This window comes from Cebus imitator, unplaced genomic scaffold (genome assembly GCF_001604975.1).
Source record: "Cebus imitator isolate Cc_AM_T3 unplaced genomic scaffold, Cebus_imitator-1.0 Scaffold83, whole genome shotgun sequence".
Classification (NCBI taxonomy): Eukaryota; Metazoa; Chordata; class Mammalia; order Primates; family Cebidae; genus Cebus; species Cebus imitator.
The window spans coordinates 3,392,196-3,498,177 of NW_016107398.1; the positions used below are offsets into that span (position 1 = coordinate 3,392,196).

General features: G+C 38.8%; 1 pseudogene; it reads right to left on the reverse strand.

Moving 5' to 3' along the window:
• Nucleotides 1-25,570: 25,570 nt before the first annotated feature.
• On the reverse strand, nucleotides 25,571-88,018 carry LOC108308147 (annotated as a pseudogene).
• Between the last annotated feature and the right edge of the window lie 17,964 nt (nucleotides 88,019-105,982).

A 105,982-nucleotide genomic window follows, 5' to 3' on the forward strand; every position in this document is an offset into this window, starting at 1 on the left:
ACAGGTTTGTTATATAGGTATACACATGCCATAGTGGTTTGCTACATCCATCACCCTGTCATCTACCTTAAGTATTTCTCCTAATGCTATCCCTCCTCTATCCCCCCACCCCCTGCTATCCCTCCCCTAGTCCACCATCCCCCAACAGGCCCTAGTGTGTGATGTTCCCCTCCCTGTGTCCACATATTCTCATTCTTCAACACCAACTTATGAGTGAGAACATGTGGTGTTTGGTTTTCTGTTCTTGTGTCAGTTTGCTGAGAATGATGGTTTCCAGCTTCATCCATGTCTCTGCAAAGGACATGAACTCATTCTTTTTTATGGCTGCACAGTATTCCATGGTGTATATGTGCCACATTTTCTTTACCCAGTCTATCATTGATGGGGATTTGGGTTGGTTCCAACTCTGTATCACATTTTCTTTATCCAATCCACCATTGATAGGCCCCTAGGTTGATTCTATGTGCTTGCTATTGTGAATAGTGTGGAACTACTACTACAAGTGCATGTGTGTTTTTGGTATAGTGATCTATTTTCGTTTGGGTGTATACCTAGTAATGGGATTGCTGGGTTAAATGGTAGCTCTGTTTTAAGTTCTTTGAGACATCTTCAAACTTCTTTTCACAGTGGCTGAACTAATTTACATTCCTACTAATGATATATAAGTGTTTCCTTTTCTCCACAGCCTCACCAGCATCTGTTGTTTTTGACTTTGTAATAATTCCAGTTTATTTTTAGATTTGGGAAAATTTTGATAACAAATCCAGTCAAATGTAACATAGACAGGGAAAACAGAACAAACTCTATACATGCAAATGTCAGTTACTAAGCACAGCAGTAAATTAAGAGACTAATGTATCAAGAGCAAATGAGCTTTACTTTGAAGATATAAGGATGTTTCAACTAAAAAAACTAGAAATAAAGCATATTATGTTAATAAAGGAAGAACATGAAATATTTCAACTTTCTGATAAAAACCAATCTCTCAGTAAACTAGAAGTGTAAGATGTTTTTAACAAGATAATGAATATCATTCTGTGTTTCCAATTCTATATTACTTAATAATAAAATAACAGAAACATTTCCTCCATAAGTAGTACTGCACTAAGGATGTCCACTATGACTACTTTTATTTAATGTTGCCCTGGAATTTCTAGGTATGGGTACAGAAAAAGTAGACATTATTATTTTTAGATAGTATTATTCCCATGGACACAACACAAAAAAATCCATCAAAAAACCATTAGCTGTAATAAGAAAATTTAATTAAGTGATGAATTTAAAAGTAGAGGAATAAAAGCTTTTCTATTAACTAGTAACTATCAGCTAGGAAAAAGAATAATGAAATAAGGATACCATTCAGAATAGCAATAAAAGTAAAAAGATCATGTTTGATTTAATAGTCATTCAGTGGATCCTATGTCATGGGTTTACCTTAACAGAACAGGATACCTGAGAGAGATGAGCCATATTTTTAGAAGAGGTGTGTGATCATTGCAACACTGTTTACAATAGCAAAGACCTGGAACCAACCCAAATGCCCATCGACAATAGACTGGATAGGGAAAATGTGGCACATATACACCATGGAATATTATGCAGCCATCAAAAACGGTGAGTTTGGGTCCTTTGTAGGGACATGGATGAACCTGGAAACCATCATTCTCAGCAAACTGACAGAGGAGCAGAAGATCAAACACCGCATGTTCTCACTCATAGGCGGGTGTTGAACAATGAGAACACATGGACACAGGGAGGGGAGCACTACACACTGGGGTCAGTGGGGGGAAATAGGGGAGGGACAGGGGGGGGGGGGGAGCTGGGGAGAGATAGCAAGGGGAGAAATGCCAGATATAGGTGATGGGGAGGAAGGCGGCAAATCACACTGCCACATGTGTACCTATGCAACAATTTTGCATGTTCTTCACATGTACCCCAAAACCTAAAATGCAATAAAATAAATAAATGGGGGAAAAAATTAAAAAAAAAAGAAGAGGTGTGTGAATACCATAAAAATATCATTTTTTTCAAACTAATATATAGGTTTAATGGAATTCTAATAAAACTTCCTTTAAAAAAACTTTCAGCCATATGATCCTGGTGTCATTCTGACCTTCTAAATGAATAAAACTATAAGGATGGATAAAAAATTTTGAAGGGAAAGAGCAAGGAGAAATTATTTGCTGAACCTATCACTGAACATTATTATAAGGCCATAGTAATTAAAAATGGGATGCCACAGGAGCTGAGAATAATGGGATCTAATAACAGTAAATAAGCAAATATACATATATATATATGTACATACACATATATAATAAAGGTGGCTTCACAGAGGAAGAGTTACTCAATGAATTATATTGAGGGAATAGCATTGTATACAATAAATGGTAGCTGAAGAGATAGAAATATGAAACAAAGGTGTGGAGCCAATGATCAGTATGTTACCAAAGAGGAGAACACGTCCCAGGAAGCCCGGGCTGGGAAGGTGGGAACAGAGTCTGGGATGTCAGCGCAGGTGGGAGCGTTGCAGATACCATGAATGTAGGCGAGGAGTTGCTCCATAGTCAGGAAGAGTAGGTGGTAGAATTCAGAACCCCAGACAAGGGTTTGGAAATAATGTGATGAGAAACTAGTCATTTGAATCATACATTCTTACTTATAAGTGGAAGCTAAGCTATGAGGATGCAAAGGCAAAATAATAATATAATGGGCTTTGGGGACGAGATGGCAGGGAAACAGGTGGCGAGGTAAGGGATAAAAGATCACGTGTTGGGGACAGTGTACACTGCTCAGGTGATGAGTGCACCAAAATCTCAGAAATCACAACTAAGGAACATATCCATGTAACCAAAAACCACCTGTACACCCAAAACTATTGAAATAAAAATAAAAATGTAAAAACCCAATATAACAATTAAAAAATGAACAAAAACCAATACAGTTAAAAAAAAAAAAAGAAACTAGTCATTAGAGCAGGAGTTAAAGCACAAAGATTGGTATTAAGTGTTAGAGCTGATTGTTTCTTCATTGCTCATTGATACACGTGTGTGTGTGTGTGCATGTGTGTGTATGTTCATTTATCTAATATATATGTATATATATGTATATGTATATAATAATGCACATGATTAAGTAACATTTATGTAGAACTTACTATTTGCCAGGCATTTCCTGATATATACTACATATGGTGAGCTATTATTAAGCTTCTTCCTTGGGGCACCTATGGGTGGAGAGACATTGAAGTAGAAATGCCTTTAGGTAAAAGGGAAGATTCTAAACATTCCCAAAGGTGCTGTATTTTGTAGAGTAAAATGCTAGATCTTATATCTTGTAAGTCTTGTCACAATTGAGACCCCAGACACCATGGTTTCTGGGACCAACTTAATGACTGATTCCACACCCTCAGGGTTTTGTGGTAACTAGCTCTGCTTGGTGCAGGAGAAACACAGAAAACAACACAGCTGATGAGGAATAGGTAAGCCCTGGAGATGGTTCTTCTCAATGTCAGTGCCAATGTCTACTGAAATTCCCTTAGTGACCTCAGGGGTCTTTACTTTCGGACTTTTGGTCATTGAACTGAAGCAGGCGTTTATGAGATTTTTAGGCTTTTAGATTATTTCCCCTGTGATTTGTCCTTTAAAATAACCTTTTATAGTAGAAGCCTATGTTATTTTTCTCCCATCAAATAAAAATGATTATCTTTGTGAATTGTACTCTCAACTTGATTATCCCCTTCCCACTTTCCAGGTATAACAGAACATCCTCTGATGTCACATAAGGGAATAAATATTTTACTAATGGCTCTTTGTACGTGAGGGAACTGGATTGCCTGTTTATTTGTCTAGTTTTACATTCTGGAACAGTTTTCTTCTCTTAACAGAAAATAGTCTATTTTCTTATGTTTGAATCAGATATCAGGGCTATTTACCAAGTGAATTATTTTTTCATATCCCAGAAGAAAGAAAATGTATTTTAAAATAAGGTTATTATAACTTTTCCTTGTATATAAAATTGATGCAATTTTGGGCAACACATATTTATAATGCATACTAACAAAGAAGTGAAAAAATGAGAATGTGACATGTAAACTACACTCTAAGTATCGCAGTGCATGTGATCACATTGTTAACAGAAATTGTGTCGATATCAACAGCTGCTCTGCTCACTGGTGGGCAGCCCAGCCCAGATCTGGTAGAACTGTCTGTTTAGTTGATCAGTCTTGGCTATCAAGACTCCAACGAACAAAACCACCTATGACAGCTGACCATATTGAATACCCAGATAAGGACTTGGGGAAAATTGAGCTGACTACTTTGATCATACCGGAACAGCAAAGATTAATCTTGCATGGAAATGCATGTAATCAATTTCTCATTTATTCCTAAAAATTAAAACATGAATCAATGAAGAATTTGAAATGAATATAGTTTGTTTGCCCAGGGTCAAGGTGATGGTGTACATGCAAATTTGTATCCAGCTCTTTTCACTTATCATTGCAACAAAAATTCTTCTGTTATTATTGACTTTTGAAAAACATCCTTTAGTGCATTAAAAAAAAAAAAAGAAAAACATCCTTTGGTGTAAATATTTATTCAGTTACAGGGACAATAATGTTACATTTTTGTTGGAAATTTAAATTACTTTTTTTGTATTATAGATAATATTTTTATCAATATCAGAACTAATAAGGACACAATTCCCAGCCCTCAGTTTGAGCTATCAGAGATTATTGTCTTATTAGCCTTTTTGATGTTTCTCCTGCTGGCACTGAGGAGGTTGCTGTAGTGCTGGAAAGGGCTTATTTTCATAAACCAGTTCCCTCCCAGCTAGAATGGCTGTGCTTTCTACGTGTTAAGGTCATGTCCCAGGAATTTCCAAGCAGGAAACTTTCGTTTGTATGCTGACTGATCAATATGCCCGGCACGAATATAAGAGAGCATGAACATCTCCATTCCAGATATTCAGTGGAATACAATGGTGGACAAGTGCTCAAAAAACTGTGAGGAAGGAAGATTTCCCTTGGACTTGGAAGGGGAAAGGAGGTCTATGCAGCCCAGAAAAGAGCAGGGAGGGATATACTGCTTAGGGAATTGGGAAGACAGGATTGCAGCTTTTGGGAGTTTTGGCTATATAAAATATTTCTATTCCCTGAAACAGCTGGATCTGAAGAGGGTCAACCAAGCTGAGACAGGGCTCTTCTCTGCTGCAAACAGAGAGGTCTCCCTGCCTGTTGTCACTACGTAAGGTCTTGTTACTGCTTTGCCACAGCTGTGTATGTGTGTGTGCATGCATGTGTGTACATGTGTGTATATGTGTATGCATATATATGTCTCTGTGTGTGCTGCCACTGATGACTGAGATTGAATTCTCCCCCTTATGGTATCATTTTGGGTACAGATGAGTGCTCAGAGCTGCAGTGAAGTGGTTTGTTTTTATAAACTCTTTGTTATATTACTGCTTTTATTTCTATGAGAAAAACACAAACAATTCAGGTATAACATTGATGTTTATGGCAGAAAACCTAAAAAATATAGGGAAGAAAAAGGAAGGAAATAGAAATGACTTTTAATCTACCACTCAGAGATAATCACTATCTGTATTTTGATATAATTTCTCCCTTCCTCTCTTTCTTTTCCTTTTCTCTTTCCCTTCCCTAAGCAGAATGACACTGGACATACTGACCTTTTTTTCTTTAAAGCTGGCTTTTACACACACACACACACACCCTTATATATTTGTGGTGAAAACTTTTTAAGTCATTAAATATTCTTCTATAATACTATTTTTGGTGATTATAAAATGTTACACAATTCATTCAACAAGTTATTGTTGAATATGATTATTTTTTCAGATTTTCGCTGTTACAAATATCTCCCTGATAAGAAATGTATAAATCTGTTTGTGCATCCATTAATTAATTTTGAAGACATCCATCATTTCATAAACTTTAGAATTTATTGGCCTGTAATGTCTCATGATTTCTAGTGGTTTGTTGATCCCAGTTTGGGAATAAATATAATTGAATACATTCCTGAAAGGGGGCATTGCCAGCTCAAAAGGGACCCACATGGTAAAGTTTTTCACGTTACTCCAGAGAACCGCTTTGCAACTTGCAAAGTTGCAGAATTGTGTGATTCTAGGATTCAGTGGTCAGGCTCCCTTTTTGGGTGACTTGCTGCCACACAAGTCATTCTCCTCTAGATGGCGATGTTTCATCAGTTTAAAAGCCTGCTCTGCAGTGGACGCGCTCCATAACAAGTTTCCCCAATTACCTGTGGATCTACTAAAACTTAGAAGAGAGACAGCAATGGGGATACAGTAGTCACATCACTTTTGTCTATAAGACATTATTTATTCAAGGCTTGAGAATCAACAAGTCCTATGCTGACGTTCGCTCTTTGTGACATTCATCTTTGGAAAGGGGTTAACTCTTTATAAGGATGCAGGTATGTTGCAGATCTTGAAGCTTGAAAAGATGAAAATAAGCCCCAGTCCACGAAGTTCTTGTTTAAACCCTTACCCTTACACACTTGCTCTCAATTTCTCAGGTCAACCTGGCAGAGGGATACCCTCACTTTCTCTCCTTATCCCACGACTCTTTGGTGGATTTTCTATCCCTGAGTTCTTTCTGATTTGTGGGTATGAGAATATTCACTTTTCTGAGGACAGGTCTGGTGGTGCGTCCTTACAAACCTGTCACCGCCTGTCTCCCTGTAGCCAGCCTCTCCTGCATAAACAGAACAGGACCTGAATCTGAACACAAAAGCTTCTGGATGGGTGGCCACCCTTCAGGACAGCCCAAAGCCTCCTTATAGCACAGAAGAAACATTTCTGAGAGACACAGGTAAGAACCTCGTCACTCTTTTGGGCTGACTACTGTGAAAAAAATTCTACAAAGGTTTGGTTCACCTGGCAAACTTCTGTGTATCTTTTAAGACTCAATTCAACTCACATGTCTCATCTTCTGCAGAGCATCTCTTGGTCCCTCTATGTCCAGAGACAGTAGGTTTTTCCTTTGTGCTCTCAAACACATTCGTTCATTCATTTTTTTTTCAAAATTATGTATTGAGTGCTAACTACCTTTGTGGTATACCACAAGCAAGGCAGACAGGGTTTCTGCTTTTTCATAGTTCACTACTAAGTGAAATGCCATTTAATTATCAACAGTATTTTTGAAGAGCATCATGAAGGACAAGTATAGGTGTTTTAAATCCTTGTGGAATTTAAATATCTACAGAATGTAAAACAACCTAGTTTGGGAAGCCAAGAAAGACCAGGAGTTAACGAGGTGATGGCCAAAGGGCAAGAGAGCTGGGCAGGAAGGAAAGCCACACACAGGGCCCCAGGAGGGAGGAATTGAGTACATGTGAGTAACAGGGTGGGTCCAGGATGGCCTGTGCCTAATGGAGAGGGGTAGGGGATGTGGCTAGCGATCATCTCCCACAGCCTATAGGCTGTACTATGGACTTTGCGTTCATCTAAGAGCGTTTGGGAAACCATGCAGAGGTTTAAAATAAGAAAGTGATGGGATCCGATTTGAGTTAGAGAAGTTCCCTCTGGCAGATATGTGGAGAACAGTTCAGTGTACAGATGCTGGGAGACTAGTTGGGAAGCTATGCCGCCTTCCAGGCATAAGGTTTTAGTGCTGGTGGAGATGAAAGGGATGGATTTGAGACACATGTAGGTGGTGTAGGAGCCAGAAGTTAGTAACTAGTTATATGAAGAGTAAGGGAGAGGGAATAACCAAGGTTGGCACCCAAGTCTGTGGCCTCAGTAAGTAATGAGTTTATTAAGACCATGGGCAACTGGAAGAGAAGCAGATATGGGTACAATCTCATGAGGTCGGTTTTGGACAAGTAGCATGGAAATGCCTGAGAAATATGCAAGTACCATAGTGAAATATCTAGATTCGGGGTCTGGAAGAAAGGTAGGACAGTTGTCCTCAAAGTGGGATCCCTAGGGCAGCAGCGTCCCCTCGGAATTTATTAGTAATGCAAGTTTCTGATTCACTAGAATCAGAAGTGGGAGCAGAGTCCAGCAATCTGAGTGTTAACAAGTTCCCCAGATGATTCTGATTAATGTTAAAATTTAAAAACTACTAGCATATATGCCAGTATTTAGAAGCTGTGTAGAGGAGGATGAGTAATCAAAGAATCCCAGGCAATGATGGGAGTTGTAGGAGGAAAGCTGAGGAGTATGGAGTCAAATACACCAAACCAGAGAGAGGTCAACTGTGTGAGGGCTGCTTTAAGCTCAAATAAAATGAAGACTGACATGGGTCCACTGGCTTAACAGTAGTGGTCATAGCTTCAGAAATTACAGGGGAACAGTGGGGCGAGCAGCCTGTTGAGTGTGTGACAAGGAAGGAAAGGAAGATGGCGAAATGGCAGTGGTACATTTCTCTTTGATAAACCTGTCTTAGAACAGGTTTCTGTTCCTTGAAACTGAAAGCATCCTGACTACACAGGTAGGTATCATTGTTCTCCTGAATACTTAGATGAGTGAACTAAGATTTACAGAGGTGAAGTCATGTGCCAGGTGAAGAATAGGAAATGAAAGATGGGTGGTAATTGACAGGAAACGTAAGGCTGAGCATTTTTATGAAGATTGAATGCTTTCTGAGCAAACATATAGAGAAGTGCACAAATCACAATTACAAGGCTCAATTCAGACAAGTGGGTGACCAAACTCGATCACAAAAATGGGAGGTTACAGGAGATGATGTCCTGTGCCTGGACCATAGCCTTGCTCTGCGTACAGCTGCACCAGCCCAAGCCTGCTCTCTACAGAATGTTGGAGAACAAGGACAGGTGCATCACATGACTCTTCCGCCTGTAGGATCCACCCAGCACCCGGTAATGCTGGCTCGTATTCACCTGAACCCTTCACCTGAAACGTATCTATCTTCCCCCTCCCGGAGGAGGCATGTGAGACTCAGGATGGTAACCCTACCTTTACCACTAGGGTTAGAGCCTAATCAGCTTAAAGTAATCATGGTAAATCATCTTCCTTGCCAATGATTGGCTCAGTGCCCGGGCCTTAGCCAATCAGGGCAATTCTCACTGGTACCGGGGTGGACAAGCAAACTAAGCTGAACCAATTAGAAGGAAGGATAAGGCTTTTAACTCCGTGATTTCGGTGGAAGGCCTTCACTACACCAGAGGAGACAAAGGAAGCGTGTTGTCGTTATTGCTATTCATGGCCTTCTTTCAACAGAGAGGGAAGCTTAGTCTGAAGATAAACTGTGCAACGAGAGTAAAACAAGAAAATTGCAGCGAAATGGTGCCAGAGCTGTGATGGAACTACAACCCACAGTTCTCACAACCCTTAATTTCCTGCCATCGGCGATAAATGTGGATGTTTTCGCCAATTTGATTCAGATTTTCTGTTCCTTGAAGCTGAAAGCATTCTGACACAGGTAGGTGTCATTGTTCTCTTGACTATGTAAATGAGTGAACTAAGACTTATAGAGGTGAAGTCACTTGCCAGCTATACCTTTGAACCCAGAACTACTGATTTCTAAGCCCACAATCTTATTTGTTAGCCTTATGCCTCCAGCTAGGGCTGTGTGCCCTCTCTCTCATTCCTTAGGAAGATTTATTTCTCAGAAAGCTGCTTGCGTCTCCATACAAATAAACTTCTACTGGTCTGTATTTATCAGGGACACAGCAGAAAACAAATGGTATACTTGGGTAGGGTAATTAAAGAGCATTTAATAAGGAATCTTCTACAGAAGTTGTGGGCAGGGTTAAGGGAAACCAAAAAAAGCCAGTGAAACTCCCCAGGGTTAGCAGTAGACAAAGTTTGTTCCTACTCTTAAATCCAAAGGAGCAAAGCAAGAGTGAGGAGGTGGGGTCAATTCACAGAAACTGGAGAAAGCTACACTCCTGAACAAGAGAGGGTCACTTTTCAGAGTCAAGGTTTTCAGAGGTGCATTGCGGCCATGGCCCAACCTGTAAGGAAACAGTAAGGAAGCCTGGGCCATATGTATTTTGATTGATTTATTCTCTCACCCTTCAGTCTCCTGTTGGTCTCCTTTGAGAAGCCAGTGGGCAAAGGGCTTGGATGATGCAGTCTATAGAGAAGGGAACAGCAGGAGGAAGAGTGGAGGATAGGTATGGAAGATATCCAGGGCTGGGAACCTCTCATTTTCCACCAGTTTCCTTGCCTTGCACGGTGTTGTAGGTTGGTTAGCCTGGGAAGTGGTCTCTGAAAGACAGATTAGTTTGCAGAATATTTCATATGACATGTCTTTGCAGTCAACCCCCATGAAAGGAAGGGAAGGAAGTAGGATTGGGCAGAGAGAGAGGATGAGATGCAACACGGTCCCATAAAAGCCCTCAGCCCATCTTGCCGGAAGCTCTAGGCCTGGGATGGTCCTTCAGGGTTCTCTGGAGTTAGTGTCTAGGTATTTTATAGGCCTTGGTTGATCAGTCATTGGATGTAGACTGAGTATTCAGGTAGCATTGTCAACTCAGACTCTGTCAACAGTCCTTAGCATGTTTCAATTTCCCTTTTTCAACTCCACAGTTGACTAATCAATTGCACAGGTCTTTTTGAAAAGAGACTGGAGGAATCAGTCCCTGCATACTTGCCATGGTGTTGCTGGGTTCTCTCTCCTGGAAACCTGATTTCTTTTTCCATCCATGGGTTCTGATTCTGAAACCTAGCTTAGGTCTAGAAACTGAAAAAGGGGTTGTGACTTTGCATTGAGATGGCAGCCTTCGGACTCCTGATTAACCATCTTGGATTTCTTTTGATTGAACAGCTTAAGTGCTCTAATTGCTTGCCCATCTAGTTTGCTTCTAGCAAAGCTGTTTTCTATTAACCATCTCTATGGGTCACACCAGCTTTTGCCTACACTCACTCTAATACTTTCATCTGCCCAGTCTCCTGGTTAAGTGCTGATGCATAGCCTCGATTGTTTCAAGGACCTAACATACCCGCTGATATTAATGAGCTCATTTCTACATCTGCCTTGGCCTATGCAGCAGAGTCTCCACAAACCTTCTTAATGATGCTGCTGCCCCTCTCACTAGACACTCATTATTGCTTTAGTAAATGGCATGTCCTCCAGCCCACTTGTAAAATAATCTGGTGGTTTCTCTGGCCTTTTATATCTATTTTGACATATTCATTTCTTTAGTCGTTCAATCCCTTCCTCCATTGTCTGGTAGCAATTCTTGTATTTCTCATTTAGTATGATTGAGCCTAGCAGTATGTTTTCATCATTTCCCAGGGTCCTTGCTGGAGTGTTAAAGGCTGTATCATAAGAAACTCTGCCTATATCAAACTCTTATATTTAAATGTGTTTAACCTACCTTAGTCTAGGACACCCAGATTCCTACTTAGACCTTTCTGGCTACACTTGTACCATGTAGTTACTGCAGGATAAAGTACCCCTCCTTGTAGCGTGTTCCCAACTGAGTTACCTTGTGACTTAACCGTATTTATTTGTCAAGTGACCAGGAGGGAAAGTGAGGGAAAATCCTGAGGGGGGCACGTGTTCTTTTGCATGGGTGAGATCAGTGCATGATCCTTAAGGAAAAGAAGAGTGCCACCCCTTAACTGAAAGGATTGGACCAGTTGTGCAGGCGCAGAGAATTTATGGTAGTCTGGTGATTCAAGAGTTGAGTCCATTAACTTAGCTGTCCCCATACCGTATGTCAGCCTCCTATTCTTTTCAAATCAAGGCCCTGACTGTGGCACAGCCCATCTTCTTTGGTTGAGAATTTAATCTTCTGTAAAATCTGACTGTTCCTTGATGGGATTCACAGCTTTTCCTGTCCTCCTGCTGAGGAGATAAGAACCTCTTTATTTGCTATGGAGGAAGTACTCACTCTTTTTTTATATAGCTTTTAATTGCCAATGTATCCACCTCAACCTTTGGTAATTTTTTTTTAGAGCATCAGCAGGTGGCAATAGCTACCCTATTTCACTGTCCTCAGGGTTGCTGTTGCTCCATTTTTCCTCAAAATCCAGCCAATGCATTCCCTTCCACTGAAAAATGTCAACAAGTATCCTATTATCTTGTGCTAGGGGAAATGCATGCTGCCTCTAGCGTCAGAGATGGGGTAGATGGTTCATTGCCAGCAGGTGGCAGGCAATCCGCATGAAAATTCTTACCTTGACGTTTGTTTTCTTACTCCTAAGGACAATTGCTGCAGATTGGGTTCCCTGGGAAGCCAACTTTAAGATGGAGAAAGGCATGAGAAAAGCTTATTGGAGAATGTTTTTTGTAATACTCTTGGGATCAATTCTTGTGAATAGTAAGGAAGCAGGAGGGGAACTTGCACCCTAATGCAGAGCTGTTAGAGATCTCTTTTCTTCTTCTTTTTTTTTTTTGAAACAGAGCTGTGCTCTGTCTACAGGCGCCAGGCTGGAGTGTAGTCGTGTGATCTTGGCTCACTGCAACCTCCGCCTCCCGGGTTCATGCGATTCTCCTGCCTCAGCCTCCTGAGTAGCTGGGACTACAGGCGCATGCCACCACGCCCAGCTAATTTTTTGTATATTTAGTAGAGACGGGGTTTCACCATGTTGGCCAGGATGGTCTCGATCTCTTGACCTCGTGATCCACCTGCCTCGGCCTCCCAAAGTGCTGGGATTACAGGCATGAGCCACAGCGCCTGGCCCGCCATTAGAGATCTCTACTGGTGCCATAGGCTGCCCTGAAGCTGATATGCCCCACGTCCTAAGTTGTAGTGAGGAGTTTGGGCCCTTACAGTTCTGTGTTTATCAGTCTTTGGGTATAGGATGCCTTGTAAGGTGGTCTGATGTTAGGCGAAACACTTTTTTTCTTTTATTTTTTTATTTATTTATTTTTTTTCCTAATTCAAATCTCCAGAGAGGGTTGATAGCAGCATTCCCAGCAGCTCAGGAATCAAGCCCTTCATTTGTGAAAGAGCATCTGGATGGCCGAGTAGAGCATCCTCCACATCCAAATACATCTAAATTCTTAGGGTGAACAAGTTTCAGTTGGGATGAAAATGAATGACCTGGGAATGTGAGCAACATGAGTGCAGTGGTTTTTGTCTGTTTTGTGCATTGCTCTTGTCCTAACACCTAGAACACTGCCTGACATACAATATTGGCTCCAGAAATGTTTGTTGAACAAATGTTTGTCACTCTCAGGTTCATAGATGCTAACATGGTATTTAGTGTGTTCCTACCTCTTTGGTCAGAACTGTTTCTTTTGCACACATATGTTTCTATTGCCATAGCCTGTGATTCAAGGTCAATCCTCTGAATATTGATGTTAGTGAATGAATATTTACCAATTGATGTTAAAATGGAAAACAATCTGATGTTTTTGCTGTTTTCTGAGACTTATGTGGATGATTGAGTCATAGCGTTATTCCTGACTCTCATACTTTTTTTCTTGAAAATTACTGGGTGGGATACAATTCATTTGTATGCACTTGGCTAAGTTATTTTGCAGAGCTGATGATGCAGCCACAGTGGAAAAAAAGTCTAACTTTTGTCTTGGCCTTAAAATATCTGACCTCTTCAGAAATGTTTTGGGCATGCCAAATACTAGCACTCATTTTATTTAAAGAGAAGACAAGTATGGAAATGGACATAGAATCTTTTTCCTTGCTAGATATTGTCAAACTAACAAGAAAATGTAGTAAAAACTGAAAATCCCTCAAGAAGCTATATTTTAAGAAATTCTTTTACATTTATTATACTTTAAATTCTGGGATACATGTACAGAACATGCAGGTTTGTTACATAGGTGTACATGTGCCATGGTGGTTTGCTGTACCCATCAACCCGTCATCTAGGTTTTAATCCCTGCATGCGTTAGGTATTTGTCCTAATGCTCTCCCTTCCATTGCCCCCTACCCGCCCGACAAGTCCTGGTGTGTGATGTTCCCTTCCCTGTGTCCATGCGTTCTCATTGTTCAACTCCCACTTATGAGTGAGACCAGAATTACAGTCAATTTTTCCCATTAAAAAATACCACCTGTTTATAATCTTGTGAAAAAAATCCTTTTACAAATATCTGTCATGTAGTGAAAATCACACCTATCTATTCTTCTATTTTTCTTGTTTATGCTACGAATAGCTGCTATAGATAGAAATATACATTTGTATGTGAATATACATTGTATAAAAATAGCTTATAGACTATGAGTTATTGTTATGACAATTTGCATAGATTTTTAAATTCTTTTGGAAAATCACCAGATAATTTCATATTACTCATCTTGTTCAATCACACACTCATCCTGTAGAGCTAAATGTCTTAATGGTTAGCACAATTTATAAATATCACAGTATAACTAGAGTATACCTGCCAATAATTTAATAAGTAATAGAGTGGTATCTGATACTTATGAAGTGCTGCTTATGTGCCAGACATGGTGCTGAATATATCAGTGTCATTATCCTACATGATGCTCACAGGCATCCCATCCTGATTCCAAAGCCCATGTTCCCAGCCTCTACCTATGTTCCCTCCCAGTGGTGCATTTACTTGTCTGGAGAGCTGTTCTTCACTGCTTCATGTATTAGTCTGTTTTCATGCTGCTGCTGATGTCTTTATTCCCAAGACTGGGAGGCAAAAGAGATTTAATTGAGATTTGGGTGGCGACACAGCCAAACCATATCACCTCAGCTCACTGAATTCACTGACAGCCACCACTAATAAGGTAACGAAAAGAGCCTTCCAAGTCCAATGCTGTGATTCTTTCACATTGGGTACATTAATTTGGATCATTGTATGATCATGGTCTACCAAGATTCAGCCAAAGAAGCAACAGAAAACATTGAGGGTAGTTGCAGAATTTATAGTTGCCAAATAGCTCTGCCAGCCTATGCTTTTAAATCTCTGTGCATGGTGTTCCTTAAGATCTAACATAGCCTACCATATCCCACTCCATTGATGACCTGACAAAATCTTCTCACTCTGCAAGTTTCAGTTCAAACATTCCTTCCTGTTTCAGTGACCCTTCTGAATTTCCAAGCTGAGAGATCACTCACCTAAGCTCTCAGTTCTCAGTCTCTCCTTCCTCCTCCACCCCTCCTCTCTCTCATGTGTGTGTGTGTGTATATATTTTTGTGATAAAATGTATAGAAATTATTTGTAGACCTATTAGGTTATGATACTTAAGGGTATTATCTGGGTCTTTTAATCATTGACTTCCTAGGACTTTGCATGGTATCTCGCAAAATTGTTAGTGAATGAGTACATGCAAGAATAGACAGAAGTCTGGAGAATACTAGGACTGAAGAGGACATGTAGGCAAAAATAGCCATCTCAGTATAAAAATGTAGGGCATGTGTCTTAGTTATCAGTGCACACAGACTGGATATGCCATAAAAATGCTTTTCTCTCCATCCCAGGAAGGGCTCTTGCTCATGCTGGTAGCCTTTTGCTACTTGCTACTTTGGATTGGAACAGAAACCCCTAGTAGTTCATATGCGCCATGTAACAAAATACCAGCTGGTTTCACTCTCTTTTGTCAGTTACATTCCCAGTTGCTTTACTGAATTAATGTCACTGTGAACCTATAAATGCCACCTCATTGTAGAATTTGCCATTTACTGCCAACCTTTAAAGAAAGAACAGAAAATTTCTTGCTTGCTTCCTAGTGCCACTTTAAATACCTTTAGTACATTCTTCCTCTTTTAAATTCTATCAAGTCTTTAATAGCCATATGTACCTTCTCTTCCTTCTACTATTAAACATGTGCCCACCAAGAGAAGGTGCAACTTATTCTAACCTTCCCAGTCCATAGTTATGTGTGGATTTAAAAAAAATCTGCACAAATCCCTTTTCTAATCTCTCATGTGATTAGATCATTCCAGCTTTATAATTTTTTTAAAATAAGGGTCAATAATTGGGAGAAGAGGAAGAACAGGAAGATCGGAAGAATTTTTGAAAAGTGGAAGCATCTTAACAGGGTCACATTTCCCTCATGATCAATATGGTATCACAGTTGGATTTCTACCAGGAAATGAGGGGATAGGGAGTATGTGCTAATCAATGAGATAGAGAGAAAAGTGTGAAGCTCTTTTTCTTCCACTGAAGGATTTTTTCCACAGCAGCTCTCCTGTGTTCTCTGAAAGAAATGATCCTGGATCTGAGATAAAGTCTCCCTTTGTCTTAACGTCTAGTAAGTGCACTGTGACACATGGCAGCTCCGTTCTGATATGCAGGCACAGAAGGGCAGTTTCTGAGCAATTCTGTGATGTGCAGGACAATCCTTCAGGTAATTAATTAGACTCCATCTGGGTCAGGAAAGAAATGCTAGCCGGAGATTTTCTCAGTCAAGAGTCTTCCCCAAGTTTGATGGAACAACTCATTAGCGAACACTTTCAACCTCACACTCTCAAATTGGAAATTCTTGCTCAGTCTAAATTGATACTGAGTTTTCCCTTTCCCTGCATTATTTTAAATGAACATGGAGTAGGATGACCTGTCTTCTTAATACTATGTGGTAGGTTACTCTGATAACTGTGATATGGGAAATTTTAATAGAATTTGGGATTAAAACATTGTTCTTATTGATCATGATTCTTCAAGTGAGCTGAGAAGGGGTTTGTTCTTAAATTTTATATAGAACGCAGTGTTGGACAAATTGTCAAGCTATTCATATTGAAACTGAAGCTATGGAATTAATGTTTTTTTGGCCCTACTTTTGTTTTTTTATTTTGAGGTCACTCTGATCAACTTCCATGATGCTCACTGGATCAGAAATCTACTGCTTTCTACAGGCACATTAAGAATTATCAGTCTGATCACCTGAAAATTGAATTTGGGGCATAAAATATAGCTAAAGAAAGACAAATGTAACAAACTGCATACAGACACAGAAATAGACTTATCTTAGTATTTTTCTACACATTTTAATGAATTCTTTTTAAAGTTGGGATTTTGGAGCAGGTATGGTGGCTCACACCTGTAATCCCAGCATTCTGGGAGGACAAAGCAGAAGGATCACTTGAGGTCAGGAGTTTGAGACCAGCCTGGTCAACATGTTGCAACCCCATCTCTACTAAAAAATAAAAAAATTATCTGGGTGCTGTGGCACACTCCTGTAGTCCCAGCTACTCAGGAGGCTGAAGCAAAGGAATTGCTTGAGCCTGGGAGATGGAAGCTGTGGTAAGCTGAGATCACGCCACTGCAGTCCAGCCTGGGTGACAGAGCAAGCTCCTGTCTCAAAAAAAAAAAAAAAAAAAAAAAAAAAAAGAAAAGAAAAGAAAAAAGAGTCTGGCTGGGGTGGCTCATGCATATAATCTCAGCACTTTGGGAGGCCAAGTTGGGCGGATCACTATGTCAAGAGATCGAGACCATCCTGGCCAACATAGTGATACTCCATCTCTATTAAAAACCAAAAATTAGCTGGGCGTGGTGGCACACGCCTGTAGTCCCAGCTACTCAGGAGGCTGAGGCAGGAGAATTGCTTGAAGCCAGGAGGCAGAGGTTGCAGTGAGCCGAGATTGCACCACTGCACTCCAGCCTGGCCCCTGGCGAAAGAGCGAGACTCTGTCTCAAAAAAAAAAAAAAAGGTTGGGATTTTATAAAGAGAACATCAGCTCAATTTCAATTGAGATTGAGACCTTGGGATGATCAATGTTTATTTTCCTTAGTGGGCTTAAATACACTGACGGGACACGTTATAAATAATAGACAGCTACAATTACAAAATGATCCTTTCACATTAACATGGGAGAAATCCTTCCCTAGAGGAAATGTCACCGTCCTGTTGTGCCCTTCCTTGTCATGGTCATCTGTGCCTGTCCCCATTTTCTCCTGCTTTGCCTTCTGGTTTTAGGTAGCTGACAGTCACCAGGTCCCCTGTTTGGACCAGGGCAGGTGTCCCAATGCCAGAGCATGCTCAGTTTTCCTGGCTGCAGTTGTTCAAGGTTTAAACTCTAGATTCAGTTGTTACCAACTGTGTGTCTGTAGTGGGATATAAAGCTGGGAATTTCAAAGCATTTCCTTTCTGATTCTGTAAAATGCTTACTATAGATACCGCGTACAAAATTTCCATGCTGCAGAGGTGGACAGGTTTTACAAGTCTCCATTGTTTTTGGAGAAGGTGGGGTTGACTTTTCTCTAGAGTACATCTAGAGCAGTTTCTCCCACTGCTGAAAGCTTGACACTGTAGTTTATTTCTGTTTTCCTCTATCAGTTTCCCTAACTAACATCAGTAGTTTAAATGACCCATTTACTCCTTCTTGGGCTTTGCTCTTTACCGGTTTATGTATCTTACGTTTCTGATTCACAATTCACGTGAAACAGATCTAAGAGGCATGTGGTAGGAAATAATCTGGAGGTGATTCTACAGCCTGCTCCACACTGACAACTAAAGCAGGTTCCAGGAGCCACTTAACCATTAGTTACTATGAAGTCATTGAAACCTCAGTAAAAAATGTAGTTTACTCTCTCATTATCTGATTATAGGTAGCTGGCAGAAATGGGTATAATGAAAATACAAGAAAACACAGGCATGCACAATTTGTTGAGTGCTTATGTGTATCAGATACTGTTCTGCTTTACATATTTAAAAATATATGCTTATTTCAGTTGAAATAATAATGGAATATTTATTATAGTCCACCCTTATACTTTCAAAATATTTTCCTGTGTGAAGTAGATGATATTATTACCATTATCTTATAAGCAAAAATACAGGCACAGAGAAGTCAAGTAATTTGTCTAAGGCTACATAATTGCTAAAAGATAAAGCCAGAATTGGATCATAGGCAGTCAAGTTCAAGTTAATGTCTTAATGACCACACTTTTCAGCTATCCCATTCAGTTTGGGAAACCCAGTTCTGGAGGCATCAATATCCTTCCCAACACCAGCAATTGAGATAAAAACTTACACATTTGATACCTGATGGCATTTTGCTTTCTAACCAGTCCATGAGTATTATGCTTTGCACGGCTCATTTTTGTGCTCTTTCTCCTCTTTCAAGTCCTTAGAAAGGATTTAATGTATTTAGAAGAGATGATACAAAGAAATGAAAAAACATTCCATGCTCATGAATAAGAAATTTTAATATCATTAAAATGGCCTTATTGCACAAAGCAATTTACAGATTCAATGCTATTCCCATTAAACTACCATTGACATTTTTCACAGAACTGGAAAAAACTATTTTAAAATTCATATGGTATCAAAAAAGATCCCAAATAACCCAATGCAATCCTCAGCATCATGCTACCCAATTTCAAACTATACTACAGGGCTACAGTAACCAAAGCAGCATGGTAGTGGTACAAAAACAGACACAATAAGCAATGGAACAGAATAGAGAACCCACAAATAAGGCCACACACCTACAACCATGTGATCTTCAACAAACCAACAACTCTGACAAAAGCAAGTAATAGGGAAAAGATTCCCTATTCAATAAATGGTGCTGGGAGAATTGACTAGCCATATGCAAAAAGTTGAAATGAGACCCCTTCCTTATATCATATACAAAACCTAAGATGTGTTAAGAACTTAAATTAAATCTATGAAAACCCTGCAAGACAACCTAGGCAATACCATTTAGAACATACGCACAAGCAAAGATTTTATGACAAAGACACCAAAAACAAATGGTACAGAAGCAAAAATTGACAAATGGGATCTAATTAAATGAAAGAGCTTCTGCACAGCAAAAGAAACTGTCAACAGAGTAAACAGACAACCTACAAAATGGGAGAAAAATTTTGCAAACCAAACATCTGACAAAGATCTAATATCCAGCATCTGTAGGGAACTTAAATTTACAAAAAAAAAAAAAAAACCCATTAATAAGTGGGCAAAGGACACTTTGAAGAACAGACATTTCTCAAGACATATATGCAGCCAACAATCATCTGAAACTGAAAAAAACAGCATCATTGATCATTAGAGAAATGTAAATCAAAACTAGAATGAGATACCATTTCACAACAGTCAATGGCTATTATTAAAAAGCCAAAAAACAAACAAACAAAAAACAAATGCTGGTGAGGTTGTGAAGAAAAATGCTTTTACACTGTTGTTGGGAGTATAAATTAGTTCAACCATTGTGGAAGACAGGGAGGCAATTTCTCAAAGATCTAAAGACAGAAATGCCATTTGACCCAGAAATGCCATTACTGGATATACACCCAAAGGAATATAAATCATTCTGTTATAAAGACATTTGTATGTGTTTATTCATTGCAGCATGATTCCCAATAGCAAAGACATGGAATCAACCTAAATGCCCATCAATGAGAGACTGGATAAAGAAAATGTGGCACATATATACCATGGAATACTCTGCAGCCATAAAAAAGAATGAGGTCATGTCCTTTGCAGGAACATGGATGGAGCTGGAGGCCATCGTGTTAGTCAATTTTCATGCTGCTATAAAGAACTGCCCAAGACTGAGTAATTTATAAAGGAAGAGGTTTAATTGACTCACTGTTCCACATGGCTAGGGAGACCTCCCATGTAGGGAGGAAACTTAAAATCATAGCAGAAGGGGAAGCACACATGTCCTTCTTCACATGGCAGCAGGAAGGAGAATAATAAGAGCCAAGCCAAAGGGGAAGCTCCTTATAAAACCATCAGATCTTGTGAGAACTTACTATCATGAGAATAGCATTGGGGAAATCACCCCCATGATTCAGTTACCTCCCACCAAGTCCCTCCTATGGCACATGGGGATTATTGGAACTACAAGATGAGACTTGGGTGAGGACACAGCCAAACCATATCGACCATTATCCTTTGCAATCTAACACAGGAACAGAAAACCAAATACTGCATGTTTTCACTTATAAGTGGGAGCTAAATGATGAGAATACGTGGACACAAAGAGGGGACCAACACACACTGGGGCCTATTGGAGGATGGAGGGTGAGAGGAGGGAGAGGATTAGAAAAAATAACTAATGGATACTGTGCTTCATATCTGGGCAATAAAATAATCTGTCCAACAAACACCTATGACTCACATTTACCTATGTTGGCAAACCTGCACATCCTGCATATGTACCCCTGAATTTAAAAGTTAAAAGACTACGATGAAAACTCAATGTCCTTGTCCTAATCTGATACCACTGGGTCCCTAGATATGACAGAAACAAAGACAAAAGACTAGGGATCATGAGGAAAGGGGTAGAGATAACCTCTACTTCACAGAGTTCTCTAGGACCAGCTCCTGTGTGACACATTCATTGATTTGTAATCAAAATGAAAGGGGAATTACTAGAATGTGCATCTTCCTTGGGTAGCTAATAATCATTTCAACATGTCACAGGGTGAGCTCTATTTTTTGGAAGATGCAAAGATATTTTAGATGGTATCTCTGCCCTTAATTTCTCACTGCCTTGCTCTCATGAAATAGATTTAAATTCAGCATGGGAGGAGTCTCATCTTAATCATCATTTTATCTCCTTCCCTAGATTAGGGTGCAGAAGGTTCACAATAAATACATGCTTGATGGTCCTGTGGTTCCGCTCTGGTACGAGTAAGTTGAAGAGTCTGGGTTCCTGTAGGTGTCCTGAAACACCAAATGCCTCTAGCCCAGCCGCTGTCATCTTGTTACCAAGGACAAATATGCAACAGCAGGTGGCAGCAAACCTTTGCATTTGCTCTTCTCTCGCTGGAGCTGTGTCTCAGCCAAATTGTGTTATGGCTGACAGGTGTCCTGCTTTTTCCACTTGGTACCTTTTGGATCTACTTTCCTGAGAAATGCAGCTCCAAGAACGGTATCCTCAACTAGCACCTCTTTCAGAAGAAAATAGATTTCAGTAGGAGTTCAATGTGAATGAAAGTGAGCCAACCTGCTTTGCCAGCTGTTGCCCTTGCAGGCTCTGTGTGCCATCACCTGGGGTGATGCCCTTCCTGGGAAAGTACTGCTGCAGTTCTGCCCTTTGCATCAGCTGCCTATTAAAAACTGTCTTGCAGAGAAGGTGACTGGGAGGTATGACAGGGTGACCTTAGGTTGAGGTGGCCTTGGATAGTCTATTTTATGTCTGATAGCCAAACACATTTAGCAATAGTGCCCCTTATACTCCCAAAGCGTTCTTGTTTGGAGGCTCAGTTGTATGGTCATGAGTGGCCTGATGTTTCCATCTGGGTCCTCAGCTGTGTCAGAAGGGAATCAAAAGAAATCTGAAGCAATTGCCTCAATGAGTATCTGAGATTTGAGAGATGAGAGGTAGAAGCAGGAAGGTGGGATTTAAGGGGGAGAACTTTGGTGATTGGGGAGACTGTTTTTCTTCCCTTGTCTTCTGAAGTTAGATGGCTTTGTGGCCAAGTTGCAAAGGAAGTGGTACATTTACCCACTGCTCCAACGGTCTCCACACACTTCCTTTTCCTTCCAAAGGCATCCTAGGTATCATACTTCACATCTACAGGGCTGTGCTTTCTAATGGGGTGAAGTTGGCCACCAGGTAGATTTTAGGCAAGGGCACTGCTGAACCTAATTAGATCACACAAGAACAGTTTCATGGTAAACTGACGCTAGACACTGGAGGTGGGCAGCAGTGTGTGTGGGTGGGAGTGGTCAGGGGCAAGGTCATAGGGATGGGGATCTAGTGTTGGCAGGAACTTGAGCTAGCTTGAGGACCCTAACAAAAGCCAGTTGTACACAGGGGGTGATGTGCTTCTAAGAGGTGGTGTAGCATAGTGGTTAATATGGTCCACTTTGAAGGTAGAAAAGAGCAAGTCGGCTTCAGACTCTGCCATTTCTTCATTGTATGAACGTGGATAAACACTCAACTTCTCGGTGTCCTCATGTCTGAAGTGGGTCCAGTAATGCCCACATTTGTAGTACAGTGTTCTACACGTGGTAAATAGTGAATAAACTGTAGTTATAGCTGATTTCATAGGAAAACTAAAATAAGCTGTGGCTGTTCTTTTTATGTAAATGTAAAATTAAGGGTCTTTATACCTACTTAGTTTTTGATGAAGGCACATTATAGTTATTTTCATAGTTAATGTTAAAGAGAAATAGTTCTAAGCCTAGGAATTAAAACTTGGACATTGCCCCTAGCTCTGCCATTAACTAATTATATCACCATTTACAGGTTGCTTAACTTCTGCAGGCTTTAGTCCTTTATGCAGGTGCGAAGGATAGGGCCTGATAATTGCCTCTGTGCCTTTGACACTGACAGTCTTAGATTTCCAAAAATTTGCCTTTACACAGTGTAGTGCAGTGCTCTGTCCCCTACACTGGCTGGCTGGTTGAGTGGCTGTTTGAAAGGCTGGGATCATAGGCTTGATTCCACAGTGGCCTAGTTAGTTGTTTCAAGGTTATTTCAGGTTACCTCCCTGACCTCAGCCATATGTTCTATGAGCACAAAGAAGGGCACTTTCACACATATGGGGTCTTCAGCTATGCCATCATGACTACTACAAGGGGGCAGAAAGAGGAAGGGGTCACTTATGCTGAAGGTCAGGTTGCCCAGGTGTAAAAAGATCATCTTCCAGGGACCCTTTACCGTGGTGGTTACCTCCTGCTAATTACTGCCTGCTTCTTAACAGTTTGCTAAAGTATATAGAAATTTGATTAAATATTAGGGTCTTGAATTGGCTTAAAATAATTCTCTCATTAATGGCAAGGTACTTGTTAGAAGAAACAAAACACATCAGAAACAAGATTTATGACCACTTAGGAAATCTATTTAAAAACACTTTTTAAATGGACTCCAGCTCTTGGTGCAATTTGCATGCTATTGGAATGCAGAGATGGTGAATCAGAGCCTAAATCCAGGCTCCCAGCAGATCGAGGTGGGAGAGCTTTTAACTAGAATTAGAACCTTCTCTCCCAAGATACTTTCTATAGACAGAAAGTCATTTGCCCAAGATATTGATTCTCATGCTGTGGTGTTGGTGAGAGTCCTTCAGGGTGCTGCAAGGGAGACCTTGGATAGTTGATGAGCCAAAGGCCTTCCGCCTGACAGTATTTTCTAAGGGTCTGTCTTCCTCTGAGTGTAGCAGTTTTCCTCTTTAATAAGGATGATCTGATTTACAAAACAACCAAAAACAGTAAATCAAGACCAAAAGGTAAGACTCTCTGCCCTCATGATTAATGAACCCAAAGTTGGTGTCCATACACATACTTCTGACCCTAATATCCTACAGTAGAAGATAGAGCATCCTCCAGATTTGGGGAAATATTTTTATTATGTGGTAGGGTCAAATCTGTAGAAGCTCCAAGCTCTGAAAAGATTGTACCCACTCCTTGTCATAAAATTTAAAATAGAAGAATCTTCTAAACAAAAATATAATTAAAAGTTAAGATAAACAGATAAGACTTTCTATGATTATTTTGATAATTTTCTTGTAATGCCACATATCAAATTACTTAAGAAATTACTTTCTTTATTGTCCTCTTCCCCTTTTGTGCCCTGCTTTGCTGGTACAGTGGCTGTTTTAACCTGTTCCTTGGGTAACAGCGCTTCCCACCCCCAGAGTGGTGTTTCTTCAAATGTGGTTCTGGGGTCCCCTGAGTTAGATCTCGTGAAGCACATGGTAAATGAACATTCCAGGGGACCTCAGGCTCATTTCAGATCTAACTCATCAGAATCTCTGGGGTTGAAATTAGCTGATTAATGAGCTCCCCAGGCAATGCATGTACAAAAAGAAAGCTTATGAAGCACACTTAGAAAGTTCTAGTGCAGATACTGTACTGGGAAGCGTCTTACAAAACAGAACCCCTCATAGTTTCTGCTGATTCAAATGTACTGGGAGAGACCTCTGGGATGTCTAGATGGGAAAAGCTCCATTGCAATTTTATTGAGAATCATACATTAGACCAGTACAGTTTGACAGAAACATAATGTCAGTCACACCTATATTGTACAGTTTTCCGGTAGACATATTTAAAAAGTGAACTGAAACAAGTGAAATTAATTTTCAAAATATTTTAACTTTAAACCAATACAACATACAATCATTTCACATATAATCAATATAAAGTTATGGAGGTGCATTACTTTCTTTTTTCATATTAGGTCTTTGAAACTAGGTGTGTAGTTTATACTTGGAGCACATTTCAGGTTGAGGTAGCTGCATTTCAAGTGCTCAGTAGCCACATATGAGTGGTTACTGAATTGCATAGTGCAATTCACTAGACAGTCTCAGTTAATCTGGAAGTGCTGGAACTGGGATATTTCAAAAATACTATTTTATCTGTGATCTCACTTGGGGGAGGGACCCAGTAGGAGATCATTTGAATCATGGGAATGGTGTCCCCCATACTGTTCTTGTGGTAGGGGATACGTCTCATGAGATTTGATGGGTTTATCTTGAGTTTCTGCTTTTGTATCTTCCTCATTTTTTCTTGTTGTCACCATGTAATAAGTGCCTTTTGCCTCCAGCCATGATTCTGAGGCCTTCCCAACCATGTGGAACCATAAATCCAATTGAACCTCTTTTTCTTTCGTATGTCTTTATCAGAAGCATGAAAATGGACTAATAAACCCTTCAAGTTCACTTAGAGATTGAGACCTTGGATAAAATCTAGTGATATCCTTTACTGCTAGATATTCTCATGGTGTCTACATTTGTTCCTGAAAGGTGGCCACTCACAACTTTTGTCTGTCTATGTGTGTGTGTGTTTGTGTGTGTGAATAGAACGATAAACACCTTTATTACACAGGGGAAGACAGAAAACAAGGATTTATTTACCTTTCGTGGCCTTGATTTTCCTAAGCTAGAACTCCAGCTCTTTGGCCTCTAGCACGTAGCCATCTGCTCCGCCACACTGTCCTGGCCTTGCAGCGATGCACGCAAGAAGCTTGCCCTGCTGGAACTGCTCCTCCAGGAGACTGCTGATTTTGGCATTCTTTTTCTTTTCATCGTATTTCTCCTGAATATTTTTAGATCGTGTTTTGTTTTTAAAATCTCTTCTTCCTCAGGATTCAGCTTGGCTCCCTTCTTGAGGCCCAGTGGCAGCGCACAGTAGGACTCCTTCTACTGTGGGCACTGTGTGCTGTGGATGAGCACGGCGCCCCTCTTCACCAGGGTCCTGGTACCGACCAGCTCGTTATTAGATGCATTGTAGACAACATCCATGATCCTTGTTTTGCGAGTACGGCACTCTGAGCCCCAAGAGAAATTCCCCATGGCCAGCCTTGGCACGGTATCTCTTGTTACTTTCCCGCACACAGACTGTGGATGCGGCGGGGGCCAATCTTGGTGTTGGCAGCCGGGCGCCCCAACTCATACTTCCGCTTCTTGTGATAGGGCTTTCTCTTGCCCCTGGTCTTGCTGCGCTTGTGCCAGTTGTCCCGAGATGCCCTTAAATCACTGTTCTGAAGATGAACGGTTGGTTTCCATGAGCCTACGTGGAGTTGTGAATGGTGAAGCTGTCTGAGGAGACTGAGGCCTGAGTTCAGTTTGGGTGTTAGGTAACTAACTGCGCAGATCAGTCATCGTACAGCATGACGAGTATGTTACACAATGCAGCCTGCTGGATGGCTGTCACAGGGCCACCAAACTGGGTTTGGTGGGATCAGTGAGCTCCAGGAATGGTTCTCTGGTGGAAATTGTCCAGCGAGCAATTAGAAATGGTTTGTCCTGGCTCTCCAGGGAAAGTGCAGAAACCATGAGGTTTGTGATACCTGAGCAGGCAACTGGCTCACTCAGCACGCAGTGCCTCTGGGGATAGTCAAGGAAAATGGGGCTCACTAAAAGAGAAGTTCCAAAGAGGGGAAAAGCCCCAAAACAGTGAGAGGCTGTTTTTTTTTCTTTCCTTTTTTTTGCTAAATATCCTCCACTGCATTTAATTAAACTATATTAAACTAATAACCCTTTACTCTGCACTGACTATGAAGGGGCATTATGGGATATACTAAAAAAGAATGCTCTGCTGCTCTGTACTTGTCCCAGGGGGAGGCTTATGGAATAGTTACACACAGAGACAGAGAAGTCTGGACACTGCTGGAGGGTTGGCAGGAGGAGGGGAGTGAACAGCCAGTGGTGTTTAGAACAGTTCAGAGTAAGGTCAGGGATTTGTAGATGTGGAAACTAAATCTTAGATACGTTCATGGAGGACTTATTTACCTTCGAAGTGACTTATCTGAGCTTTGAAGGAGAACCTTTAAGAGAAGGTGACAGGAATGGCAAGTTTACTTTGAGGATAATAGAAGAAAAGCATTAATGCTATGGCTTGAACGCCTTTACTTGGCTTACCTGCCTTATGGAGAAAGAGCTAAGGGAGACTGTAGACTCCTCCTGGGGTCTTTGTCTAAATCACAAATGCTGGAGCACATTTTTCAAGGTGAAGAAATCTGCCCTCTCTGGAAGTCTCCTTTAAGATAGCGTTATTACATCTCATGATACCATAGGGTACAATTCCATCTACTGGCATTCTGTAATTGCTCTTCCTATTGATAGCCTTCATCCGTTCTATTATTTTAAACCTTTATTTCAATCTACTGCTCAATTCTTAAAGAAAGAGCTCCTGAATGATGGCACCCATGAGGGTGATTGGGGTACAGAATCTCGATTGCTGGGGGAAAGGCAAAGCATTGTTGGTGTTTTGTATCTACAAATCCCTTACCTCACAAAGTCACAAACTTCAAAGTTTCTCAGATTCCTAGGGAGCAGCAGTTTTATCTCTAACTTGACAGATCATTGGTAGCCCTTGATAAACTTTGTGAACTGGAAATTACTCCTCTTGTATTACCTATTCTAAAAATCCCAAACCAGAGGTCATCCCCTTTACCTTACCCTATCAGATGCCCCTCTGGAAAAAACATGATTGCTCCTCTAAACTCCATTATGCTTTATGAGGAATCACTTTTGTGGGCAAGACCACTTAGATTTTCACAGTGACAGTTATCTTATTCCCTTTTAGTCCATGCTGGTTTCACCTGGAAAGCAAATTCTCCTCTGATTTTTTTTTTCCTTCCTTGTAGTGCCTGGCACAAGTTCTTTGCATGCAGGGGGAATTGCAGTGAAGTTGCAAGAGGCGTGGTAAAGCGGTTAGGGGATGAGTTTTAATTTTGACTCTGGTCCCACAGCTCAGGTAGAATATACTATGTATCCATCTACATTTGCATCTGTATTTCCCTACTAATGAAATGAGTTGCTACTGCTCATTTCAGTGGTGAAAAATCTGTGACGACATAGCTATTTTCATACCTGTTCAAATGTGATGTTAGATGCTGGTAACATGAAAATAATGGATAAGCAGTTCAACTATATTATAAACATGGTCAAGAGTGCTCATCGTAAGTGTAGGATTTAAAAGTGCCGGCTCTGAAGTCAGACGGCCAGGCTTCAGAAGCTGGTACCATTACTGACTTGGTGTGTAGCTTTTCTAGTTCTCAGTCTATTCAACTTTTCTCATCCAGAAAACAGTGATAATAATGTTTATCTCATAGAGTTGTTGTGAGCATTGAGTTAATTTGGACACGGTGTTTTTAACAGTCTGGCACGTGGTGTGTCCAACAGATGTTGGCTATTAGAATTGTGATGATTTCTCCTATAGTTTGAGTTTTTAGTCTATGCAAAGTAAAAGACTTAGGAGAAGCCATCCCTTCCTGATGTGGTGTGGCATTTAGTTTCCCAGGTGCGCATGTGAGTCACCTGCCTTGGTAACTCTCTAGTGCGCTCATGAGTGTTTTCCAGTTGGTTTGTGTGTCTCTCTTCTTCCAACAGCAAGATAGGTGTTTCAAACTCTACGGCTTCGATCGGCACTCACGAGGAGCCTTCTATCCTTGGTGAACACTGGCTTATCGGTCTCCAAACAGCACTGTGTGCTGAACTTTCTGTATGTACCTCTAGATTTACCTCCATTCTTCACCCTGATTTTTGCCCCCAGCAGGTTGACCTCTAAGGGTCCCCTGACTCCTGTATCTTCTATATTCTGGTTAAAGTTGAAGGGAGGTGCAGGGAGGCAATCAGAGAGCAGGAGGAGAGAGACGCTACAGGATCATCTCCCCCACCCCAACACATTCCCTTTCTTCTGGGCTGCAGTCTGGCAGGGGCTGCACTCCTCTACTGAATGCCACAGCCCCTCTCAAGTGGCTCCTGTTTTACAAATTCCTGCTGGGTTCTAGTGGCTGCTGTTTCTCAGATCTGAAGGATTCCTGTTTTCTAGTTGTAAGTATTGCTACTTACCTGTTCCCTTATCTCTTGCTACATCTTGGCAGTCCCTTTATTGAAAGTTCTTCAGCCACCTCCTTTGAGTACACTATTTCCTAGCTGGTACATATTGACCTTGAGAAGGTTGATGCTTCCCCACCTACTTACTGTTGGGAAGAAAGTGGAATATTTTAACCTGCTCCTGCAATGTCAATACAGAATTGGCCCTTTCAAAGTTCAGTGCCACAGAATATGAAGAGCATTGGTTGGGAACAGCAGGGCACGAATTTTCTACATGGCTAAATACAATGATCTTCAGTGTAAAAACCCACATGGTAAAAGATGAACTCAAAGGATTGGAGTAAACACAGGTTTTATTATGACTCTGAAAACACTCTGGGTTATAAAAGAACTTACATTCTTAAACATAATTCTGTTGTATTGATACAAACGTTTAGTGCCCATTGGATGACAGGACCAGGAATAAAATGTCTGAGTTAAGCTAGTGTGGATGATTGAGCTTATGGCCAGGGGCTAGACTGGAGAGTGAGCCATGGCAATAGCCTAACCCTGGCAAGACAGTGACCTAAGTACTCTAGACCTGGATGTTTTTGATAGGTTCCTTGGAAAAACCTCTTTTTGGTCATTGAGAAAGTTTGAAAAGCTTTAGGGCTTTAATTAGATAAAATTTAGCAGAAGGCAATACAACATAGGTACTCAGAAAAGAGGGCAATGGTTTATAAAAGCTTGACTCTGGCTCACATCTGAGAGACAAGAAAACATAAATCCTTCAGTCCTTTTACAGGAACCGCTTTCCTGATAAATTAGTTTATGTAAAAACTCCAGTAAAGAATAGCACAGAAACCTCTGTTTGTGTTTGATGATTTTACTATTAGGATTTTATTACTTTGTTCATGTGCCTGAGGAAGAGAACTGGTCCAGGAAGGATATATTTGGGAGCTTGAAGGCACATGTGGTTTACTTCTTGCAATTTTCTAATTTGGGGTCTATATTTCAAACCCCAATTTTCCAATTTGGGATCTATATTTCAATCAAATAGAGATCAAATCTCTTTTCCTCTGTGTTTGTGGATCTTTCTGGGCTCCACCCTTAAAATTAGCATCATGGTTCTCATGGCAACGAATGTACCTGGAAGACAGGAAGAAAGGAAAAGGACTAAATAAAATATTATGAAGCTGTATCTGAAAAACAGGAATTAATTGTGAACTTGAACAAAGGGTTATATAGCAAGTGGTTGGGGAGATGGGTGTGAAGCATATAAGGTCTTTGGTTTAAGACCTTTGTGATCACTTACTGCTTCATTTCTTTGTTTATTCTGCAGCCCCCAAACCATTGCTAGTTTTCTCTTCCCTCTCACCTCGCAGCTCCAACACAGAACATCACTGGGGTCAGGACAGTGCATAGCTCAGGATGAGTTTACTTCTTCAGGGTGCATTTTGTAAGATGTCCCCAAAGTCATATGGACCCTTGGTTAGTGTCTTAGTCTGTGCAGAATGCTATAATAGCATACATAGACCGGTGGCTTAAACAGCAGAAATTGATTTCTCTCAGTTATGGAGGCTGGGAAATTCAGAAGCAAGGTGCTGGCTGATTTGATTCTTGGTAAGGGCCCTCTTCCTGGCGTGTTGATGGCTGTGTTCTTGCTGTGTCTTCTCATGGTGGAGCAAGAGACGTGCTGTCTCCTATTCTTTTTATAAGTGTATGAATTCTATCATATAAGCTCTACCCTCATGACCTAATCAAATTACTTTCCAAAGGTCCTGCCTCTAAATACCACCATATTGGGGATTAGGACTTCCATATGTGGAGGGACACAAACATTCGGTCCATTGCATTCTGTTTCTGGACCTCTATAATTTTTGTCCTTCTCACTTGCAAAATACATTTATTCCATTCCAATAGCACCAAAAGTCTTAATTCATTCCAGTGTTGATTCTAAAATCCAGAGTCTTACCTAAATGTCGTCTAAATCAGATATGGAAGAGACTTGAGGTATGATTTATCTTGAGGCAAAATTCCTGTCCAACCTGTGAAATCAGAGAAATGATGTGTTTTCAAAATGCAGTGGTTGGCCAGGTATGAGATACATTCCCATTCCCAAATGGAGAAAGACAGAGGAAGGGGTGGTAGGTTCTGAGCAAGTCCTAAACCTAGCAAGGCAAACTTCATGAGATTTTAAGACTTTAGAATAAAATCTTTGGTCCAGTTTTCTGCCCTTTAGACACACTGGGGATGACAAGGAACTCTCTCCTTGAACAAACTTGAATCAGGCTCCTCTGAGTCCCCTTTCTGACTAAGCCCTGGCTGTGGGCTCTGTCCTCGAGCCACTTATTTCTGTTTTAGTAAGAATCCTGATGAGTCAGTTCAATGCCAATCTCTGACCTTTGTTATCTTACCACTTTTCCCTAACTTCAGTAAGAGTCCTGTCAGGCAGTTTAGCTAGAATCCTGCCATAGCCTTGATGTTTCCTCTTACAAAACCACTGACCTTCCCACCACCAAACCTGCTTCTCGGCTATACAGCCCTACTGGTCCTTGTTGTATACAGAATTGAGCCCAGTCTTTCTCCCCTACTATCAAGCCCCATAGCCATAATCTCTTTTGAATAGAATCTTTAACAAGTCATTACCAGGTGTCTAAATATATATTTTTTCTTTAACAGCTATGGCTTCCACAACTCGGGATCAGATTCGTGGTTAGATCCCCACACTTCCCACTTGAGACCTCAAATGTGCACCTTTGAAGTCTTTTCTTCACTCTTGGCTGATTGATGAGGCGTCCATTGGTGAGTCCAGATTCAGAGCCAGTGCTTTGAATGGCGGTCCATTGATGCATGGTAGGGATAGTTTCATTCTTAAAATTAAAGGTACCTCTGGGGCCGAAAGTTGCTCCTGGCTCCTTGTTTTCAGTGGGGTTCCCTCACTGACTTTTGGACTGAAATTATTTTCCCGGATCCTTGTGTGGCCTCTCTGTTCTGTTTGATCCCACTTCTCCCATGGGAACTTCTCAGTCAGCAAAATTTCCCTTCTTGAACTCGTGTCAAATTTGGAACTTCGACAGCATCTTTGGGAAACATCTCCCCAAAATGGCTCCTCTAAGACCTCTCCCTTCCTATCACCTGCACTCCTCCTTTCTCCTTTTACCACCTTTTGTCTTCCCTTCAGCTCCTTTGTGTCCTTGGATAGTGTTCTCTCAAGCCTCTATGCCCCTCACCACTCTGTTGCTTCTGCCAAGCCTTTTCTTTCCCAGTTCAGCTTCTCAGCTCCCTATAGTCCCTGAAACTTTAGCCCCCCAACCACCCGCTGTGCGGCTCTCAAGGAACTCAGACCGCTAAGTGCAACTACCTGAGGCTGAAAAGGAAAAAAGCTAATTAGTAACAGATAAGGCTTTGGATACACCCAGACAGTCTTGATGTTCCCTCAGTGTCTTGTCTGAAATGTAGTTTACTACCTTAGTAAGATTACAGATCATGGCAAAAGGAAATCTTTAAAATCTCCTTAAATATTGGTAAAAACATTCACCCTCATACTGAGCAGGTAACCTTGAGTTATTCCATCTGGTAGAAACACAATTTGGATAAAAGTATAATATGGAGCAAAAAGTGAAAAACAGCTCACGTAAATGGTTAAGTTTTTTGTTTTTATGCCTGACTCAGGGCTAAAACTTTAAAATAAAAGCACAGATCTCAATTTGCATCTTATCTCTGTGTATATATGCATGTATATTATCATGTATATTTTCCTGCTTCTACATACTATTACCAAGTTTAAAAAATCCCGTAAAGTAGTTCTGTTCTCATGGTTTAGAAAGAAATAAGTGCTCATATGAATTGTCTTCCCAAACTCCCAGAAATGTAGCAGCCAACTAAAATGTATTTCAAATTCACATGGGTTGGATAAATAATCCCTAAAAAGGGGGCCAGTGTAATAGTATCGGTTTAATAAAAACAGCTGTATATTCTGAGTTATCAGCATGAAATATAATATGGACATATAATCTACTTGGGTCTACTAGTCATATGAGGTTAAAAAATACTTAGCAGGGAAATAAGTGGAGGTGATAGGCAGTCCTGTTCAATGTTATGTGTCTATCTAAAAATATATTTCCAAGATATTTTTGGTGACTCTAATCTTTTAGAGTATGCTAAGTTAGATATTAAGAGTCTATATCATTTCTAAACAAATGTACTATTATATTTTGCTAAGTACAAGTTTATGTTTGTCTTCTTATTTATATATGATATATGGAGAGACTAATTATATTTGAGCTTGTTAATAAACACATTATTTTTGGCACATTGAGAATCTGTATGATGAAACAGCATATGCCTATAAAATTGTGAGATGATGTATTCAAAAAATTTGCTAGTCTTTCAGAGAACACTGGTATGTGACAGGTAGTTCACAGTCATCTACTCCTAGTTTCTCTGTTTAAAAGTTTACTAATGGTCTAAAATTACTATATGGGAATAAGACTAAAATAAGAAGAGAAACAACCCTGCATGCAAAGTCTACAAGAAAAGTAGGATATATTTTTTGATATAGATGTACAAGGTATAAACAATGTGTTTTTGTTAAGGAAAAAAGAGTGATTTTATTGTGAAGTAGAATGGCTGGTTATTCTAGAATGAGAGAGGGAAATGTATGGAGAAAGCCTCTAAATCAGAATAAATACAGAGAGTTGTAAAAGGTTTGCAGAGAAGTAATTTTACGTGTAGTTGAGCTAGCTAAGAGTAAATATGTTGAGGGAGGGAGCGAAAAAAGTAAATACATTTATTTTAGAAAGTTTTTTAAAATAATGAACTCAGTATCAAAAGTAGACTGCTATAAACCTAGAATTTTGGTGTCTCTCTGTCAAAAATGACAACATTTTCATGGATTATGATCTGCTGTTAGTAAGAAATTGTAAAATGGTTTTACTTTATCTTTCAAGTAATCTGCCTAGGAAACAGATTCTGTGTTTTATCAGAATTTTTTTTTTGTGATTTATGTTCACCTTTATCATGTCCTTGATTATTTAAGAGAACTGAGACTTTTACTTTTAAAAGAGCTAAGATTTAAAAAATATTTTTGGCAATTGTATGTTCCTGAAATCAAATCCTAAATGAAATCTTATTTTTAAACTGATTTGAGCTTTTCCAGAGGGCCTCCTGGAAAAATCTCAAAAGATTTGTTCTTGCACTTTGTAGACATGTTAAAGATAATTTGATTAGTTACTACATCGAATTTCATGTAAAGGCATTGTCATATAAGAAGAGATGCTAATCTTCCCTAAATTATGTTTGCATGGGTAAATATTAATATAAATATTTCAGAAATTGTATGAAAATTCTAATTTTTTGTCACTATTCTTACTTTCCATATGTCCTAGTATAATGTTATCTATTGTAATTCCACTTATTATTTTAAAATGTTACATACCACAGAAGCAAATTCCCTTGTCAGTTGTGCCATTTTAATAATCTCATCAGATTTTTAAAAAGCAGTTTTAGGTTTACAGCCATATGGAAGGAAGTACAGATATTTCTCATATGCTCCCTACTCCCACACATGCATCTCTGATTCCGTTACCAACATCGCCCAGCATAGTGGTGCATTTGTTACAGTTGAACGTACATTGACACATCATAATTGCCTAAAGTCCATAGTCCACATTAGGGTTCACTGTTGTTGTCTGTTCTAAGGGTTTGGACAAATGTATACTGACATATCCACTATTATAGTATTTTAGGGAGTAGTTTTACTGCCCTAAAGATCCTGTGTTCTCAGGAACAGAAAACCAAACACTGCATGTTCTCATTCATAAGTGGGAGCTGAACAATGAGAACTCATGGACACAGGAAGGGGAACATCACACACCGGGGCCCATCAGGGTTGGCGGGTGAGGGGAAAGGGGAGGGAGAGCATTAGGACAAATACCTAATGGATGTAAGGCTTAAAACTTAGATGATGGGTTGATCAGTGGAGCAAACCACCATGGCACATGTATACCTATGTAAGAAACCTGCATGTTTTGCACATGTATCCCAGAACTTAAGGTAAAATTAAAAAAAAAAACAAAAACACATTGCTACCCCCTCCCCCATAAAATAATCCAGTGTTCTACCCATTCATCACTTCCTACCCACTAACTTCTGGCAGCTACTGATTTTTTTACTGTCTCCATAGTTTTCCTTTTCCAGAATATAATATGGTTAGAATTACATAGTATGCAGCCTTTTAAGAGTGGTTTCTTATATTTAATAATATGCATTTAAACTTCCTTCATGTTTTTTCATGACTTGATATCTCGTTTTTAGCACTGAATAATATTTCTTTTTCTGTATGTACCACAGTTTATTTACCTACTGAAGTACATCTTGGTTGCCTTCCAATTTTGTCAATTATGAACAAAACTGCTATAAAAATCCATGTGGAGGTTTCTGTGTGGATATAAGTTTTTATTTCCTTTGTGTAAATGCCAGGGAGCACAGTTGCTGGATCATATAGTAACAGTGTATTTAGTTTTGTGAGAAATTGCTACACAGTCTTCCAAAGTAGCCTTACCATTTTCCATTCTCATTAGTAATTAATGAGAATTCCTGTTGCTCCGTTCCATCACTACTAGCCTTTGGTATTGTCATTGTTGTGGATTTTGGTCATTCCAGTGGGTATATTGTGGTATATCATTATTTTAATTTGCGTTCTCTGACGTGATATGGAGCACCTTTTCATGCGCTTTTTTGCCATCTGTGTATCCTCTTTGATGGGGTCTCAAGATCTCTGTTCTGTTTTTTAATTTTCTTTTTTTTAACTGTTGAATTTTGAGTCCTTTTTTATATTTTGGGTAATAGGTTTTTTTTTTTTTTTTTTTTTTTTTTTTTTTTTTTGTTTTTTTTTTTTTTTTTTTTTAATCAGATGTGTCTTCCAGAAATATTTTCTTCTCATCTATGGCTTGTCTTGTTCTAGCCACACTGTATTTTGCAGAAAAGATTCTAATTTTAATAAAGTCCAGCTTATCAATTATTCCTTTCATAGATCATGCCTTTCATGTTTTATCTAAAAAGTTATTATGACACCCAAGGTCATCTAGGTTTTTCCCTATGTTATGTTTGAGTTTTATAGTTCTGCATTTTATGTTTAGTCCCATGATCCATTTTTAGTTAATTATAAAGGGTATAATATCTGTGTCTAGATTCATATTTTTTATATGTAGATGTCCAGTTTCTTAGCACTGCTTGTGGAAAAGACTATCTTTGCTGTACTGTATTATTCTTTCTCTTTGTCAAAGATTAGTTGACTATATTTCTGTGGGTCTATTTCTATGCTCTCTGTTCTGTATCACTTGTGTATTTTTCTACTATATATCAGTCTGTTCTTTCACCAATACTACACTGTCTTGATTACTATGGTTTTATAGTAAGTCTTGTATTTGGGTACTGTTAGTCTTACAACCATTGTCCTCTTTCAATGTTGTGTTGGCTATTCTGGGTCTTTTGCCTCTCCATACAAACTTTAGAATCAGTTTGTCAATACTGTATCCACAAAATAAATTTCTTGGATTTTGATTGTGATTGAACAAAATCTATAGATCATATTGGAAAGTACTGACCTTTTGACAATATTAAGTTTTCCCACCCATAAACATAGAGTATCTCTTTTTATTTAGTTTGTTCTTGATTTCTTTCATCACTTTTGTAGTTTTACTCATACAGATCTTGCACATATTTTTTTAGATTTATTCCATAGTATTTCATTTTTATGAGATGCTACTGTAAATGGTATTGTTTTATATGAAAGTGATTAATTTTTGTATGTTAATCTTTTATCCTGCAACTTTGTTATAATTGCTTATTCCAGAATTCTTTTGGATTTTCTTCATAAATGATTATGTCATCTGCAAACAAAGATAGGCTTATGGCTTACTCCCCTATCGGTATTCCTTTTATTTTCTTGTATTATTTCATTATATTCCAGTATGATGTTAAATCAACGAAGCTGACAAAAACAAGCAATGGGGAAATGACTCCATATTAAATGAATGGTGTTGGGAAAACTGGCTAGCAGTGTGCAGAAAGTAGAAACTGGATCCCTTCCTGACACCTTACACTAAAATTAACTCCAGATAGATTAAAGACTTAAACATAAGACCTAACACCATAAAAACCCTAGAAGAAAAGCTAGGTAAAACCATTCAGGACATAGGCATAGGCAGGACTTCATGACTAAAACACCAAAAGCGTTGGCAATAAAAGCCAAAATAGACAAATGGGACCTAATTAAACTCCAGAGCTTCTGTTCAGCAAAAGAAACAATTATTAGAGTGAACCAGCAACCAACAGAATGGGAAAAAATTTTTGCAATCTACCCATCTGACAAAGGGCTAATATCCAGAATCTGCAAAGAACTAAAACAGATTTACAAGAAAAAAACAAACAAACCCATCCAAAAGTGGGCAAAGGACATGAACAGACACTTTTCAAAAGAAGACATATATGGGACCAACAAACATATGAAAAAAAGCTCATCATCACTGGCTGTTAGAGAAATACAAATCAAAACCACATTGAGGTACCATCTCACACCAGTTAGAATGGTGATCATTAAAAAATCTGGAGACAACAGATACTGGAGTGGATGTGGATAAATAGGATCAATTTTACACTGTTGGTGGGAGTATAAATTAGCTCAACCATTGTGGAAGACAGTGTGGCGATTCCTCAAGGACATAGAAATAGAAATTCCATTTGACCCAGCAATCCCACTACTGGTTATATAGCCAAAGGATTATATATCATTTTATTATAAAGACGCAGGCACACATATGTTCATAACGGCACTGTTTACAATAGCAAAGACCTAGAACCAACCCAAATGCCCATTGACAGTAGACTGGACAAGGAAAATGTGGCACATATACACCATGGAATACTATGCAGCCATAAAAATTGATGAGTTTTTGTCCTTTGTAGGGACATGGACGAATCTGGAAACCATAATCCTCAGCAAACTGACACAAGAACAGAAAATCAAACTCCACATGTTCTCATTCATAGGTGGGTGTTGAACAATGAGAACACATGGACACAGGAAGGGGTGCATCACACACTGGGGTCTGTTCTTGGGGGGCCACGGGAGGGAGAGTAGGGGGATGGGGAGGTTGGGTAGGGACAACATGGGGAGAAATGCCAGACGTAGGTGATGGGGGTACGGCGGCAGCAAACCGCATTGCCATGTGTGTACCTATGCAACAGTGCTGCATGATCTGCACATGTACCCCAGAGCCTAAAGTACAAAATAAAAAAAAATCCTGCTCTGCTAGTTCCTACATCTCTGCCATGTCTGATTCTGATGCTTGCTCTGACTCTTCAACTTCTGTTTTTTGGCTCTTAGTTTACTTAGTAAACTTTTCTTTGTAGTTAGATACCATGTATTGGATAAAAAACTGCTATAAATAGGCTAGGCCTTATTAATGTGGTGATAAGGTGTGGGAAAAGGAGAAGCATTCTGTGATCTTATGATTAGGTCTCAGTCTTTGGTGATCATTTGCTTTTAGACTGAATTTCACAAGTGCTTCTCAGACCCTGCCTGCCTTAGGTGGGACAGAATGGCTAGAGCGGGCTGATTATTTCCCTTCCACATGGTGTTTTTTTTTTTTTTTTTTTTTTTTTTTGCTGAAAACTTACTGATCCTTTAAAGTTCTGTAGTCCAGATATGAGGAATCTCTTTTTCTTTTCCAATAAGCAGTCTCTAACTCTCAACAATTTGGATTTTATATCTTTGTAAATAAAAATGAAACTTTTATTTCTCTCTCTAACTGATCCCTCTAAAATTTTGAATATTCTTTATGGTGACATAGTTATTTGCATAAGTTCAATAAGAGTGTGCTCTTCTTGTAACAGAACATAATTGGAAACATTTGTTCTATTATCCAGGTTTTGACTGAAGTGTCGTATTTGAGTATGATGTGCCTGGAATCAGATATGATTAGACAGTTTTAATAAGTTGAGGATGACTTAAGGAACAAATGCTTATAGGGTCCTCTTGGAATAGCTGTTCTGATATTTGGATTATAAAGTTCCCAATCTTACAGTTGAATAATTTCCTAGTTAGTCATTTCCTGATTGGCCTAGAAAACATAGGATATTTTGGTGAGCTCAAGAAAAGATGCATTCACTGAAATCTAGTTACGGCAGGCAAAGTATAATGGCAAGTTCTTGACTTGGTTTCCTAGCCCTCAGAGGCCTTTTTGAAAGTCTAATCTGAGATCCCTCATTAAAAGTTTCAGCAAATCTGACTTTAAAAGGGCCGTATGCAGTCAATCTCTATTATTGCTGCTCTTACATAATCAGGCCAAGTTAAATGAGACCAGACTTATTTTACAAAGAGAAGAAGTCTCATTTTGATTAACTTTAATTTTAATTTGATTAACTTTATTTTGATTAACTTTAATCAAAATGAGGAAGACTGCCGAAAGATATTTTATCTTTTGGTGGAAAACTACTATCCATCCTTGTTGGTATTCATTGCCTTTGGGCTATTTCTCATTTCTTGGTGTACTTTTTTTTCTGTTTGTTTCTAGCCTGGACAGGATCAATTCTTTTAGTTTTCTCCAATATCTGGCTATAACTCTCGAATGTTTCCAATTTTTCTCCCATCCTTCTGACTTGACACCATTGAGAACTAAAACCTGATTGCCCCATCCTTATTTGGACTATCTAAAGAAGCCCTGTGAGTCAAAATGAACACATTCATGCTCTTCTCAAAATAATAATAATAATAATAATAATAATAATAATGACACTGATGTCTATGCCATCTCAGAAATATTCAAACTGCCAACTAGGAAATCTGTTGAACTGCCTAAGCAATCTTCACTTTATTATCCAAAGATACTTTAAGCCCAGTGTCTATAAATCTTCTTGACTGGCTTCTCTAATAAAGTCTTAACAAAGAGTTCCATTGGTCCTTGATAAACAAAGATGACTGAATGAGAAATGGACTTCTATCTCTTTTACCCTTGAACAAGAGGGAGGTCTGACAGACTCTTTCCTTGACCAAACTTGAGTCAGATTCCTATTCTTTTGATTAGGCCTTGACCTTGGGCTCTGTCCTTAGGCCAGTTAGTTCAGTTTTAGCAAGAATTCTGAAAAGTCAGTTCAGTGAAAATTACTCATCCTTGATACCTTACCACTCTCGTATGCTTTTAGCAAGAAACCTGTCAAGCAGTTTTGCCAGAATTCCCCATAGCCTTAATGCTTTCTCTTAGTAATCCACTGACCCCAACCCCAATCCTACTCCTTAGCTATATGTTTTTACTTATCCTTGTTGTTTTCAGAATTGAACCTGATCTGTCTCCCCTACTGCAAAGCCCCCATTGCAATAGTTCTTTTTGAATGAAATCTTCCATATTGTCTCTAACAAATGTTATGAAAATTTTTTAACAGGGTAGAGGTCTCTTCTTCTGGACACACTGGGATGGAGATCCTGCCTTCAGAGCTCTACCTGGTCAGGGTTGCCTTTTCAGAGCTATGCCAGTTGGAGATCCTATTACCAGAGCTCTGCCTGGTAGGGGTCATGTCTCCAAGGTTCTGGTAGCTGTGTCCCAATAGCTTTGTCACTCAAAACTGTGGGTCTGTCTGACAAATTGAAACTGTAGTGATGGCCCCCCTCCTTTGAGATTGTGGAGACAGTCCTGATTATCTTTGAATTGTCTTCAGTATAAATCTTCCCTTATTTTCAGAGACTGCACATTTGTGGCCACAGAATTCCATGGGTCTGTCTTATAAAATTAAGACATTTGACAGTCTTTCTTCATTCTGTCCTATCTCCATCCCCTTCAGTTAAAACTGGCAGTGTTCCTGCTGAGTTTGCTGATTAGGATAGTGGTTCACACATGCAGTAATCTCCTTATTAAACAATTATGAAGCCCATACTCTTAGAGTTCTTTCCTGCACATGTGTTCTCATTTTAAAAGTATGTATAGGCTGAGAATTTTCCAAGACTTAAGTTCTGGTTTCTTTTTGCTTAACAGCTTCTTCTCCCTCTACCCATCTCTCTGCAAACACAGATTAGAAGATCAATTCCATCTTCAATTCATTTAGCAATAAGCTGACAGGAGGAACCAAGCCACTACTTCAACACTTTGCTTAGAAAACTCCTCGGCTAAATATAAAATTTCTTTACTCCCAAATTCCACATTTCACAAAACATTAGAACATGAACAATTCAGCCAACTTCTTTGTTACTTTATAAAAAGGATCACCATTCCTTCAGTTTCCAATAACATGTTGCTTATTTTTGTCTGAGATATTATCAGAATGGCTTTTATCCATATTTCTACTAATATTCTGTTCTTGAGTATTATTTATATATTCTCAAAGGAGTTAGAGGCTTTTATTTCCAGCTGTTTTCTTTCCGAGCCTTCTCAATAATAGCCTTTAAAACTACCTTCATGGTAATACTGACTTTTTCCAGCATGTACTTCAAAATTCATCTAGCCTCTACCAGTTACCCAGTTCCAAAACTGCTTGCACATTTTTAGGCATTTGTTACAGCAGCACCCTACCTGTCAGTACTAATTTCTGTCTTAGTTTGGGCTGCTGTAAAAATTACTATAGACTCTCAACAAACAATTATTTTTCATGATTCTGAAGACTGGAAGTCTGATGTCAGGGTGCCACATGGTCAGGTTCTTAGGGAGGGCCCTCTTCCTGGTTATATCCTGACTTGACCTTTCCTTAGTAAGTACACATAGACAGGGGGATCTTGAGTCTCCTCTTCTTTTATAAGGGCATTAATTCCATCATGGGAGCTCTACCTTATGATGTAATCTAACCATAATGACCTCCCAATGGCCATACCTCCAAATATCATCACATGAGGATTAGGGGTTCAACATATGAATTTTGGGGAAACATATCTAATCTGTAAGTTGCCTTTCAAATATGAGCTCTTGACTTCTGTTTATATTCTATATCTGGCTTGTTATAATTTACTCATTTGTTTTGTCTCATACAGAAATAGCAAAAGTAGGATTTGTTATCTTAAGAGTAAGGTTTGTGTATTTCCTACTGAGAACTTTGCCAGCTTCCTCCTCCTTCAGTTTTATTCACAAAATTGATGAAAACCGGACAATAAAAACTGGCCACTGTTGAATAGGGCATTTGGAGTTCCTGAAGAAAAATGTTTTGCATCCCAACAAGCCTGTGATCACAGACAAATCTAGACCCAGGCTTTAGAAACAATCTACAAAATAAGGATAGCTGACTCAATGATTTTATACTTACTATATGTCAACTTGCTTTTCCTTACTATGTCAATATCTACTAATTTTAGATTTACCCACTCCCCTTTTCATTCAAGGGTGTAGACAATCTGCCAACTCAACCTGCATACCTTCTTTACTGTTTCTAATGGAATTCCCAAACCTTCAGTAATTAAGAACAAGTAACATTTCTAAAACAATATGGGGACTGACATAGGGTTGCTAGCTTTTTAGTTTGCAAAATAAGGACAATAAAAAGAGAAGCAACTATTTGCTAAATTTAATTTTATTAAAAATTTTTATACCAAAAACTTTGGAGGGACTAAGTTTAGACTAAATAATTTTTCCAATAATTCTTTCAAACCTTACCCAACAAATCACACTCCCCACCTCTGCATTCACATGCATCTGATCTTTTCACTTTGTTCTGGGCTGGAGAAACTCTGTGATGAATCATCAGTAGGACAAATTACTCTGTTTGGGATACTCTACTCCATCATGCTCTCTTTACTGTTTACTGTCCTGTTAAAGATAGATAGCTCACTTTATTTCAATCAGTTTTGAAAATGTCTCATTTGGGAGAAAACTCAAAACAAGGACTTAGTCTTGTTTACTACCATTACCTCTAGTTCCTAACACAGTGCCTGGCACGTAGAAGGTACTCAGAAAATTCTTGTTGAATGAATGAAGGGCATAGCTTGTCCATTTTCTTTCCCCTAACTCTGCCCATTTGGCCAAATGGTGACTTAGTGCTTTAGTTTATCTGTGCTTATCCCCTGTGTCTGTTCCAATATGTGCAAAAAAAGTAGCATAAGGATTGAATTTCTGATTGAGTTGAGGGCCACCCTATATCATGTGTTAATACATTCTTATATCAGATTTGAGCCTTGCTGTTAGGTAATTGCCACACTTCACTATCACCTATGCTTGGCTAACATCCAGAGTTGAGTTCCAATTCTGGCAGCAAAAGTGGTCTTGTTTATTTATATTCTCTCTCAGATGACTCAAGTTTCAAAGTGAATAGTCTTGTATAGTAATAGATATGAGCAAATGGCATGATGTGGATAAAACTGGGAAACTATCTTCTTGCCTAGTACGTATTCATAGACGAGAAAGCTATGAATTATCGCTGAATGTTTCTCTATTTGAATGTTTAATCAGCTTTTACAAATGATTTTGTATTTAGGGTTTCATATTTTTTTCCCTTGGGCCAATAATGGTTAATTGCTCTAAAATGTTTTTTAGCACATATTCCACCTTGTTCATATTTTTTGTTTTAACATCAAGGGAGCTTAACATATATAGTGGGTGGTGATACCTTAGGGAAATAAAAAAAGACATAGAGTAAAATTTTGGAATTTGGGAAGAATTCTGGAAGAAACTAGATGACAAAAGATCACCCTAATTAGGTTATTACTAATTTGGACCAACACACCATCATAACAATGAGAAAACAGACTCAAAAAGTTTAATGGCCCTGTCTCTGCCAACTTTATTGGGCTAGTTGTGATGGTGAGGACTAGAATGCAAGTACGACCAAATACTGTAGGTAAACAGCTTATTCCCCTTGTATTCTTCATCCATGCCTGGCCTCTCTCCCTGCCATTTTCACATACGCCTTCGATTATCTGATTGGTAAGTTGAGAAAAGAAGCCACACGTGTTTAGGCTGGGATTCCTCTCACTTTTGTTCACTCTGACATCTGCCTGCCTGCAGAGAGCAAGCAATCCAATGAACTCCTTCATGCTATAGACTTATCAGGGTACCCATAACACAAACACAGACCTGCAGTTTCACAGGTACTGCCTATGTCTGTGCAGAGCTAATTTGGGGATTCATTGTCAGGAAGCTCAATTGTATCCCACACCTAAGACTTGTTCTTCAACAGCTCTATCAAAAATAAATATGGCATTTTGATTTTCATCTTTTCAGCTTGTAAGGGGTTCTAGCTATTAAAGACAGGCAAGAAATAAGAATAATGCTATTTATTGGATCCCTACAAGCCTAAGATATATCAGCTATCTTATGGAAGAACAGTAATACTTAGCATGTTGGCTAAAGACAGATACCTCAGACATATTGCCCCAAATGCCAGCATTAAAGGATCAGCCAGAAACAGCTGTAACCATTTTCTCCCATCCCCCTGTCTCTGGGAAGCTTCACAGGTCACCAACATGCTGAGAAGAGATGTCTGCTTTGAAAGCTCTGGGGTCACCTAATGTCTACCTACCAGCAGATGCTGTAACATGCTGTCACATGGGCAGTTTGGGGTGTGTACAGGAAAAAAACACTCCTCCCTATCTTGGGTGTACTACTGTCTCCAGCTGAGGACTTTGGAAGAACTTCATTTGCTGTGATCATAACCCTTTCCCAGTGGACCATCTAGAGAAGATTTTACTCTCTTTCTCCCTACTTCCCCCCTCACACGGGCACACACACACACCCTCCCTCTCTTCCCCTACACACATAATTTGTCTACAGAGGCACTGAAAACTCTGACCTTGTTAGCTTGCTATTCAATTACTGATCCCATACCATTTCCTATGCCTTTCTGCTTAGAAATTCAGACAAATCAGAAAGAAGGCTTGTTACAAACAATTTCAACAAACAAGAGTTGGAAAAGGGTAGAGCATCACGACTGCCAATTTCAAAAGAAGGTCTTTTTATAGCTTTTTCTCAAGTTTGAAGACTTCCCTAATCATCTTTCAAATTCCCTAACTCTGAAATAATAACAAATATTTAAAATAGCTTTGTTATTTTGTGTGATTAAAGATGCAACATATGGTGTACTAGAAAAAAACCCACAAAGTGCATCAGCATAAAGCAAATAAAGGTAATGAGTATTTCTACCATACAGAGAGTTACTGATCATATCCTGATGTATTTTTCTAGACATACACATTCATTTTAAAGAGCTCATTCCACACAGGCTCTTTTGTAACCTGTTTTTTCTTCTGTGACCCAATTTTAATGCTTATCCTGATAGACAAGCTCAAGTGCATTTCTGTGTATCAAGATACAGCTGGAAGTAGACAGCCACAGTATTAGTGTTTCTTAAAAAAAAAAGGCTCAGCCTCTGGCTTTTAACAAAGCCCACTCAGTGTATGGTGACAGGGGAGCTAAGTCTCAGGATGAGAATCACTGAAGCAAATAGTAATTTGGACAAGATAGATAAAGGGATATAATTAGAGGAGCTGTCCTCTCAAAGATAATTAAACCTTTCCAGAAGTTAATCTGGCCCACCAGCATAATACCTGAGGATGGGAAACTTCCCTTTCATTGTCACCAAATGGCTGTCAAATACAAGTGATAGGTGGAGAAAATGAGTGATAATTGGAGTTTGATGTTCTATGTGATAAATTTCAGTGACAGAGCTGGCATTACTCTGGAACTTCCTCATCAGCAAATGTGATCTTTCAGTGCATGCACCAATCCGTTGCTTCCTGCAGCCTTCATCACAAGCATGGCTGTGGTACAGGTGAAAATACACAGCTCTGGCTACTTCAGAACTCTGCCCAAATGGCAGCTGTGCTAGAGTTAGAAATGCTGCTTTGGTCTGAATGTTTGTGTTTCCTCAAAACTCATACAGTGAAATGGATTCCCCAGGGCAGTAGGGTTAAGAGGTAGGGTCATTGGGAGATGATTAGGTCATGAGACTGGAATCGTCATGAATAGGATTAGTGCCCTTACAAAACAGGACTGAGAGAGCCCCTTCCACCATGTGAAGATAGAGTGAAAAGGTGTCCTCTTTGAGGAAGCAGGCCCTCACCAAACATGGGCTGCTGCCTTGATCTTGGACTTCCAAGCCTCCAGAACTGTGAAAAACTTCTGTTGTTGATAAGTTACTCAGTCTAGTGTTTTGTGATAGCAGCCCAAATGGACTAAGAAAAATACCGGAAACCACCCAAGGTAAGGAGAACTTGAATGAAAGTGTCCAAAGTGGTTTCTTTCCCCTTAAACTAGTGACTGATACAGTACAAGGAAGAACATAGTTATTTTTGTAAAAATAATAATATATTTTTCCTGATTCTTTTTAAGTGAATAGGCAAAACAATTGGAGGCTTGGGTAAAATTAATTTTTAAAAAAATTTTCAAAAGATTGCCTCATATCCAGAAATAAATAGAATCATTTTTAATTGATATTTTAACTGTAAGCATAATATATAGTAAAAATTGAAACAGTGTGGAAGGGTTATAAAATTAAAAGTAATTCTTCCTTTTTCGCTGGTTATAAGCCACATGCTTTATAGGCAAACACTATTTTTTCTCGTGAATACTTAAAAAAAAACTATACTGTCTTGTATTTTTTAAACTTTAGTGCCCATTGAAATGTCTCCCTTTTACTCTAATTAGTATCATTTTGTCAAATATTGCTTTGAATTTTTAAATGTAATTGTTGGGGGAAAATTGGACACATCTCCACACCCCACCTTAACTATTATCTTTTAACATGTTCTGTTGTTTCTGTTGTCCTTGGGCAAATCCTACAGTTTTGACGCCCCCCGCCCCGCTTTTTTTTTTTTTTAAATAAGAATAGTATCCCATTAGTAAGTAAGACTTGGTTTCAAGTATTAAAATTCCTAACAAATTCTAAAAGGTTGAGTCTAACATCCAATTCATAGCCTCTTTTCTCTCTTCCTATCTTGGGCCATACTCACAACTGAGACCCACAGGGAAAGACTTTGTGATCTAATCTTCAATTTTTCTATATTTCCTCTGCCTTTCATTTTAGTACTTACAGCAGAGAGGAGATCAGATGCAAGGAACAAAATCTTTACTTACCTAGTACTATAATTAAGGTCCTCTCTTGGCTGATACTGGTCAAAAGAAGCCCTCTGTTGCAGGTGTCCAAGTGCTGGTTCTTTGAGACACTTGTATGAGTTCTCGCAGATCAGAGCTCCCTTACATGGGTGAAGCACATGCCAACTGAGATTAACTGTATATCTGCCCATTGTTCCTTGCTCTTTCTCAGCTGTTGCCCTGCAGTAACTCTTTTTCAGTATTTAGCCCTTGATCTGCTGATGGTAGATGAGATGATGATCTCTTATCCACTTAGAATTGTGTTAGAATTGTAGAAGTATGTTTGGCAGCTCTTCTTTAGATTATACTTATTGTTACCTTCAATATTGAGTCCTCAACAAAATTCTTCAACAAAAAGAAGAGTCCCACTCAAGTATCAAGTTTCATAATTGTTGAAGATCAAATATACCTGAGTCCCTATCTGAGCTCTACCATATACTCACTTGGGCAAATTATTTCATTTTTCTCTCCATGTTTCTCTGTTGTTTCTCTTCAGCTTTTATTTTAGGTTCACGGGGTACATGTACAGGTTTGTTACATGGGTAACTTGCATTATGATGTGGTTTGGTGTACAAATGACTTCATGTCCCAAGCAGTGAGCATAGTGCCTGACAGGTAGTTTTTCAAACTTCCTCTTCCTCCTAACCTCCCCTCTCAAGTAGGCTTTAGTGTCTATTGTTCCCATCTTTGTGTCCATGTGTACACAATATTAAGCTCCCACTTATAAGTGAGAACATGTGCAATTTCGTTTTCTGTCCCTGTGTTAATTTGCTTAAGATAATGGCCTCTAGCTGTATCCATGTTGCTGCAAAGAACAGGATTCTATTTTTTAGATGGTGATATAATATTTTCTGTGTATATGTACCACATTTTAAAAATCCAGTCCACTGTTGATGGGCATCTAGATTTATTCCATGTCTCTGCTATTGTGAATAGTACAGTAATGAACATGCGATTGCCTGTGTCTTTTTGGGAGAAAGATTTACATTTCTTTGGTCATATAACTGGTAATGTGATGACTGGGTTGAATAGTAGTTCTAAGTTCTTTGAGAAATATCCAAACTGGCTTCCACAGTAGTTGAACTAATTTACATTCCCAGCCAGCAATATATAAGCATTCCTTTTCTGCCACAACCTTGCCAGCATCTGTTATTTTTTGACTTTTTAATAATTGCCATTCTAACTGGTGTGAAATGGTATCTTTTTGGGGTTTTGATTTGCATTTTTCTAACAATTAATGATGAACATTTTTTCATGTGCTTGTTGGCTGTATATATGTTGTCTTTTGAGAATTGTCTGGTCATGTCCTTTGCCCATTTTTTAATGGGGCTGTTTATTTTTTGCTTGTTGCTTTAAGTACGTATAGATTTTGGGAGTTAGACTTTTGTCAGATGCATAGTTTGTGAATATTTTCTCCCATAGTGTAGGCTGTTTACACTGATAATAGTTATTTTGCTGTGCAGAAGCTCTTTAGTTTAATTAGTAACACTTACCTATTTTTGGTTTTGTTGTAATTGCTTTTGGAGATTTCATCGTGAAATCTTTGGCAAGGCCTATATCCAAAATGAATTTTTTTGGTTTCCTTCTAGAGTTTTTATAGTTTTAGGTCTTATATTTAAGTCTTCAAGCCATTTGAGGTGATTTCTTTATAAGATGAAAAAAAAGGGTCCAGTTTCAATCTTCTGCATATGGCTAGCAAATTGTTCCAGCATCATCTCTTGAATCCAGGGAGTCCTATCCCCATTGTTTGTTATTGTCAACTTTGTTGAAGATCAGATGGCTGTAGGTGTATGGCTTTATTTATAGGCTCTTTAACCTGTTCCATTAGTTCATGTGTCTGTTTTTGTACGGTGCAATGCTGCTTTGGTTACTGTAGGCTTGTAGTGTAGTTTGAAGTCTGAGAGTGTGATGCCTCTAGCTTTTTTCTTTTTGCTTAAAATTTCTGTGGCTATTTGGGCTCTTTTTGGTTATGTATGAATTTAAAGGAATTTTTTCTAATTCTGTGAAGAATGTCATTTGCAATTTGATAGGAATTGCATTGAATCTATAAATTGTTTTGGGCAGTACAGCCATTTTAACAATATTGATTCTTCCTATCCATGACCATGATATGTTTTTCCATTTTTGTAATCTTTGATTTCTTTTCTTTTCTTTTTTTTTTTTTTTTTTATTTTTTTTTTTTTTTTTTTTTTTTTTTTTGAGACAGAGCTTCGCTCTTGTTACCCAGGCTGGCGTGCAATGGCGCGATCTCGGCTCACCGCAACCTCCACCTCCTGGGTTCAGGCAATTCTCCTGCCTCAGCCTCCTGAGTAGCTGGGATTACAGGCATGCGCCACCATGCCCAGCTAATTTTTTGTAGTTTTAGTAGAGACGGGGTTTCACCATGTTGACCAGGATGGTCTCGATCTCTTGACCTCGTGACCCACCTGCCTCGGCCTCCCAAAGTGCTGGGATTACAGGCGTGAGCCACTGCGCCCGGCCTGATTTCTTTAATGTTTCGAAATTCTCATTGTGGAGATCTTTCACCTCTCCAATTAGGCTTATTCCTAGCTATTTTATTCTTACTGAAGCTATTGTAAATGAGATTACATTTTTGATTTGGCTCTCAGTTTGGGTGTTACTGTAGTTTTGAAATGCTACTGGCTTTTGTACTTTGATTCTGTATCCTGAAGCTTTACTGAAATTGTTTGTCAGGACTAGGAGCCTTTGAGAAGAGACTAGAAGTTTTCTAAGTATAGAATCACAGTGTATATGAGGAGAAATAGTTTTAGTTCTTATCCTTTTTATTTGGATGCCTTTTATTTTTTTCTCTTGTCTGATTGCTTCGTCTATGACTTTCAGTGCTATGTTGACTAGGAGTGATGAGAGTGGGTACCTTTGTCTTGTTCTGGTTCTCAAGGGAAATGCTGTTAGCTTTTGACCATTTGGTATGATGTTGACTGTAGGTTTGTCATAGGTGACTCTTATTATTTCGAGGTATGTTCATTTGAGGCCTAGTTTGAGGTTTTTTTTTTTTTTCCCCATGAAGGGATGTTGAATATTCTCAAAGGCCTTTTCTGCAACTATTGAGATAATTATGTGGTTTTTGTTTTTAGTTCTGTTTATGTGATGAATCACATTTATTTACTTGCATGTGTTGAATCAATCTTACACCCCAGGAATAAGGCCTACTTGATTATGGTAGATTAGCTTTTTGATGTGTTGCTGGATTTGGGTTTCTAGTATTTTAATGAGGATTTTTGCATCTATCTTCATCAGGTGTATTAACTTGAAGTTTTCCTTTTTCATGTCTCTCCCTCATGTTTTGGTATCAGAATGATACTGACTTAATAGAATGAATTGGGGAAGAGTACTCCCTCTTTGCTTTTTTTTTTTCTTTGAAATAATTTCAGTAGAATTGATGTCAGCTCTTCTTTGTGCATGTGTCAGAATTTGACTATGAATCTGTCTAATCCAGAGGTTTTCCTAGTTGGTAGTTTTTCTGTCCCTGATTCAAGATCTGGTTTTTGGACTACTCAGGGTTTCAATTTCTTCCTGGTTCAATTTTTGGAGGTTGTATGTTTCTAGGAATTTATCCATTTCTTGTAGGTTTTCTAGTTTGCCTGCACAGGGGTGTACATGATAGTCTCTCAGAATTTTTGGTATTTCTGTGGGGTTGGTGTTAATGTTCCTTTTGTCATTTTTCATTGTTTTTATCTGGGTCTTCTTTTTTCTTTATTAGCCTAGCTATCAGTCTGTCAATCTTGTTCTTTCAGATGATCGACTTTTGGTTTATTTCTTTTGTAGAGATTCTCACATATCAATTTTGTTTTGTTCAGCTCTGATTTTGGTTATTTTGTTTTGCTAGCTTTGAGTTTGATTGCTCTTGCTTTGCTAGATCTTATAGGTGGTATGTTAGTTTGTTAATCTGAGATAATTTTACCTTCTTGATGTAGGTGTTTAATGCTGTAAACATTCCTCTTAATATTGTTTTAGTTGTATCCCAGAGGTTTTGGTATGTTGTGTCTTTGTTTTCATTAGTTTCAAAGAATTTTTTGATTTCTGACTTAATATCATTCTTTAATGAAAAGTCATTCAGGAGAAGGTTGTTTAATTTTATGTAATTGTCTAGTTCTGAGAGATCTTCTTGGTATTGATTTTCTATTTCTATTTCTGTCATCTGAGAGTGTGGTTGGTATGATTTCAGTTATTTTGAATTTGTTAAGAATTACTTTATAGTCTAACATGTAGTGGATCCTAGACTATGTGCTGTGTGCAGGTGAGAAAAATGTATATTCTGTTGTTTTGGGTGGAGTATTCTGTAGATGTCTGTTGGTTCCGTTTGAAGTATCAAGTTTAGGTCCAGAATATCTTTATTAATTTTCTACCTCACTAATCAGTCTAACATTGTCATTGGGGTGTTGAAATCTACGAGTATTATTGCGTGGTTATCTAAGTATCTTTGTAGGTCTCTAAGAACTTGTTTTATGAATCTGGTGCTCTAATATTGGGTGCATCTATATTTAGGAAGTTAAGTATTTTTGTTGAATTGAATCCTCTATGTAATTCCCTTCTTTGACCTTTTTGATTATTGTGGGTTTAATGTCTGTTTTGTCTGAAATAAGAACAGCAGCCCCTACTCTTTTTGTTTTCGTATTGCTTGATAAATCTTTCTCCATTCTATTACTTTTAGCCTATGAGTGTCATTGCATGTGAGACAGATCTCTTGAAGACAGTGTAAAGTTGGGTTTTGATTCTTTATCTAACTTGCCACTCTGTGTCTTTTAAGTGAGGCATATAGTCCATTTACACTAAAGATCAATATTGATAGCTGAGGGTTTTATCCTGTATCATGTTAGCTGGTCGTTATGTGGACTTGATTATATAGTTGCTTTACTGTGTCAGTGGGCTATGTACTTATGTGTGTTTTTGTGGTGGCAGGTATTAGCCTTTTGTTTCTATATTTAGCATTCCTTTAAGATCCTCATGTAAGGCAGGTCTGGTTGTAACACATTCCTTTAGCATTTGCTTGTTTAAAAAGGGTTTTATATCTCCTTTACTTACCTACCAAGCTTAGTTTGGCTGGATATGAAATTCTTGGTTGGAATTTTTTTTCTTTAAGGATACTGAATATAGGTCCCCAATCTCTCCTGGACTGTAAGGCTTCTGCTGAAAGGTCCACAGTTAGCCTAATAAGATTCTATTTTTAGGTGATCTGATCCTTCTCTCTTGCTGACTTTAACATTTTTTCTTTCACATTGACCATGAATAATCTAATGTCTGTTTCTTGGGAATGGTCATCTTATGTAGTATCTCACAGGGATTCTCTGCATTTTGTGAATTTGAATGTCAACCTTTAGTGAGTCGGGATATTTTTTTGGACACTATCTAAAATGTGTTTTTTAATCTGCTTGGTCTACTCCATTTCTTTCAGGAATGCCAATTAGTTTTAGCTTTGGTCTCTTTACATAATCCCATACTTCTTAGAGGTTTCATTCTTTTTAAAATTATTTTTTTCTATATTTTTATTTGCATTGATTCAAAGGAACAGTCTTTGAGCTCTGAGATTCTTTCCTCAGCTTGGTCTATTCTATTATTAATGTTTCCAATTGTATTATGAAATTCCTGTAGGGAATTCTTCATTTCCAGAAGTTCAGTTTGGTTCTTTCTTAAAATGGCTATGTCATCTTTCAAGTCATGGATAATTGTATAGCTTTCTTTAGATTGTATTTCAACCTTCTCCTGTATCTTGTTGACCTCCCTTGCCATCCAGATTCTGAATTCTATGACTGTCATTTCAATCTAATTAAGAACTATTGCCGAAGAACTGGTACAGTCAATTGCAGATAAGAGGTAATTCTGGCTTTTAACATTGCTAGAATTCTTGGGCTGGTTCTTTCTCATTTGTGTGGGCTAATGTTTCTTTGGTCTTTGAACTTGCTGTATTTTGGATGGGGATTTTTGTTTTTACATCCTTTGATGCCCTTGACTGTTTGACATAAGTTGGGTTTAGTTGATTGGCTTCATTTCTAGATGCTTTCAGGGGGCCAAAGCTCAGCTCAGCATTTATGACCTGTGTGTTCTAAACTTGAGGGGTTGGGACCAGGCCCATGGCTTTGTTCTCTGGCCTCTCAAGGTCAAACACCAGCTGTGCTGGAGGAGTTCAGGTACTCCCAGTTTGCTGGCAATGATCCTGTGACTGGAGCTGTGAACAAAAGCACTCTGGTGGGGTGGCAGTGGAGTTATGTGTGCATATGTACCTGTGGGGCAGCAGAGGGAGGCTGTGGCAAGTGTGCACCAGCACGGGAAGGCTGTAGGTGGGTACATGTTGGTGGAAGTCTATCTGCAAAGGTGTTCTAATGGGCACATGGGGGCTTCTGGTGAAAGAGCTATAGTGGTAGCTATAGTCAAGCATTTCATTGGGGTAGCTGAGGGTGCACTGCAAGTGGGTGAGGCCACGCAGGGAGCCTGGGAGAGGCTGGCAGACAGGGGCATTTATATCAGACTGGCCCCTTCCCATGAGAAAGACAGCCCTACTCTCTTTGGATCTGGCAGCTAACAAAGACCAAAGTCACCTGGAATAGTATGATGAGGCTTGGCAGATAAGCACCCATGTTTGTGCTCCACTGTAGCTATTCATGCACCAAACTCTCTGGGCTCCATGCACACTAGGGTTCTGTCTCTGCAACTCTCCAGGCAGTTTTCCCTGTCAACTCGAATGTCTGGTTTGGTTGTGGGGTCTCTGCGGCTAGGATCCCGGAGGTCTCTGACAAGAGCTGGCCATTCCAGGCGTGTTTCACTCACCCTTTGTTAGCTGCTCAGGGCTGAGAATGAGTTCTGGTGCTCAGCAAGCCCTTGCAGCAATCCCAGCTTCCTCCCAGGATCAGTCCTCCTTCTGTCCATTCTCAGGGCCTTCTTTCCAAGATCTCTTTGAAGTGTGCTGGTTTACTCGATGATCTGGTCTCTTTCAGTGGAAGAGACTCTTTCTGGTTGCATTGTGTTTGCCATCTTTGCTCATTTGTAAAACAGGATGAATGATAATTACCTCAAAGGACTGTTGTGGGAATTACAACACACTGCCTGATAATGAGAACCCAATACAATGTGGCTAACATTGTGATCTTAACGGTTATAAAAGTTGTAAGTGATAAGAACAATGGGATAAAAACCTTTGAGATGGGACTCACCAGTTGTGAAAGTGCTATCACGTTGATATATAAGAATATGTTTGGAAAAAAAAGAACAATGACCTTGGATCCCAAAGTAACTTTGCTCCAGGGGCTTCTCCAGGTTCCTCTGCCATCCAGTGGCTGATACCGAGAGGAAATGACAGATTTTTTTCTTCTTGGGCTAAGGGAATATAGCCTGTGTTTTTTTTTTTGATTGATATTATTGCATAATGAAAATCTTTCATGTTGAAATGGCCTTTCTTAGGCTGTGATAAAAATGACTTCTTTATATATATGTATAAGGGAAACAATGTGATTGACTTTGATTGGAAAGAAGAAAATAGAGGGATAGCAATAATGCAGGCAGCAGGTAGTCTTCTTTGCTCAGATTTACACTGCACTTTAGGACAGTGTTCTAAGTGCTCAGCCTGAGATGATTTATTGCCAGCTCCAATCCCAAACATTCACCTTTCTTCTAAGAGCTCTCACTGTTTGGAAAGGGAAAGAGTTGTTGCTACTTGCAGAAAAAGAGCAATTGAATAAACCAAAGGCAGTATTTTCCAGCTCTTTAGTTTACCCTCTGGAAGATGAAAATATTGTTTTAGTGGATACTGAAAGTCTTCATCTGCTATGTGCATGGAAGATTAGAGAATATTCTACAAGCAACAATTGCTAGAACAGAAAAAGGCTAAAGAGATTATCTTTAACAAAGCTTTCCTTGATCCCACCTTACCCCACCCACCTCCTCCAGAGATACCTCTCTTGCTTCTAAGAGTCACAGCAATTTATTCCTCTCTTAAGGCACTTAATCATAGTCTATCTATTCATTTGTCCTTTGCTAGGCCTATAAGGGAGTAAAGGTATTAGTCTTATATATTCTCTTTTTGGAACCTGTGTATTCCAGGTCACATCAGCACATGACAACAAAAAAGCCCACAGAGTTTTGTTTCTCTATGGAGCAAAACTTTGTTTTATTTCACTGTGTCTATGACAACAAAAATAAAGAACTAAGCAACCTAAATCATTTATTGTAGGTTCCTATTAGAAAGGAAAGGGGGTCTTTAGTAGTAAATTGCAGAACATTATGCTGCTGAGTCTGACCCACAGACTCTGGCCAAGCGATGAATGAAAGGAGTTGGCAGACGTAGGTATTTTGCCTGTGAGAGCAGGGCTAGGGAACCCCACAGCTTACAGACTCTGAAGAGGGAGTCCGGTTGTGCAACCCCATATGCCAGAGACACTTGTATTTATTTTAGCACAGATTCAATGACAAAAGTGTGGAGCAAACACCATTTCTGGGTAATTAACATTCCAACCCCCTGAGTAGAGAGCAGTCATGCGCATGGATGATCAAAGGTTGGTTTGGGTTGTAGAGGGGAGTTAGGTAAATAAGCTGTTTAGATAAACTCCTCTACATTCCCTTGTTATATGTTCTTTGCTATTAGCTCAAGATAAGAGAATTAGGCTGCCTTCAGCCGTAACCCTTTCCTGAAGCTTTTGCAAACCCTTCTGGCCTTCCAAGAAAGTTTGCGTCTTTCCTATAGTTTTTCCCCCCATGCTGACTTATCTCCTGCATTATACTTAAAGTATATTCTTGAGACCTGGGAGCCAGTTTTGCTTGTGAAAGAAGTTACTGTGCTCAGAGGGAAGATTATATGATACTATAAAAGTGAGCAGGCTACTTTTCTTCCTTGGCTGCAGTTTATTGGGAGGGTCTTACCTATGTGTACATAAGAATGTCTCAAACTCAGGTACCTTAACATTCCTACCTTTGTTCCTCAACGAATTCATTCAATATATGGTTTTTGAGGATTCACAATGTGCTATCTCTTAATCCACTCTTATTTCGTCCTTCAGTGAACATAGTATACTCTTCTAGTGATCTTTGATTGCACAAAGAAAGATATGGATCCTATCTTTTTCTCAACATCAAGTCTTCACAACTGAGAAAGCACCATGGAGTAAACCTAGCAGGTTCTGTGCCAGTAAGCCATGGTATGACAGCCACACAAACCCTTCGTCAGCTGTTCAGTCCCCTTACTATTTACTGAGTACAAAACCTTGAGAGTGGTAAAACAAGCTGAGTAAGACAAGTGCTGCCCTATAGGGTGGGGATGATTGAGTCTCTAGCATCAGGTGTGTGTTTGTTTATGCATGTGTGTGAGTGTGATTGTGATTTATTGTTCATCTGCCTCAACTTATTAGACTTTCAGCATGTTGGAAGTCAGTGTGTGTCTTTAAAAAATTATTTTTTATATTAAACAGGAAAATTGAGCTTCTTGGGGCATACAGTTCTATGACAGGTATAGATTTGTGATTTGTGTAACTCCCATTGTAATCATGATATAGAACAGTTAAACACTCCTCCCACTCCTATCCCCTGGCAACCACTGATCTGTTCTCTCTCTATGTATAGTTATTTTACAGAATGTTATAGAAACATTCTGTAAAGTATGTAACTTTTCGAAACTGGTCTCTTTAACCCAGGGTCATGACTTTAGGATTTATCCATGTTGTTACATGTGTCAATAGTTCATTCCTTTTTCTTGCTGAGTAATATTCTATTGTATGAGCCTAAAAGTGTATTTATCCATTCAACCATTGAAAGGCATTTATTTTTCATGTTTTGGTGATTGTGAACAGAGATGCTAAAAACGTTTATGTGCAGGTTTTAGTGTGAACATGTCTTTAATTTTCCAGGGAAAATACTATGACTGGACTACTGAATCATATGTAGGTGTATGTTTACCTTTATAAGAAATTACCAAGCTATTTTCTAGAGGGTCTGTACCATTTTGCAGTCCCTCAGGCAAATGTATGATGGTTCCAATTATTCTGTGTACTTAACAGCACCTAGTATTCTGTCCGTATTTTTCATTTTGGCCATTCTAATTGGTATATAGTGATAGCTCATCATTGTTTTGTTTTCCCAGAATATCTAATGATGTTGGACATTTTGTTATGAGCTTATTTGCCTTCTTTGAATAATCTTTGGTAAAGCCTTCTGTTTTTAAATTGGGCAGTTTATTTTCTTATTATGGAGCTTTGAGAATTCTTTGCATATTCGGATACAGATCCTTCGAATGTGTGATTTGTAAAAATTTCTTCCCAGTTGGTATTTTGTCTTTGAAGTCTCTTACCTGTCATTGGCTGAGCAAAAATTTTTATTTTGATGGAGTTCAATTAATGAATTTTTTTTTTCTGGATTGTGCTTTTGGTGTCACATGTAAAACCTCTTTTCCTAAGGTCAGATTATGAAGCTTTTTTGCTGGGTTTCTTCTAAAAATTTTATGTTTTATGTTTATATATGTAATCCATCCCAAATTTTTGTGTCATTTCATAAATTTTTACATAATTTTACATATTTATTTTATATAATTTTTGTCTGTTTCTCCATCTGTCCTATCTTTGCTTTACTGGATAGGATCTTGGGTATAATGTTAAATAAAAGTTGTGATAGTAGATATTATTGCCTGATCTTGGGGGGAAAGTATTCAGTATTTCATAATTAAGGATGATGTTGCGGTACAAGGTCAAGGCTTATTTTATGTTTTCGCATTGTGGATTATCAGTCAATTGTTTTGGAACAATATTTTGAAAAGATTGTGTTACCTCTACTGAATTGTCTTTGCATCTATTAAAAATTGTTTGTTTTTTTTTTCTGGTCATATTTCTGGGGTTTACTTCTAGGTTCTATTCCACTAATCCATGTGTTCATCTTTTCACCAGTCTCATACTGTTGTGATTACTGTAGATTAATTTTGTAATCTTAAAATTGGATAGCATGAGACTTCCATGTTTATTCTTTTTTATTCAAAATTATGTTTCCCTTGCGTTTCCATAGACATTTTAGCATCAACTCGGCTAATTCTACCGTAAATCTTGCTGGGGATTTTATTGGGATTGCATGAAATCTGAGACTGATAGAGAAAGAGAGAATTGAAATCTTTCCTATGCTGCTTTCCAATCCACAAACATAGTACGTTTATCACTTTATTTAGGTAGCCTTTGAATTCTTTCATCAGAGTTTTATTGTTTTTAATATACAATTTCTGTCCATGTTTTGTTAGATGTAAACCAAGATATTACGTATTTTCAGAGCTATTGAAAATTGTATTGTTTTAACTTTGCTTTTCCAATTATTCATTACTATCATATTAATTTTCTATTGCTATTGTAACAAATTGCCACACATTTAGTGGCTTTAAATAACACAAATTTGTTATCTTACTATTTATTCTGTAGTTCAGAAATCCAACTGGAGTCTCACTGAGCTAAAATTAAAATTGTTAGCAGGGCTGTTTCTTTCTGAAGGCTCTAGGGAGAATTCTTGCCTTTTTTAGAGTCTAGAGGTTAACCACATTCCTTTGCTCATGGCTCCCTTCTTCCATCTGCAAAACAAACAATGTCAGGTGAAGTTCTCTGACTTACATCCACCTCTGCCTCTCCCTCTGATTATAGGTAAAAATATTTTGCAATTTTAAGGAATTATGTAATTATTTTGGGCCCACCTGGATAATACAGGATAATCTCTCCATTTCAAGGCCCAAAACCTTAGTAATATCCACAAGTCCTTTTTGCCATAAAGTAATATATTAACAGGTTCTGGGAATCTTGACATATTGTTGTGGATATCTTTGGAAGGTCATTATTCTGCCCAGCACAGCTAATATATAGAAATATGATTGATATCTTAGTGTTGGCCTTGTATCCTGTGATTTTTGTTAAAAACATTTTATTAGTTGCAGGTTTTTACCTCCTAGATTTATGGGATTTTATACACAATTATGTCATCTGTGTTTGAATTTATGGGATTTTATACACAATTATGTCATCTGTGTTTATTTTTTCCTTTTCATTTTGTATGGTTCTCTTCCCTCTGTCCTTCTGCCCATTATCTCATCTGTCCTTTATTTCCTTTATTGTACTCATGAAAATTTTGAGTACAATGTTGAATAAAAGTTATGATAGTGGACATTATTGCTTGATCTTAGAGAGAAAGCGTTCAGTATTTCACCATTGAGAATGATGTTAGCTTTAGGTTTTTGCAGATGCATTTTTGCTTGGTTTAAGGGTTCTTAATCATAAATGGATGTTAAATTTTGTCAAATGCTCATTTTTCTGGACCAATTGATAGAATCATTCTATTTTTATTTAGACTTTAATGTAATTGATTGTATTAATTGAGTTTGTACATTGAACTAGCCTTGCCTTTCCAGAATAAATACCACTCGATCCTTTTACATTATTCCCTTTATATATTGCTAGAGTAAAATTACTTCTTACTTGAGAATCTTACATCTACATTTATGAGGGATATTGGTTTATCATTTTCTTTCTTTAATATTGTCTTTGTCCTATTTCAGTAGCAGGACTAACTTGGCCTTATAATATTCATTGGAAAGTATTGCCTTTTCTAATATTATTCAGAAAAGTATACGTAGAATTGGTGTTAATTCTTTATTAAATGTTTGGTAAATTCTTAAGTAAAATCAGAGGGCCTAGAACTTACTGTTTTGGGAGTTTTAAATTACAGATTCAATTTATTTAATAGTTGTAGAACTTTTCAGATTATATGTAGTTTGAAGAAGTTTTTGTAGTTTCTGGTTCTTGAGAAATTATCAATTGCATATTCTCTTAATGTCCTTTTAACATCTGTGGGCTTTGTAATGATATCTCTTTTATTCCTAATACTGATTGTGCCTTCTCTCCCTCTCTTTAAAATCTGTTAGTATTGCTAAAGGTTTATCAAGAAATAAAACACATCTGGATAGGAAAGAATTAGGTAAAAGTGTCTCTGCTGTTGACATGATCACATATATAAATAATTTTAAAATAAAAAATTATTAGGTTGAGTAAACAAATTCACTAAAGTTGCAGGTTACAAGGCCATCACACAAAGATCAGTAACATTTCTATATTTTAATAATGAACTATTCAAAAATTAATCCCATGGTGTCAAAAATACTTAGCAGTAAATTTAACCAAGGAGATGAAAGATCTGTACATAGAAAACTATAGAAGCTTGATGAGAGAAATTCAAGAAGACAAAAATAAAAGATATCTCATGATCATGGATTGGAAGATTAATATTGTTAACATACCCATACTACTTAAAGGAATGTACAGATTCAGGGTAATTTCTATCAAAATTTCATATCATTTTTCACAGAATAGAAAAAAATATCTAAAATATGTGTGAAACCAGAAAAGATCTCAAATAACCAAAGCAATCTTCAGCAAAAAACAAAAACAAAAACAAAAACAAAACTTGGGGGCATCACACACTGTGATATCCAAATATATTATAAAATGACTTATAATCAAAACACCATGGAATTGACATAAAAACAGACATGTAGATCAATGGAACAGGGTAGAAAGCCCAGAAATAAATCCAAGTATATAAGGGCAATTGATTTTCAACAAAGATGCCGCAATAAATATGTCACAAAAGTACCAAGGAACACACAATGGGGAAAGGACAATCTCTTCAATAAATGATCTTGGGAAAACTGGATATCCAAATTGATATGATTCAGTTCTATGTCCCCACCCAAACCACATCTTGTAGCTCCCAAGTGTTATGGGAGGGACGTGGTGGAAGATGATTGAATCATGAGGGCAAGTCTTTCCCAAGCTGTTCTCATGATAGTGAATGGGTCTTATTAGATTTGATGGTTTTAAAAAGTGGAGTTTCTCTGTGCAAGCTCTCTCTTTGCCTGCTGCCATTCATGTAAGATGTGGCTTGCTCCTCCTTTCCTTCTATCATTATTGTGAGTATTCCCCAGCCATGTGGAATTGTGAGTCCATTAAACCTCTTTCTTTTGTAAATTGCCCAGTCTTGGCTATGTCTTTATTAGCACTGTGAGAACGGACCAATACAGTAAATTGGTACTAGGAGAGTGGGGCATTGCTGAAAAGATACCTGAAAACGTAGAAGTGACTTTAGATCTGGGTAGCAGGCAGATGTTTGAACAGTTTGGGGTGCTCAGAAGAAGATAGGAAAATGTGAGAAAGTTTGGAACTTCCTAGAGACTTGTTGAATGGCTTTGACAAAAATGCAGATAATGATGTGAACAACAAGGTCCCAGATGCAGATGAGGAAACTTGTTGAAAACTGGAGCAAAGGTTACTCTTGTTATGTTTCAGTAATTAGACTGGTGGCATTTTGTGCCTGCCCTAGAGATTTGTGGAACTTTGAACTTAAGAGAGATAATTTAGGGTATCTGGTGGAAGAAATTTTTAAGCAGCAAAGCATTCAAGAGGTGACTTGGGTGCTGTTAAAGGTATTCAGTTTCAAAAGGGAAACAGAGCATAAGTTTGGAAAATTTGCAGTCTGACAATGCAATAGAAAAGAAAATCTCATCTTCTGAGGAAAAATTTGAGCTGGCTGCAGAAATTTGCTCAAGTAATGAGCTGAATGACAATCCCCAAGACAACGAGGTCAGCATGCCCCACTGAGACAGAAGTTCTTTTGGGTGTAGCTGTCTTTGACAATGACTCCCCCTCTTACTCTGATACTGTGGCCTTTCAAATTAAAATTACTACCCTATTCAAACCCAATCTCGGCTTGACTGGTTTCCTTTGTTCATTTTTCAAGATAATTTCCTGAGTGAACACTCATTTCTACTTCCTGGGGAATACCTCATTTCAAATACAGGGTATGATTTGTTTCTGTAGCCGTGTTAAATCAGTCACAAAACAGTCTAACGATGTTTCATTCTTTTGTACTTTTATTGTACAACTTCTTAAACATGTTTTTCATCTTTTGTAAATATTTGTATTTTAATAAAACCATCCTTTTATAAAGGACATCCAGGAATAATGACTTACAGAGCTCTGGAGTAGTAATCTTCAAGTCCAAGACAGTACCTGTCAGTGAGGCTCAAGATGAAGTCAGCTTACTCCATTAGTTCTCCTATTATTGAGAGAATATTTGGATGGGTCGTCTTGATTTGTCCTTCCCCATGTTGGTCTGCACTTTACACATGAGCATTGTTGGCAGTCATTCCATGACTAGAGGACAGCATTCTAGCAAATTTGGGGCTGTTTGGTGCTTAGCTAGCAGAAACAAAGTATCCCATAGTGGTCAGCTTACTTCAGCTCCTACCATTGCTTTCAGGCATTATATTGGGGCTTGCACTTTTTGTCATTGCAGTATACTAAGCAGTGGCTAACTGAGAAGCTTTCTCTCTCATGTCTCTTAGTTTGGCTGCACACTGAGCAAGATTCCTTACATTTTCACTCTTTTCAATGTGCTGATGCAGAATTAATAGGTAGTCAATATTTCTGCCCAAATACTTAAAGAAAAATGGTGTTAATGGTAGGCTGTACATATGGTTTCATCCTTCAATTCAGAAGTGAGGCAAACATGTAACATGCTATTACTAACCTTGTCCACAGCACCTTCTGCAACACTTTTAACATTTGGTCGACTCAGCTTTGGAGCTCACCAGAAGTAAGCCTAGATGTTAAGGCCCAGCGAATCAGTTACTGAAAGAAGCAACTGTCATTCAAAGCCTCTTTCTTTCTCTGAGAGTGTTTTAGTATGAAATCTGTTTATTGAGCAGCATTTCTCCCATAATATCTGGGTTATTTTGGGTGATTGTGATTCCTGATGGGATAAGTTTGTGCACAAAGAATGAAGCAATTGCATGCTTTCCTGTTACCAGTCTGAGGGACCAGATATGTATATACAATAATTCTAGGGACTTGCCAACTTAGCTTGCAGTTAAGCTGCCTGATTGACAGTGAAAGATATGCCTTTATGTATTTCACAGTTTTGCTGTGAAAAATATGCCTTTATGTATTTTAGCACCACCCTCCCCTGCTGCTGCTGCTCCACCCGCTAAGAAGTTGAATAGGTCTTCAGGAGCAAACCCAGGGTTTATAATGTGCTTTGCAGACCTGGCATAATCTGCCATTCATAGTTTTTATTTCAGCTAGTCTCCATCCTTGGAGGTCTCATCTCCTCTGGAAGCTAGGGCTTGCTGATGTTACCTCTCTCCCTACTCAACTCCCACATTCAAGGGCCCAAAATTGACAAATGACTTTTTTTTTCCTTTTTGCTTCCTTACATGTCTAAGTCCTGGAAATCATCCAATGATCAGTTCAAATCCCTCAAACCTCAGTTCTTGCATGAATCATCCCATCCCCTGTGCCATGGCACTGTGTGATTTTGAGAAAGGAGAAGTCCTACTACTGGAACTGTTTTTAATCCTCTACTTTCTTTTATATTTACCTCAAATCCAGTTGATATTATTTTCCTTAACTACATACAAGGAACTTGAAGCAGTCTGAACTATACTACAGTACTTCATCTATATTCCTACTATAATTTTATTTTCTTTGCTAAACAATAAGCCCCTTGAGAGTGCTCATCTTTCAGTTCCTTGAAGCAACTTGCTCAAGCAGCATTAATGACTAGTTAATGTTTATTGTTTTATGTGAATATCAGAAATGAAGATAGGGGTTAGACAAAATATCCCAACTTGGCTTAGAAATCATAATTCTTGGCTGGGCATGGTGGTTCCAGCCTATAATCCCAGCACTTTGGGAGGTTGAGGCAAGCGGATCACCTGGAGTCAGGAGTTTGAGACCAGCCTGGCCAACATGGCGAAACCTGTCTCTACTAAAAATACAAAAATTAGCAAGGTGTGGTGGTGGGCGCCTGTAATCCCAGCTACCCGGCAGGCTAAGACAGGAGAATCGCTTGAACCCAGGAGGTGGAGGTTGCAGTGAGCTGAGATCACGCCATTGCACTCCAGCCTGGAGACAAGTGCAAAACTCCATCTCAAAAACAAAAAAACACTTAGTATTTCACAGAGAACTAAATATACTTAGTAAAGTAAGTTTATGCTCAGCAAATATTGGGTTGACTGTACCAACAAGCAGAAATTATTTCATATGGCATGGATATTTACAGAATATTTTTTTGCATTTAAATCTGATAGCTGAATTTTGTGGTCTTTCTTGTAGCCTGTCCTCAGACTATAGGATTGGCTTTTTGACCACTTTAAGCAGAATGAAGAAAACAGTATACTGAAATTTTGGGTTTTTATTAGAAAAGCGTGCTTTTGTTAACTATTCAAAGCTTTCTGGAGGCAAGAGTCAGTTTCTTAGTAAGTAAAATATTTTGGAATTCTCCTTGGGGCATTTTTGGTAGTATATTTTCACTAAACAATTTGTACTAATTAATATGAATAAATTAAGTAAATAAAAATATTTACTAATCTTTGAACTGTGTTTACATAGGAAACTGATGAAATGTATAGGCGTGAACAGCATCATTTATTTCTGTGTAACTGGGTGTTAGACTCTTTAGCATATTATTTTGTTCCTACATTTGGCATGTTGATGGATGGAACTTTGGTAGTTCTTAAAGTTGAACTATCAAATATTTATGTTAAATGCTAAAGATTCCTGATATTGATACTTTTCCTATTGAATGGAAAGGATTACGAGATTGACATAGTGACTTCAAAATATTCTTAAACACTTTTAGGTAGTAACATTATGAAGTTCTGTATGGTTTTTTCAGACATCAGGAAATACTTTCCTATAATTTTAACAAGGTTTAATTAACTCAAATAGATGTTGGTTGAATAAGGCAAATTTTATAATTTTAACCCAAATGGATTTTAGCTGAATTAACCCAAATAGATTTTGGTTTAGTGACAAATATTTTATCATTTTGAGTACTTTTATCAGCTTATATTTATATTTAAAATTCAATATAAAAAACTTGGAGTAGTTCAAAGTCTGTGGCTTACCATTGGTCAGTAAACCATAAGGGGTTGTAACAATTTTTCTAAAACAAAGAAAGAGCGATACCTCTTTTATTTGGTAATTCCAACCTATGGAAAGTCAGTGACTTAAAACCTAAATTTTCTTTCACTCATAGGTAAGATTAATGAGTGAGTTCTACTGTCAGCAAAATATGTTTTGCCTCTTGCTGACTCTACAACCTGAATCTGCTTTTGGATACCATGAAAGCAACAACAAAAAAACACTTTCATCAGGCCGTTAAAAGTGGGTTATATAGACACACAAATATGTAGTTTGCAGATAATGATAATTGTCCTGACCGGTGTGAGACTCGTCTAATTCCTTTCCTTTTCAGGGCTTATTGCTTTGTAGGGAATCTAATAGAAAAAATAGGACTGAAGGGGTGAGGAGTAGGGGGGAGGAGAAAAATAGATTTGGTACTTTTTCTGGTGAGCACAGGGACAAACAATAAGCTAGCTTTGCTTTTAATAAATACCTCTTACTGTCTCCAATGAAATCAAACTGCTATCAGTGAGTTTTCCTAGAAGGAGACTAACAAAGTAGGTTAGATAAATGAAACAGCCCAAATTTAGAGGTAGCCAAAATATATTTGAATTCCAGTTTGGCCATTAACCACTAGTGTGACCTTGGGTTGGATCTTTGGCCATTTTGAGCTTTAGTTTCCTTATATATACGAAATGGGGATGAACTCATCTTTCACCCCAAATTTGCTTGGAGCAAATTTGGATGCTGGCACTGCCATTCATCTCCTAGGCTAAGGAACCTTTACCCTTTTTATTTCATAAATCCAATGTGTTGATCATGAATTCTTGGTTCACATTGCGATGTCTTTTTCCCCTTACAGTTATTGGGTGCTTGGACTTCTGCAATTGGGTTCTAGTCACTCTGACTTTAGGAGCTCAGATGCTGCCTCCTCAAGGAAGAGACCTTTGACCTCCCCATATAATTTATCCTGTCTCCTCTGGCTTTGTCTGAAACTTGCAGGAACATTTCTTATAGTATACTCCGTTCTCTTCATCAAGTTCTACGTCATAGTCACCTTTCAGCCTGGGTCTTAGGTGTCTGAGACATGCTGGGAGTCCAGTTAATATTTGTTGAATAAGTGAATGAATGAATGACATCTATTTTCTGGGTGATTTTAATCTATGGCAAAAAACTAGGAATTTAATAAATGGCATGTATTACCAATATGATTACTACTATTTTTATTCTCTGAATAAGTTGTAAATAGTTAGCATGCTTTCATAGGGCTTGACACTAATTATTATAGGTGATATACTAACCCAGATATCAGTGCTACCAATTAGTGAATCAACCTCTAAACCGGGATCATCAAATTCATTGTTTCCTGATTTAGCAAAAGTCCTTTTCAAATCAGATCATAATGGGGAAGCAGGGATGCAGAAGATACAAATACAACCAGGGTGAGGGAAGAAGATTCAGGTGGGGTCTGGGTTCAGATAATATTGAGTCATAGCAGATGAAAGATTTCACCAACTCTCAGGGAAGCAAGGGCCCAGGCTAATTTCACAACCACCCTTATATCGTATGTGTGAATTAATAACTTCATGGTTTAGAAAAATGTGTGTGGTACATTTTGCAGGGTAAAATAATCATTTGCAGCAAATGTTTTTGTTGATATAAAGCCTAGTCTCATGCCAGGATCATTAACTTTAATTTAATGGATCAACTGACATGTGCAGCCAGTATTCTGATGCTCAGAGAGGAAGAACTGACAGAGCATCATCCCTTACAGCCTGCTGCCCAGACAAGATATAATCTTCCTTGAAGTGCCAATCATATCACAGCCTGAGGATTGGACCCTCTCGCCCCTTTAATAGATTCTTTCTATGTATAAACTGACAGGAACAGTATGATGGTGATGTGAATTTAGAGATTTAAGTGATTTAAAATTTATGCTTCCGATCTTTGTTGTTTCTTTCTGAACATTGTCAAGCATTTAACATTACTTTGCGTAAATCCCCTCATCCGAGTTAGAAGAAATTTGAACAGCTCAGGAAAAATGCTTCTGGTATACTGACTTCGCCAACAACATCTTTTTAAGAGTTGCTAACTGGTATTGAAAACCTCTAAAACTGACTTGACTGCTTTCCTACCTTGGATTGGCTGTCACGCAGAACGTTACCCTCTGTGGATGAGGGCGAATCTTACAGACTTCTCCTCTGCCATAACTCTGACCACAGAGGCTCTGGTACCGAAGTTGAAGGTAGAGTGGGAGAATGAGATAAAAACTCATGACCCCAGAATATTCTGTGGAAGGGGTTCCTTTGATACAAATTTCCTCACTTGATCTTGTTTTCCTGTAATTCCTGTAATTTGTCTCTTTCTTCTGAAAAATGAAAACAACGATTTCTTCAACTCAAAGTCCTGGCTGCCATTTCATTAGTATCTGACTGAAATGGGCCTTCAGGGACATTGAGAAGGTCAAGGAATGATTTGAAGCTTTTAGGTCAATTTTTAAAGGATTGTCTGAACCCAGGGCTCTTCAGTGAATGTACAAATAATTATTTATTTGAACGTGACAATGTTTAATACTGAAGAAAATATAGTAAAACACGCAACTTTATCTACTGATGGTCCAAGTGCTAACAGATTAGAATCAATACCTTTTTGGAAACCACTTTGTTAGCATGACTCAGGAGCATTAAAATATTTATACCAATAAATTCTCCTTTAAAAATTTTCCCTTATTTTTATTGAAAAATGATCAATATAAACAATTTTCCTTTTAAGTTTACTTTTCTCTATTTTTGTTGAAAATGATCCAATAGTTTGAATTCTAAGACCCTGTCTTGAGGAATATATATATATATATGTATTTTTTTTTAAAGTTTTTAATTTTTTTTTGAGACAGAGTCTCGCTCAATGGCCAGGCTGGAGTGCAGTGGCATGATCTCGAGTCACTGCAACCTCTGCCTCCCAGGTTCAAGTGATTCTCCTGCCTCAGCCTCCAGAGTATCTGGGACTATAGGCATGAGCCACCATGCCTGGCTAATATTTTTTTTTATTTTTAGTTGAGATGGAGTTTCACCATATTGGCCAGGATGGTCTCGATCTCTTGACCTCGTGATCCACCTACCTCTGACTCCCAAAGTGCTGGGATTACAGGTGTGAGCCACTGTGCCTGGTCAATAAATATTTTAAAGAAAGAATAATCTTGATACATAAAGATGTTCAGCAAAGTATTATTTAGTTGATTATGTATTAAAACACATAATCAACCTAGATGTACTCTTATAGTATGTTAATTTAAAATGATGGTTACTGATTAGAGTTAATTAACATTGATAAACATTTTGTTAAGAATCAAGATGGCTATACAAAGCCGTATGCAATATTATTAAAATTGGGCAAAATTTATGTATACCCTATAGCTAGGATAGTTTGCTCTTCCCTTGAAGTCAGCCTTGGCATAGAATCATCTTCAGAAACAGTAACAAAAAGAACAAAATTCCTGAGAAAAATCTTAAAAAGAATGAATAAGAATCATTTTTTGTGTGTGTATTCTCTTGGAAAACATTCAAGGGGATTTTTTTTTCATAACACACATCTAATCTATTTAAAGTTTCTCTTCTTGTTCCCATTGTCCCAACATCTCACTCACTGGAGAATGAATGTTGCCCAGCATTACTCCCTCCCTTTCCCCAGCACCCACCCTTAATTTCCACTGGAATGGCTCTGGTGTTTCTCCCTCTTTCCTCCTCCTCATTTACATCGTCCTTTAATTTTCCTAGAGAGTAAGTTTTGCTGTCTTCAGAGTAAATCACTCAACGCTTTCTACTCCATCACCTCAACTGCCTAATTCTGCATGACCAGAGTCAAGAAACAGAGTCAGCAAAGAGAAAAAGAAAATCTCAGTGGGCAGGTCATAGGTGTGGAGGGACTGTGAATACGAAACATACTATTTTTTTTTTTCCTGTCCTGCATGTTTTGAGAAGAGCCTGGATAATATATGCCACAATGTTTTAATTGGAATTGTGGGCAGTTTCAATCTTCTTTTGACTTGTCTTTGTTTTCTAAAATGTTTAATATGTACTTTTTCAACCATATAAAGGAAAACACTTTAAAAAGAATATTACCTCCAAACTTCTAAGCAGAATAAAGAGGGGCAAAACACATAAATAAAATTAGTAGGTATGAGATAGTTAAATTACCAAGAATGAGTCTGGAGAAGACATGTGGGATGGATACAGAAAAATAAACTACATACAAGAAAACTCTATTTTCCCCAACTGATAATTATTTAACATTGTAATGTAGATGTCCTTTTAATAGAATTCTCAGGCTCATTTATTTCCATATCTTTAGGTCAGAATGTATCTACATTTTTCCAGATACATGTGAAGTTCCTGTTTTAGAAGATCCCTACCAGGAAATTAATTAGTCTTCCAGGATTACCTCTAATACTTTACCAGGGACAAGAATGTATATCTAGAGTAAATTTTCTGGATTTAAGGGAGATGAGAGGCAGCTATATAATTTTTTATCCTTCATGCCTTTGACTAACACTGTTCACTTTATTTATTTTCATTCTGAAGGTTAAATTGCTATAGCTCTTTTATAATCTTTCCTCTAAGGATCTCTAAGTCCTCCCTTGGTACCTTCACGTCTGCCTCTGGATTCTCAAAACATTTTCATGGGATCTGAGTCAGTGGAAGCTGAGTCTTTTCCTTGTTCCTGATTGCTACTCCCAACATTATTTAATGATACAAAAATATGGTGGTTCTTCTCTCCCACAAATGCACTGTAAGGGTGTTAGAAAAATAATAGTAGCAATGATGATAACATGTTATCTTAACGCCAATCCTACAAAATATTTACTATCGTTTCCAATTTACTCATGAGGAAATTGAGACTTAGTATGATTAAGTGATGGGAAGGTCACCCTGTTGGGGAGAACCAGACAGACAAATTGAGACCCTCCAGAACTCCCAAAGTTAATACTTACCTAATTTACACAACAACCCTATAAGGAAAGTACTTAAGACAAACTAAATGTAACACAAGAAACACATGTTAGAAAAGTGCTTGTTGCACAGAGAACTAAGCAAGTTCTTGTTACAGCTAAGAGAAAGCAGCCTTTGAAAACTGCATTCAGGAGAAAACACAAGAGAAGGAGACCATGTTTTTCCATCTCAACTCCTATTCAGTTTCTGCCTTGAAAACCACTTAGGAATGGTGATTCATATTTTAAATAGCTATAAAGCCACTCTAAGCTAAGTACTATTCCTTCTAATGTTACAGATTCAAAGTTTTCCTTACTTGAGAGAGGGAAGGTGGTGAAGCAAGTCAATGCAGCAGATGTCATGGATAAACTAGAACCACTTTTTGCTTTGGAAAAGACAAATGCAAACAGGGTGATATAAACCGTGTGTGTGTGTGTGTGTGTGTGTGTGTGTGTGTGTGTGTGTGTGTGAGTGTGTGTGTACCCCTAGGAAGTCCAGAGAAAAATGAAAAAGCCTTTCCTTTTCTAGAAATGTAATGAGGTGAAACATGTTCTTCCTTAATGCCTGGTGGCTGTTTCAGGATTAATCCCTTCTGTCCTATATTCTACCTTCTCTGAATCCTTAGTTTTGCCTCTATGGAATTCAGGGCTTCCTGTCATGTCTTCTTGATGAAGTCTTCACTCCAATACATAGCTTTATATTGTGAATTTCTGCTTTTCTTCCCCATCTCTATTCTGTATCCTGTTCTCTCAGAATCATCCATGGCACCTCACTGACATCAGATTTAGCAAATAAAAATTCAGGATGCCAGTTAAACCTGAATTTCAGATAGATGGAAAATTGCTTCCTCAGTATAAGTATGTCCCAGGCAATATTTGAGATATACCTATATAGTCTTTATTGTTTATATGAAATTCAAATTTAACTGGCTATTGTTGAAAATAAGAGTAAAGGAGATTCTTGTGATTTAGTGAAGAAAACTCAGCTGAATTGTGTTCTATCATCATATGGAAAGAAGAGCTCATAGTTGTGAACTTGTGGATGTTTAGCTGAGGGAATCGCTCAGCAAAGTGTTGAAGGTATAGCTTGGTTTTTCTTGATTTCTTATAGTGAAATGTGACAGAAAAGAGAGAGATTGGAGGAAGTTCTCTAAGTATAAAAAGAACTAGGACTTGGGTATTTGGAAAATTCCTAGCCTATCCAGGTGGAAAAAAAATGCTACATTCAGATTTGTAGACAGTAAATCGTGCTCTAGAGAGAAAGCCAAGGGCATGGCTGGACAGCTTTTCACTAGCTCCTTGTAAGGATCAAAGGTCCAACAACTCAATCAGTGATGGCATACATTTCATGAATCCCCTAAACCATTGCAGGAGAAGTGAAAAATAGAGATGAGATTATCTAGGAAGGATCTTTGAAGGAGCATATTGTCTAATGGAGTAAGTCCTTGGGACATTCATGGAAAATCCACACGATTCTTGAGGATGTTATGTCATCAGAAACACTACCAGTTTGGGTTAAAACTAACAGGGAGGAATAAATGAAAGAAGACTGTCAGGCTCCAAAAATTCTACATGCAGGAAACAGGCTTATAAATTACTCAGTTGTAAAGATGCTCTGCCTTTTGTGAAAAAGGAAGGATGATCCAGATGACAGAACTGTTGGTCAAAATGGCCTTTTTATGTCCAGAGAATGAAGCTGTGGACTAAGAGGACAGAAATGTAAGACTCAGAGTATTATTCCTAGACTTCTAAATCTAATAATTTTTTTTTCCAGTTGGATCTCAATAGTGCTTGGGACCAGTGATTGTTTTCTTCCTTCTATCCCCACCCTATCTCCCCCTTTAAATGGAGAAATCACTGTAACTATTTTCCTATGTCCATCCCATCATTGTATTTTGAGATCACATCACTTGTTTTCTAGTTTTACAAGTCAAAAATGGAGATAATTTTTGCCCCATTTGATCATACCAGGAGTTTCACCCATATATTATTGAAAGAATGAGATTTAGAACTTCTTGGTCAGTGATATCTAGATGAGATTTTGGAATTGCATTGATACTGTAATGGTCTGAGACTTCTGGGAATGTTGGGATTGGGTGAATGTATTTTTCATGTGGAATGGTTGTGAATCGTTAGGGACCAGAGAATAAACTACAGTAGGCTGAACAATGACTCTTAAAGTAGTCCATGTCTCAGTCCCCAGAATGTGAATATTTTGCCTTAAATGGCAAAAGGGACTTGGCATGTAACTAAATTAGGTATCTTGAAATGAGATTATTTTAGATTATCCATCTAGACCCATCAGTGTGCTGTATTCAGGAAACACATCTCATGTACAAAGACACACATAGACTCAAAATAAAGGGATAGAAGAAGATTTACCAAGCAAATGGAGAACAAAAAAAAGCAGGGCTTGCAATCCTAATCTCTGATAAAACGGACTTCAAATCAACAAAGATTAAAAGAGACAAAGAAGAGCATTGCATAATGGTAAACAGATCAATCCAACAAGAAGAGCTAACTCTCCTAAACATATACACACCCAACACAGGAGCACCCAGACACATAAAGCAAGTTCTTAATGACCTAAAAGGAGATTTAGACTCCCACACAATAATAGTGGGAGACTTCAACACTCCACCGTCAATACTAGACAGATCAATGAGACAGAAAATTAACAAGGACATCCAGGACTTGAATGCAGAGCTGGACCAAGTGGACCTAATAGACACATACAGAATGCTCCACCTCAAATCCACAGAATACACAACTTCTCAGAACCACATCATACTTACTCCAAAATTGACCACATAATTGGAAGCAAATCACTTCTCAGCAAATGCAAAACAACGGAAATCATAACAAACAGTCTATCAGACCACAGCACAATCAGATTAGAACTCAGGATTAAGAAACTCACTCGAATCTGCAGAACTAATTGGAAACTGAACAGCTTGCTTTTGAGTGTTGACTGGATAAACAATGAAATGAAGGCAGAAATAAAGACTTTCTTCGAAACCAATCAGAATGAAGATACAACTTACCAGAATCTCTGGGACACATTTAAAGCAGTGTCGAGAGGGAAATTTATAGTAATAAATGCCCACATGAGAAACAAGGAACAATCTAAAATTGACACCCTATCATGAAAATTGAAAGAGCTAGAGGAGCGAGGTCAAAAAAGCTCAAAAGCTAGCAGAAGACAAGAAACAACAAAGATCAGAGCCGAATTGAAGGTGATAGAGACACAAAAAACCCTTCAAGAAATCAATAAATCTAGGAGGTAGAGGTAGTTTTTTGAAAAGATCAGCAAAATAGACAGACTGCTAGCCAGACTAATAGAAAAGAGAGAAGAATCAAACAGATGCAATAAAAAATGATAAAGAGGATATCACCACTGATTCTGCAGAAATACAAATTACCATCAGAGATTACTACAAACAGCTCTATGCACATAAACAAGTAAAGCTAGAAGAAATGGATAAATTCCTGGACACTGGCACTCTACCAAGACTAAACCAGGAAGAAGTTGAAACCCTAAATAGACCAATAACAAGGGCTGAAGTTGAGGCAGCAATCAATAGCCTACCAACCAAAAAATGTCCAGGTCCAGATGGGTTCACAGCTGAATTCTACCAGACATACAAAGAGGAGCTGGTTCCATTCCTTCTGAAACTATACCAAACAATACAAAAGGAGGGAATCCTCCCTAACTCATTCCATGAGATGAACATCATCCTGATGCCAAAACCAGGAAGAGACATAACTAAAAAAGAAAACTTCAGGCCAATATCCATGATGAACATTGACACAAAACCTTCAGTAAAATACTGGCAAACCGAATGCAACAGCACATCAAAAAGCTTATTCATCACGATCAAGTAGGGTTCATCCTGGGGATGCAAGGCTGGTTCAACATACACAAGTCCCTAAACATAATCCATCAAATAAACAGAAACAAAGACAAAAACCACATGATTATCTCAATAGATGCAGAGAAGGCCTTTGACAAAATTCAACAGCCCTTCATGTTGAAAACTGTCAATAAACTAGGTATCAACAGAAGGTGTCATAAAATAATAAAAGCTATTCATGACAAACCTACAGCCAATATCATACTGAATGAGCAAAAACCGGAAACATTCCCTTTGAAATCTGGCACTAGACAAGGATGCCCTCTCTCACCACTCCTATTCAATATAGTATTGGAAGTTCTAGCCAGAGCAATCAGGCAAGAAAAAGAAATAAAGAGTATTTAGTTAGGAAAGGAGGAAGTCAAATTGTCTCTATTTGCAGACGACATGATTGTATATTTAGAAGACCCCATTGTCTCAGCCTAAAATCTCTTGAAACTTCAGCAAAGTCTCAGGATACAAAACCAATGTGCAGAAATCACAAACATTCCAGAAATCACATATGCTTGTGATATACACCAATAACAGACTTAAAGAGAGCCAAATCAAGAACAAACTGCCATTCACAATTGCTACAAAGAGAATAAAATACTTAGGAATACAACTAACAAAGGATATAAAGGACCTCTTCAAGGAGAACTACAAACCACTTCTCAACAAAATAAGAAAGGACACAAACAGATGAAAAACATTCCACACTCATGGTTAGAAAGAATCAATATCATGAAAATGGCCATACTGCCCAAAGTAATTTATAGATTCAATGCTATCCCTATCAAGCTACCAATGACCTTCTTAATAGGAAAAAAAACACTTTAAACTTCATATGGAACCACAAGAGAGCCCACATAGCCAGGACAAGCCTAAGCAACAAAACAAAACAAAGCTGGAGGCATCACACTGCCGGGCTTCAAACTATCCTACAAGGCAACAGTAATCAAAACAGCATGGTACTGGTACCAAAACAGAGACATAGACCAATGGAACAGAAAAGAGGCCTCGGAAGCAACACCAAACATCTACAACCATCTGATCTTGGACAAACCTGATAAAAACAAGCAATGGGGAAAGGACTCCATGTTTAATAAATGGAGTTGGGAAAACTGGCTAGCAATGTGCAGAAAGCAGAAACTGGACCCCTACCTGTCATCTTACACTAAAATTAACTCCAGATGGATTATACATTTAAACATAAAACCTAATACCATAAAAACTCTAGAAGAAAATGTAGGCAAAACCATCCAGGACATAGGCATAGGCAAGGACTTCATGACTAAAACACCAAAAGCAATGACAACAAAAGCCAAGATAGACAAATGAGATCTAATTAAACTTCAGAGCTTCTGTACAGCAAAAGAAACAATCATTAGAGTGAACTGACAACCGACAGAATATGAAAAAATTTTTGCAATCTACCCATTTGACAAAGGGCTAATATCCAGAATCTACAAAGAACTAAAACAGATATACAAGAAAAAAACCCATTCGAAAGTGGGCAAAGGATATGAACAGACACTTTTCAAAACAAGACATATATGAGGCCAAAAAACACGGGAAAAAATCTTCATCATCACTGGTCATTAGAGAAATGCAAATCAAAACCACGTTGAGGTATCATCTCATGCCAGTTAGAATGGCGATCATTAAAAAATCTGGAGAAAACAGATGCTGGAGAGGATATGGAGAAATAAGAACACTCTTACACTGTTGGTGGGAGTGTAAATTAGTTCAACATTGTGGAAGACAGTGTGGTGATTTCTCAAGGATCTAGAAATAGAAATTCCATTTGACCCAGCAATCCCATTACTGGGTATATACCCAAAGGACTATAAATCATTCTATTATAAAGACACATGCACACGTATGTTCATTGCAGCCCTGTGTACAATAGCAAAGACCTGGAACCACCCAAATGCCCATTGATGATAGACTGGACAAAGAAAATTTGGCACCTATATACTGTGGAATACTATGCAGCCATAAAAAATGATGAGTTCGTGTCCTTTGTAGGGACTTAGATGAATCTGGAAACCATAATTCTCAGCAAACTGACACAAGAACAGAAAACCAAACACCAAATGTTGTCATTCATAGGTGGGTGTTGAATAATGAGAACACGTGGACTCAAGGAGAGGAGCATCACACACTGGGGGCAGTGAGTAAGGGGGCTAGGGGAGGGACAGCGGGGGGGTGGGGAAGGATAACATGGGGAGAAATGCTGGCTATAGATTAAGGGGGAATAGGGGCAGCAAACCACCTGGTTATGTATGCACCTGTGCAACAACCCTGCGTGACCTGCACATGTACCCCAGAACCTAAAGTAAAATAAAGAAAAAGAAAAAGGAAACTCATTGCTGATAGCAGCAAAATTTAATTTGTACTCAGATTTGAGGGACTAGAACTAATTTCCTTCTTTCCTTCTTTCTTTCCTTCTTCCATTCCTTCCTCTCTCCTCTTTTCCCTCTCTCTCTTCTTATTATCATTATTTATGATGACTGATATGGTTTGACTGTGTCCTCACCCAGGTTGGAAAATTTGCAAACTGATAATGTGATAGAAAAAAATTACCGTTTTCTAAGGAGACATTCAAGCCAGCTGCAGAAATTTGCATAAGTAATGAGGATGAAGTAACTGAATGTTGATCCCCAAGACAATGGGGAAAATGTCAGAGATCTTCACAGCAGCCCCTCTCATCACAGGCCCAACAGCTTTAGGAGGGAAAAATGGTTTCATGGGCCAGGCCCAGTATCCCTCTGCTGTATGTAGTCTAGAGAGTTGGTGCCCTGTGTCCCAGCCACTCTAGCTGTGACTAAAGGGGTCAAGATATGGCTCAGGCTGTTGCTTTAGAGGGTGCAAGCCTCAAGCCTTGGTGGTTTCCACATGGTGTTGAGCCTGTGGGTGCACAGAAGTCAAGAATTGAGATTTGAGAACTTCCACCTAGATCTCATAAGATGTATGGAAAGGCCTGGATTCCCAGGCAGAAGTTTACTGCAGGAGCAGGGCCCTCATGGAGAAGCTCTGCAAGGGCACTGCAGAAGGGAAATGTGGGGTCAGAGCCTCCACACAGAGTCCCTACTGGGGCACTACCTAGTGGAGCTGTGAGAAGAGGGCCACTGTCCTTCCAACTACAGAATGGTAGATCCACTGACGGCTTGCTCTGTGCACCTGGAAAAGTCAGGGACACTCAATGCCAGCCCATGAAAGCAGCCAGGAAGGAGGCTGTGCCCTGCAAAGCCACAGAGGCAGAGCTGCCCAAGGCTGTAGGAATCCACCTCTTGCATCAGTGTGACCCGGATGTGAGACATTGAGTCAAAGAAGATAATTTTGGATTTGACTTTAAGATTTGGCTGCCCAACTGGATTTCAAGCTTGTGTGGGGCCTGTAGACCCTACGTTTTGGCCAATTTCTCCCCTGTGGAATGGCTGTATTTACCCAATGCCTGTATCCCCATTGTAGATAGGAAGTAACTAACTTCAGATTTTGCAGGCTCATAGGAAAAAGGCACTTGCTTTGTCTCAGATGAGACATTGGCCTGTGGACTTTTGAGTTAACGCTGAAATAAGACTGTAAGGGACTGTTGGGAAGGCATGATTGGTTTTGAGATGTGAGGACATGAGATTTGGGAGGGGCCAGGGGTAGAATGATATGGTTTGGCTGTGTCTCCACCCTCATCTCATCTCGTAGCTCCCATTATTTTCATGTGTCATGGGTGGGACCCAGTGGGAGGTAATTGACTCATGGGGGCAGGTCTTTCCTATGGTGTTCTCATGTTAGTGAATGGGTCTCATGAGATCTGATGGTTTTTTAAGGGAGAGTTTCCCTGTACGAGCTCTCTCTTTTGCCTGCCAGCATCCATATAAGTTGTGACTTGCTCCTCCTTGCCTTCTGCCAAAATTGTGAGGCTTCCCCAGCCATGTGAAACTTGGAGTTCTCCATTAAACTTCTTTTCTTTGTGAATTGCCTGGTCTCAAATACGTCTTTATCAGCAGCATGGAAATGGACTAATACAATGACAGTATTATCTATGAAGAACCTATTTCTGGGGCAAAGTATGTTCTTGATGCAATGAGTTCAGTGTTTCCTCTATGTCTAGAGGTGCCTCTGCTTATGGAATATCTTACAGATTCTAATTTAAAGGATATTCAGATATAAGCTAATAATCTTCTGAATGAGGTTTCCACTGCATTCAGATGAATATTAAAAATACTATACTTCATAGATCAACCACATGTTCTTCAATGCCAAAATGTTCTGATCTGCTCTGCAAGCAAACAAAAGGATCCAAGTGTTATAAATTTCAACAAATGAGCCAAAATAATTAGTTTTCTTAGATGATTAAAGAACGTAATAAGCAAAAAGTGTTCCACAATCAGACTGGTAGAGAAGCAAATTCTCTGTTTTTATTAGCAGCTTGCTTGCAGATTTTTTCTTCAGCTAATGAACACTCTAATAGCTCACGGGAAAAACAACCCAAATGCTGCAAACTCTGACCACTGCTAACCAAGGAGCCGGTGTTTAAATGGGGTGGGCCAGCTGCACATACTGCTTCTCTTCATTTTCAACCTGAAGTAATTCCACTACCCTGTCCATATGGTCCAACCTCTGACTAAAATCCTCTAAGTGCTGTGTTGGAAGAAAATCCCACAGAGGACTTCCTGCAGACTGAAGATATTATCTGCTCATGTATCTGCCAGTTGACCAGCAAAGAACATCTGGCAAGGCAGCTGGAGGGATGTCATATGCTAGCTAGTAGGGGGCCGGAAACAGCTTACTGGGCACCAAGGGAAAGGGCCATGGCAACTGGCAAATTGCATATTATACATTTTACTAGAGCAAATTTGTTGTGATGCTTTGTCATTTTTCAAAGGCAAGCAGATTTTCCCTTCTTCCTGGTTCCTTTTGCTGCATCAGTTAATTATGAAAAGCACTGAGCACAGTGCTTGGGAATTAAGTGCTAAAAAATACTAGTTACCATTACTGTGTTGTTATTACAGCAGGACTGCTCCCTCACTGCATGGTCACTGAATGTCCCAGAATTCAGCTGCACGGTTGAATTGTGAGCTTTAGTGGGACGTCATGAAACCAGGTAGTTAGTGGGTCAGTGAGTGTCTATGCTGTTTGTGTTATTTAGGCAGCACATTTTTGTTTGGAATAGTAAAACCTATCTTTGTGGTGGCATCCCAATGAAGGAGGAATTTGTATCTGGCAGGTGTGTTTACTTTGAAAAGTTGACCACCAGGTCAAAGACCACCAGAACAGCACCTGTTATGACAATGATAAGTCTTTTCTGCTTCTCTCTGAGAACTATTATTAGAACTGGAAAGGGTTAACTTTTTCATCCAAAACAAGTGATTAAAAGAACCACAGCAGACCTGGAGATGTGAGGATAATTATAGAGTTAATGTTTTCTTTCCTACTGGAAACAGCTGGATAAATGGTAGCTATGGGATTTCCCTTCAACCTGCACCGTCCACAGATTCGGTACCTTTATGTGAGTGAGACTGCATTATTTGTAAAAGGCAAGTAAAGCAGGACTATTCTTTCCTCTTTTTGAAAAATGGTTTTGATGTTTTGGAATATACTAGAAACATGTCAGGTACCTATTAAGAATATGTACAAAGACAGAATTTGGAAGATGTAATCAATAGCCATGTTTCCAAACTTTGGGGTGCATGAGAATTATGCAAGGGGAAGATGATGGGGGGGATGGTTATGTGTGTGGGCAGGGGGCATGGGGTGAGGGTTGTTTAAAGTGAAGATTCCTGGGCTACATTCTAGAAAATCTGATTTTATAGGTTTGGGAAGGGACATTAGGAATTTGCGCTTTAACATGCAGGCTTGTCAGGAGACAAGGAGCCTGTGGGCCAAGAGGTTGAACATTTAGGAAAATGGCTTGGTTTACACAGGAAGATTTGACACTAGGAAATAAAATACTGCATAGAACTCTAAAGAGGTAGAGGACCTGGAGAGAGATCATTTACTAAATATTATGTTGATAGTAGAATCCTTTCACCCTTATTGTAAAGAGTATAACTAGTGGACTTCGTGGGCTCTGGGTTCAATTTGCAGGCCACACCATTTACTATCTGGGTGACTTTGGGCTCAGTGCCTCAGTTTCCTAAGCTGTAAAGTGAGGATAATCATAGCATCTACTTCATAATGTGATGATGGACTAATAATACTAGCTAGCAATGATAGGGATTACATGTGGAGAAAAATTATGTGAGGTCTTTTACATGGATGGACTCATTTAATACTTTCAAAACCCTAACAGGCATGCATAGTTGTTTCTAACTGGAAAAATTAGGTTAACAATTGACTTAAAGTCACATGGTTAGAGAATGGCAAGGTTGGGGCTCAGATCTGGGTGGGCTGGCTGCAGTGCCCACCTTCATACCTTCCTTGCTATCCTGCAATGAAACATGAGTTCCTCTTCCTCTCCCTATTATTTAGCTCCAGACAGGCCAGGATTAGTTCCGGTTAAGTAAAATGTCATGTTAGCTGAGAAGAGTGAATTCTGCATGCGTGCCCAGGCCCGGGCTATAATGCAAGAGAGAGAGAGAGTAGTGTTGTGATTCCCAAGCAGTAGCTTCAGCCCGGCTGTGTACCTAAGTGCCCCAGGGCCAGCTGTCTGAGAGAAGCTGTGGTTGGCTGCGGCATAGCTTAACCTTTTCCACTGGTGGCCTTAGCTTTTCTAAAGTAAAAGGAGCTGGTTCACCTTTGCACCATACCTCCCCCAGCAGCAACAGCCACAGCAAAGCTCTTGCCAGAGATAAGCACGGTCTTCTTTTGAGGCCCCGGAGCTCAGTGGGGTGAAGCCGAGTATACTCTATTTCTTTGTTGGTGCTGCCATAAGAAAGTACTATGGACAGGGTGCATAAACAAGAGAAATGCATTTTCTCACAGTCCTGGAGGTTAGCCCTCCAAGATCAAGGTGTTGGGAGCATTGCTTTCTTCTGAGGCCTCTCTCCTTGGCTTGCAGATGGCCATGTTCTCTCTGTGACTTCAAGTGGACTGTCCTTTGTGTGCACCTGTATCCTGATCTCCTCTTCTTAGAAGGGACAGGGTCATACATTGGATTAGGGCCTACCCATATGACCTCATTTAACCCTAATTACCTTTTTTAAAGGCCCTGTCTCAAAATATAGTCACATTGTTAGGTACTGGGGGTTAAGACTTTAACATATGAATTTGGAGAGGACATAGTTCAACTTAAAACAGGCCTGTAATAACTGTAGTAGGTAGCTACTAATTATTGAATGTGCCAGGTCTGCACTCAACACTTTTTCGATGCTGTCACATTTAATCCTCAAAGTAAACTTCCACTTATTTTCAGGGGCAGCTCCCCTGCTGGGCCCACCACCATGGGGACATCCCCTTTACTGTATGTCCCTCTCTTCACTTGTGCAGAGATTGGCCACTGCAGGCTTGGTGATAAGGTGTCATAAAGCTGCCCTTCCATTGCCCGACTGTGTGTATCTGGTCTCTGACAAGGCTGTGGCTTCCGGACTCCTAGTGCTGTTTCTTGTTTTGCCCCAGGTCCTGGCAGTCCTTGTGTCTGGAGAGGCAGGAGCTCTTCCCTAAGTGCTCACTTGAAGAAATGGAACTCAGTTTACTAAGCCCAGTGATCTCTCTCTTGCATTCACATGCGTTCGTGTTCTCTCTCTCCCTCTCTCACTCTCTGTCTCTCTCTTTGTGTGCGTGTGTGTGTTTTGTTTGCCTGATTTTCTGTCACCAGATTGCTCCAGGAGCAATGATGCTCTTAATTAAGCTGAGATCCAAGGTGCTTAAAATGCAAAATTCTCAGGCAAGCTGGCGAATGCCTGAGGCTGGAAAAGGATGCTCTTAACTTTCAGAACCCTAGATGCATCACACCATAAAAATACCTTTGTTCCTATAGAGCTAGCTCACAGGACCAAAGAGTGAGATCCATCTACACTGAGGGGAGTTTATGGAGGAGCTAGACTCCTCTGTGTGTTCTGCAAGCTAGCTGGAACCTGAGGGGTTGCATTTAACAGTCAGGAGGGGCCACAAGTGGCCTCATGGTGTACCTCCCCTACCACATGAGGGTAGCCTGAACTCATGAGAGGGTGAACCAATGAGCTAATGAAGAAATACCTGGGCAAGGAAGTTCTGGTTCTTAGAAAAGACAGGAGACCAAGAGCCCAGCCATGGACCCAGAGATCACAAGTACATAAGGGGAGGTTGCAGCTGGCCAGGAAAAACCTGAGAATCATGCAGAAATGGCCTTTAGTTCTCACCTCTCATTGTTTAGTACGCAAGTTGAACTTCTTCCCTTTGATACAACTTCACTTTGACTTCTCCTTTTAGGACTTGTGGAGAAGGAACTTGGACTTTTCAAATATGGTCTATCACTCAGCTCTTGTCACTCAATCCCCTACTCATCCCCCTTTGGTGCTGAGCAGGTGTCTGCAAGTATCCACACCACCTCTGCTCCTCCTTCTCTTTCCTTGCTCCTTGGAAATGCTGCACATGTTTTTTCATCTGTGTCTAGACTCTCTGGAGCTACTTAAATAAACATCCATGTTTATAGGATATTGACAAGAACTCCAGCCTCCCCTGTTCTTTCTGAGACAGCAATTTCTTTATTATGAATCCAAAGCAGAGCTCCCAAGTTAAGTGAGGTCTATAGGAGGGAAGGGCAGGAATTGTCATACGACAGTGAGGGGTGTTCCAGTTACCCCACAATCCTGTATTTAGCTTCTGCTCATATCCAGTTGACCTGGACTTGGCCTGACCTTTGCTCATATATAAGGTGGTGCGCCTACTAAGATAAAGCTGCATCTGCTTGGCAGGACAACTATAAACAACAAAGTACCCACTTTGGGAAGCCCACTTAGTCCTGCCCAGGTAGTTGCTTGACTTACAGAGAGCAATAGAGTCCCCACTAACGTCCACATGGACTGGGTGCTCTTGTGCAGGGCACAACTTGTATGACAGTTCAGGGCAGCCCTGGATCTTGGTCTCAGTGCAGGTGGAGGGGCCATGAGTCCATTGATTCCCTCCACTATGCCCCGATCTGTGTCTTGGATCCCCAGATAGTGGTCTCCCAGCTTCTCTTCCTTTCCAGCCCAGCCAAAAGCCTTTTGTACCTCTTGTGTCCTGGAGCCCTTACCCGTGCTTGGTTATTTTGAAAGTTCTGGTGACTGGGTGACTTTGGTTTGCTAGTTGGATGGTTAGAATGTGATGGGAATGCAGATCTTTTGCATTTATTGTCTCCAGGCCTGACTGTGTGGGCAGGAAAGCCGTCTACAGCATCTCAATGACAGTATTCATACTATCTGTGAAACAAGTATTTTCCAATCAGGGTGTGCAGGGAGTGATATGCAGCTTGTCTTCCTGCAGAGAAGGAGAGAACACCGAATTACTTCCCAGTTCTGAGTAATTTCAGCCCCGAATTCTGTCTAACCATGTGCTGCTGATCAGCCTGATACCAGAACGTTGTGTCTTCTGCCTGCTTCATTATTTTCCAGGGATGTTGGGTGCTGGCCTGGTAGGCTTTGACCCCACTCATCCAACTCATTTTTTGAAATAGACATTGACTGGTAAAGAAGCACTTCTCTTTTGCTAAAACTCTTTCCTGAGTCAAAATTGCTTATTGCTCTGTGTCCTGGATACACCTGCAGATGTGCAGTGACGCAGCCAGCCTGAAAAAACTGTAAAGCACATCATGTGTGTCTTTTGGGTCTCCCTCACCCTTCTGGCAGTCATCTTTTTCTTCCTCCTAGGACTCCTCTGTCTTCCCCTTACACCAGTCTGGATCATTTTCTTATTCTTCCCCACGGATGAACTAATCTCTAATAGGGAATTGTTGAACAAACCAGGTGTTAACCGATAATGTCTTAAGCTTTACTCCCCCACAGGGTGCTGGCATTTTAAATGGGGATTTGCCCCAAATGAATAAGGTCATAATCCTTAAAAGAGAGGTCGTATTCTTCCGGAACTTTACAAAGTCAGGGTGCCTTTATTCTCTAGGTTAGATCTACTTATAGATACTTATAAAGAAGCAATGAGGTGGAAATTTCAGGGCACTGAGAGAGACCTACAGGCCACCCAGGTTGCACCAAATGACATTTCCTTCTCTGTTCAAACAGTGTGCACTATTCATACAGTTTCATGCGTCTTGTTGTTCTCTATTGCTTTTTATGCAATACATTTCTTTTCACAATTTGAACAGATTTCAACCCTCTAAATGCATGGGTTCAAGGTGGATGAGGAAGGTTAGTTCACAAGCAGCCACTTGTTCACTGTGCTCTGGGTCTTTCATTTTTTTTTTTTTTTCTTTTTCTTTTTTTGAGACGGAGTTTCGCTCTTGTTACCCAGGCTGGAGTCCAATGGCAGGATCTTGGCTCACCGCAACCTCCACCTCCTGGGTTCAGGCAATTCTCCTGCCTTAGCCTCCCGAGTAGCTGGGACTACAGGCATGCGCCACCATGCCCAGCTAATTTTTGTATTTTTAGTAGAGACGGGGTTTCACCATGTTGACCAGGATGGTCTTGATCTCTCGACCTCGTGATCCACCTGCCTCGGTCTCCCAAAGTGCTGGGATTATAGGCGCGAGCCACCGCGCCCAGCCTGCTCTGGGTCTTTCTATGTAGTCCTCTGAGATGGATAGTGTTGACCATAAGGACGAGGTGATCTCATTTTCAGCACGTTTAACTCTGGACATGTTTCTTGTTCTTTAGTAGCACATTAAACAGCAGGCTGGCACAGTTTTGAACTGAGATTTTGCACAGAAAATTTACAAGCATCTCCCTTTTTTCTTTTGGCAATGATGTGAAATTTGTCTTTCTGAAGTGAATGGGTTTACCAGACCTTGATGAACTTTACTTGGCTTGAGAATGACACTTGAGTCACTAATTATTAATTCTGTGGGTTTTGTTTTTCCTCCAAGCAAGAGCAATAGTTTACTAGCTATTTTAGCTGTTAAGAGGAAGATTATATAAAAGGAAATTCAATTAAGTGTCTGTTAAAGTGAATAGAGTCTTTGATTTGGATGGGGGCCTCTGCCAAACCTTCATTTGACAATATATCCATGGTTTTGTTTGTTAAATTGAAAGCCTACAACGTGGCAAGTCATAAGGACAAGCTGAGGTTATAAAGATGGAGACAATGCATTTTCTACTCTCAAGGAGCTTGTTCGTTTTTGCAAAAGACTGAGTAGTCTAGGTGTCTGGGCTTCAGCTTCCTTACCTTTAAAATGGAGATAACAGCAAAACTACACAGTGGGCTGCTATGATGATGAAATGAGGTGAGATTGTAAAGCAATTAGAATAGTTCCTGGCACATATTAAGTACTTTATGCATGTTTCAACAAAATACAAGATAAAACATGTGACAAGAACATAGATTGGGAATGTGCACATACACATGGGTGTGCAGAAAATACTCCAGCAGGCACCAAAGATTCAGAGGAACAGAGTGTGATGGTTGGGGCTGGCTTCACCCATGGGGGAGTTGAGACTTTCTCTGGGTCTTGAATGATGAGTAAGAGTTTAGTATATAGAGAAATGGAGTGTTTCCAAGAAAAGAGAGAGCACAGCTGTTGTGTCGCTCAAAGAGCCCTGTCTATAACATTCTGCCCAGAAGCCTTCTCTGACCACCAGCTCACCCCACTGGATTAGTTCAGATCAGGCATGTTATAGTACTTGGTACAAGCCTCTTTCTCATGATTATCTCGACATTTTCTAGCCATTTTCCTCTAATATTTATTCAACAATGTATACTGAGCACCAGCTTTGTGTCAGGTGTTGTACTGGCCTGTCTGTTCTCAGGAACTCCTAGAAAAATAAGATGTTCTCTCTCTGGCGCCAGGAGCTCCCATGACACACTGCTTGGCTCAGTGTAGCAGTTTAAAAGAGCACTTTTGAAAGAATTTATGTGTGAGTTAGTGAAGTATCTGGCTGATCCCTAGGTTTTTGATACCTAAAGGATTATCTTTAACTGAGAAACTCAGGGATATAGAGCTTTCTGTCAGGGGAATAATTGGACAAAAAAATAATTGTTGTGTTCACTGTTTCTGTGATCTGTTTATCCAAACCTGTGCGGAGTTGATTTTTTTAATTTTTTAATTTTAATTTTATTCTCAACTTTTTATTTGGTAGAGACAGGGTCTTACTATGTTGTCCAGGCTGGTGTTGAACTCCTGGCCTCAAGAAATCATCCTGCTTCAGGTTCCTAAAGAGCCAGGATTACAGTTGTGAGCCACTGCCCCTGACCAAAGAATTATCTTTTTTTTTTTTTTTTTTTGAGACAGAGTCACTCTTGTTTCCCAGGCTGGATGCAATGGTGTGATCGTGGCTCACCACAACATCCGTCTCCCAGGTTCAAGTGATTCTCCTACCTCAGCCTCGAGAGTAGCTGGGATTATAGGTGCCTGCCACCATGCCCTGCTAATTTTGTATTTTTAGTAGAGACGGGGTTTCTCCATGTTGGTCAGGCTGAAGAATTGATTTTTATAAAGAGCTTGTAGCACCTCAAAGGAGAAAGAATCATTGAATATCATTAGTATCCCCTTAGGAGAACTTTTTAAATTATCTGTCAATTTAACTGAACAATTACATGTTGCAGCTGTTTCCTGGAGCCAGCCTGTGGCTTCTGAAGTCTGTGTCTATTTTACATTGCCTCTGTCTGTTCCATCATTGGGATCACAACTGTATTTTGAAAGTAAGAGATCCCCTGAAGTGAGATTTGGGGATGGAAGTGTGTGTGTGTCAGGCTGGGGGGTTTAGAAGCAGGATCACAAAGCTGCCTGGCAATTTTCAATCTCAGAAATCCTGTGTTAGGAAAAATAACAGCCATGCAATGGTTCCTTAAAATGTTTCAACATTTCTCATTTTGCCCTGTAGTAGTGAAGATGCATTTTACTCCTGACTATCTCAGTTACAGCAGAGAACTCAGATCTTTTAAATCAGATTACAAAGAGCAGCCAGGCATGGTGGGGCTCACACCTGTAATCTCAGGACTTTGGGAGGCCGAGGTGGGCAGATCACCTGAAGTCAGGAGTTCGAGACCAGCCCTGCCAACATGGTAAAATGCCATCTCTACTAAAAATACAAAAATCAACCTGGCATGGTGGCAGGCACCTGTAATCCCAGCTACTTGGGAGGCTGAGGAAGGAGAATTGCTTGAACCCGTGAGGCGGAGGTTGCGGTGAGCCGAGATCGCGCCACTGCACTCCAGCCTGGGTGACAAGAGTGGGACTCCATTTCAAAAAAAAAAAAAAAAATAGCACAAAGATCCTGTGTTTTGGAGACTCATCTCTTAATCTACAGTTCGAGATTCACACATCTATGCTAATTCTATTCTTTTTGCACACAACAGAATGATTTTTAAAAATTGATAAGGATATGGCCTTTACATAATCTTGGAGCCAGTGTTTTATATCTTGGATTCTATTAAATCATAAACATATAAGATATAATGATGTAATAAAATATATGTAAAGGATATAACCACATACAATATATATTAATATGGTTGTATTTTGTAGAAGCTATCTCTGTGGATTATGTGAGTGTGACTTATCTTCTCTTTTTCCTTCCTTTCCTTTTTTTTCTTCCCTGCCTTCCACCTTCCTTTCTTCTCTCTACAACTTTTTGTTGTTGAGGAATCTCAAAATATTGGGATGTAAACATGAAATAATCGTTTACTACTGACAACTAACCCCAACTATACCTTTCTGACCCTTAAGAACATCAAAATCTGATTCCATAACTTTTGGGGCATGGTTTCCAAAAAAGTTTTATTCAGTTTTTTGAAAGGCTTAATTCTATTCATTTAAAAACGGAAACTTTAGTTTAAAGCCACCCTCCCTTCCCCATTTCAAAGTAGATTTTCATCACTGCTCTTGTTCATCCTCCCCTCACCCCTCACCTTTCCCCTGCTTTTACTCTGGGGTTGGGCTGACTGGAGAGACAGCATGATGTGGCTTCTGTGCCCCCCTTTGTGGTCATGACCAGCCAGTGTTCAAGCTCTTGTCTTGACGTGGACAGGTGGGGCCGGCTACCCCAGGCACTGGTGGTACCCTGAGGGTCTGTGGCATCGTGAGGGTGTTCACGGGCAGCAGCGTCACACCACATCCCTGTGACATGCACTCTTCTTTGTACCACTGTGAGCTCCCCATCTCATCCACTCTTCACGGCGATCGTTTCTGGGGTCTGTTGCTAGGAAGTGATTTGACTTTTGTAACTTTGAATATCTCGGGGAGCAGGAACTTACAGAAGAGACCCATGCCGTATAATGTCCCAAGCTTGTAACATGCCTGGTGGTTTGGCAGCATTTCAGGCAGAGAGGAATTGAATATTTCAGCATTCCTGTCTTTCAGATCCCCTGAAACTCAAGTGTTATTCTCAGAGCCTCCTCTGGCTTTATTGTGGGTTTATCATCTCATGGGAAGGTCAGGAGAGGAGAGATTTTTCTTTTCCCCAACTCTAAATTTCAAAGACTAGCTTTCTCCCTCCAGCTGCCTGCTTGTGTACTGGGGTGGTGAAATATTGGAGCAATCATGTTGCGCAAGTTCTGTTTAACAAGCTTCTATTACCAAGATGGGCTGGTGGAAAGGGACTTCCCTGACAGCCCATAGTTCTCTCTGCCCTGAATACAGAGTAACCAGAATGCTTTCTGGGGAAACAGAAGAATCCCCCTCCCCCCTAACAGGATCCTAATAGAGATGCATTCATTCATCACCTATTCCTTAGGCTAAGCATTGCGCTAAACACTGGCAATAGGGCGATAGTTCCTATTCTCACAGTGTTTACAGTTTAGTGGGGAGACATAAACAGAATATGGTAGAGATGCACTGAGAACAAAAGGAGAGGTTCCAGGGTGCAGGGGATGGGAGCTGGGAAAAGGATCCAGAGGAGGCTGCCAGAGGTGAGGCTAATAGAACAACCAAATCTTGAAGGACGTTGGTCTGGCAGACAAGGTAAATATGGCATTCCTGGCACAGGAAATGACACTCGCAAAGTCCCAGAAGATTGAAAGTGTCACTTAGTCGAGGAAATGGAAGGAATTCCATATAATCCAGGGATGGGTGTTCCAAGGGAAATGGCAAGGATGATGCAGCAGGGGAAGCAGGTGAGAGCGAGTTCATAGAGGGCCTTGGCTACTATACTCAGTTACCAAGAAACCTGAAAGAATCTAGGGGTGGCTGGAATGGTGATCACATGTTACATGATCAGATGTGTATTTTCTAAAGATCTCTGACAGAGCTAAGGAGAGTGGAACCAGTTTTTGTATGAGCAGATGGATGATGATAAACAGTGGAAGCAAGAACACCAATAAGAAGGTGATTTTCGTAATTTGCTTAGGAAATTATAGTTTGTGCACAAAGGCACCAATGATAAGGATGGAGAGAAGGAAATGAACATGAGAGAAACTGATTTCTTTTCAGATAGAATTGACCCAATTCAGTGACTGGATGTGGAGAGAAGAGAAACAGGGGCCTGTGAGAGCTCTCAAATTTCTGTCCTGGGTCATGAATGTTGTGGTGGTGTTCATGGGGAGAGGACATCAAGTAGAGAAACTAATTTGGAAGGAAAGATGATTTCAGTTTGAATGTGTTGGATTTGAAATACCTGTGACATGTGGATGGGGGATGTTTATAGGCACTTGAATAAACTGACACAAAGGAGGTTGAAGAGGGCTGAAGACACAGAGCTGAGGAGGACAGCACATCGGTGCCTGCTGATACCTTCACACTAGCTGCCCTGGGACCAGCAGAGATGAATGGAGACCTAGATAATTGATTTTATGTGACCTTTTAAAAACATTTGTAAGATTATTACAAATACATTGGCAAGTAAAGAAAAAAGTCTTTTGTTAGGCTACTCGTTTTGAGCTTTGGTTCCAAATGCAAGGTCTGAGAGCAAATGACATCTCAAGGTCCCTTCCCATATGAGGATTGTAGGAGACCTGGTGGACAAAGGGTGGTATTTTTAAGTGAAGCTCTATCTTACAATTACAACTGCAGGACAGGAGAGAAATCAGACTTTGAGCTGAGATAGCATTTTTCCCCTCCCCTTTGATTTCAGCTTTCATTGAATTTGGAAATCATATCTTTCTTTATCTGGGTCAAGGACTTGAAAAGGCTAAGTGAGCTCAGTACAAAACAGCATGTTCAGATGTTTGCATTAATCCCTTCAAATCACTCACCTGAAGAAAGTAGAAAAAAATGACAAAAATAAAGTGTTTCCTTCTCATTTTACTTTAAACTTAGCTACTACACTTATTCTGAAACCGTGCTGCTTTGGTAAGTGGATAACTGGCATTAATGACTTTTGTTGTCATAGCCATTGAATTCCCCGCTTCTCCAGAATCTAAGCTTTCTCGGAAAAGTATCAGATATTCTCAGGATTTCAGTTTCTTTCAGTTGTTGACAACCTGGTAAATACACTGTAAGTAGAATAATCCTTTAAGAGTGTACAAGCCAGGCAGAACAGTTTAAGGAATAATAATTCTTTAATTTTATAGAAAAATCTTACAATTCTAATAGATAACACAGGACATAAATGTTTTTCAGAAAAAAATTAGATAAGAATATAGGAAAACTTCTATACATACCAGTCGTCAGAGGCCTAAAATATAAACAAAATTTAAGATGCATTTAAAGTCATATTAAATTACAAAAGTATTGTTTTAAATGATGAATCTCAATCCTGGGAAATATTTGATGAAATGTTTTCACCATTATTCTCTAGTGGCAATGTAAACATTGGCAGAATGGTTTTGTAAGTAACAAAATAGTGTACTTTAAAAGCTATAAAAATGTTCACACTGTTTGACTTAGTAATCCCACTCTGGGTGTTATTTTAAGAAAATTTTCTAGAAGAAATATAAAATCCACATACTGGAAATTGTCACTATTGTGTTAAGTATCCAGAGCAGTTGAAAAAAAATCACAAGCCCCTAAATGATTCCAGATTTGACTTAGCAAATTATGGGACTCGACTCAATATAAAGTTAAAAATTATGAAAATTTATAATTGTTAAGACAATATAGAAACAGGGAAACTGGTTATAGATACTTCAGGAGGAATAAAAAAAAGAAACGTGAAGACATTTTGTTTTACCTTATAATTCCAACCACCAAAAAAAAAAAAAAAAAACAAAAATTCCTGTCTGTTTCTTTTTGATTGGAGTGTGAGTACTTCACAGCTAGAAACTCTGTCCTTGTCACCATATTTTTCTAGTGCTCAGTGAATGTCTGCCAAATTGAATCAAATCTGTGCGAATCAAATATGTACAAATGGAATGGGTAGGGGATTTAAATAAACTTTTCACTGAAAAATTTCCTAATGCCCACAGCATATATGCCATCATATGAGAAACAAAGATATGAAATATTTTCTCAAATTTTTAAGGATAAAATAATTTTTGGGAAAGGTATATTTCATGATAGTGTCATATATTTTACAGAAAATATATTTTTGTTTATATATGTTTTATGGGAAATATATTTGTTCATATATCATACATGTATTAGAGTTTAGGAGAAATCATATGTCATGGATATGATATGAGTATGATTATATTCTAGTCTTGAAAAAGTATTAAATCACATAATTATTTGTACTTAGCTGTCAGTGTTTAGCAAATATATTTATTGTGTGTCAGGTAGTAACAGGCAATGAAATGTAACACATTAACTGGTAAATGAAGTTTCATATCATACATGTGGTTCTATAAAATCAAATATTGGTAATACATTGCAGAAAATTAGGTTAACTTATAAAAAGCAAACTAAGTTAAATGAGTGCATTTAATGAATCCTACTATATTGCATATATTACATGGAGCTAAAAGTAATATATCACAAATACTGGTATAAAGTAAATGAAAACATAAAATAAATTTGCATGACTTCCTATGCAGAAATGCTTAGTACTTGTTCAGGGCTTCTCATCCTCAGTGCTGTTGACGTTTTTGGCCTGGGTAAGCCTGTCATGCGGTAGAAGTGCAGGGCTGTTCAGTGCCTTGCAGGATGTTTAGCAACATTCCTGGCCTCTGTCCACTAGAGAGGCCAGTAGCAACTTCCCCCAAATAGGACAACCCAAAGTATCTCCAGACATTGCCAAATATCCCTTAGGAGGCAAAATCACTCCCTGTATTAACCAGGGATCTCCATAGAAACAGAACCAATAGGATACCTACCTACCTACCTATCTCTAACTGTTAGGTGATTTATTATGGGAATTGGCTCACATGACAATGGAGGCTAAGAAGTTGTGTGATATGCTGTCTGCAAGGCAGAAAAACAGGAAAGCCAGTGGTATAATTCAGTTTGTATTAGAACGGACAAGAACCAGAGATGGCAATGGTAAAAGTCCAAGTCTGAGTTTGAAGGCCCAGGAAGCAGGAGCACTGATGTCCAAAAGTGGAGCAGATGAATGCCTCATCTCCAACAGAGAGAGCAAATGTGCTTTACACTGTGCCGTTTTATTCTATTTGGACTCAAAGTGAATTGGATGAGCCTACCCACATTGGTGACCAAAATGTTTTTTACTCAGCCTGAGGATTCAGATGCTAAGCTCTTCCAGAAACACCCTCACAGACCACTATGGCTTGAATGTGTTTGTTCCTCCAAAATTCATGTTGACATGTAATTCCCTATGCAACAACATTAAGAGGTGGGGCCTTTATGAAGTGATTAGGCCATGAGGACTTTGCAGCCCTCTTGAGTAGGATTAGTGACTCTATAAAAGTGCTTGAGGGAGTGACTTCATTGACTCCATGCCTTCCACCACCTGAGGACACAGTGACAAGGGTGACAAGGCACCATCTCATAAGCAAAGAGCAAGCCCTTGCTAGACACTGCATCTGCAGGCACTTTGATTTTGAACTTTCCAGCCTCCAGAACTGTGATAAATACAATTCTCTTCTTCAGAAGCTACTCATTCTAAGACATTTTGTTATAGCATTATGAACTAACACAGAGCACAGGCAAGTATTATTATGTGAGAACATAATAAAAATAGAAAAGAATTAATGAATCTAAATAGAAATATATAGGAGTGCCTCCATTTCTTTTGACCTATGGATTATATAGCAGAAAAATATTTAGATCTAACATGTTCTGGATATAGTCCAATCTCTGTCTCCTGTCAGATGGTAGGCTTCATTTTTTGTTAAAAAAGTTGCTGGTAGAACTCGAACTTCACAGGGGTGATGTTTATGTTTTGCTTTTAGTTTATTTTATTGTAATCTTAAGTGCTTGGATGTAATATAACTTTGATTCTTCCCTCATTCACTTTCTTTTTCCTCCTCATCTGACCCCTCTCTTTTTCTTGTGTATGTGCAGAAAAAAATGCATCTTGTATTATTGTAAGTATTATAATTTAAAAATGTGATGAAATAATGATTTCATATACTTTTAACCTCTGCAGTGCATGTGAAGATGCTCTTTGCCTGTAGATACTAGAGCATCTTTCTCACAGACCTTCAGCCTTCAGAGACCTCCTAACCTGTGAAGGTCATAGCACTGTCAGAAAACATAGACCTTGAAGTCAGCTAGGCATGTTTTGAAGGTTTGTTTTTGAAATAAGTCTGCCAAGTATTTTTAGAAAACTTATTAATCTCCAAGTCTCACTTATTATACAAATCGAGTTAATAATACTGCATTATAGGGCGATTTGGGAGAGCCAAATGATGATTCTTCTGAAACACCTGGTACTGTATCCAGGCATATAGTGGGCAGTTATGTTAATTACCTTCACATCTTCTTTCTTTTATGAAATATTGCAGGTCATAGATCACCAGGGCTTTGAAAACTGGCATACCCTGCTGTATTAGCTTGCTAAAGCTGCTATAACAAAATATCACAGATAGGATGGCTTCAATGCCAAGTTAATTTACTCAGGGTTCTTGAGGCTGAAAGCCTGAGATCAAGGAGCCAGCAGGATTGGTTTCTTCTGTGGCTTATCTCTGTGGCATGTAGGTGGCCATCTTTTCCCTGTATCTGTGTGTCATCTTTCTTTTGTCCATGTCTGTGTCCAGTTTTTTTTCTTGTAAGGACATCAGTCACAGTAGACTGAGGCCTACACTAATGATGTAATTTTAACTGAAATGATCCTCTTTAACCCATTTATGCTGCAGGTTGCAATTTTCTGAATTGCAGATGTGTGGAAAATCAGAACTTGGTGATGACCTTGAGCAGTGGGACATAAAGAACTCCCACATGCTCAGTGTTCCAATAATGGAACACTAGGCCTAAATGAATTCTAAAGATCCCATCTCCAAATATGGTCACTGTAGTAGTCTGTTCCCATGCTGCTAATAAAGACATATCTGAGACTGGGTAATTTATAAAAGGAAAGAGGTTTAATTGACTCGCAGTTCCACATGGTTGGGGAGGCCTCACAATCATGGCTAAAGGTGAATGAAGAACAAAGTCACATCTTACATGGCAGCAGGTGAGAGAGCTTGTTCAGGGGAACTCCCAAGTATAAAACTATCAGATCTTGTGAGACCCATTCACTACCACTACCACAGGATGGGGGAAACTGCCCCCATGATTCAATTATCTCCACCTGGTCCCACCATTGACATGTGGATATTAATACAATTTAGGAGGAGATTTGGGTGGGGACACAGCCAAACCATATCAGTCACATTCTGGGGTACTCTGGAGATTTGGACATCAACATGCAAATTTTGGGGGAGGCACATTTCAGCCCATGCCCTGCCCTCCTCCTCATGTTAAACTTCAGAGAAGTGCTCCAGAGAGAAACTCTGCAGGGACTCTGATAAACCCATGTTAACAGTGCCCCATCATTCACTATTAGTAGCTTTTTCCTATGTGTTCTAACAGTTTTGGCAGCAATTGCAAAAGCATACACCTAGCTGATGTATTTAGTGAATAAGCTATTGAGCATACCCTTCATTCTTTTAATCTTCTACTCACACAGTTAGTGGGTCTGTCCACAAATATCTGCTGAGAATGTACTGTGTCCCAGGTACTACCCTAGGCCTTTAGAGATGAGAAGAACACAAAGTATGCTTTTGGGAGCTCAGAGTCAAGAGAGAGAGGAAGGAGAGGGAAAGAGACTCAGAAATAGACAATTCTGAAACAATGTAGTTGTGCAAGAGAAATAAGAAAATATATATGAAATTTAAATAATTACTGTATTACTCTAATATTATAAATGAAGTTGGAGAATTTCCTTTCATGGTGAGACTGAGAGTTAAGAGTTAGGGTTTGAGAACTGCAATTCAGGCACCCCTTATCCACACCCTAAAACAAAGTTAATCTAGACTACCAGCTTGCTTATCATAAAGATGAAAGTCTGAAGTTTAGGTAATTTGGAAATTGGACTAATCTCTATACCAAGTAAATAAACTGAACTTTTACACTTTTTTGGGGGATGGAGTTTTGTTCTTGTTGCGTAGGCTGAAATGCAATTGCACAGTCTGGGCTTGCTGCAACCCCCATCTCCCAGGTTCAAGTGATTCTCCTGTCTCAGCCTCCCAAGTAGCTGGGATTACAGGTACCCACCACCAGCCCTGGCTAATTTTTGTATTTTTAGTAGAGATGGGGTTTCAGCATGTTGCCCAGGCTGATCTTGAACTCCTGACCTCAGGTGATCCGCTTGCCTCAGCCTCCCAAAATGCTGAGATTACAGGTGTGAGCCACCATGCCCTGCAAACTTTTATACTCATAGAAGAGTAATTTATACTTAAAAGTTTTTGTTAAATTTATAGGTAACAGAACTATAGATGAAAAGCCATATGTCAAATGAAAAGTGCTGAAATACTAAAAAATACTCCCAAATACTTAATATAAATACTAAAAAAGTACTAAGGATGTAGGGATGCAGAATTACAAGAGCGTTGGAAGGCAGCAATAATAAAGCCAACATTGAATCTTGCATCCCCTAGGCAAGCCAAATTGCCAGGCAGCTTTGGTTCTGTGGGCTTTAGAGGGGTCGGTTTGAGGGGATCTGGTTCAGAGGTAACAGATGTTATGCATTGTTGGTCAACTTTAGGGAAGTCCTAGGTAGTAGCCCCTAAGAAAGACTCAAAAAATGAACTGTCTTTGGCTCCTAGAGGACCAATGGGATTAAAAAGATTTCTGTGGGTGTTTGAAGGGGAAGAAGGAGTGAGTTTCTTCCACAGCCACTGTCCTCAGTGGCTTTTAAGATGTCGGGTATGGGTAAAGATTCAGTTTCAAATGAGTTTTTAAGAGCTCTGTTTTACCACATCTTTTTTAACAAAGTCTTGCCCTGTTACCCAGGCTGGAGTTCAGTGGCATGATCTCAGCTCACTGTGACCTCTGCCTCCTGGGTTCAAGTGATTCTCCTGCCTCAGCCTCCTGAGTAGCTGGGAACACAGGCATGCACCACCATGCCCAGCTAATTTTTATATTTTTTTGGAGGCGGAGTTTTGCCATGTTGGCCAGGCTAGTCTTAAACTCCTTACCTCAAGTGATCCACCCACTTCAGCCTCTCAAATGCTAGCCTTACAGGCATAAGCCATCGCACCTGGCCTTACCATGTCATTGAAAAGAATCTACTAACCATTTTCTCTGAGAACTGGAAAGTTCTGAGGAATTGTGAATGTTTCTGGATGTAGTGGTTATTGGAAAACTCCAAAATTACCAGTAAGTAATGGTTATCTATACAACCAGCTGTAGTCTGCTCCAACCGAAAATGTCTATAAGCTCACCTTTTGAATTAATCTACTGTTGAGTGGTGAACAGAGATGCCTAGGTTGCTCTTTTGCCTTTCCTGAGAAGTCCCTGAGTAGGGAAATCAGTTCTATTTAAGTAAGGCATGTGGAAGCAGGTAATGTACAGGATGGTATGAGGGGGCCAGAGTGAGGAGGGTCCTGGCCCTGGCCTACTTCGTAATTTAATTACTGTCGACATTGGGTTTTATATCCATGGGATGGTACTAACACATTAATCGTTTAATTATGATGCTCTGAAGCTGAGTGGAGGTTTGCAAAATATTCTGAGTACCTTGAAAAAGTGGCATTATTTGTGTGTAAAATATTACTAAATGTGTTGTTTGCCAAATAATTCAGAGAAAGGTTCAGCTGACTTGCTTTGGTTTGCTGATTTAGAAGTTTTTCTTCAAAGTAGAAGTAATGATTCTTTTGCTTAAATGTAGCTCTGGGCACAGTTACAAGTTTTCAGCGTGTTTTTGGCTTCCATTATTCTACATCAGCTATTCAGCAATTTGCCATTTTTGTTGTTGTTGTTGTTTTCTTAATGCAAAATGTTATTTGTTAAACATTCTTCCTGCTGGTAAAATATGATCACTTTTAGTGATTCTGCTACTGGAGCTAAAAATAGCTTTGCTGATATATAAGTAGACGGTTGAAGAGGGGAGCTGACATTTTGTATTTTGATAAATTTTAGTTGAATAAAAGAAAGCAAATAAATAGAATTTTATCTCTTGTGTCTGGGAATGTTATGCATTCTGTTTATACCTATATCTGGTAATATTAATTCCTTAATAACATTCATATGTAATTTATAGTTTTAATGATAGGACATAGCATACCCTTTTTTTCTTTCCCTCTTTCCTTCTCCATCCACAGATAATTTTTAAAGTACCAAATATATGTAAGATACTTTCTGGCATTATTCAGACAGTGTCTGCTTTTCTTAAGAGTTACAAATAATCATTTATTTTTAAATAGGGAAACTCAAATTTCATGGTTTAATCAGTTGATGAGTCAATAATTATTGAACAAACTGTGTATCACTAATATTCTGAAGAAATAAATTTCATGTATTGATCTTGAGATTTATAACCTTAACGGAGAGCATGAAAATGTCATAAATATATCCATAAAGATAATTAGTGTTGGATAGATAAATGTAGTGGAAGCAGTGTGATATGGAAGACTAATTGATGCCCTCATTCCAATAATTCTTCAAGAAATTAAAAATATCTGATTTCTTACTTTGGGATCCAGGTGGTGGTTTCTGCTTATTTTGAGTTAAAATAACTTATTTTTAACACTTCTATTTGCTTATGCATTCACATATATTTCTATATTAAATATAGAATTAAATATCTCTCCATTAAATATCTGTCCATAAAATTTGAAGTACATCACCTCGGATAATTTATCAAACTCCTACTCACCTACAATTGGATACTCGTGTATATCATATGAAGTACACTAAATGGACAGTATCTACATTCTGTAAATGTTCACATCTTTTATAACTGACCCCTAAAACTGTGATTAAGGAAGGCCCTCGCCAAGAAATGTTCAGGATATACACGAGTGTAACCTTTACCACGTTATCATCTTATGCTGCATATATTTAAAATAGGTATTAAGAATGTAGGGCTACACTGGATTTTTGTGTAGGATAATAAAAAGTCTTTGATTTCAAAGAGCTTTGAGCTAATTTAGGAGAACCAGGACCTACCTATACACTTTAGAGGCTAAATCATTCAGAAGTAAAAATAACTGTATGCAGCTTTGAGAAAAGAAATGTCATAAGGCAGGAGGATAAGGTTGTCAAAAGAGTCACCCAGAGAGTAGAGAGACTATGAGAGTTCAGAGCTGGGCTAGACACAGCACTGTGAACTGTCAGTGGGAAGTGAGAGCTCTTCTGATCCTCAGAGGATAACCAACATAGAAAGTGCAGAAGAGTGGGGAAGGCTTCCAGATAGAATGAATGATGTGAGGAGAATTGAGCAAGGCTAAAATATTAGCCAAGCTGGGAGAAACCATTTTCAGGTGGAGATTAGACAGGAGAAAGTGAGATGGCAGATGAGGATCAGGTTGAGAAGAGCCTTGAATAGTTAAGCAGGAAGTATTCTTTTTTTAATCTACTAATGCTGGACGATCCTAGTGATGACCATGAACAGGCAAGTGACTGGCCACAAAGTGCAGGAACTTAATAATAAAAGTATTTTTAATTAGGAGCCAGCTTAAAGTAAGAGGTAACTTTTCATCTTTGTGGTTCCAAAGGTGACATTACAGAGTATTTTCCAGAGTGTGGCTTTTGCAGGCAACTCATAGTTCTCATTACCTGTGTTTTGGGCTAGTTCATATTTGGGATTGCCATTACTTATTTTTAATTCACCCCAAAGGACATCTTCCTATGTCCTTTTTCAGGTTAACACAGGGGCTAGGGAGAAAGTTACTGCAGAGACTATGCAAGAAGTTCATTGGCTCTGAAAATATGTACCGACGTGTGTATGTGCATGTGCTTGTATATGTATGTATATAAATATGTATATACTAGCAGAGATCAAGTTCTCCTGGATCCCTCCTTCTGTTCTCCAAATTATAGAGACTTTACCAAATTTTGGAAGACATTACAAACTTATATTGTTTTACAAAGTTATTCCCAAGCTCCACGTTGTTTAAGCTGCCCCTCTGCCATAGCAATTCTTAGAGTCTAGCCAAGAGATGCCAGGAAGGAGAAAGGATCCAAAGTGGGGACTCTTGGTCCTGATACTTATCTTTTAAAATAGAGAAATATATTTAGTGGTCTTTGATTACATTTCTCTAATTGACAAAGATTGGTAGGAAACAGAGAAGAGGAAAGTCTGTAGACTATGAATCAAGGAATGTCAAGAGAAAGTCCCTTCAAATAAGGTGAAACTGACTTGGTTTTAATTTCTTAGAATTGTATTAGTTTTCTGGGCTGCCATAATGAAGCACCAGACACTGGGTGGCTTCAAGAGCAGAAATTAATTTTCTCACAGATCTGGAGGCTGGAAGTCCAAGACCAAGGTGTCAGAAGGTTTGGTTCTTCTGAGGCCTCTCTTGTTGGCTTGCAGATGGCAAGCATGCACGTGTGCATATGACCCTGGTGTCTCTTCCTCATTTATGAGGACATCAGTCATGCTGAAGTAGACCCTCCCCATCTAATAACCTCATTTAACTTTAATTATTTTCTTGAAAGACATGTCTCCAAATACAGTCATGTTCTAAGGTACTGGGGGTTAGGGATTCAACATAGAAATTTGAAAGCAACCCAATTTCATAACAGCTGTCTATATACAATTTGCCTCCTTCACATGTTGGCAATGAACAAAAAGAAACCATCAAAACTATATTGTTTCCAGATATTAAGACTTACGTACTATTGTTTTCTTTCTGAAAATATAAAGAGTCATTACTTATGTTTAATTCACCCCAAACTATAAATATATAGGCCATAAAGCATCATTATTGTTCTATAAAGAACCAAGGAATGTTTCTCTTATATATCACCCTGCTTAAATCCTCATAAGTGCTTTTTGTAAACTCATTTTCTTTGACACTTCACTGGAAACTCTCAGCTATGAAATGAGGCAGCTACAAGTTTTCAGTTTCCTATTGGTCACACAAGACCTAACTTATGAAATACATTATCAAACAAACAAGTCTAGGCCTAGAGGAAATTGGCCCATTCTTAAGAAAATCCGGACTTTTAATTAAAATGGAAGTATAGTAGTTCCCCCTCTGCCCTCTACCCTTATCTGTGGTTTCAGTTACTTATGGTCAACCACGGTTCAAAAATAGTTAATGGACAATTCCAGAAACAGAAATTCGTGTTTTAAATTGTGTACTGTTCTGAGCAGTGGTGATGAAATCTCACACTTTCCCACTCTGTCTCCCATGGGACACGACTCGTCTCTTTGTCTGGCATTTCCACACTGTATAGGCTGCCTGCCCGCTAGTCACTTAGTATCCTTCTGAGTTATCAGACTGACTGTGGTGGCATCACAGTGCTTATGGTTAAGCAACCCTTATTTTACTGAATAATAGCATCAATGTGCAAGAGTTGTGAAGCTGGCCATTCAGAAATGCCAAAGCAAAGCCATAAATGAGGGTGAATGTTTATTACAGGTATGTATGCATAGGAAAACACAGTGTGTATTGGATTTAGTGCTGTCCCTGTTTCAGACATCCACTCAGGGTCTTAGAACGTATCCCTATGGATTGCCTGGGATGAGGGTGTCCAGTGTGTCTCTAGACTCTCAAAAATTTTTGCCATTACCCATGTCAGAGGTAGGCAGTTTTAGGGGGAAATAGTAAAAACATCAATTACTATTGAAACTCCTACAGGCTGATGGATGACACAAAATATATTAAGTCTAACACATTTCATTTTTTTTGTATTTTTAGTAGAGATGGGCTTTCACCATCTTGGCCAGGCTGGTCTTGAACTCCTGACCTCGTGATCTACCCGCCTCGGCCTCTGAAAGTGCCGGGATTATGGGCGCCAGCCACCACACCTGGCCTCTAACACAAATTTTTCAGTAAAACTGTTTTTCACAAATTTCTTCTAAGTCTAAAAGAGATGGCTTTTCTTACCAATATTGGTTATATATATTATGCTTCAGTATATTTGTGAGTTATTTGTTATATCCCAAGATTATTTACTTGTGATTTATTCTTACTCATTTTGCTTATTTTTCCTCAAATAATTGAAAATTGTACATCATCCAATAATGTTACAAAACACAGAGCCATGATATCTGGTTATTGAACACCTGTTTTCTAGAATGCAGCCGGTGATAAAAAGTGACAACTATTGTCTTTGCATTCAGCAAGGTCCCTTCATCTTTCTCTTTCAGATGCTTCAGTGTTCATTGTAAAAAATATAATGGAGAGGACCCTAGATTTACTTCAGCAATTCTATAGATGAATTGAGATAGTCTCTAACTTGCGTATGTATAGTAAGATAATTTAAGCAATATAATCTTAGTATTGGGATTTTGTTATTCATGAAATATATAACTTGAAATTAAAAAAAAAATCAATGAATTTGATCATATCTTGGAACCTCATTTCACTCTCTCTAGTGTTGTCATGGCAACAGGAAAGCCAGGGTGCTATGGGGAGCTGTGATTTGAGATTTCTGCTGCAGTTATTCCTGTGTGTGGTCCAGAGAGAAAAAATAATGTGATGGTGCTTGATTTTAAAAAATTATTTTTAATATGCATTATGCTAATATAGCAGCCATGGAGGAGTCACACTCTTAAAAATGCCCAGTTTTGTCTTTTTACCTATTAAGTTGGGTTCAGGTTTATTTTTTCCTGTTTAAGTCCAGTTCAGTGACTGTGAGAGTGATTTTTGATATGAACAGCATATAGTTAGTTATTAGGTCTTAAAACAAACAGGATAGATAATATAAGATTCAAATAATTGAATTTACTAAATGGTTATGTTAAACATTTGAATTAATTACAAATGCTTTATAGAACTACGAGGTGAGCTTTGATTACAAATCCTGCCCACCAGTGATATGCACAGCTCACGGTCTTAGTCCACGTTGTTGAGACCCTGAGCCTGCCTGTCTGTGGCTCCCTGTACAGTTTACATGATATGACAGCTTTCCCATTTTGCATGCAAATTCTGGTAATTCCCTTTTTCTTGTACCTTTACTTGATTCTTTTCTTTTCTTCCTTCACTCCATCCTCCTCCCTCCCCCATTCAGCCTTTATCCCTCCCTTCCCCATCTATCCTCCCTCTCTCCATCCTCTTTATGCCCTCCCTCCCTCTCCCCTTTTCCCTCCCCTTCTCCTCCTTCCCTTCTCCTCCCCCCGACTCCCCTTCTTTTCCCTTCCCATCTTTCTCTTCAGATGCTTTATTTGGGATATTTGTTGCATTAAATGTACTTGCCACTGTGTTGTCCAGTTCCAGGCTGCTTTTACTCTTCTAAGTAGGTTCAATTAGCTTCCCTTTGTCTCTACCTTCATTCTCCTCCCCCTATAAGTCTCTTCCCCAGTTTCCCCACTTACCCCCAGGTGACACAAACCCATAGGTCTCTGTGTCTGGTGGCCACTTGCTTCTGCAATGCCAGATGTCTTCTCAGAGTAGACGAAGTTCTTGTCAAGTCTGATGAAGAACCTAAATATATGCAGCAGTATTGCATGCAAAGGCTAGAGGCAGAGGGAAATAGGAAAAACTTTAAACCCCACAGCAATGGGCAGGGATTATGAAGAAGATTCTAGTTGCTATGAAATGGAAAATTGATAGCACTCTGAGAATAATATCTAGATTCCAGGGAACTTGGATGAACATCAGAATTATGCACATTTAAGATAGAAAAAAAAAGCAAATACTTAGATACATTTCAAACAAAGGTGTGTTAGAGGCTGCAGTGAGCTGTAATTGCACCACTGCACTCCCACCCAGGTGACACAGCGAGACCCTGTCTCAAACAAAACAAAGCACAGCTAGGCTTATATGCATGCAGCTTTGCAATATTTATATTATTTTAGAAGTTCACCATATTCAGAATTGTTTATTTAGCTTAAAACAAAAAATAGTTACTTATACTGATTCCCGGGAGCATCGTTCCAAATAAAGGCTAATTTGGAGTTCAAATCTATTGCAAATTAGAAGAATAGAAGATAAAAATGGAGACATTTTCTTGCCATGTGATATTACTGTTTATAGGTTAAGTTCCAGATCCTTTCTAGGATGAGACATTAAAAAGAATTATACACTAGGTATAATTATGCACAAGGGTGTCAGGTATGTCTTTATTACACCCTAGCCATTGATTGAAAGGATTTGTCTTCTTGTTCCCCTCATTAAATAAACCATAGACCATTGCCAACTGTGATCACTACTGAAGTCTTGTGTATTTAATTGCATGCTATATGCCGACAGTGGGGCATTCAGAAGGACATAATGACAAAGTCTATTTGGATTCTATTTACGTAACTCACACTGCAGAATGTGCTGAATGATAGATGTTTTCATGACAAAGAACATGAGAAACTTAAGACTACTAAATGACTTGAATTCATGCTAAACTCAACCCTATGCTGACACAATTAGGTCTGAACTGCAGACACACACTAACAATGTCTGCTTTCCCAACTGGGACTTGTAAAGTATACAATAGCTTTTTACCATTAAAATTATTAGGGCAACTACCAAAATAGACGTACTGCATTTTGGTCAACTGTAGTTTGTTGGCATGCAGTCATGAATAGAGGCCTTAATTCTATACCTTAAGTTTATATGAAACGGGTGAAGAGTCTCTAGAAGGTTTAAGAGCATTTGGTTCAGAAACCTACTAATCATCACAGAGCCAAGAACATACTCAAGAAGGCACATGGTTTATGAAAGTATTACTGGAATAAATAACCTCTTCATATTTGTGGGTCTCACACTGTTGGCTGTGAAGGCAAAATCTCCCTGTCTCCTTTCCTTTCTTGCACTTCTACACAGCAAAGGCTGAGGATATGTAATGTCCTAGGCAGATAGAAGCTATAGCAAGCATTAAGTGTGAAAGTCACATCCACACTTAAATATCTAATTAATATTTCACAATTAACATGTACAGCAGTAAACTTACCCTTTAGACTTGTGTCATCCAATGTCTTCCCCATCTCAATTGACACCAACTACATGTTTCGTGGTTCAGGCCAAAACTACTAGGGTCATGTTTGATTCCTCTCTGTCTTTCCCACTCTGTATGTCTAGTTTATCAGGAAATCAACTTGATTCTAGCTTCAAAATCTATCAGAAATCAAACAGTTTCCCACTATCTCTATGGTGACTACCCTGGTTAGAAACAGTTATTTCTTGCCTGAAGTTTGGCAAAGTTTCCATTGTTTTTCCTCCAGAATTTTTAAGAGTTCCACATGTAGTGGCGTTATTAGCTTTTTATCTGGAAAGTATGTTACACATGTTCTCTCCTAATATGTTATCTGTTGACTTGTTTTTTTATGCTATGCAAAAGTTTTCAAACAAAAACTTTTGTGAACCACACAATATATTAAAATGTATTAATGTTTTATTTTCTCTGGATTTTGAATTAAAGCTAGATCTTTTTCTGTCCCTAGGTTTTGTAGGAATTCCTCCACATTTTCTTCTGGTATTTTTGTGGATTTATTTTTTACATTTAGATTCATGACTCATTTGGTGTTTTTTCTTGTGTATTAGATGAGGTATGGATCTAACTGTCTTTTTCCAAGTATCATTTCTACCTACCATTTATGAAAATATCCATCCTTGCCCCAGTGATTTGAGGTTACCTTCATGCGTCATATACATTAAATAGGCACTTTGTTCTATTTCTGGATTTTTTATTCTTTCTCACTGATCTATCTACTTACGTACCAGTACCACGCTATTTTAATTATAAAAATAGTACAGTATTTTTAAATGTCTGGTAGGAACAATCTCCTAGTAGGAGTTTTTTCCTTATAGGATTTTCCTGAATATTACACATAAAATTTGTATTAACTTGCTTAGTCCTGATCGATTAAATGGCTTGCTGGCATTTTCCTTGGAATTGCATTAAATTTATAACTTATAACCGATACCTTTAGGATGTTGAGTCATATTATCCAAGAACTAGAAACATCTTTCCATTTGTTCAAGTCCAATATTATTTCTTAGGAGAGTTAAGTTTTTTTTAATGTAAATTCATATTATTTTGTCAAAGTTATTCCTGGGTATCTTGTCTCCTTGTTGCTATTGTAAATGAAATTTTCTTTGCCATTTTATTTGCTGGTAATCTTAGGTGTTTATCAAAACCATTTGTTTCTGCATGTTAATTTAATAATCCTAATGTATTGTATTTTTTTTGTTAGAATTATCATTGACTTTCTGGATATATGGTCATCGATCATATTTTCAGCAAATTGCAGCAGTTGACTTTTACTTTTCCAACATTATGCCTCTTACTGATTTTACTCATCTGATTGCACAGACCTCTAGTAAATGTTAAATAGTAGTGATTAGTGGGTATCCGCTAATACTCTCAGTATGCATTTCAAGAAAGTATATAACATTTTCTTTTTTTTTTTAATTTTACTTTTAATTTTGCATTTCTAAAAAAAACATGTACATTTTCATAAATCAAAACAATATTGAGAAATATAGCATAATGTCTTAGTACAAATTTTGTCCCTATCCACCTCATTCCACCCCTCTCCCCAACATAGATAATTTCTCTTTTAGTTTTAATGGTATTTTTCCAGTGTTTCTTTTTTTTTTTTAATTTAAAAAAATTTTTTTATTTTTTATTTTATTTTATTTTATTTTTTTCCCCATTTATTTTATTGCATTTTAGGTTTTGGGGTACATGTGAAGAACATGCAAAATTGTTGCATAGG